Raw genomic sequence first — 104430 nt, 5'->3', positions numbered from 1 at the left:
GCGCTCCCCATCCAACCTGACAGAGCTTGAGAGAATCTGCAGAGAGGAATGGGAGAAACTCCTCAAATACAGGTGTGCCAAGCTTGTAGCACCATACCCAAGAAGACTCGAGGCTGTCAAAGGTGCTTCAACAAAGTACTGAGTAAAGGGTCTGAATACTTATGCAAATGTGATATCAGATTTTTTTGTATACATTTCGAAAACCTGTTTTTGCTTTGTCATTATGGGGTATTGTGTGTAGATTGATAAGTAAAAAAATACACTGCTCAAAAAAATAAAGGGAACACTTAAACAACACAATGTAACTCCAAGTCAATCACACTTCTGTGAAATCAAACTGTCCACTTAGGAAGCAACACTGATTGACAATACATTTCACATGCTGTTGTGCAAATGGAATAGAAAACAGGTGGAAATTATAGGCAATTACCAAGACACCCCCAATAAAGGAGTGGTTCTGCAGGTGGGGACCACAGACCACTTCTCAGTTTCTATGCTTCCTGGCTGATGTTTTGGTCACTTTTGAATGCTGGCGGTGCTTTCACTCTAGTGGTAGCATGAGACGGAGTCTACAACCCACACAAGTGGCTCAGGTAGTGCAGCTCATCCAGGATGGCACATCAATGCGAGCTGTGGCAAGAAGGTTTGCTGTGTCTGTCAGCGTAGTGTCCAGAGCATGGAGGCGCTACCAGGAGACAGGCCAGTACATCAGGAGATGTGGAGGAGGCCGTAGAAGGGCAACAACCCAGCAGCAGGACCGCTACCTCCGCCTTTGTGCAAGGAGCAGCAGGAGGAGCACTGCCAGAGCCCTGCAAAATGACCTCCAGCAGGCCACAAATGTGCATGTGTCTGCTCAAACAGTCAGAAACAGACTCCATGAGGGTGGTATGAGGGCCCGACGTCCACAGGTGGGGGTTGTGCTTACAGCCCAACACCGTGCAGGACGTTTGGCATTTTCCAGAGAACACCAAGATTGGCAAATTCGCCACTGGCGCCCTGTGCTCTTCACAGATGAAAGCAGGTTCACACTGAGCACGTGACAGACATGACAGAGTCTGGAGATGCCGTGGAGAACGTTCTGCTGCCTGCAACATCCTCCAGTATGACCGGTTTGGCGGTGGGTCAGTCATGGTGTGGGGTGGCATTTCTTTCGGGGGGCCGCACAGCCCTCCTTGTGCTCGCCAGAGGTAGCCTGACTGCCATTAGGTACCGAGATGAGATCCTCAGACCCCTTGTGAGACCATATGCTGGTGCGGTTGGCCCTGGGTTCCTCCTAATGCAAGACAATGCTAGACCTCATGTGGCTGGAGTGTGTCAGCAGTTCCTGCAAGAGGAAGGCATTGATGCTATGGACTGGCCCGCCCGTTCCCCAGACCTGAATCCAATTGAGCACATCTGGGACATCATGTCTCGCTCTATCCACCAACGCCACGTTGCACCACAGACTGTCCAGGAGTTGGCGGATGCTTTAGTCCAGGTCTGGGAGGAGATCCCTCAGGAGACCATCCGCCACCTCATCAGGAGCATGCCCAGGCGTTGTAGGGAGGTCATACTGGCACGTGGAGGCCACACACCCTACTGAGCCTCATTTTGACTTGTTTTAAGGACATTACATCAAAGTTGGATCTGCCTGTAGTGTGGTTTTCCACTTTAATTTTGAGTGTGACTCCAAATCCAGACCTCCATGGGTTGATGAATTGGATTTCCATTGATTATTTTTGTGTGATTTTGTTGTCAGCACATTCAACTATGTAAAGAAAAAAGTGTTTAATAAGATTATTTATTTCATTCAGATCTAGGATGTGTTGTTTAAGTGTTCCCTTTATTTTTTTGAGCAGTATATTTAATCAATTTTTGAATAAAGCTGTAACGTAACAAAATGTGGAAAAGTCAAGGGGTATGAATACTTTCCGAATGCACTGTATATGCCACTTAGCAGATGCTTTTATCAAAAGCAACTTGCATGAAATCCCAGAGGGAATTGAACCCACAACTTTGGTACTCATTTACATTTACGTCATTTAGCAGACACTCTTATCCAGAGCGACTTACTGTAGTGAATGCATACATTTCATACATTTTTTTTTGGTCTTTTTATTTTGGTACTGGTCCCCCGTGGGAATCGAACCCACAACCCTGGCGTTGCAAACACCATGCTCTACCGACTGAGCCACACGGGACCACTCTTACCAATTCAGCCACACAGGACCTTTTTTGTCTTTCAAATATCAGTCCATGACCATTTCAACCAGAGCAAAGTATTACTTTTGTTTTCACTTACAGTTTTGTTTCCACACTTTTATACTATTAGCTGACCGCTATATATATATATATATATATATATATATATTATATATATATTTATTTGAGTATGACAGACTAAATGAAACATTTCTCTTGGTGTGTGTGTGTGTGTGTGTTTTAGGGCCTGGTTGCTTGCATGTTTTAACATGAGTCAGCCATAAACATGTGTCACCATTCCTGTGGCTCTGTATCAATGGGACTCAATCATTCACCTGTAAGTATGATACTGTACTTGTCAATGTGGAATTAGACATACGCACTGGTGACATCTTTGTCTACTACACACAGTGGCGATTTTAGCATGTAAATCTTGGTGGGGCAAAAAAAAAATTGTGGGATGCATGCCAGCAAAGCCACTAAACAACACAACACTAAACAATACTTTAATTGCACTATATCTCTGCTACACCTGGCTATTAGCGGAGCCTTGTCTAGCAGCGAAAAAGTTCATTCAGCCTCATTTACTGCCTTTTAAAAAACATTGCTGATATGGCTGACTTGCTTAAACAAATATGGTTTCTACTGACAATTGAGATCTACAAATTATGGCATAAGAGGATGACAAGCGGATAAGAGGCAAGCCGTAATTTAGATTAAGACATTAATGAGCGAGCTAGGACGGACTATTTGTTCAGTACCTTTGAAATGTACATAGACAGAATTCAGAACATGGGCCGTTCTTACAGTGTGCTCCCTGTACACCAGGTCAGAACCGTAGTATAAATAAAGGGGGTATGAAAGCTCTTACAATATTCAATGATTACATTTCTCAAAAACAGGATATAGGCTACATGTGCACCACCAAGTCAGAACAGTAGGCGAAATTAAGAGGTGAAAATAGACCAAATTATTAGGGTGAGGCACATGGGCTACTAACAGCTTACTACACAACATACGCTTAGTATTACTTTCTTAGCTGCAGTATACATATCTCCCTGGCATATTACATAATTTATGCAGCAGCAGCATACAATACATTTTTGGACTCACCACTCATTGTTGAATTTGCGATTTCCAACTTGTTGTGTAATGTTTATGTCCAATGGCCGGTGAGCACTGATTTGTTTTATCTATATTTTCTCTTCATATGACCAGGATTAAAAAGGATTTGACAGTATATTGTCAATTTGATTCATGGTGATGACTGCTAGCTAAGATTTTGAAAGTATGATGTTGACATGATCAGTACAATCAAAGCTACACCCAAGGGGCTTGAAGTCTACCCTTAGACTTGGAGGTGACGTAGTGTCCCCATGAGTGATAGAACACTGAGCCAATCACGGCACAACGCTCCGTATTTTCTGCTGGCTTGCCCCACCACCACAGAAAGCACTGAGCTAGCCTGAAACACCTGCATTTTGGAGATGCCTTACTCAAGAAAACCAAAGAGATCATGTTTGTATGCGGCATTATAAACTCAATTATATATTTTTTTGTTTGCAAACTGATATCTGACATGTATTAATGCCAAAATAACATGCTAAACAGGCAATTGTTAATTATTTTTTTCAAAAAAGGGGGGATTGACCCATGGATTATAAATGTTGGGATTGCAGTGGGAGGTATCGTTTTACTTGTTGTCATGATAATAGTCTACCGGCTTAAGGTAGAAGTGTCGTACCAGAGGGAGTATAGAAGGTTCCTGAAGGAAAAGGAAAATATCCGGTGGGAAGATATGAGTCGAAGAAAAGAGAGGCGAGAATTATAATATGCACTAGTCTGTCTAAAAATAGACATTTTCTGAACCTTTTGCTGAACCAAAAAAGTATGTTGATGGCTTGAACAGTGTTTTCTTCCTTGACTTTGACCCACACATGCTGTGTTTTATTACAGACTCGTGATAATCTTGATGAAACTATGGCGGAGAGTGAATAAACCACCTCTACCCTCTGTTCTATTGGCGAATGTACAATCACTGGAGAACAAACTAGACAAGCTCCATTCGAGCCTATCCTATCAACGGGACCTGAAAAACTGTAATATCCTATGCTTCACGGAGTCATGGCTGAACAAGGACATGGATAATATGAATCGAGCTGTTTTTTCTATACATCAGCAGGACAGAACCCCATTGTCTCTTAAACTCAAGGGCGGGAGTGTGTCTCTTTGGCAACCAGCTGTTGTTAACAATCTCTAATATTCAGGAAGTCTGGAGGTTCATGATAAGCTGTAGTTCATACTATTTACCAAGAGATTTGTCATCTATATTTTTCGTAGCTGTCTATTTAACACCACAAACCGATGCTGGCACTAAGACCACACTCAACGAGCTGTATAGGGCCATAAGCCAACAAGAAAATGCTCATCCAGAGGCAGCGCTCCAAGAGGCTAGGGGAGGGGACTCTACAGTGGCTTGCAAAAGATTCACCCCCTTGGCATTTTTCCTATTTTGTAGCCTTACAACCTGGAATTAAAATAGATTTTTTGGGGGTTTGTATAATTTGATTTACACAACATGCCTACTACTTTGAAGATGCAAAATATTTGTGAAACAAACAAGAAATAATACCCAAAAAAACAGAACTTGAGCGTGCATAACTATTCACCCCCCCAAAGTCAATACTTTGTAGAGCCACCAAAGTCTCGGGATATGTCTCTATACGCTTGGCACATCAAGACCACTTCGGGTTACCTTTCAACTGCATCCAACTCCTTTTCCCAACTACCCTGAAATCACATATGGGTCTGAAAAAAACTTTTCCCAAAAATGTCACTCCCACTGGACCAAATTAATCTTTACCATGACCATTGGAGCGAGGCTTTGGCTCTAATATCTTCACCACACCTACCACCTCCGGTAATTCTCCCTCATTCTCTTCCATTTCACCTCCAGAACTCGGTCTGGAGTACAGCTCACTCTGTACTTAACACCAATCTTCCTCAACACACCATATCACTTGTTGATGCTCGCTTCATCGAATTCAAACTCAACATCTGCTTTCTTTACGCTCTTTCTTCTTTTTCCACAGTACCTCCAATTTCCCCGGCGGCACGACCCAACCATAACCCAATATAAAGCGCATTCTTCGGATCTGACTCACTCTCATCCGCCATCTTCGACCACATGCCGCTTGGCTCGACTAAAAGTTATATCCACTGAAGTTCAACTTCATCAGAGTGACTTCCTTTCACTCACACTATATAAAGGCGATAATCATGATTCTATTGTTGATTATGGGTCCTCTCGAGGTCTCTTCATTGCCTTGCCACCCATGTAAACACCTGCTGACTTCCGTTAGTATGCATTGCGTGCATGTACTTCCATCATGTGCTCGTGCCATTTGGTCATTAGCAAACGTGTGTAGGCCTTCACAATGCATGCATACTAACTGAAGTCAGAAGGTATTTACATGGTTTGCGCAAGTGCCAGGTGATAGAAATTTCAACTTCAGTAGCAGCACCCTAAAAAGACAGGTAAACAATATTTTCCTGTGGATATTTGGTCTCAAATTTCACCCAACTGTAAAACCAACACACCAGACTACCGGGAAAGTAAATTCAAATGTAATTGTATTAAACATTTTGGCTTTAAAGAAAACTTTGACGATTTTGCAGTCATTCGTTTCAGGCTGTGTATATAGCCTACCAGAATCAGCCTGTCTGATTCATCAGCCTACCAATAGAGTAAAGTATAAAGGTTTAGAACAGGGCTCTTCAACCATGTTCCTGGAGAGATTACCCTCCTGTAGGTTTTCAATCCAACCCCAGTTGTAACTAACCTGATTCAGTTAATCAACAAGATAATTATTAGAATCAGATGCGCTAGATTACGGTTGGAGCGAAAACGTATAGGACGGTGTAACGTTAGCTCTCCATGGCCAAGGTTGGAGCCCTGGTTTAGAAACGCTATAAGCAAATAATTATCAAAAACTGCACCTCAGTTGCATTGGTAAGTATTGCCCTTCTTGGATCAAACGTACTAAAATATTTTACAATATATATACATTTTTTTTAAAGACATCCCTATCTGACCAAGCTGTTTGTTTTTAAGTTTGTCAACCGGAAACGGAAAGTACCACGAAAGTTTCAAAGGTCATTTCGAACTCGCAATGTGAGTTGGGACGGTGGCGGAATTAACTAATGTCTGCCTCTGCCTGCTCTTAGAAAGGTGCGTGCAGGGTGCGTGTCCCTAGTGTCCGCTTCGGTTGCCCGGGTAAGAATTCGCCTTTGACGCTTGTAAAAATGTGTGGGAATAAACATTAGTGACAAAGGTGGTATAAGTAGGTTCATGATCTGGCATAGTTTTCGTCTGTAGTATATTGTCGTGCGAGTTTGGTTCATACACGTTGATTCAACCCAGCTAGCTAAGTAGGATAGCTTACTTGCTAACCCTGTCTATTTAGTTAGGTTTAGGTGTTGGCTAAACAAGTCTAGCACGAGATAAGCAGACTGATTGTAGACAGTAAAACCAGTATTTTGAGAGATTAGGGGTGGCAAGCAGGCCGGGGGGTTGGGAGGAAAACGACGGGGGAGACGTGAGCCAGGAGCGGCCGATGAGTTCGGACCAGGGCGGAGAGCCGCGGCTGCTGCAGGAGGAGGGTGATCCGGGACCGAAGACCTGTGTGGAGGACGACACACCACTTGGGATCGGGGGAGGGTCAGGCGGCATGGTGAGTTGCGGCCTCTACTCTTACTAACTAGCTAAGCTAACGTCACCTAGCCAACACACCATCTCGTCCTAAGTCCCATTCCTACCACCATGATTTGTTGCCTGCCACTGCCTTTCCAAATAGGGTCATCATGCCTCAGTCATAGGCTCTTGAGGCCGATAATATTACCTACATTTGCCATGATTTCTGCTAACTACCAATCCGATTCAAATCGAGAACTGGGTTGAGGTTATTTATAGTTAACGTTAGCTAGGTATGTTGCCATATGTTTGGCTGAATTATTTATTTGCTGTCGTTCAATACGCCACACAGTTGGTTTGCTAGGGTAAATCAATGGAAAATATTGTTTGCAACGTTATCTTATTTTGCGTACAGAGTGATCATGAGTAATTAGTTAGCCAGCTAACGTTGGCTAACTAGCCAAGCGTTATCTGAAGCTTAGTGTAGCCATCTACTTTGGCAGCCATTTAATTTGCTAACCTAGCTAGCAGTAGCAGGCTAGGTAGCTAATTTTGGAGTTTGCCTAGTAATCATTATGCAGTGACAACTGTAATGCTATTTAGTAGACTATCGATTGGAGACGGCGGGCAGGCGCACGGATGCAGTCAAACTATGCAACCAAACCAGCAAGAAAATTCGCCGAATCAACGTTACCTAGCTAGCTAACATGCGTTGCAAATACACGGCCTATGCAGCACAGTCGGTGTCAGATGACTATATAGAAACTGGGGCTAAAGTAACGAGATGCAACCAGACAGCAGCAAGCTAACACTGCAAGTATGTTGCTACATATTAATTCGAGTTGTTTTGCTAGACAAAGGGACTGTCAGACGTATTGTGCACCGTGTAAGGTGTGCTCCTTAATATTTAAAATGATTTTGAAACCACAATGTATATTGAGATGTGACAGCTGCTCTTGCCAGGAGTAGCAGTTAGACTAGTACGAGAAGGGTGGATCATTTTGTAGCAGGTGGTGACTAGGTACGACCCCCCCAGTGGTAACGTTATGTGGCAGATTCTACTGCTTTTATCTAAAGCTAGCTCTGTGGACTCAAAGGTGAAACAAGATGACGACCCATATCAAATGCTTCATATGTATGTTAATGTTTAAGTACGTGCCTGGCATGGCCATTAATTAGCTAAGTATTTACTGATTCTGCTGTAGTTTGTCAAGCTATGGGCCGTAGTATATTTCTGTTTTCACAGTATTGTTTTTATTTGTGTCATTGTTGCTTTAATGTCCAACTTAGTAGCTGACATACTAAGTTGGACATATTTTGTCTGTCATATCCAGTAAACGTAACTGACAGCTCTGGGGCGGCATGTAGCCTAGCAGTTAATAGCATTGGCCCAGTAACCGAGCCGACAAGGTGGAAAATCCTTCGGTGTGCCTTTGAGCAAGGCACTTTACCATAATTGCTTCTGTTAGTCGCTCTGGATAAGAGCGTCTGCTGTATTACTAAAATGTAACGCTGGCTACACCTTTTTGGATTTGTGCCAAGCCTCTAAAGCCCATCCACACCCGATTTTAAAATGGTGTCATGTAACTGGGGATTGGGGATCCTCCCTAGACCGGACGAGATGCTCTTGTAAAGAATACTAATTTCCGAATTCCTATATTAGATTTTAGAACATGGGGGCGAGAGAAAGTGGCACATGCCTCAAGTATCCTCAGGAATGGTTAAGGGCTCAGTAGAAGGGGTAGCAGCAGCAACAAAATATCATTATATGTATCGCTTGTGTTTGAGATTGACAATGCTGCCTGCCAACAGCGATTCTGGGTTTGGGTTGGCGGTAAAAGCATACGGAAGAGAGCGCGCGCTCTGCGGAGACATGTCATGTGGGTCCATCTGCTAAGGATGTAGGTGGAGTTCAATGAGAACCGCATGTTGATTTTTTTTTAGAAAACAATCGACTTTACGCGTCGTCTTTTTTTTAAAACTTATTAACTACTGTGAAGTAAAACATCTCAAGTTCTGCTTCTCACTCTTGTTCGCAATAGAAGCTCGTTGGCGTTTTAAACGTTTATCCACAAAGTACAACAAAATTGTTGTTCTCGAGGTAAGCAACTTTATTTGATACAATGTAGGCAACACAACAAGCTGGCGAGTTGCAAGTGACTAAGGTTAATAGTGGATGGGGACAGCGCGCCATGCTTGCTTTGGCATTCTTGATCAGTGGTTGTACTGAAAATAAAAATGTATAAATCGACCACGAATTAAATTTGGTTCCCAATAGCTTAGTTACCTACTTGTTTATGAATCTTTCTGTTTTCGGTTTTGTGTGGATGTTGTGCTCATGGAAACAAATGTAATACTTCATTGAGGCGTTTAATTTGTATCAAGATTGATGTTATATATTTTTTGTTAAATATTTCTCCTGAATATGTTTATTTCTATCGGATTTACATTAGGGGATTATCCAATGTTATTACAGGGTAATTACAATTCATGTTCACATTACATGGTACTTTCATGAACACTTAACTTCTGCATTGGACCTTTATCTCAATATCAAATCATTTCTGTACCTTACTGTGAATATTTTTAAATTAAAATGGTCAAATGGAAACAAATGTCTTCTTAGCAAAGTCATTTTTCTAGTGGTGGAAAAAGTACCCAATTGTCATACTTGAGTAACAGTAAAGATACCTTAATAGAAAATTACTCGAGTAAAAGTGAGTCACCCAGTAAAATAGTACTTGAGTAAAAGTCTAAAAATATTTGGTTTAAAATATACCTAAGTATCAAAATAAAATTGCTAAAAAATACTTAATTATCAAACGGAAATATAGGAGTCATTTCAAATTCCTTATGTTAAGCAAACCAGATGGCACCATTTTCATGTTTTTTATTCATTTACGGAGAACCAGCTGCACGCTCCAACACTTGGACATATTTACAAAGTATTTGTGTTTAGTGAGTCGGCCAGATCAGTAGGGATGACCAGTGATGTCCTCTTGATAAGTGTGTGGATTTGACAATTTTCTTGTCCTGCTAGCTATTCAAATGTAACCAGTACTTTTGGGTGTCATGGAAAAGGTATGGTGTAAAAAGTATATTTTCTTTAGGAATGTAGTGAAGTAAAAGTTGTCAATATAAAGTGAACTACAGATATCCCCAAAAACTACTTAAGTTCTTTACACCACTGAATTTTTTTTCAAGCAATAATTTAGCTCGGACTGAGAGTTTGGAGGTGAAACTGAAAACATTATGTTATTGAGAGAGATGTTTGGGACTCTCTTAATGGTGTATTAAATAATTTACAGCAGGCCAAAATTCCTCCCCACCATATCAGGCTCACCTTTCAAGTGGCCTTTTCAGTGTGGAATCACACTGAAAATCACAGGAAAATTAAGTGTTTGACTGCACAGGGCCGTTTTTAAAGATTCAAAAATAAACTGGGAGAACAATGTGGAGCACTGCCCCAGGACTGAGTCTGGGAAACCCTTACCTAAAACAAGTCTACCTAGTGTGAGAAGCACAGACGAGTATATTTTCTTGTCTTTTGAGTGGTTGTGTGCACAATCAAAATGCTGGGTGTAATTCCCTTGTTTTAGGATGGGCAAGAAAATTGCACTGTATTTGACATGGAAAGAAATAAAGACAGAGGTGGCCAGTATGATGGCACCAATTTTAATGAACTATTTGCAAATCATTTACCGAAATGCATAGAGCAGATCAGCCTAGAGTGACAATACATCAGGATGCGTTACCGCAACGCATTTCAACTTGAGTGTTCCTCAGGCAGCATGAAAAAGGGAGACAGAAGTATGTCAGGATTGGGATTAATTCCATTTTGATTCGGTCTGTTTAGAAAGTAAACTGAAGTTGCATAAATAAAATCAAAATGCTATTGTTTTTCAACCCTGAAGTGTATGCTACTGTACATTTTTAAAGTGCATTTCCTCTCCCCCTGTTCCAAGGTCACCTCCAAGGGTGCTGGTCTGAACCCCAATGCCAAGGTGTGGCAGGTGTCTGTGGCCCCCGCTGAGGTCCCTGCTGACGGCCCTGACGGAGCACAGTGGCCCCCGGCTGACGTCACTGAGGGTGAGAAACGACACTTAACAACATATAATAATGTATGTAGTTTAGCAGACTCTTTTAGCCAATGCACCTTAGAGTGAATTGAGTGCATACATTTTTTTTGATTGTATACATACCTAGCGCTATACCAACACTGTACAGTTTACAACCGGGTGAGGACAGACTCGGAATAACCTGTATGGGAGAGAGGGTACGTTGGGTGTCATTTATAATCATTGATTGGCTATGCATAACACATTTCAGAACACATTTCCAGATCCTCAAAGCGCTTTTACATTGTAAGGAAAGCTCATCTTATCCACCACATCAATGAAATAACCCTTACTTGTCTCTGATGGGCTATTATGGCTGACAACAGAAGGAACATACCACAACCTATGCTGTACTATACATGACATCAATGCCACATGTACTGAAATCTATAGGCCTATTGTTATTGAGAACTCTCTTTATAAAACTGTGGGGCCAAGAGGGTGCAGTGGCACAGCAGCAACAGACATAGCCAGTCAAAATATCCACATTAGCTTACAAAAATCTGTTAAATTTATCACAAAGTTATGAGTTTAACAATAAATTACGACCCCTGTTGCACTCTTTCTGTCCAAGTGCAGACATTTCGGCAGTGGAATTTCGAACAGGCTACTAATAGGTTTTTACAATTATCACACATACTATTAACTGAAGAGTCAAACAATAAATAACACCACGGATGTACCCTCTCTCCCATCCAGGTTATTCAGAGTCTGTGTCCTCCCCCGGTTGTAAACCGTACAGTGTTGGTTTCACTATCCTGGAGGACAGCAGCTCCTCGGCAGCATCCACAGCTGAGATCACTGTGAACGGCATGGATCCCCCAGACCTGGGCTTCACCCCCACTGAGACCACTACCGACACGTCAGGTATGTAGCACAATTAACTAAACGACACTACCCATAATGCACCATATACAATAAAGATGGTTAAGATTAGTGAATCATGGCCACAAGGCTGCATGTTTCTCACTGACAAATTATAACACTTTTACAGATGCATTATTGCGGCAGACCTCTTCCGGATGTCTTTTCGGACCTCATGGAGTTTTCTTACCTACCTTAGTACATGCTAATGAAACACATGTTGGTTTGCAGGGGAGACCAAGCTGACAGAGGAAAGGCCCCTCTCATCAGAGAACCTGAGAGACTCCCTCAAGAAAGAACTGGAGTTCTGCTTCTCAAGGTGAGTACACATGTTCTAGGTTAGGTCTTCTACCTCTAGGTGAGTGTAATTGTTCCTATGTTTGTAACTGGGGGATAGTGCCTGAACTTGTCCAATTAAAACACACTAGTTTTGTAGTTGCAAAAATGTTGCTACACTATGCCTTACTGAATGACCCATAGTCTGATGGGGCTTTGGCTATGTGATTATATATTAAGTTAATTCCTTAGGATAAATGTAAATGTTTGATAGCCATGTATGTTTTATGATAATAACCTTTGACCCTCATTTGTTGTCTAGGGAGAACCTGTCCAAGGACCTGTACCTGATGTCCCAGATGGACAGTGACCAGTTTGTCCCCATATGGACCATAGCCAGCATGGAGAGCATCAAGGCCCTCACTACTGACATGGAGCTCATCCTGGACATACTCCGATGTAAGGAATTTAACTTTTGTTTTATTTGTAATTTTTGCTACTTTTGTGGAACCATGTACCCTGGTCCCAAATCTGTTTGTGTTTTCTTGCCTACTCCTATGGTCAATGTGGGACGGCACAAACAGCTCTGTGACCAGTCTAGGAACAAGTGGACTTGTGATTGAATGGTATTGATTATTATTATTTTTAAATGTTACGCACCAATGGCAATACTTTTAGGACAATGATGGAGTGGTATAACCCATTCAATTATAGTTACTGTATGTACAGTACCAGTCAAAAGTTTGGACACCAACTCATTCCAGGGTTTTTATTTATTTTTACTATTTTCTACATTGTAGAATAATAGTGAAGACATCAACTATGAATTTGCACATATAGAATCATGTAGTAACCAAAAAAGTGTTAAAACAAGTCAAAATATATTTTAGATTCCTTAAAGTAGCCACCCTTTGCCTTGATGACAGCTTTTAACACTCTTGGCATTCTCTCAACCAGTTTCACCTGGAATGCTTTTCCAACAGTCTTGAAGGAGTTCCCACATATGCTGAGCACTTGTTGGCTGCTTTTACTTCACGCTGCGCTCCAACTCATCCCAAACCATCTCAATTGGGTTGAGGTCAGGTGATTGGAGGCCAGATCATCTGATGCAGCACTCCATCACTCTCCTTCTTGGTCAAATAGGCCTTTCACAGCCAGGAAGTGTGTTGGGTCATTGTCCTGTTGAAAGACAAATCATAGTCCCACTTAGCGCAAACCAGATGGGATTGCGTTTCACTGCAGAATGCTGTGGTAGCCATGCTGGTTAACCTCTCTAGGGGGTGTGGGACGGTAGCATCCCACCTGGCCAACATCCAGTGAAATTGCAGAGCGCCAAATCCAAATTAAATTACTAAAAATATTTAGCTTTCATGAAATCACAAGTGCAATACATCAAAATAAAGCTTAACTTGTTGTTAATTCAGACGCTGTGTCAGATTTCAGAAAGGCCTTACGGCGAAAGCAAACCATGCGATTATCTGAGGACAGCGCTCGGCACACAAAACATTACATACAGTTACCAGCCAAGTAGATTAGTCACGAAAGTCAGAAATGGCAATAAAATGAATCACTTACCTTTGATGAGCTTCATATGGTTGCACTGACAAGACTCCCAGTTACACAATAAATGTTTGTTTTGTTCGATAAAGTCCCTTTTTATATCCAAAAACCTCAATTTTGTTGCCGCGTTTTGTTCAGTAATCCAATGGCTCAAATGCGGTCACAACAGGAAGACAAATTCCAAGTAGCATCCGTAAAGTTCGTAGAAACATGTCAAATGATGTTTATAATCAATCCTCAGGTTGTTTTTAGCCTTAATCGATAATATTTCAACCGGACAATAGCGTTGTCAATATAAAAGAAAAACAAGAAGGGTGCGGTCTCGGTTGCATGCAGGAAACGGCTCTGGGGACATTCCACTATCCACGCACTCAATGTGGTCATTCTCCCTCATTTTTCAGAATAAAAGTATGAAATAATGTCTAAAGACTGTTCACAACTAGTGGAAGCCATAGGGAATGGAATCTGGTTCCTATCCCTTTAAATGGTGGATAGGCTTTCATTGGAAAAACAGCCATTTCAAAATAATGGCACTTCCTGGATGGATTTTTCTCAGGTTTTCACCTGCCATTTCAGTTCTGTTATACTCAGACTATTTTAAGTTTTATAAACTTTGGAGTGTTTTCTATCCAAATCTACTAATTATATGCATATCCTAGCTTCTGAGCCTGAGTAGCAGGCAGTTTACTTTGGGCATGCTTTTCATCCGGAGGTGAATATAGTGCCCCCTACCCTAGTGAGATTAAGTGTGCCTTGAATTCTAAATAAAACACTGAGTGTCAACAGCAAAGCACTCTCACACCTCCTCCATGCTTCACGTTGGGAACCACACATGCGGAGATCATCCGTTCACCTACTCTGCGTCTCACAAAGACATGGCGGTTGGAACCAAAAATCTCCAATTTGGGCTCATCAGACCAAAGGACAGTTTTCCACTGGTAGAGCTTTTTTTGCTGCAATTCGACCATGAAGGCCTGATTCACGCAGTCTCCTCTGAACAGTTGATGTTGAGATGTGTCTGTTAATTAAACTCTGATTTCTGAGGCTGGTAACTCTAATGAACTTATCCTCTGCAGCAGACGTACCTCTGGGTCTTCCTTTCGTGGGGTGGTCCTCATGAGGGCCAGTTAATTGAATTGAAATGCATTCCAGGTGACTACCTCATGAAGCTGGTTGAGAGAATGCCAAGCGTGTGCAAACTGTCATCAAGGCAAAGGGTGGCTACTTAGGAGAATCTCAAATATATTTTAATTTAACACTTGTTTTGGTTACTACATGATTCCACGTGTGTTCATAGTGTTGCTGTCTTCACTATTCTACAATGTAGAAAACAGTAAAAATAAAGTAAAATCCTTGAATGAGTAGGCGTCCAAACTTTTGACTGGTAATGTAGATGGATAGTGATGTAATTTCTGACCCTGTTTGTTCTTGTTCTCAGCCTCTCCAATGGTACAAGTGGATGAGAAAGGAGAGAAAGTGCGTCCTAATCACAAACGCTGCATCATCATCCTGAGGGAGGTTCCTGAGACAACACCTGTAGAGGTCAGACGACCGTGTTAAAACCAACATATTACCATGTTACAGCCATGGTTACATTACTCTTACAACAATTCTTTTAACCACTTTATAACCAATATGCAATCATGTTACAACAATATTTGTAGCCAGTGTTATTATTGTAAATGACAAGGTGAATTGCTAGTAGTACTCCTAAGTTACAATGCTGGCACATTTGCTGTATTTGAGCAGCAACTCGCCTACTCTTATATATATTTTTTCCCCTCAGGAAGTGGAGTCTCTCTTTAAAAATGACAACTGTCCAAAAGTGATTAGTGTGGAGTTTGCGCACAACAACAACTGGTACATCACATTCCAATCTGACACTGACGCTCAACAGGTAAGCCGGATCTGACTGGCGTATAAAGTAGTCTTCAGGCTTCTAATTGGTGTAATGGGCGTTAAGCAGGTATCAATCCCAATTTTGTTGAGAAGACCTATGGAATTTCTGCCTGTCTGTTGTCTTTCTCTCTGTTCAGGCACACGGATATCTAAGAGAAGAGGTGAAAACATTTCAGGGAAAACCTATCATGGTGAGTTACATAACACAATCAATCACATGTAATTTAAGAGTGTCACTTTCCTTTATTAATCTCTCTTCCCTTCGCAATCATATTGTGAAGCCAAAGACAAATTTCCACATTTTGTTTCGTTTCACAAGTTTTTTTTTAATTTATTTGATTCGATTTTTTTCTAACTTCCAGGCGAGGATAAAAGCCATCAACACGTTCTTTGCTAAGAATGGCTACCGTAGCATGGATAGCAGCATGTACACTGCCCAGACCCAGTCGCAGTACAATCCTAACCTGTACATGCAGCACGTGTACAGCCCTCAGCAGCAGTACCCTCTCTACGGCATCGTACCACAGACCTGGACACCCTCTCCTACACCCTACTTTGAGACTCCTCTGGTGAACATCAACACTCAATATATTATCTTTATGGTGTTAACTGTGGTATAAATGTATAATATTCAAATTATTTGGTAAGTTTCAGCGCACTATAAACTTTATCCTAGTAAATTGTGTCAACTGTAATTTCATTCGGTGAGTCTTATTGAGAAAATCCTAAAGAGATCTTCCTATTAATGAAATTGAGAATGACAAAATATTATAGATATTTCTTGTTCAACAGTGACCTGTATAAATGTGATTTGATTTGAAAGGTGGAAGCTTGTGTAATGAATAGTAACTCTCCTGCACTACACTGCGACTGACCGTGTGCTTCCAATCCCGCTGTGTGTGTGTGTGTGTGTGTCTCGGGGTTGGGCTGATCAGACCAAAAGGAAAAATTAAGTTTAAGAATATTGACAATGAAGTATTCTTCCTCCTTTTCCCACATCTCCAGGCACCATTTCCCAACAGTGGCTTTGTGAATGGATTCAGTTCTACTGGACACTACAAAACTGCCAACAACTCCCTTAATATGACTCGGCCCTATAACAGAAACCGGTACGTTGAAAGTTGATCTTGTATTCTCTCTGAAGTGCCGTGAGTGGTTTCAAGTTGTCTTTCTGTGGGTGAAGATGCTTTGAACCCGTACATGCCAGTTTGTGGATAAACTAGAGTAAAATTTGTAAATACTTTGTGCCATTATCTCCCTTCGTAGAATAAGGCTACAGCCGCACAGAAATTGTGTGGAAATTATGGATTGATCCAGTGGTTTTTCAATTTGAGATTATCCGTTCAAAAACGCACAATCGTTTCGCCTTTTTACTTATGCAGCTTGTCGGGAAAATGGTTTACTTGGATTGAACCTTTGACTGACAAAAACAGGCAATTTATGAATGCAAATACGAAGTATTATTTTTTTTGTCCATGCATCTCTGTGGCCGTAGCCTAATGGCATATATCCTTACATAAAACCACAGATTTTGCATTTCCATATTAATAGTGTGTGAGTTGTTGAATGAACCAGTCCAAGGTAAGGTTTTGAATTCACCACCTGTTCTCTTACTGTCTGTCCCCGCAGTGTACCCCTCTATTCAAGAAAGAATGTAATAAATGCCTTCAGGTACAGCCATTATACTGCATATCAGCTTCATCGCTTCCCCATCTCTTGCAATACCACTGACAGCTTTGTCAGTTCATAGCTGTTTATAACAGTTTAGGTACTACTACACTGTTGGAGCTAGGAACACAAGCGTTTCGCTACACCCGCAATAACGTCTGCTAAATATGCTACATCAAATTTGATTTTGATTTGAACAGTTTAGCATTATCCCATGTCTTACTATTCTAGTCTACAGCCAAATGACTAAATCTATAACTGGTCTTAGCTTTGACAGCCAGCGCATAACAGTTCAGCTAATACTTTCAACATTGACATATCGGATTTGTTAAGTCATTTGACAGCTTCGGTTTGCAAGATGTTTAGAAGAGTTAATAATTGGTGGAAAAAGTAATAATTAGTGGAGTAAAAGTAAAGATGGCTTAATAGAAAATGACTCAAGTTAGTGAGTCACCCAGTAAAATAGTACTTGAGTAAAAGACTAAAAGTATTTGGTTTTAAATATACTTGTGTCAAAAGTAAATGGCATTGCAAAAATGTACTTAAGTATCAAAAGTAAAGGTATAAACCATTTCAAATTCCTTATATTAAGCAAACCAGATGGCAAAATAAATGTATTGATGGATAGCCAGGGGCACACTCCAATACTCCAACAATTTACTGTTGTGTTCAGTAATGTGGTGTCGTAGCTCAGTTGAGTATTGAACACTGTTGCTTTAAGAATGTATCAGACACGTTGTATGTGAACGGAGGTGTGAGGATTGGATGAGTGAGTTTTGTGAGTTAACATTTTGATCTGAAGTAAAGAAGTTCAGTTTAATTGCACAGCAAGCCTCTGCATTTGTAACATTTACAAATTAATCATTTGTGTTTAGTGAGTCCTCCAGATCAGACGCAGCATGGATGTTCTCTTGATAAGTGTGTGAATTTTTCCTCTCAAAATGTTATGATTACTTTTGGATGTCAAGGACAATGTATATGGATGAAAAAGTACATTTTTCTTTAGGTATGTAGTGAAGTAAAAGTTGGCAAAAATATAAATAGTAAAGTACAGATATCCCAATAAACTACTTAAGTAGTACTTTAAAATATTTTTACTGAAGTACTTTACACCACTGTTTAATAACAGTTTTATAGGCTATAGCTCAGATAACAGTTCTAACTATGACTTGGCTCCTATCCACATTGATCTAGCTAGCTCTCCATTTTGTCATTTAACCATTTCTCTCATCCTGACTAACCATCCATTTTATTTCTTTTCATTTATCTCTTAGTTTCATTATAAATGTTTCCGTAGTACAGCTGTACTTTGGTAATGTAGTCATGCTACCAAATAAATGTCCTTTACTAAGAGGTGAGGGGAAATTCCTGTGACCTAATCTGTTTCATATGATGACTTTATAAATAAGACGGCTAGCTACTGTAATATGGAATGGAGATTTGGTCAGCCAAGAATGATTGACTGGTAACTTTTCCTTTGCGAACTGCCATTTCAACCTGAATAAGAAATAACCTTATTTTAGCTGGCGAATTGGTACGGATACCCACGTTAACTTTGCAGGGTATTTTTTTTTAAATTGAGAAATGCCTCCACCACTTAACAAATGCATGTATTTCTAAAGATGAGTATTGGGCAGACATAATGATTGGCTTATTCTATTGTACTCTTGTGTCATGTCACTGACACTGGTTGGACCTGATGACACATTGATGTGCATAGAGGGAATACAGTCTTTGGAGGGAATGGGTCTCTCTGTTTCTCCTCCTGTGCTCACACCTAACTGCTCCTCTCCCTCCAAAACCCTGAATCTCCGCACCTGTCCCGACAAGTGCAAAGATTAATATCTGAAGTTCTTTAAGCATGGGCTTGAAAAAAACAATGCATGAATTGAAAGGGGGTGGGGTGTTTGTAATACTCTTGCAAAGTTAATTTCAGCCGACACTTGTCTTAGTTTTCTTCGCACATCCGTTGCATGTTGGCGTATATATCATCAAATGTAGGCCTAGATGCTGCATGCTATTTGTATCCCCACCACGTCCCAGTTGTGCCAAGATTAGCCTCTGTAACCCTGGGTCGTATTTATTAGGGCACACGTGAAGCCCCAGTTGGGGAGACCAGGCGAAGTGGCCCCTGTTCCCCTGGAGAGCTTGACTGGCCTGAGGAGTCCCCAGCCCCCCACCACCGGCCCTGGACCTCTGCAGACCCAGACACCTCCAGACCTGAACTCAGCCTTCCCCCACATCTCCACCTCCTCGGACCTCAATGATGACGGAAGCATGGCTGGACGCGGAAGGTGAGCCTGACACTTATGAACTTTTTTGTTGTTTTCATAAAGGTCTCTCGGGGGGGCCTCCCGATTGGGGCAGCCGTTTAAGGCACTGCATCGCAACACTTGAGGCATCACTACAGACGCAGGTTCGATCCCAGGCTGTGTCACAGCCGGCCGTGACCGGAACACACATTTGGCCCAGCATCGTCTGGGTTAGGGGAGGGTTTGGCCGACCAGGATTTCCTTGTTCTATCGCGATCTAGCAACTCCTTGCTTGCAAGCTGACTTCGGTTGCCAGCTGGACAGTGTTTCCTCCAACACATTGGTTCTTCTGGGTTAAGCAAGCAGTGTGTTAAGAAGCAGTGCGGCTTGGCAGGGTCGTGTTTCGGAGGACGCATGGCTCTCGACCTTCACCTCTTGAGCCCATAGGGGAGCTGCAAAGACGGGACAGGACTAACTACCAATTTGGATATAACGAAAAAGGGGTAAAAGGAAAAAATGCATCTCTCTCAATCTGGTATTATGACAGAACACCGTGAGGTCCTCAGGGATGGTATTACCCCCCTAATGGAACAATGACATTCTGTTTTTGAAGTGGTGAATTCTTCCGGGTCATCTCAGACCTAGTGATGACAACTTGATGTGCAGGAGGGGAAAACAGGCTGTGGCGTGTGATTGGCTTTGGGTCTTTTCCATTCTCTCCTCCTTGTCCTCTACCTACGCTCCCCCTCGTCCTCTACCTACGCTCCCCCTCTCCCCTAAGCTATGATCCTTCACACCTGTCCCGATGAGCGCTAAGATTATGAGATCTGAAGGTCTGATATGGAGAATGTTAAGTCGGTTAACGGAACACTTGTGTACTAGTTTCTGAACCACTTCTAAAAAACTCTTCTGTCCTCGATTACAGAAGGACGACATACAGAGGCACAAGAAGGAGGAGAGAGGATGAGCGGATTACGGTACCGTTGCAAGACGAATGACAGTTACTATGTGGACTTAGTTGGCTTTTGCATAATAGATTTAATCTGGACCAAACCGGTTATCAACTCTGTCTTGCCTTGTTTTCCTTGCTTGCATGTCTTTTTTGTTTTTAAGCTTATTTTGTTAGTATGTACATTTGAGTTTGTATGGTGCCAAATGTAAGTGTTCTCTTTGTTTTCCCCCTCCAGAGGCCCATACCCCTGGCTGAGGTAAAGGTGCCAGTCCCTAAGTTTGACCTGGCCGCTACTAACTTCCCCCCGCTGCCGGGCTGTGTGGCCAGTACACAGGGAGAGCCCCTACTGGAGAACAGGATGTCAGACGTGGTGCGAGGACTGAACAAAGACAAGGTACAGACGGGATCCCAATGGTTAACGCCTTGCTACCACACTCCTATCACTTCATTTTGGGCAGAATCCTAACTTGAGATGCATACGATCAACTCAGACTTTTTGCGTAAATCACAAACTGGAGTTTCACATGCAGATCTCAAGTTAGTTTGGGTGTTGTTTTTTTGCTCATATGCTGACTTCAGTCTTACCTTACTCTCTACAGACGCCGGAACAAGCAAACAAGGAATCCAGCAAGGAAGTGGGTGCCGGACCTGTCCCAGCCCCGACCCCAGCCCCAGGACATGAGGAGGCAGTGTGTGTCTCTAATCTTGCTCAGCTTGCAGCCAAACCTGCTGCACTCCCCCACGGAAGCCCCATCCATGCACCTGCCCCCAGGTAAGGGAAAATAGGCTGAAGTCTGTGCATTCTTTTTCAGAGGGTTAGAGTGTAATATCACTCTTTGTGTATAGAGATTTGTCGGTTTACATTTTATTTAGCAGACGCTCTTATCCAGAGCGATTTACATTAGTGGGTGCATACATTTTTGTATGTTAGCTGGTAATTCTGCTCCTAGCAATTTCGTTGAAAGATTGATCACTGGCTAGCCTCAAGTCAATCAGATGTAAAGCTAATGTCACAGGTGAATTCTAGACTTGCCTTGTTAATATTAGTGATCTGCCAATAAAGTTGTACTGAATTGACTAGAATCGTCAATAGAGCTCAAAGAAGCATACCAAGGTCTGCCTCAGTCATAATGACATTAAAACTAACTGGGTTGAATGGGTCTTTCCTTTCCTTCCTGCTTTTTGTTCTTCTGTAGCGTACCCCATCAGGAGAAGAAGTGGGAGAAGGTGGAGAGGGTAGCAGAGCCCCCAGCCCCCAAAGTGACCCCACCCACACCTGCTCCCTGTGCGGCCAACCCATCCGGACTCCCCTCCACACAGCCAGCTATGCCTGGCCCCAAGCCTCAACCCAGCACAGTGTCCTCCACTCCAGCTACACCCAGCACCCCAGCCACCACCGCTACCCCTGCATCAGTGGTGAGGCACCAAAGATAATCCTGTACCTCTAATCTAGCCATTTAGAGATGATTGCTTTGTTTTACATTGGGATTGCTTCTTCATTTTATGAAACGTAATTGGTTTCCGTTCTCTACCTGAACTCTTAGATCTACATCTGTTCCTCTGAACTCATTGTTCCGTTTTTCTGATTCTTGTTCAGGAGCCCCGTAAGCTTAGCTATGCCGAGGTGTGCCAGCGAGCCCCCCCTCCGGCCCCCCCAGCCTCGGCCACCCCTTCCCCGCCAGCCCAGCCTCTGCGTGAGCTGCGCGTCAACAAGGTAGAGGAGCCAGGCTCCAGCTCCACCACCAGCTCAGGCGACCGCCCCAGGGGAGACCGGCAGGACAAAGCCCAGGATAGGGACGGTGGCTGGGAGTGCAAGGAGACCCGTCCCCGTGATCGGGACCATCGGGACCGGGACTCCCGGGATGGAGGCTACTACCGCAGCAACGGGCCCTCCAGACAGGGAGGCTACGGGGGCCTCAAGTTCCGTGAACAGAGACGGGGCTCCCAACCAGCCTGCCGCAGCTCCCCTCAAGGAGGCCCCCGACACACTGGCAAAGAGCAGAACATCCCCCCGGTATCGCCAAAGTAAAACTTCCGATATGAATAACGAAAACAAACAAAAGTATGAAATATATACGTGGATATAAATATATAAAAAATGAAATGCATATAAAAGCAACAATCTTAACGGTAGCCGCCTCCTCCTGTCTGCCTCCTGGAGCATTGTCCCAAAGAAAGAAAAAAAGCTTTGTGAAATGACAATGAAATGGAAGCCTGGGGACATCCAGGAGAAAGAGGGCAAAAAAGAAACTGAACTTTCACAGTGATTTTTAAAAAGGAAAAAGATCTCATTTAGGCCTCGTAAACAAATGTATTCACAGAATTTAAAATCAGTGATTTTAAAATCAATGTGCTCTCTTTGGAGGCTGTTTCATTTTCTTCTCTAACTGAGGAGAGGTGGGGCATTTGGGCCCTGTATTAAGGCCCTCTGCCATTTTTTATTTTAAAGAATAGATGTTGGTCTGCAAGAAACATATGCACTAAAGAAAAGAGCATACATGTCGTATACACATACAAAGATATCACTAACAACGCAGTGACGATGAGACATTTCTTTTTTTTTCTTGTGAGCGTAGGTTTGGCAAGGATGAATGACTAGATAAGCTGGGTTGATTAATTAAGATGTCTGTTAATGCATTGACTGCTGCTAAGCAAACAGATTGGGACAGAGTGCTACAGTTCAGTTTGCTGTTGCACTGAATTTCATGGAACGAACGAGCGGCTCATTGTGATTCTAACATTCTAGAATCGGAATCGATGACCTGAAATTAGGCCGTTAGAGATGATCCTCTGTTTATTCATTGAAAATAAAAAAGATATAATTTGAGGCTTGGTAATTATTGGCTCAACTATGTTATCTGTAAAAAGGTCAACAAAATTATCGGTAACAATCAAGCTACAGTTTTATGTCGGTGGTTTTTGCCCAGAGCTGGAAGGCTCTTGTTTGCGGAAGGAAGGGTGAATTATTATAATATTTTTTTTAAGCTGAAATCCACTCTGGGTAGGAGCAGCGCAACGCGCGGTCCGACTCGCAGATCGCAGTCTCCTGGTCCAATGCTGTTTATTTGAAGTTGTTTCATCTATTTTTATCTTCATTTCCTGATTTGTCTGGATTTCCCGTCTTCTAATGGATTCAGTTCATACATACTGATAATCAGTCAGGCTCTCTGTTTACAACTTACTATTCACAATGGGATTGTAGCTTAGTTAGGCTATTTTTATGGAAACCTAGGGAATAGATATGTTGATGTGGCCTGGGTGCCAGTCTGTTTCGGCTCTCTTGCCCTAACTCCTTATGTAATTGTCATGTTTGGCTTAACAATGACAGCAATGGTGTTGGCAAGGGCACGAACAGATCTGAGACCAGGCTAAGGTCGATGCAGTCAAACCTGACTGCCTGTGCTTAGGTTGATGAGTTGACTGGAATGGTCTTGGCAAGATCTTGTTGGTTTCTCCACATCAATGCAGTATATTCAGGTTTAGCAACACATTCTGTGTATTGTAAATATAAATAAATGATGGTATAGCAATATCATTCAGAAGTAGGCTGAATGCTGTTAGCTGAGAGTGATTTAGCTAGCTTATATAATACATTTGGCAGCAACGTAAAGGGGTTAAACGATAACAGACCATTTCTATGTGCTATGTGCCAGCTGCCTACGATCCTAGTTGACTTGGTAGGGTAAAAGCTTTGTGTGCGTCCCAAATGGCACCCTATTACCTATAAAGTGCACTACTTTTGACCAGGGCCCTGGTCAAATGTAGTGCATTATATAGGGAACACCGTGGCATTTGGGACGCACAAAGAGTTGAATCGCTCGGCAAGGTTTGCTAGGTAATGTAGTCCTTTGGGAAAACTTTGTCCCAGTTTAAACTGAACATTAGAGGTGTAGTTGCCTATGCTGTATCATTATTAACCCTTCACTAGAGGTGTGTGCGGGAGAATGTATTTGTTCTAGTGCTGAACTTCCAGAGAAGGGGAGGCTGGCATTTGTCAGACTGGTATCTATCCACCACTGCAGATTTTGTGCTTTTTAGGGTGAGTTTGCTGTTTTCAAATTTGATAAAAACGAAGAACGAAATTTGACTTGGGTATTTGAAGTTTGAACTTACTGGACAACGTTATTTGCTTTTTACATTTTATTTATTTTAATCCTACTGTGCAACGCTTTTTCCAATCTTGGTAGGCTGGTTTCCCCAAAGTTGTGTGTGAAATCGCATTGGCAAAGAATCACACATTTGACATATTGTTTGAGATTTCAACTGAGAGAAATACTTGATGCATTGACTTGGGGTTTAGTAATGTAGTTATAAATGATTTAACCAATCACTGAGGCTTTTATTTTTTTTTCATGAGTTTTGAGCAGCTAGTGATCTAGTGTAATGAAATAAATGCACTTGTTTAAAAAAAAAAAGAACATCTTACTGTTTAAGTAATGTGAAATCATTTTAGAAGCATATGGTAATGACATTGAGGCAGACAGGCTTGTGAAAATCTACAGGAATAGCTTTTTTTTTCTCATGCTTGGCATTTTCTTTTGTTCATTTTTGGTTTGGGGTAGCAACAAGGAAATATGGCAATGGATCAATTAAGTGTTTGAGACACTAAATTCTAAAACTCTGTATGAAATGTCATAAATAAATTATTTTGATTTGGCTTTTGAGTTCTGACCTTTTTTGTTGTTTCAAAGTACACTGAACAGAAATATAAACGCAGAATGTAAAGTGTTGGTTTCATGAGCTGATAAATCCCAGAAATGTTCTATATGCACAAAAAGTGTGCGTTTCAAATTATGTGCACAGATTTATTTACATCCCTATCAGTGAGTTTCTCCTTTGACAATATAATCCTGACAGGTATGGCATATCACGAAGCTGATTAAACAGCATGATCATTACACAGGTGCACCTAGTGCGGCGGACAATAAGTCCACTTTTAAAATGTGCCGTTTTGCCGCACAAAATGCTACTGATGTCTCAGGTTTTGAGGGGGCATGCTGACTGCAGGAATGTCCACCAGAGCTGTTGCCAGATAATTTAATGTTTATTTCTCTACCATAAGCTGCCTCCGTTTTAGAGAATTTGTCAGGAAGTCCAACTGGCCTCACAATCGCAGACCAGGTGGAACCACACCAGCCCAGGACCTCCACATCCGGCTTCTTTACCTGCGGGATCGTATGAGACCAGCCACCTGGACAGCTGATGAAACCGAGAATTTCTGTCTGTAATGCCCTTTTGTAGTGAACATTTTATTCTAAATGGCTCCCCAGTGGGTGGGCCTATGCCCTTCCAGGCCCATCCATGGCTGTGCCCCTGCCCAGTTGTGTGAAATACATAGATTAGGGCCTAATTAATTTATTTCAATTGATTTCCTTTTATGAATTGTAACTTGGGTTTATATACTGCAAAAAATAAAGGGAACACTAAAATAACACATCCTAGATCTGAATGAATGAAATAATCTTAATACTTTTTTCTTTACATAGTTGAATGTGCTGACAACAAAATCACACAAGAATAATCAATGGAAATCCAATTTATCAACCCATGGAGGTCTGGATTTGGAGTCACACTCAAAATTAAAGTGGAAAACCACACTACAGGCTGATCCAACTTTGATGTAATGTCCTTAAAACAAGTCGAAATGAGGCTCAGTAGTGTGTGTGGCCTCCACGTGCCTGTATGACCTCCCTACAACGCCTGGGCATGCTCCTGATGAGGTGCGGATGGTCTCCTGAGGGATCTCCTCCCAGACCTGGACTAAAGCATCCGCCAACTCCTGGACAGTCTGTGGTGCAACGTGGCGTTGGTGGATGGAGCGAGACATGATGTCCCAGATGTGCTCAATTGGATTCAGGTCTGGGGAACGGGCGGGCCAGTCCATAGCATCAATGCCTTCCTCTTGCAGGAACTGCTGACACACTCCAGCCACATGATGTCTAGCATTGTCTTGCATTAGGAGGAACCCAGGGCCAACCGCACCAGCATATGGTCTCACAAGGGGTCTGAGGATCTCATCTCGGTACCTAATGGCAGTCAGGCTACCTCTGGCGAGCACATGGAGGGCTGTGCGGCCCCCCCAAAGAAATGCCACCCCACACCATGACTGACCCACCGCCAAACCGGTCATGCTGGAGGATGTTACAGGCAGCAGAACGTTCTCCACGCGTCTACAGACTCTGTCACGTCTGTCACATTGTGTTCAGTGTGAACCTGCTTTCATCTGTGAAGAGCACATGGCGCCAGTGGCGAATTTGCCAATCTTGGTGTTCTCTGGCAAATGCCAAATGTCCTGCACGGTGTTGGGCTGTAAGCACAACCCCCACCTGTGGACGTCGGGCCCTCATACCACCCTCATGGAGTCTGTGTCTGACCGTTTGAGCAGACACATGCACATTTGTGGCCTGCTGGAGGTCATTTTGCAGGGCTCTGGCAGTGCTTCTCCTGCTCCTCCTTGCACAAAGGCGGAGGTAGTGGTCCTGCTGCTGGGTTGTTGCCCTCCTACGGCCTCCTCCATGTCTCCTGATGTACTGGCCTGTCTCCTGGTAGCGCCTCCATGCTCTGGACACTACGCTGACAGACACAGCAAACCTTCTTGCCACAGCTCGCATTGATGTGCCATCCTGGATGAGCTGCACTACCTGAGCCACTTGTGTGGGTTGTAGACTCCGTCTCATGCTACCACTAGAGTGAAAGCACTGCCAGCATTCAAAAGTGACCAAAACATCAGCCAGGAAGCATAGGAACTGAGAAGTGGTCTGTGGTCCCCACCTGCAGAACCACTCCTTTATTGGGGGTGTCTTGCTAATTGCACCTGTTGTCTATTCCATTTGCACAACAGCATGTGAAATGTATTGTCAATCAGTGTTGCTTCCTAAGTGGACAGTTTGATTTCACAGAAGTGTGATTGACTTGGAGTTACATTGTGTTGTTTAAGTGTTCCCTTTATTTTTTGGAGCAGTGTATAATCACCCATAAACACCAGTGACACAAACATCAACTTAAATATGGCCTCCAATTAGAGACAACGACAACCAGCTGCCTCTAATTGGAGGTCATGCCAAACAAAACTAATCTAGAAATACAAAAACTAGGAACTAAACATAGAAATACAAAAACAGACAAACACCCCCTGTCACGCCATGACACACTCTACCATAGAAAATAACAACTTACTATGGTCAGGACGTGACAGTAGCTTAAGAAACAAGTTTAATCAAATCAATAATGTGCTAGTAACACATGACATTCATATTCTGACAATCTCAGAAACTCAATCAGATAATACCTTTGATGATACAGTGGTGGCAAAACATGGTTATAACATCTACAGAAAAGACAGAAATGCCAAAGGTGGAGGTGTTGCCATTTATATTCACAACCACATTCCTGTAAAGCTTACAGAGGATCTCATGTTAAATACTGTTGAAGTAATATGGCTACAGGTTCATCTGCCTAACCTAAAGCCCATTCTGGTGGGAAGCTGCTTTAGACCACCAAGTGCTAACAGTCAGTATCTGGATTACATTTGTGAAATGCTTGATAATGTATTTGATATCAACAGAGAGGTATATTTTCTGTGTGATTTAAATATTGACTGGCTTTCATCAAGCTACCTACTCAAGAAAAAGCTTCAAACTGTAACTAGTGCCTGCAACTTGGTTCAGTCAACCTACCAGGGTAATTACAAACGGCACAGGAATTAAATTATCAACATTTATTGATCACATCTTTACTAATGCTGCAGAAATTTGCTTTAAAGCAGTATCCAAATCCATCGGATGTAGTGATCACAATTTTGTAGCCATATCTAGGAAAACCAAAGTTCCAAAGGCTGGGCCTAATATAGTGTATAAGAGGTCATACAATAAGTTTTGTAGTGATTCGTGTGTTGATGATGTAAAGAATATTTGCTGGTCTGTGGTGTGTAATGAGGAGCAACGAGATGCTGCACTTAACACATTTATGAAATTGCTTATTCCAGTTACTTGTAAGCATGCAGAAATTAAGAAAATTACTGTAAAAATGGTTAAATCCCTTTGGATTGATGAGAAACTTAAAAATGGTATGGTTAAGAGGGATGAGGTAAAAGGAATGGAAAATAAGTCTGGTTGCAAAACCAATTGGCAAACGTACTAAAAATGTATAAATCATGTGAATAAACTGAGTAAAAAGAAGAAACTATACTATGAAACAAAGATAAATGACATAAGGAATGATAGGTTTGAAGCACCTTAAATGACATTTTGGGCAAAAAGGCAAACTCAGCTCCTTCATTCATTGAATCAGATGGCCCATTCATCACAAAACCCACAGATATTACCAATTACTTGAATGTTTTTTTTCATTGGCAATATTAGCAAATTTAGGCATGACATGCCAGCAACAAACGCTGACACTACATATCCAAATATAACTGATAAAATTATGAAAGACAAGCATTGTAATTTTGAATTCCGTAAGGTATGTGGAAGAAGTAAAAAAAAAAAGATTGTCGTCTATCAACAGTGACAAGCCAAGAGGGGTCTGACAACTTGGATGGAAAATATTGCCACTCCTATTTGCCATATATTCAATCTAAGCCTACTAGAAAGTGTGTGCCCTTAGGCCTGGAGGGAAGCAAAAGTAATTCCCCTACCCAGGAATAGTAAAGCCCCCGTTACTGGCTCAAATAGCCAACCAATCAGCCTGTGCCCAACCCTTAGTAAACTTTGTTTTTGAGCAGATACAATGCTATTTTACTGTTAACAAATTGACAACAGACTTTCAGCACGCTTATAGGGAAGGACGTTCAACAAGCACAGCACTAACACAAATGACTCATGATTGGCTGAGAGAAATTGATGATAAAAAGATTGTGGGAGCTGTTTTGTTAGACTTCAGTGCGGCTTTTGACATTATCGATTATAGTCTGCTGGAAAAACGTATGTGTTATGGCTTTACACCCCCTGCTATATTGTGTATGAAGACTTACCTGTCTAACAGAACACAGACGGTGTTCTTTAATGGAAGCCTCTCCAACATAATTCAGGTAGAATTAGGAATAACTCATGACAGCTGTCTAGGCCCCTTACTTTTTTCAATCTTTACTAATGACATGCCACTGGCCTTGAGTAAAGCCAGTGGGTCTATATATGCAGATGACTCAACACTATATGGGGCAGCTACTACAGAGAGTGATATCACTGCAACACTTAACAAAGAACTGCAGTTAGTTTCAGAATTGGTGGCAAGGAATAAAAGCATTGTATTTGGGACAAATCATTCGCTAAACCCTAAACCTCAACTAAATCATGTAATAAATAATGTGGAAATTGAGCAAGTTGAGGTGACTAAACTGCTTGGAGTAACCCTGGATTGTCATGGTCAAAACATCTTGATACAACAGTAGCTAAGATGGGGAGAAGATCTGTCCATAATAAAACGCTGCTCTGCCTTTTTAACAACACTATCAACGAGGCAGGTCCTCTAGTTTTGTCGCACCTGGACTACTGTTCAGTCTTGTGGTCAGGTGCCACAAAGAAGGACCTTGGAAAATTACAATTGGCTCAGAACAGGGCAGTTCGGCTGGCCCTTAAATGTACACGGAGAGCTAACATGAATAATATGCATGTCAATCTCTCATGGCTCAAAGTGGAGGAGAGATTGACTTCATCATTACTTGTATTTGTAAGAAGTGTTGACTTTCTGAATGCACAGAGATGTCTGTCTAAACTACTAGCACACAGCTCGGACACCCATGCCAAGACATGCCACCAAAGGTCTCTTCACAATCCCCAAGTCAAGAACAGACTATGGGATACGCACAGTACTACATAGAGCCATGGCCACATCAGGTAACTGATGCAAGCAGTAGAATCAGATTTTTTTAAACTGAACAAAAATACACCTTATGGAAAAGCAGGGACTGTGAAGAGACACACACACACTCAGGCACAGACACACATACACATGATAAGACATGCACTCTACACACACGTACAGATGGATGTTGTATTGAAATATGTGATAGTGGAGTAGTGGCCTGAGGGAATACACTGAATATATTGGGTAAAGTGTTATGAATTGTAATGTCATGTAATATTTTACATTGTTTATAACTGCCTTAATGTTGTTGGCAGCAGCTAACGTGGATCATTAATAAATACAAATACAAATGTTCTCAAATAGTTCAGAGAAAGTTAAGAAACAATGTTCTTCTGTGGCAATTTCAGTACTTCAGCATAACATTTCCTATAGGTTTCCTCATGTTCTCAGATTGTTCAGAGAACGGTAAAAAAAATACATAAAAACCAGAAAACTTTACTAACGTTCAGAGAATGTTCTAAGAATGTTTTTTAAAAACATATACATTCCGTTTTCAGCACCAACAAAACTCTCTCTATCTTGTTAAATGTGTCGGCCGCGCCCACTAATTGGCCACACATCACTCCTTGTTACTGTGCCCATCAAGGCCCGAATTGGTGAACCACTGTTACATTCACTGCTCTTTGTCTGTTGGCCAGGGACACACAAAGTCATTTTAACATAGTGTTTTCAATGTATATATTTGACACATTTTGACATACATGATTACATTGTGCATGCTCATATATACATTCATTATTATTCAACATGTCCTCCCCTGTGATTTGAACTCACAATCTCTTGATTCACAGCATTCCAATCTTTCTGCTACACCACCATGCCTGTGTCAGTTACCAGTCTGTGTAATCACACATCATTGATTTGATTTTCATTCACCAATTTTATGGCTTTCTGTATAGCGGTCTAATGTTGGTGGGGCATTTAACTTGCGCGCTGCTCTATCGTTCGCTACATACTTCAGTCTGAGACTGCCATCGTTGAAGTCATTTATGGTGACGTCAAAATGAGGGGTGTTGTACAAAACAAAGTCATCAGCGATGAGATTGTCTCTAACCAATCAGAGTATCAAAGGCAATGGCAATGTGCCGCTTTACCCAAGTGTGTTCTGGCTCTGGTCCAACCCATCGGTTTCTGGGACAATCAGAATGGTTAGAATGTGTTTGCTTTCTAGAAATCGTCTAGGAGGGACTCAAATCCAGACTCATCATGGAGAAGAAACGTTTGTGGGCGTGGCATTTGGCAGGAGGCATACGTTTGGTTAGCCAGGGAACATTTCACCCTGTTTTAATGTTACCCCTGAATCACTATGATCAATAAAATAGTTTTTCTTAAGTGTACTTTTAAAAAGCTGGAGCACACCAAGAGAAAATTAATTAGTGTAGAGATGCTGACTAAGGGCGAATAAACTGTAAGATAGAAAAATAAATAGAGTTGCACACTCTCTCTATATAAACTCCCAGTAACTGAATGGGTAAAACACCAATGTTTCGGCATCACTGTGCCTTTTTCAGGGTGAAACATTTTACAGTTTTACAGTTACTCCTGAATCACTGTGATCAATTAAATCATTTTTCTTAAGTGTACTTTTAACAGAGCTGAGAATTTCTTCAAAGTGCATTTCAAGAAGACGACGGAGAGGTTGTGAAATGTTGAATAATAATTACTGTATACATCCACAATGTAATAATTTTTATGTCAACGTGTGTCAAATATACAAGTTGTGTGCGTGTGTGTTCCTAACCTTGCCAAAAAACTAAGAGCTGTGAATGGATCAGTGGTTTGGGACCATCAGGTGACGTCCTGATGACTGATACACATTGATTGAATATTCTCTTAACCCTCAGAAAACTAAACACATGAATGTTCTTGCAACGTTCCCATGAAACGTGTCTAGAACATTAATGTCTTATATTCTGAGAAGATGGCAACCATGTTCTGTGTATGTTGGTGTATGTTATTACATTATCCATTCAACATGTTTATTACGTTATCCGGCAAGTTATTACATTAACCGGTTTTATTACATAAACATTTTAAAAGTTATCACACTTAGAAAAGCTATTACATTAACCAGTGTTATTACATTGACTGTTGTTACAGGGCATTACAAGTGTTATCAGTTTTGTAGTAAGAGTTTTGAAATTACCACTTACATCTAAAAAAAATGGGTCAAAAAATGTTACTAATTTTGTGATAAGCACCATATAAACCAAGGTTATACAGTGAAGTGCCCCTGAGTTTATAGCTGGAAATGAAAGAATAGAGAAGGTATGTAATGATTCAATCTGTCAGCAAATATTACGTTTGTGTCTAGATAGATAGATGTCATGGCTCACACAATGTTAACATCTGACACATACACACATTGATGGGCATTGCCTGTGCTGCATTTCACTACAAGGTATTTAACATAGCACTGCCAAGCAGTCAACCTTTAAAGTGCTTCCCAAAGAGAGCAATGGAGCCATCTGATGCCCATACTTGGAGAGGAAGCATAGCTACTATGGTATGTGATAAATGCCAGCACTACATGAAGTCTGTTACTATTAAAATAACACATGTAAGATGTTGAACAACATTACAAAAACACAAAATTCTAAGTCAGAGAAGATTCCTGTGTTTATTTTGCAGTGGTGCAAAGTACTTCAAGTAAAAATACTTGAAAAATAAGTACTACTTAAGTCGTTTTTTGGGGTATCTGTACTTTACTATTTATATTTTTGACAACTTTTACTTTTATTCACTACATTCCGAAAGAAAATGATTTACTTTTTACTCCATACATTTTTCCTGAAACCCAAAAGTACTGGTTACATTTTGAATACTTAGCAGGACAGGAAAATGGTCCAATTCACGCAGGTATCAAGAGAACATCCCTGGTTTAGTGAGTCCCCGGACTCACTAATCACACATGCTTCGTTTGAAAATTATGTCTGAGTGTTGGAGTGTGCCCCTGGCTATCCATAAATACATTTTAAAAAACAACAAAATGGCGCCGTCACTATAAGGATTTTGAAATGATTTATACTTTTCCTTAAGTATATTTTAGCAAATACATTTACTTTCGATAGTTAAATATATTTCAAACCAAATCTTTTAAGACTTCTACTCAAGTAGTATTTTACTGGGTGACTTTCACTTTTGCTTGAGTCATTTTCTGTTAAGTTAGCTTTACTTTTACTCTGGTCTAGTATGACAACTGGGTCCTTTTTCCACCGCTGATATTTTGTGGGCGTAGCCCAGTCGCATGTTTTCGCAGCAAATTAAATGACGTTGCCGTTTCCATGTTTTTGTCAAGCTTGGACAGCGCATTCCTTGAAACTGTGGACCATAAACGGTATGTAGGGCCCAAAATATCGACATACCAACGATGCAACTTGAATTTTAAAGCAAGCTATGGAAATATTTTAGACATTCTTCACATTCAATAAAATGTATAATACTGGTCATCTTTGCTAGCGCGAACTGTCATTTGGAGTGGAAAACAGCGAGCCGATTAGCACGCTAGCTCGCTAACGTTACTGCTGCTGAGGTCGCGACATTTAGTTAAGCTAAATTGTGTTTTGGTTAGCAACTGCAAATATGGATAAGAATTGTATTGTTTATATATCGGTAACTTAGCTAATGCAAGTAAGTTAGCTAACTAGTAGTCTGCCACTAAGTAGCCAGCATTAGCTGCTAGTTGACGTGTTGCAACAGCTGGTTAACAGGCTAGCTAGCTAACGTTACCTTTTAACCTAACAATCTAAATTGCAAAGTTTCTACTTTTTGCCAAATGATGCACAGGTAAAACTAAAAACACTTTTGCTAGGTTGGGAAATGATAGCTCTCGTGTACAGAGTAGTAGCCATTCAGTTTGTGCGGGCGGGTGTCAAAAGAGAGTTGTTATTATTTGATGCACATAATGTCATTGTCAGTCAACGTCACATTACAAATTCACCAAAGGGGGATTTCCATACCCTTTGATGGTTTTATGCATCATGCACGTAATTGATCTCCTAGAATATATAGTAGACCTAGCTAAAAACAAGCATGTCTCTCCAAAGTGAACACCTGTAATTCTTTACCATAATAACACCAACATTGTGTTTGGTTTCAGATCTTTAACTCCAACTTGGCCAGCCAGGTGTTGTACACAGTGTGGTGTGGCGTCAGTGCACCCCAGCCTGGGTGCAATGTTCCTCAGCTCCACATGAGCTCTACTATGTGGTACATCATGCAATCTATTCAAAGTAAATATTCCCTGTCTGAGCGGCTCATCCGCACCATTGCTGCCATTCGCTCTTTCCCACACGACAATGTGGAGGATCTTATTCGAAGGGTAGGTTGGCTTATCTTTGAACTGTAGAGATGAAATGTTAACACAAACACCACTGTACTTATCTAATTTGTGTCCCAGAGTTGACTTCTTTGTAGTAAAAGAACTCCCTCAACCTCACATCCTCTCTGCACATTGTTAATTGTGTCGATGTTTTGTAGTTTCATAGCTATCTTTTAACTATGCCACAATTTTGAGTGCCTGATGTTATTCAGTTGAATATGACTTGTTGTTTATGGTATCTATTCATATTTTGCATACTGTTGAACATGACATAATTGCATGTCTACCTTCAGGGAGCTGATGTGAACCGTATGCATGGCACTCTGAAGCCCTTGCACTGTGCCTGTATGGTGGCGGATGCCGACTGTGTCGAGTTGTTGTTGGAGAAAGGAGCAGAGGTATGTATGGTGGCATGTTTTTAACTCTCACTCATCCAACTTTGTTTGAAATGGTTTAGCTACTTGCTTAGCTAGTGGTGTTATGTTGTAATGTTTAAAAAAAAAAAAGAAGAAAAAAGTTAAACATCCTGAGGTAATATTTTTTATACTGTACATGCTGCAGTCATCGATACGTCTAACCTGCTCTTGATTACTCCCACTTGAATCCCCTTCACCTGAATCTCAGAAAATAATAGTGAATCTCTTATCTGTGAACTTAGGTCTATAATAGCTGCTATATGTTACTATGTAATGCCTCCAGTTGTCAAATAAACCACGCTCTCTCTCCCTTTCTCAAATGGACTAACAAAGTTTTATTGTATTCTGGGAATCCCCTACCTGTCTTCTCAGGTGAATGCCCTGGACGGCTACAACCGCACGGCGCTGCACTACGCAGCAGAGAAGGACGAGGGCTGTGTGGAACTGCTCCTAGAGTACGGGGCCCAGCCCAATGCATTGGACGGCAACAAGGACACCCCGCTACACTGGGCTGCCTTCAAGGACAACCCTGAGTGCGTCAGGGCTCTGCTGGAGAGCAGTGCCTGCCCCAACGCACGGGACTACAACAATGACACTCCGTTAAGCTGGGCCGCCATGAAAGGCAACCTAGAGAGTGTGAGGGTTCTGTTAGAATACGGAGGCCAGGTCCATGTTACTAACCTAAAAGGCCAGACACCCATCTCTCGCCTGGTGGCCCTACTTGCCAGGGGCCTGGGGGCAGAGCAGGAGGAGGAGTGTCTGGAGCTGCTGTATAAGGCGGCGGGGAGGTTTGAGATCCGCCGGGCAGATGGTACCTTACCCAGGGAGCTCAGTAAGGATCCCCAGCTCCTGGCCAAGCTGACCAGTATGGTGGCTGAAGCACCAACGCTACGCGCCCTGTCACGGTGTGCTGTCAGACAGAGCCTGGGGGTGAGATTCCTCCCCACTGCGGTCAAAGATCTGCCTTTACCAGAGTCGGTCAAAGAGTACTTATTGCTGAGAGACTGAACTTACAGGGGGTGGGACTAGAGGTGACAGGATGTGTAATCACTATCGATCGTATTCAGACTGGAAATCTGTGCTTAGCTCAAATTAGCTCAGAGTTGCACGCACCTATCTCACCTATTTAACAGTTTTGATGCATATATTCTGACAACGTTTCTCCTTAATGAGGAATGATGTTGATTCTAGATAGTATGAGGTGTTGTAGGCAGTCCAAAAGGTCACACTGAGATGAGGAAGTACTTAGTTCTTATGTGGTTGTAGTGTGTGTAAAATTTGAGTGATTCGCTTTTTCTCAGTGCTTCCCTCTCCGTCAGTGGGTCTGCAGAATCAGCCTTGCAATCCCAAAAAACATAGTGTAAAATATGGAATTGCATTTCATTCAATGTTGCATTTCATAATAACTGAGTATAATCACTCTTCATGTTACAAAATAATAAAAAATTGTAGATTACATAATTAAAATCACTAATATATTATAGAGATAAATGTGCCAGGTAATGTTGTTACATAATGTTGATTAACAGATATGTGACTGTTATACAAAATCTGTATCATATAGAACTTCCTGGCAGGATTGGGGTCAATTCTGAATTAAGTTGCGAGTTGGTCTTTAATTCCATTCTTGAATTTGAATTGGCCACACCCCACAGGAAGCAGAATTTGAATTAAATTAAGTATAATGTCTATAATAATTCACATTCACTTACATGTTATTAGATAAAATAAAAATGTTTTCCAGAATGCATTAGCTCAACCACTCAGAACATCTCATGACAAAAATACAAACATCTGTGAGTTATAATAATAAATTAAATAATAAAGCAAATATTTGAAATGGTATCTATTCTTCAGTAAGAGGTGGCAGATGCTTCTGGCAAAATATTTATCAAAGGAATGAGAAGTTTGAATTGGTTTTAATTAAATTCTACTTTAATTCTGTCGAGTGTGGCGAATTCGGATTTCAATTCGTGGGTTGAATTTAATTAAATTCAGAAATTCTGAATTGACCCCAACCCTGCTACCTTGGCTAAATATATGGATATGCCAGCCTGTCAAATTTATAAGTGTGAAAATGTGATTTGCTATTTGTGTTAGCTATACATGTTTTTGGATGGAAAAGGTACAGCTTACGTTGGCTTATTTTAGTTGAAGTATGCTGATGTACAGCCAGCTATTGAAGAATACATAGATATTTTGTTTTCTGTAGAGACTAGGTAAACTTTTATTTTGTAATTTTTACATCAGGATTTTCCATGGTGCTTTTTTTTGGTCCAAAACTTTGTGCACAACAGATTTAAATGTGACCATAAACAATGTAACCAGCAAACCACATAAAGGTCTTTTTCAAAATTGTTTATTTTAGGCAAAAGCTTTCAGTAATAGTAGAAATTGTCATAGTGGCATGAATTTGGATGTTTTTTTTATTGTATTTAAAATATATAAACCATAGAAGCTTTGACCAATGTACTTTAGTTTGTAGTGAAACTCAAGTGACACATTTTTGACAGTAGTTTAATGTGCTTGTTTCTGTTTGCTTGTTTGCCAGGTGTGTACATGCATAACATTGATAGTTAATTTGGTTCTCTTAGACACCAATGTAAACCTACAAAGTGCATTTTTCTGTTAAATAATGAAAAAAAAGTAAATGCCTTCCCTTATACTATGTACCGCATCTCTGTTGTTTTTATGTTATTTTAGTTTAGACACTAAACTCCAGTAGGGATATTGGCAACAACTTATCATGTGCATGTAGTTTCATCACATGCAATTATGAAATTGTCCAGCAGGAGTCTTTAGTGTGCAACGGTGCCTTCAGAAAGTATTCATACCCCTTGACTTATTCCACATTTTGTTGTGTTACAGCCTGAAATCCAAATTAATAAAACATTTAAAAAATATATATATTCTCACCCATCTACACAATAACCCATAATGACAAAGTGAAAACATGTTTTTAGAAATGTTTGCTAATAATGAAAATACATGTCTCATTTACATAAGTATTCACACCCCTGAGTCAGTATATGTTAGAATCACATTTGGCAGTGATTATAGCTGTGAGTCTTTCTGGGTAACTCTCTAAGAGCTTTGCACACCAGGATTTTACAATATTTGCACATGATTCTTTTAATATATTTTTGAGCTCTGTCAAGTTGCTAAACAACCATTTTCAAGTCTTCCCATAGATTTTCAAGCCAATTTTAAGTAAAAATGGTAACTAGGCCACTCAGGAACATTCAATGACATCTTATTAAGCAATCCCAGTATATATTTGGCCTTGTGTTTTAGGTTATTGTCCTGCTGAAAGGTTAATTTGTCTCCCAGTGTCTGTTGGAAAGCAGAATGAACTAGGTTTTCCTCTAGGATTTTGCCTGTGCGTAACTCTTTCGTTTATTTTTATCATAAAAAAACTTCCCAGTCTTTGCCAATGACAAGCATACACATAACATGATGCAGTCACCACTATGCTTGAAAATGTAGAGAGTGGTACTCAGTGACGTGTTGTGTTGGATTTGCCCCAAATGTAACGCTTTATATTCAGGACATAAAGTTAATTTCTTAGCCAAATTTTTTGCAGTTTTACTTTAGTGCCTTATTGCAAACAGGATACATGTTTTGAAGTATTTGGATTGTATACAAGCTTCCTTTTCTCTCAGTCATTTATGTTAGTATTGTGGAGTAACTACAATGTTGTTGATCCATCCCTAGTTTTCTCTTATCACAGCCATTAAACTCTGTCTGTTTTAAAGTCACCATTGGCCTCATGGTAAAATCCCTGAGTGGGTTCCTTCCTCTCCGGCAACTGAGTTAAGAAGGACGCCTATATATTTGTGACTGGGTGTATTGATACACCATCCTAAGTGTAATTCGTTACTTCACCGTGCTCAATGTCAGCTTTTTTTTGAAATTACATTTTGTATCTTTCAGTAGGTGCCCTTCTTTGCGAGGCATTGGAAAACCTCCCTGGTCTTTGTGATTGAATCTGTGTTTGAAATTCACTGCTCGACTGAGGGACCTTACAGATGATTGTATGTGTGGAGTACAGAGATGAGGTAGTCATTCAATAATCATGTTTAACAATATTATTGCACACAGAATGAGTCTATGCAATTTTTACTCCTGAACTTATTTAGGCTTGTCATAACTTATTGACTCAAGACATTTCAGCTTTTCATTTTTAATTCATTTGTAAACATGTCTAAAAACAATTAAATTTTGACAATTAAATTGTGTGTAGGCCAGTGACACAACATCTCACTTTAATCTATTTAAAATTCAGGCTGTAACACAACAGAATGTGGAAAATGTCAAGGGGTGTGAATAGTTTCTAAAGGCATTGTATAAATCAGTTTTTGCTTCAATAGCAGGAGATCTAAGTATTGCATTGAAAAACTTGTTAATAATCTTCAGTAATGTTGTGTTATTGGGAAAATATCATGACAAGAAAGAAAGATTGGTTTAACAACATCTTGAGAAGTATATACTGAACTCAAAATGATTGTATACAACTTCTGTCAAAATAACATCCTATTTACAGGATAATACAGTGTACTCTTGTATGCCATTGTTGGTGTGGCACCACTGAAGACGTGACAGTTGAATTGTTGTAAACAACATATATTTCACTGTTTATCTGTATTTACAGTGGCTGCCACTCTAATTTTTAACTTTATCGTCACTGGGAAAAACACAAAGCAATTGGACACATTTCAAATCCCCTTTGTTTTAATTGGCTGCTTCCCCTTTGATGATATATGAGCAGGTTCAAAAGTACCACTCAATAATAATCCTTTGTTGAGTTACTTAGGTATTGTCTCAAGATATTTCTAATGCTATATTTTGGCCCCATATCCCGACACAGACAGGATGTTCGTTTCCCAGGGAGAGAAAAAAGGTTTGTCACTAGCTTCTATAGCCACAAATTCATAAACCCTGTCCATTTCTACAATTGATCATCTTACATTATTATTATTACTTTTACCTTAATCCTAACCTTAAACACACTGCTAACCTTATGCCTAACCATAAATTAAGACCAAAAATATCAAGCATCTTTCCAATTTTGGCTTTGGAATCTAATGTGGTGGCTATAGAAGCTAGTGGAAACCAAAAATAATGGGGGAGAATTTCTGGAAGGAAACTAAAGCAACACAGAGAGGAAGAAGGCCCCCTCTCAGCACTCTCTCACACTACATTCCTTAAAAACTGTACAATACAGTAGTTATCATTCACTCACATCTGTTCAATGACTGGATTTTCTTCACATTAGTGCTAGTGTAAATGTTCAATACTAATGTACATTTCAACTACAGTAACAGTCAAACGTTTGGACACAACTATTCATTTCAGGGTTTTTCTAATAAAAAAACAACTATTTTCTATGTTGTAGAATAATAGTGAAGACATCAGAACTATGAAATAACACACATGGAATCATGTAGTAACCAAAAACGTGTTAAACAAATCAAATTATATGTTGTATTTGAGATTCTTCAAAGTAGCCACCCTTTGCCTTGATGACAGCTTTGCACACTCTTGGCTTTCTCTCAACCAGCTTCATGAGTTAGTCACCTGGAATGCATTTCAATTAACAGGTGTGCCTTGTTAAAAGTTAATTTGTGGAATTTCTTTCCTTAATGCGTTTGAGCCAAACAGTTGTGTTGTGACAAAGTAGGGGTGGTTAACAGAAGATAGCTCTATTTGGTAAAAGACTAAGTCCATATTATGGCAAGAACAGATCAAATGACAGTCCATCATTACTTTAAGACATGAAGGTCTGTCAATCTTGAAAATTTCTTCAAATGCAGTCACAAAAACCATCAAGCGCTATGATGAAACTGGCTCTCATGAGGACCGCCACAGGAAAGGAAGACCCAGTGTTACCTATGCTGCAGAGGATAAGTTCATTATAGTTACCAGTCTCAGACATTTCAGCCCAAATAAATGCTTCACAGAGTTCAAATAAGAGAAACATTTTAACCAACTGTTCAGAGGAGACTGCGTGAATCAGACCTTCATGGTCGAATTGCTGTGAAGAAACCACTAGTAAAGACACCAATAATAAAAAGAGACTTGCTTGGGCCAATAAACATGAGCAATGGACATTAGACCAGTGGAAATCTGTCCTTTGGTCTGTTGAGTCAAAATTTCTGATTTTTGGTTCCAACCGCCATGTCTTTGTGAGACACAGAGTAGGTGAACGGATGATCTCTGCATGTGTGGTTCCCACAGTGAAGCATGGAGGAGGTGTGTTGGTATGGGGGTGCTTTGCTGGTGACACTGTCAGTGATTTATTTAGAATTCAAGGCACACTTAAAACCAGCATGGCTACCACAGCATTCTGCAGCGATACACCATCCCATCTGGTTTGTGCTTAGTGGGGAAATAATTTGTTTTTCAACAGGATAATGACCCAACACACCTTCAGGCTGTGTAAGGGCTATTTGACCAAGAAGGAGAGTGATGGAGTGCTGCATCAGATGATTTGGCCTCCACAATCACCCGACCTCAACCCAATTGAGATGGTTTGGGATGTGTTGGACCGCAGAGTGAAGGAGAAGCAGCCAACATGTGCTCAGCATATGTGGGAACTCCTTCAAGACTGTTGTAAAAGCATTCCAGGTGAAGCTGGTTGAGAGAATGCCAAGAGTGTGCAAAACTGTCATCAAGGCAAAGGATGGCTACTTTGAAGAATCCAAAATATAAAATATACACAAAATATACTTTTTTGGTTACTACATGATTCCATATGTGTTATTTCATAGTTTTGATGTCTTCACTATGATTCTACAATGTAGAAAATAGTAAAAAATAAAGAAAAACTCTTAAATTATGTTTCCAAACCTTTTACTGGTACTGTACTGCACTCTGGTGTTCATTTTTCAAGCCTTAAAAATATCAGGATTTTCACTCATATATCAGGCTTGGAAATGTAAAACAGAAAGAAAAAATGTTAAGAGAAAATGAAATGAAAAACGTTGTTGTAACAATCCCTCACAACAGTGCTCCTTCTACACATAGCAATATAATAAACTGGGGTCATTCTAGCTCTAGAATCATTCTAGTTATGTGGCTCCACATGCCCAAGGTTGGAGGCCGGCCAGGCCAGTGGTGGTTATGCAAGCTGTGATCTTAGGGACTGGATAAATAATTCATTACAAAGTCTGAGTTCGAAAAGGCACCCTTTTCCCCTTTTTTTCACTTTTTACCAGGGACCAATAGCGCTCTAGTTAAAAGTAGTGCCCTGTATAGGAGATAGGGTGCCATTTGGGATGAAGACATAGCTTCCTTGTCCACAGACTCCTGGCTCAGTCAGGATGCAGAATATTGGAACAACACAGTTGGCAAACAAAACAAATGAGCTGAAAATGTGATGTTAGCAATAATTATGAGCAACACTCATTGCTGGGTGGTGTCCTTGGGGAGAGAGTATAGTGTACTGGTAGTGTACAGTGTACTGTTTAACCAGTTTCTTATGTTGCATCTTGAATTGAATACCTGCTTCATGTGAACGGTTCTAAACTAAGAATTTGGAACCGGACAGCTTCTAAAGCGACCAGCTTCTATTATATTCCATTCTATTATAGCTTTAACAACTTTAGATGGATTACAAACAAAGCTTTACACTGTGCACTAAGCATTCCCTTTCCCAGAAACAGACAGTATCTATTCTTTTATATAGAAGGAGATAGACAGACAAACCTCATGTATTTCATCGCCACATTCCAGAAACAGCTTATTGAGGTAACCAAAACAGCTGCAAAACAAAGGTGCCTGTTTGTTTGTTGTAAGTATGAGCAATGCGAGTATGAAATTCAGTGTTGTGTTCACAGTCAGAAATATGGTAGGCTTATGACACCCGACTTCAAACATCTGCTACACAGGGTGAATAGAATAGAATATGTGGCCCCTGGGAAAAATATTATACCATTTTGTATGCACCCCTACTACATCTTAAAATAATTAATGTAGGCGTATGTAAAATAAAAAATACATAAAAAGCTTTGAAATAGGCCTAGGCTACTGAATTTTTAAAAAGTAAATTCCGTACGCTGTTTTTTATTATATGAGTAAAATGACTATGAAGACCTCGACGTAGAACCTCGCGATGATTCAAGGAGGAGGGGAGTGTCAAATTCCAAGACTAGAGAAGAGGAGAGGGAGAGAGAGGGGCGCAACGGTGAGTTTGTAAACAGTATATCATTGTCAAAATGTACAATCCATGCGTAATTCCGATGAAAATGTGACACAGAAGTATTGAAAGTCGTTACAGTTAGTGTGTACGTTTCTATCGTTGTCCTGTCGGCCATGAAATCTGAGTGGACAATTAACGTTAGTTGACAGAACTGTTGTGGTCTGTCTTCTCGCTCGCACTCGAGTGCCTATTTTAGCTTTCTAGCTAACAAGTTGGTTAGTATTTAGTTAACTAAAGTGTCAACTAATTATTTATCAGCAAAGCTACACGACTATATGACATGCTCATGTTGTCATGCATGAAGTTCGTTGTTGTTGATGAGGTTTTAGTACTGCACATTGCTTTTCCCTGGCTGTGGTAGCGGCCTGTTCGAAGTTAGCACTGGGGAAAGTTATAGCTAGCGAAAACGCCCATCTTTTGAGTGGAATCGTCATGAACCAATCACATTCTTCTGTCAGAAATGATTGACAGCCCACTGAGCGATAAGGGTACGAGATCATGGTGATTGACATGTTGGTAGCCAATCCATGAAAAGAAAGGGCGGTCTCATGCGGGAAAAGGCAGGTCTTGTGTGTGTTAAGGGTATTCGTGTCTCAGCTAGCATGCTAATTTGGCTAGACACCTAGTTTAGCCAGACGTCTGATGGTTTCAACTTTTAGCAGAAGTTAAGTCATTGCGATTCTGCTTCTTGAGAAGATGATTTAGATTCTGCTTATTGAGAAGAGAATTTCATAACTTTAGCTAACAATAAGTTTTCTCCATCATCGTAAGCGATCCACACACCATGTGTAGCTGAAAGAATAACCTGCAATAAATTACAGTATAGTTGATTCTTTAAAAACTGTGAGATTCAAATTCCTCAACATATACAATCCTCCATTCTATTGCCAGTTGTGACTTTAACTTCAGCCATATATTTATAACACTGTTATAATAACTATGCCTCATCCTAGTCTAAGATTATGATAATATTGTTATCTGTATTGATATCTATACTGAACTAAAATATAAACGCAACATGTTAAGTGTTGGTCCCATGTTTCATAAACTGAAATAAAAAATCCAAGAAATGTTCCATAAGCACTAAATGCTTATTTATTTCCGATTTTGTCCACAAATTTGTTTACATCCCTGTTAGTGAGCATTTCTCCTTTCCCGAGATAGACCACACCTGTCAGGTGGATGGATTATCAAGAAGTTGATTAAACAGCATGATCATTACACCGGTGCACTTTGTGCTGGGCACAGTAAAAGGCCACTCTAAAATGTGCAGTTTTGTCACAAAACACAATGCCACAGATGTCTCAGGTTTTGAGGGAGCGTACAATTGGCATGCTGACAGCAGGAAGGTCCACCAGATAGGATATGTGTTGCTCTGTGTGAGGCAAATGGTGGTCACACCAGACACTGACCGGTTTTATGATCCACGCCCTACTTTTTTTTTAAGGTATCTGTGACCAACAGATGCATGTCTGTATCCCCAGCCATGTGAAATCCTTAGATTAGAGCCTAATGAATTTATTTGAAGAGGCTCCTGAGTGGCTCGGTGGTCTAAGACACTGCATTTCAGTACAAGAGGCATCACTGCAGTACCTGGTTTGAATCCAGGCTGCATCACATCCGGCCGTGATTGGGAGTCCCATAGGGCGGCGCACAATTGGCCCAGTGTCGTCCGGGTTTGGCCAGGGTAGCCGTCATTGTAAATAAGAATTTGTTCTTCACTGACTTGCCTAGTTAAATGAAGGTTGAATAATAAAAAATTGACTTATTTCCTTAAATGAACTCTAACAGGGTAAAATCTTTGAAATTGTTGCATTTATATTTATGTTCAGTGTATATAAATTCCTATTCATATCTACACATACAGTACCAGTCAAACGTTTGGACACACCTACTCATTCCAGGGTTTTTCTTTATTTTTACTATTTTCTACATTGTAGAAACTATGAAATAACACATGGAATCATGTAATAACCAAAAAATTGTCTGTGTGCATCTGTGTGCATGTTTTATGAGTGTCAGTGTAGTGTGTGTGGGTAGAGTGCAGTGAGTGTGCATTGGAGCCAGTACAAGAATGTCAGTACAACAAAAAAAGGGGGTCAATGCAAATAGTCCAGGTAGGCATTTCATTAACTGTTCAGCAATCTTATGGCATGGGGGTAGAAGCTGTTCAGGAGCCTTTTGGTCTCAGACTTTCCGTGCAGAACAGCCAATGACTTGGGTGGCTGCAGTCTTTGACCATTTTTGGCCTTCCTCTGGCACCGCTTGGTAGAGAGGACCTGGATGGCACGGAGTTCAGCCCCAGTGATGTACTGGGCCGTACGCACTACCCTTTGTAGCGCCTTGGGGTCGGATGCCAAGCACTTGCCATACCAAGCTGTGATGCAGCCAGTCAGGATGCTCTCAATGGTGCAACTGTATAACTTTTTGAGGATCTGAGGGTCCATGTCTGGGACTTTGTCTGGTTCTGTGATGCCTCCATATTCACAAGTATTTGTTTGGTTGTCTGCTAAGTTAATAAAGATATCAAATCGAAGTTAATTGGTGTAGTGTTATATCTGTGGTGCTGTCTAAGGCAATGCATCTCAGTGCTTGAGGCGTCACTACAGACACCCTGGTTTGAATCCAGGCTGTATCACAACCGGCCGTGATTGGGAGTCCCATAGGGCGGCGCACAATTGGCCCAGCGTTGCCCGGGTTTGGCCGGTGTAGGCCGTCATTGTAAATAAGAATTTGTTCTTAACTGACTTGTCTATTTAAAAAAAAATATATGCATCTCCAAGACTATCACCAAGATTATGTTCAGGGGGAATCATCTGGGAGATGTACGAAATTAGCACTGGGAGTTTTCGCTAGCTATAACTTTCCCCATCTTTTTGAGTGGAATCGTCATGAACCAATCACATTCTTCTGTCAGAATTAATTGACAGCCCACTGAGCGATAAGGGAACGAGATCAGCACTCCTACTCAGAGATGCTTGGTACATACAGCCCCTGTTTTTGTTGTTTGTATTTTAATTCCGAAATGCTATATCAAATGTTATACATTATGTATATTTTTCTGTATTGGATTTACACTTGTGTATTCATCCATGAAAGTGTCAAGAACACATGGCAGGTGATTAGCTCCGATTCACCATTGTTTCATTACTTGCTCCGTTTTAGATCCCAGACTAAGAATTTATGTGCTTTCTGTCTGGTCTACTCAACAACAACAAAACGAATGAAAGTACATTAAATACAGGGTGTTAAAACTAGAGGTCGACCGATTATGATTTTTCAACAGCGATACCGATTATTGGAGGACCGAAAAAAGCCGATTTAAAAAAAATATAATATATATATTTGTATTTTTTAATATTTTGTATATTTTATTTATTTATAATGTTTTTTTTTTTCAATGTATTTGTAATAATGACAATTACAACAATACTGAATTAACACTTATTTTAACTTAATATAATACATAAATACTATCAATTTAGCCTCAAATAAATAATGAAACATGTTCAATTTGGTTTAACTTCTATGGGCTAGGTGGGACGTTAGCGTCCCACTCTATTCAACAGCCAGTGGAAGAGCGTGGCGTGAAATACAAAAACCTCAAATGCTATAATTTCAATATTTCAAACATACGACTATTTTACACCATTTGAAAGATAAGACTCTCGTTAATCTAACCACATTGTCCGATTTCAAAAAGGCTTTACAGCGAAAGCAAAACATTAGATTATGTTAGGAGAGTACATAGACACAAATAACCACACAGCCATTTTTCAAGCAAGCATATTTGTCACAAAAACCCAAAACACAGCTAAATGCAGCACTAACCTTTGATGATCTTCATCAGATGACACTCCTAGGACATTGTTATACAATACATGCATGTTTTGTTCAATCAAGTTCATATTTATATCAAAAACCAGCATTTTACATTGGCGTGTGATGTTCAGAAATTGTATTCCCACCGAAAACTTCCGGTGAATTTACTAAATTACTCATGATAAACGTTGACAAAATACATAACAATTATTTTAAGAATTATAGATACAGAACTCCTTTATGCAATCGCTATGTCAGATTTTAAAATAGCTTTTTGGCGAAAGCACATTTCGCAATATTCTGAGTACATAGCTCAGCCATCACAGGGCTAGCTAATTTGACACCCGCCAAGTTCGGGGCTCACTAAACTCAGAATTAGTATTAGAAAAATTGGATTACCTTTGCTGTTCTTTGTCAGAATGCACTCCCAGGACTGCTACTTCCACAACAAATGTTGTTTTTGTTCCAAATAATCCATAGTTATGTGCAAATACCTCCGTTTTGTTCGTGCGTTCAGGTCACTATCCAAAGGGTAACGCGCGAGCGCATTTCGAGACAATTTTTTTTCTAAATGTTCCATTCCCGTAATTAGAAGCATGTCAAACGCTGTTTAAAATACATTTTTATGGTATTTTTCTCGTAAAATAGCGATAATATTCCAACCGGACAATGCTGTATTCATTCAAAAAGGAAGAGAAAAAATGGCGAGGTCTCGTGAACGCGCATTTCCAATCTCTTAGCCACCAGGCAGTCCACTGACAAACTGTGCTCCTGTTATCTGCCCAGAGACAGGAGACGCGTCAATCCGCTTTCTGAACGCTTTAGAGAGCCAATGGAAGCCTTAGAAAGTGCTACATAATCCCACAGGCACTGTAGTTTCGATAGAGAAGCAAAGGGAGAACTACAAATTTGCAGACAGGCCACTTCCTGCTTGGAATTTTCTCAGATTTTTGCCTGCCATATGAGTTCTGTTATACTCACAGACACCATTCAAACAGTTTTAGAAATGTCAGAGTGTTTTCTATCCAAATCGACTAATAATATGCACATTCTCGTTTCTGGGAAAGAGTAGTAACCAGTTTAAATCGGGTACGTTTTTTATCCGGCCGTGAAAATACTGCCCCCTAGCCCAGACAGGTTAAATAATGCAAAAACAAAGTGTTGGAGAAGAAAGTAAAAGTGCCATGTAAAAAAGCTAACGTTTAAGTTCCTTGCTCAGAACATGAGAACATATGAAAGCTGGTGGCTCCTTTTAACATGAGTCTTCAATATTCCCAGGTAAGAAGTTTTAGGTTGTAGTTATTATAGGAATTATAGGACTATTTTTCTCAATATGATTTATATTTCATATACCTTTGACTATTGGATGTTCTTATAGGCACTTTAGTATTGCCAGTGTAACAGTATAGCTTCCGTCCCTCTCCTCGCTCCTACCTGGGCTCGAACCAGGAACACATCGACAACAGCCACCCTCGAAGCAGCGTTACCCATGTAGAGCAAGGGGAACAACCACTCCAAGTCTCAGAGCGAGTGACGTTTGAAACGCTATTAGCGCGCACCGGCTAACTAGCTAGCCATTTCACATCGGTTACACCAGCCTAATCTCGGGGGTTGATAGGCTTGAAGTCATAAACAGCGCAATGCTTGAAGAATTGCGAAGAGCTGCTGGCAAACGCACGAAGGTGCCGTTTGAATGAATGCTAACGAGCCTGCCGCTGCCTACCACCGCTCAGTCAGACTGCTCTATCAAATTTCAAATCATAGACTTAATTATAACATAATAACACACAGAAATACGAGCCTTTGGTCATTAATATGGTCGAATCCGGAAACTATCATTTAAAAAACGAAACGTTTATTATTTCAGTGAAATACGGAACCATTCCGTATTTTATCTAACAGGTGGCATCCCTAAGTCTAAATATTCCTGTTACATTGCACAACCTTCAATGTTATGTCATAATTATGTACAATTCAAGCAAATTAATTACGGCCTTTGTTAGGAATAAATGGACTTCACACAGTTCGCAATGAGCCAGGTGGCCCAAACTGCTGTATATACCCTGACTGCTTGCACGGAACGCAAGAGAAGTGACACAACTTCCCTAGTTATAAGAAATTAATGTTAGCAGGCAATATTAACTAAATATGCAGGTTTAAAAATATATACTTGTGTATTGATTTTAAAGAAAGGCATTGATGCTTATGGTTAGGTACATTGGTGCAACGACAGTGCTTTTTTTGCAAATGCCCTTGTTAAATCAACACCCGTTTGTCGGAGTAGGCTGTGATTCGTTGAGAAATTAACAGGCACCGCATCGATTATATGCAACGCAGGACACGTGAAATAAACTAGTAATATCATCAACCATGTGTCGTTAACTAGTGATTATGTTAAGATTGATAGTTTTTTATAAGATAATTTTAATGCTAGCTAGCAACTTACCTTGGCTTCTTGCTGCCCTCGCGTAACAGGTAGTCAGCCTGCCACGCAGGCTCCTCGTGGAGTGCAATGTAAGGCAGGTGGTTAGAGCGTTTGACTAGTAACCGGAAGGTTGCAAAAACGAATCCCAGAGGTGACAAGGTAAAAATCTGTTGTTCTGCCCCTGAACAAGGCAGTTAACCCCCGTTCCTAGGCCGTCATTGACAATAAGAATGTGTTCTTAATCTGACTTGCCTAGTTAAATAAAGGTGTGTAAAAAAAAATATATATATATATATATATATATATATATATATATATATATATATATATATATATATATAAAAAAATCTGCAAATCGGTGTCCAAAAATACCGATTGTTATGAAAACTTGAAATCGGCCCTAATTAATCGGCCATTCAGATTAATCGGTCGACCTCTAGTTAAAACCGCCTTAAAGTTCATAGCCCAGATGCAGCCTACCAGTTGTTCATAACACAGAGATCAAATGTTTCGGTTATTGGACAAGTCTGTCTCGTGTAAGCGTTGTAGTTTTGGCATCAAAACAACTTGGGCCATACAACCCATTCCCTTCCGTTCAAAAGCTGATGATCCATCTAATAAATAGACATTCAAGTGTTTCGCTGGTGGATCGTTTGTCTTGCATTGTCTGTCTGCTCTGCCATGGATTTAGCTTAAGGACCTGGGCAGTTATGCAGACGCGCGAGCGTATAGGGTTTCATGTGTTCCAGGCAGCAGCCTAGATTTCTCTTGTTAGTCAACCCTCACAGGGTTGCAACTGAGGCCGCTAGCACCTCATCCTGTCCTGTCCAATGATTTATATGCAGTGCGTTCAGTATTCAGACCCCATGACTTTGAAAAAAAAATAAAAATAGGTTACAGCCCTATTCTAAAATGTATTTAAATTGTCCCCCCCCACACACACACACACACACAATACCCCATAATGACAAAGCAAAAACAGGTTTTTATACATTTGAACGTGTTAAATAAAAAAACTTATCACATTTACGTAAGTATTCATACCCTTTACTCAGTACTTTGTTGAAGTACCTTTTGGCAGCGATTACAGCCTCGAGTCTTCTTGGGTATGACGCTACAAGCTTGGCACACATGTATTTGGGGAGTTTCTCCCGTTTTTCTCTTCAGATCCTCTCAAGCTCTGTCAGGTTGGATGGGGAGCGTCGCTGCACAGCCATTTTCAGGTCTCTCCAGGGATGTTAGATCGGGTTCAAGTCCGGGCTCTGGCTGGGCCACTCAAGGACATTCAGAGACTTGTCCCGAAGCCACTCCTGCATTGTATTGGCTATGTGCTTAGGGTCGTTGTTCTGTTAGAAGGTGAACCTTTGCCCCAGTCTGAGGTCCTGAGCGCTCTAGGGCAGGTTTTCATCAAGGATCTCTCTGTACTTTGCTCCGTTCATCTTTCCCTCGATCCTGACTATTCTCCCAGTACCTGCCGCTGAAAAACATCCTCACAGCATGATGCTACCACCACCATGTTTCACCGTAGGGATGGTATTGGCCAGGTGATAAGCAGCGCCTGGTTTCCTCCAGATGGTACACTTGGCATTGAGGCCAAAGAGCTTAATCTTGGTTTCATCAGACCAGAGAATCTTGTTTCTCATGATCTGAGAGTCCTCCAAGCGGGCTGTCATGTGGCTTTTACTGAGGAGTGGCTTACGTCTAGCCACTCTACCATAAAGGCCTGATTGGTGGAGTGCTGCAGAGATGGTTGTCCTTCTGGAAGGTTATCCAATCTCCACAGAGGAACTGGAGCTCTGTCAGAGTAACCATCGGGTTCTTGGTCACCTCCCTGACCAAGGCCCTTCTACCCCGATTGCTCAGTTTGGCCGGGCTGCCAGCTCTAGAATGAGTCTTGGTGGTTCCAAACTTCTTCCGTTAAAGAATGATGGTGGCCACTGTATTTTTAGGGACCTTAAATGCTGCAGACATTTTTTGGTACACTTCCCCAGATCTGCGCCTCGACACAATCCTGTCTCGGAGCTCTACAGACAATTCCTTCGACCTCATGGCTTGGTTTTTGCTCTTACATGCACTGTCAACTGTGGGACCTTCTTATAGACAGGTGTGTGTGTGCCTTTCCAAATCATGTCCAATCAATTGAATTTACCACAGGTGGACTCCAAGTTGTAGAGACATCTCAAGGATGATCAACAGAAACAGGATGCACCTGAGCTCAATTTAGAGTCTCATGGCAAAGGGTCTGAATACTTATGTAAATGTGATATTTCAGTTTTGTATTTTTTATAAATTAGCAAAAGTTTCTACGAACCTGTTTTTGCTTTGTTATTATGGGGTATTGTGTGTAGATTGAGGAACTTTCATTTAATAAATTTTATAATACGGCTGTAACGTAACAAAATGTGGAAAAAGTGAAGGGGTCTGAATATTTTCCGAATGCACCGTATATACTAGATGACTGATAGAGGCGCTGTGTTGCAGCCACCATGCCTCCATCTTGGCATTCCCCCATGATTGTTAAAACATATATTTTGGAAGCTATAGAAATGAATTTATTAATGTCTACATTTTTGTTTTTGCCATATTTATTATATTACAGACACCGTAAAGCTGCAATATGCAACTTTTTGAACAACCCCCGACCAAATTCACATAGAAATGTCAGTTATGGATCTGTCATTCTTATTGAAAGCAAGTCTATAATGTGTAGATTTTCTATTCTTCCCGTTCTTATGTTTAGTGTTTGCGTCTTCAGTTTTGTACATCAGCTGAAAATACAATAATTTAGGTTATTGAAAATATATTTTACTCCGGTTTAGATGGTACAATGATTCTCTACATCAGTGGTTCACAAAGTTTTTATAGTCCCATACCCCTTCAAACATTCAAAGTCCAGCTGCGTACCCTCTCTAGCACCAGGGTCAGCACACTCTCAAATGTTGTTTTTTGCCATCATTGTAAGCCTGCCACACACACTATGCTATACATTTATTAAACATAAGAATGAGTGTGAGTTTTTGTCACAACCCGGCTCGTGGGAAGTGACAAAGAGCTCTTATAGGACCAGGGCACAAATAATAATAATCAATAATTTTGCTCTTTATTTAACCATCTTACATATAAAACTTTTTGTTCATCGAAAATTGTGAATAACTCACCACAGGTTAATGAGAAAGTTGTGCTTGAAAGGATGCACTTTTGGGTTGTATTGGAGAGAGGCTCAGTCTTAAATAATTTTCCACACACAGTCTATGCTGTATTTAGTTTTCATGCTATTGAGGGCCGAGAATCCACTCTCACATAGGTACGTGGTTGCAATAGGCATCAGTGTCTTAACAGCCCGATTTGGCAAGGAAAGAAACTCTGAGTGCAGCGCAATCCAGAAATCAGGCAGTGGCTTCTGATTAAATTACATTTTCACAGAACCGCTTGTTGCAATTTCATTGAGGTTCTCTTGTTCTGATATCGGTAAGTGGACTGGAGGCAGGGCATGAAAGGAATAACGAATCCAGTTGTTTGTGTCATCCGATTCGGGAAAGTACCTGCGTAATTGCTCATCCAACTCACTCGGGTGCTTCGCTATATCTCATTTGACATTGTCTGTAAGCTTGGGTTCATTTGCACAGACAAATCATACAATGATGGAAAGACCTGTGTGTTGTCCTTGTTAATGCAGACAGAGAAGAGCTCCAACTTCTTAATCATAGCCTCAATTTTGTCCTGCACATTGAATATAGTTGCAGAGAGTCCCTGTAATCCTAGATTCAGATCATTCAGGCGAGAAACTCGTCATCAAGCAAGCGGTCAGACAAGTAAAAATTATTGTCAGTAAAGACAACTGTAAGCCTGTCTCTCTTGTCAATACTTTGCCCCTTGATAACCAGCGCACCTCTGTATGTTGTAAAAGCGTTACATGGTCGCAGCCCATATTATTGCATAGTGCAGAAAATACACGAGAGTTCAGGGGCCTTGCTTTAACTAAGTTAACCATTTTCACTGTAGTGTCCAAAACATCTTTCAAGCTGTCAGGCATTCCTTTGGCAGCAAGAGCCTCTCGGTGGATGCTGCAGTGGATCCAAGTGGCGTTGGGAGCAACTGCTTGCACGCGCGTTACCACTCCACTATGTCTCCCTGTCATGGCTTTTGCACCATCATTACAGATACCAACACATCTTGACCACCAAAGTCCATTTGATGTCACAAAGCTGTCCAGTGCTTTAAAAATATCCTCTCCTGTTGTCCTGGTTTCCAGTAGTTTGCAGAAGAGGATGTCTTCCTTAATTGACCCCCCCCCCCCCCCCATAAACACAATGGACATGTGCCAGGCCCGCCACATCTGTTGACTCATCCAGCTGTAACTCATATAATTCACTGGCTTGTATGCGAAGCAGTAATTGTTTCAAAACACTGATGCATCGTGAAACAGTGTTGTTTGATGAAGTCATTGTCTGTATAGTTTGTTTGGCCTTTTCCCCCAGCATTGTCCTAGCCAAATCCGCGGCAGCAGGAAGAATTAAGTCCTCCACAATAGTATGGGGCTTGCCTGTCCTAGCCACTCGGTAGATCACCATATAATTATTAATGGTATCTGTTGCAGTTCATACATGTCTTACTACTCGAAAGTCATCTTAATTCTTGCTCAAAAAACTCCTGTGGCTTTTTTTCCCAAATTGGCATGTTTTGTTTCTAAATGTCTGCACAAGAGTGAAGGTTTCATCGAGTTGTGAGATAGTACTTTTGCACATATAACACACTGTGGCTGAGGAAAGGCACTACTCCCAATGTATAAGTGAACCCCAAATCATATTTCTGCCTCTTCGATTGTCCAGCGTCCCTGTCCGGTGCTTTCCTGGGTGAAAGGGCAGTAGCTCTTTGGCTGCGTCAGATTCACAACTGTAAGTGTCCATGCTAGCTTGGCTAACAACAAATGTAGAATTACTGATGTTAGCATTGGATGTGCTTGTGGAAGCTGAACAACTTGTGTCGTCGACAGGTGCAGGTGTAGTACTGCTGGTCGTAGCAGTACTACCAGTAGAGCTGGTATGTGTGTGTGTCTATGGACACGGGTCTAACTTTTTTTGAACCATTTATCATTTCTTTTTGCAAACGGAATGAGCAGCAGCTACGTTTGGCTACATACGGACCGTTAGTGGAATTCCCGGGAGAGAGTAATGTGATTGGTTGTTAATTATTTGACAAGGCTACCTGTATTTGACATTGTCTTGTTATTTCATTCAACACTAGATGGTTTGATTTTAGTTTTGGTAGTGAAACGAGGCTACTCAGGCGAGAGAAAAACCTCACCCAAATGTATAGCCCCGTTGGAAAATATAAATGTACTGTTTGAAAATGTGGGGGGGAAAAAATGTAATTCAAAATTATTATTTTTAAATGTGAATCACATTTTTAATTGGCGTACCTCCGACAATATTGCGCGTACCCCTGGGGAAAACCTGCTCTACACAATTGCTTGTTTTGTCACATAAATTGAAATTAGGTGAACTATTAGTATTTTAGCAACAAGGCAATATTGCATGTTGTATCTTTTTTTTTAAATACTTTTAAAATTATATGCCTATTATGTGAGCTAAATATATATATATATATATATATATATATACTTTTTTTTAAATACACAGATAATTTTTTTTAAACATACTGAGTTACAGTTCATATAAGGAAATCAGTCAATTGAAATAAATTCATTAGGCCCTGATCTATGGATTTCACATGACTAGGAATACAGATATAAATCTGTTGGTCACCGATACTTTTGGTCATGTAGTGTATGTGGACTCCTGCTCATTGAACATCTCATTTCAAAATCATGGGCATTAATATGGAGTTGCTTCCCCCTTTGCTGCTATAACAGCCTACACTCTTCTGGGAAGACTTTCTTTCCACTAGATGTTGGAACATTGCTGCGGGGGACTTGCTTCCATTCAGCCACAAGCATTAGTGAGGTCGGGCACAGATGTTTGGCGATTAGGCCTGGCTCGCAGTCAGCGTTCCAATTCATCCCAAAGGTGTTAGATGGGGTTGAGGTCAGGGCTCTGTGCAGGCAAGTTCTTCCACACCGATCTCAACAAACCATTTCTGTATGGACCTCGCATTGTACACAGGGGCATTGTCATGCTGAAACAGAAGGGGCCTTTCCCAAACTGTTACCACAAAGTTGGAATACCGAATCGTCTAGAATGTCATTGTATGCTGTAGCATTAAGATTTCCCTTCACTGGAACTAAGGGGCCTAACCCGAACCATGAAAAACAACCCCAGCCCATTATTCCTCCCCCACCAAACTTGACAGTTGGCATTATGCATTCAGGCAGGTAGCATTCTCCTGGCATCCGCCAAAACCCAGATTCGTCCGTCAGACTGTCAGGTGAAGCGTGATTCATCACTCCAGAGAATGCGTTTCCACAGCTCCAGAGTCCAATGGTGGCGAGCTTTACACCACTCCAGCCGGCGCTCGGCATTGCCCATGGTGATCTTAGGCTTGTGTGCGGCTGCTCGGCCATGGAAACCCATTTCATGAAGCTCCCAACGAACAGTTCTTGTGCTGACGTTGCTTCCAGAGGCAGTTTGGAATAATAGCACTTAAAGTTGACCAGGGCACCTCTAATAAGGGCAGACATTTTATGTACTAACTTGTTGGAAAGGTGGCACCGTCCTAATACCGTGCCACGTTGAAAGTCACTGAGCTCTTCAGTAAGGCCATTCCACTGCCAATGTTTGTCTATGGAGATTGCATGGCGGTGTGCTCGATTTTATACACCTGTCAGCAATGGGTGTGGCTGAAATGGCCGAATCCAGTAATTTGAATCGGTGTCCACACACTATATATAGAGTACTTTAAAAAAAAGTAGGGGCGTGGTTTTGAAAACCAGTCAGTATCTGGTGTGACCACAATTTCCTCATGCAGCGCGACACATTTCCTTCGCATAGAATTTCAGGTTGTTGATTGTGGTCTGCGGAATGTTGTCCCCCCTCCTTTTCAATGTCTGTGCAAAGTTGCTGGATATTGGCGGGAACTGGAAAACACTGTCGTACATGTTGATCCACAGCATCTCAAACATGCTCAATGGGTGACATGTCTGGTGAGTATGCAGGCCATGGAAGAACTGGGACATTTTCAGCTTCCAGGAATTGTGTACAGATCCTTGCGACATGGAGCTGTGCATTATCATGCTGAAACACGAGGTGATGGCGTCGGCTGAGTGGCACGACAATGGGCTTCAGGATCTTGTCCCGGTATCTCTGTGCATTCAAATTGCCATTGATACCGTGCAGTTGTGTTTCTTGTCTGTAGCTTATGCCTGCCCGTACCATAACCCCACTGCCACCATGGGGCATTCTTCACAACATTGACATCAGCAAGCTGCTTGCCAACACGGCGCCATACACTGTCTGCCATCTGCCCGGTACAGTTGAACCGGGATTCATCTGTGAAGAGCACACTCTTCAGCGTGCCAGTGGTCATCAAAGGTGAACATTTGCCCACTTTAGTTGGTTACGACACTGAGCTGCAGTAATGTCAAATCCTTGGTGAGGACAACGAGCACGCAGATGAGCTTCCCTGAGACGGTTTCTGACAGTTTGTGCAGAAATTCTTTGTTTGTGCAAACCCACAGTTTAATCAGCTGTCCGGGTGGCTGGTCTCAGATGACCCTGCAGGTGAAGAAGCCAGGTGTGGAGGTCCTGGGCAGGCGTGGTTTCACCTGGTCTGCGGTTGTGATGCCGGTTGGATGTACTGACAAATTCTCTAAAACAACGTTGGTGGCGGCTTATGGTAGAGAAATGAACATTAAATTATCTGGCAACAGCTCTGGTGGACATTCCTGCAGTCAGCATGCCAATTGCCCTCTCCCTCTAAACTTGAGACATCAGTGGCATTGTGTTGTCACAACACGGCACATTTTAGAGTAGCCTTTTACTGTCCCCAGCACAAGGACCACCTGTGTTAATGATCATGCTGTTTTAATCAGCTTCTTGATATGCCACACCTGTCAGGTGGCTGGATTGTCTTGGCAAAGGAGAAATGCTCACTAGCAGGGATGTAAACAAATTTGTACACACAATTTTTGAGAAATAAGCTTTTTGTGGGGATGGAAGATTTCGAGGATCTTTCATTTCAGCTTATAAAACATGGGACCAACCCTTTACATGTTGTTTATTTTTTGTTCAGTATATATTAAAACATTTTCATTTTTAAAGTATACTTTTTTAGATTATTAATGATACTGACACCACTACAACGAATACTTTTTGTGTACGAAACATCTCATTTATATACCGTAGAATTCCATTCATTCCTTTGGAGGACTGCTCCTACTGGGGAGTGCCAATATGGCCGACCTGTGGCTTCAAAGCCTCTCAATGGCCAATACAAAGGATCAGCAAACCAGGGTTTATATACATCATTGGTCATGTCCTGTTTGAGCTACCAAATACCCTTTGATCTCACAGTAAAGTCCCCGTGAGTCAACCGATACATGACCACCACACACAGCAAACCACACCTTTCTTTTTATTTTATTTTCTTTCTTTCTTTTTTTCTTTCTTTCTTTCTTTTTTTCTTTCTTTCTTTCTTTTTTTCTTTCTTTCTTTCTTTCTTTTTTTTTTTCTTTCTTTCTTTTTTTCTTTCTTTCTTTCTTTCTTTCTTTCTTTCTTTCTTTCTTTCTTTCTTTCTTTCTTTCTTTCTTTCTTTCTTTCTTTCTTTCTTTCTTTCTTTCTTTCTTTCTTTCTTTCTTTCTTTCTTTCTTTCTTTCTTTCTTTCTTTCTTTCTTTCTTTCTTTCTTTCTGTGTCTTACCCCCCCCCATCTCTCCCCTCTCCCTCCCTCAAAGCCTTTTGTGGGGTCTCCTCTACCCTGGCAACTCTAGCCCTGTAGATTCCTGAGTCCTTTGGCTCCCTGGCTGCAGGCAGAGAGAACTATTAATACAGTTTGTTTAGCTAGTTTCCTAGCAGGCTGCATCAAACACTGCGGGCCTGTAGCTGATTATAGACAGAGACCCGCTCGACCTGCTCGCTCCCCTGGCCATTTGGGAATTGGGACACAGACCAAGTTAACAGCAACGGGGACATTGCCGGCAGGCTCCGAGAGAGCGATTGGAATAGGGCCCACTGGCTACGCTGACTTCTTTTGATGTTTCCATGTCACCTTGGATGAATGGAAGCTTAAATAGATGGGTGGACTGACTCTGAGTCTGACTCATATGTAGGCTATCGCATGTCTGAAATGGATATAATGAAAAGGATTTATGTGGAGGCGTTTTAGCTCAAAATGCACAAGAAGGAAGATTTAGACACCCACAATCTTTGCTTGTTCTGAAATTGTTTCTGTTGTAGAAACACAGATACAATTAGTCTTTCTGCAACATTTATTTTGTTGAAATATAATTTCATCTCTGATTTATTTTTTCTTATTGATCGCAAACAAATTGGTCATTATAATTTATAGAATTCATTTAATATTCAATAAATATAGTACCTAACATCTGATTTGGACCAAACTTTTTTTTACAGCTATGAGTTAGACATGAGGAATCCAAAGAAATAGTCAAAAGCTATCCACGGCCTTCCTGCCACACCCCACGACAATCACATCCTACATCCTGATATTACCAGGTTATGACCACTAGATGGTGTTGTTTCAGGGGATTTTTATTTAAAAAAAAATCTCTCCCAAGAAATTGTAAAAAGGGAGAATTCACCAAAATTACATATTGGTTTCTTTACCCTGTAAGCAGTCTATGGACAAGGCATGACAGCAATCCATGCTTTGGTTTTGTTGTCCACTGTTTCAAAGGCAAAGTTTTTAGAATTTGTGGCACAAATCCAATGCAAGTCAATGGTACCTATATTAGCATTTTCATGCTTCATGTCTAAATCAAATGAAGAATCTTAAAATGTGCTGTGTAACTCAATTAAGCGTGAAAATGCTAATATAGGTTCCATTCACAGAAGGCTGCTAAGGGGAGGATGGCTCATAATAATGGCCGGAACGGAGAGAATGGAATGGCATCACGAGCCCGTCCTCCCCAATTGAGGTGCCACCAACCTCCTGTGGTACCATTTGCCTTGTGCCACACATTGGATTTGTCACACAAATGCAAAAAAGTAAGCGTTTGAAACAGTGGCCAGGTAAACAAAACCAAAGCATGGGTTGCTGTCATATCTTGTCCATACACTGCTTACATGGTAAGGAGACAAATATGCAATTTTGTGAACTATTCCGTTTACATTAAGGGGAGGGGGTTCTTACAACAACAACAAAAATCTCTTGGAATAGCACCATCTAGTGGTCAGAACCTGGAAATATCAGGATGTACGATGGGATGTGACGATAATTGAATAACCGTGTAACTAATGGTTATAGGATGAAGACTGTCATGAAAATAAAACAGCTGTCAAAACCATTTCAATTAGGGATGCACCGATATGACATTTTTGACCGATATCCAATATTTTCCTTTCCAAAAAAAACCCCATGCCGATAACCGATATAACATTTTAGCTGCCTTTTTAAGCATTCTAGTACAGTTAAATATTTAACACACACACATATGGACGCAGCGGTCTAAGGCACTGCATCTCGGTGCAAGAGGCGTCACTACAGTCCCTGGTTCGAATCCAGGCTGTATCCGGCCGTGATTGGGAGTCCCATAGGGCGGCACACAATTGTCCCAGCGTCGTCCGGGTTTGTCCGCCATTGTAAATAAGAATTTGTTATTTACTGACTTGCCTAGTTAAGTGAAGGTTACACACCACACTTACCAAAACGTTATTTTGTTGGCATTTACATATGTCCCTATTACCAGTAAAACATAATCAAAGTCTATTTCTTTCACTTACTTGCTGTGCTGTTTCGTTGTTCATTTGTTCGGTCATTTCAGTCTCAAGCAGGATTTCATTCATCATGTCAAGCAGTGAAGTTGCGTCTCTGTCTGTCCGTCACCTCTCTTCCTCGGTGTACACGTTTGCCAGCAGCTCTTCGCTGTGCTTCAAGCATTGAGCTGTTTATGACTTCAAGCCTATCAACTCCTGAGATTAGGCTGGTGTAACCGATGTGAAATGGCTAGCTAGTTAGCGGGGTGCGCGCTAATAGCGCTAGTTGTTCCCCTTGCTCGGCAAGGGCCGCGGCTTTTGTGGCGCGATGGGTAACAATGCTTCGAGGGTGGCTGTTGTCGATGTGTTCCTGGTTTGAGCCCAGGTAGGGGCGAGGAGAGGGACGGAAGCTATACTGTTACACTGGCAGTACTAAAGTGCTAAGTTGCTGGATATTGGCGGGAACTAAAACATACTGTCGTACACATCAATCCAGAGCATCCCAAACATGCTCAATGGGTGACATGTCTGGTGAGTATGCAGGCCATGGAAGACCTGAGACATTTTCAGCTACCAGGAATTGTGTACAGATCCTTGCGACATGGGGCCGTGCATTTTAAAGGTAAAAACATATTTTTTACATTTTTTATTCAACTAGGCATGCTGAAACATGAGGTGATGGCAGTGGATGAATAGCACGACAATGGGCCTCAAGATCTCGTCATGGTATCTATGTGCATTCAAATTGCAATCGATAAAATGCAGTTGTGTTGGTTGTCTCGAGCTTATGCCATACCGTAACCCCACCGCCACCATGGGGCACTCTGTTCACAAGGTTGACATCAGCAAACCGCTCACCCACACGACGCCATACTGGTCTGCTGTTGTGAGGCCGGTTGGACGTACTGCCAAATTCTCTAAAACGACAACGGAGGCGGCTTATGGTAGATAAATGAAAATGTAATTCTCTGGGAACTGTTCTGGTGGACATTCCTACAGTCAGCATGCCAATTGCACACTCCCTGAACTTGAGACATCTGTGGCATTGTGTTGTGACAAAATTGCACATTTTTGTTGGCCTTTTACTGCCCCCAGAACAAGGTACATCTGTGTAATGATCATGCTGTTTAATCAGCTTCTTGATATGCCACATCTGTCATGTGGATGGATTATCTTGGCAAATGAGAAATGCTCACTAACAGGGATGTAAACTAATTTGTGCACATTTCTGGGATCTTTTATTTCAGCTCACGAAACATGGGATCAACACTTTACATGTTGGGTTTATATTTTTGTTCAGTGTAGATAAAGTTGACACAATAGCGGGAGTGTTTACTCAGTGGCGGTTCTAGACCATTTCAACTGGGGGGCGGCCAAGCTGGGGCCAGTTGTACTGTTAGAGGGGCCAGTTACATTAGACGTTATTGTTGTCATATCGTTTTCTTCACTGCATTGCAGGCAAAAGACCATGTTCATAATCATCATCGTTGCCACTGTCTAATAACGGATGTAAAAAAAAAGAACGATAGCAAAAATTTGTTATGTCAAAATTATTTCATACTCCACATTTAGGGGGGCCACAAGGGGGTCCAAAATTGTTGTCACAGGGCACTGCCCCCCCCCAGAACCGCTAGTGTGTTTACTAATGATTATAAGCAATTATTTTGCTGACTTAGTCTGTCAAACTTTCTACATCTCCTTCTTTCCAAATGTGCTTTGATGCTCAAGGAGCAGCTAAAACGCTAGATACACAGGGGTGTAGAATGCTATAAGATGTGTGAACTTTCATGCAATGCACATTTTCATTGCTTGCTAGTAAATAAATACATCGGTCTTCCTTTGAAAAAGGTTGGACATGTCTGACTATTCATGACTCGTTAAACAGCAGTCGACAAGGTTGTTCTGGCTCTGAGTCCGATAATGCGTTAATGTTGTATCAAATGGACAGTGCGCCAATCCTATCTAACCTGGTATGGTATGATTTGATACGGAATCTTTTCTTACTTTAAATGTATAGACTAATCAACGCTGATCAGGCCCGGTCCGATATTCCACCCTAGGCGAACCCCCCCCCCCCAAAAGAAATAATGCCGGACCCACCAATCCGCGCAAAGTAGTATAGTAGGCTAGGCTATACAGTGTCGGCTCGCAATGCGCTTTAATGAATGCTCATGTGGTAGCCTACCGTTTCTAAAACAGGCAATTTACTGTTAATCCCTGTCATTTGTTTATATTCATTTCTGTTAATGCATGTATTAATTACAGTAATTTACTGATCTCCTTCTCTGAGTGGAAACGTTGTTTGCAGAGTTAACATCCCGCTACACTTGAGAGAAACAAGTTTTGGTTTATTTCATACCATAACTTACGCGCTCCATGTGAGCAATGAGCATGTGACTGGTTTCTCTGTCCTGTTAATGTTGACAGAGCTAGCATAGAAGTACCTGGCCTGCTTCTAACAAATGTCAAATGTAGGAAAGAGCCCAGCTGGGCTTCTCAGTAATGTTTTCTTCACCTCACACAGTAAGTCAACGAAGTCCTTTTAAATATACAGTTCCAGTCAAAAGTTTGGACACCTACTCATTCAAGGGTTTTTCTTAATTTTTACTATTTTCTACATTGTAGGATAATAGTGAAGACATCAAAACTATGAAATGACAAATGGAATCATGTAGTAACCAAAAAAGTGTTAAACAAATCAAAATATATTTTAGATTCTTCAAAGTAGCCACCCTTTGCCTTGATGACAGCTTTGCACACTCTTGGCATTCTCTCAACCAGCTTCATGAGGAATGCTTTTCCAACAGTCTTGAAGGAGTTTCCACATATGCTGAGCACTTGTTGGCTGCTTTTCCTTTTTATGGGGGTGTGTGAGTTTTCTGATTCTTTCTAGGCCAAGGCCTATACAGTGCATTCAGAAAGTATTCAGACCCTTCTCTAAATTTTGTTACGTTACAGCCTTATTGTAAAATTGATTAAATTAAATTGTTTCTTCATCAATCACCGCATTCTTATCGGCAGACTCAATAGCCTTGGCTTCTCAAATGACTGCCTCACAGTCTCTATGTGGGTGCCACAGGGTTCAGTACTAGGGCCGACTCTTTTCTCTGTATATATCAATGATGTCGCTCTTGCTACTGGTGATTCTCTGATCCACCTCTACGCAGATGACACCATTCTGTATACATCTGCCCCTTCTTTGGACACTGTGCTGTCGTGTCTTTGGGTCACCATTAAACTGAAGACATGTTTATCAATTAACTCCCTGTAATTATTATCACACGATTAAACTGATTAATCGTTTAATTGTAATTAACTAGGAGATCGGGCCACCAAGGAAAATATTCAGATTACAAAGTTATAATTTTCCTAATATAACTTTCCTATATTATAACGTTATATATTATATTCTATTATAGTATAGGCCGATTATCTTCTGGTTTAAATGGGGTATTTTACCTCGCGTCCAGTCTCATTCCAAACGTCTTAAATTGTTGTATCTGCACGAACCCAGCCTTTACTAAGAGTCATCCATACATCAATTGTCTTAAAATCATTTATTTACTAAACTAAGTAATTCACAGAAAGCATACAAACAGTAATTATCATCACAAAGAATTGGTAGAGTAATGTGCCCTAGTGGGCTAAACAGGCATGGCTGGTCTGTTAGACAAAGGGTCATAAAAAGTTCAGCTGAGGAGGCACACAGAGTTCATTAATATTAACAATTGATATGCTAATCCTTTGCACATGAACGCTCACTCATTCGGGAACAATTGCAATCAATATATATTTACGCTCAGTGTGTCGTCGGGATCCTTGTTGGAGCGTCGTTCTGTTGGAGAGTTTTGTCCGCGTTCTCTCTCTCTCTCTCTCTCTCTCTCTCTCTCTCGGTTAGAATGGATCTTTCAAAGCAACATTCATTAATGTCGTCATAGAATGGATGTTTCGTCGGTCTTCGCGTTCAATGATATAATTTCTAGCTGCAGACTATTAATTAATATCAAAGACTTGTTCTTATTCTGTCGATATCGATAGTCTAAAAGTTAACCACGTGGTATAGTTCACTTTCAGTAGAGGAATTGGATGGTAAAACCTATTGGCCAACTCGCAATGGAGTGGAGGCCTGGTCTCCAGACAGTAAATCAGGGTGGGGTTTTATAGTGAACATAGAACAGGCTTGTCACATGACGCCTGGTCCTGTCTGTGTCCCTGGGGGGTGTGCCGATGACTGATTTAATCTTTGAACATAGAATGTATTTATCACATTAACATCAGTACACAGCATCTCAATGTATCACAAATAGCTTTATCCTTATTAATACATTCTATACAACCATTTGGATGCAAGTCCGATAGCTGAGGCTATTATATAAACAGTTTTATGGTAATATGGCTATATCGTCTCTTCTGAGTATCACAAAATTGTACCAAGCGGACCAGTTTGTAGCTGGATTCTTCACCAATCTCCCATACCTTCTCCAGAACATACATGTCATTCAGTTCCCCAATTCTGTGAGTTGGAAGAATTTCCTGTGTCTCTCTATGAACCATGTGGCAAGAGATTCTCCTCTAGAATTTTACAACCCTTCACACAGGGCCTGGGTGGGGGAGGTAGGTTGGGGGATGGTGCAAGGGGGAGGGGGTCAACTGTCCTCCCTGTACTCAAAGAGGCCAACGTCATGACAGTGCTAACAAACCTCCAGACGAGCTTCAACGCCATACAACATTCCTTCCGTGGCCTCCAACTGCTTTTAAATGCTAGTAAAACTAAGTGCATGCTCTTCAACCGATTGTTGCCCGCACCCTCCTGCCCGACTAGCATCACTACTCTGGACGGTTCTGACCTAGAATATGTGGACAACTACAAATACCTAGGTTTATGGTTAGACTGTAAACTCTCCTTCTAGACTCACATTAAGCATCTCCAATCCAAAATTAAATCTAGAATCGGCTTCCTATTTCGCAACAAAGCCTCCTTCACTCATGCTACCAAACATACCCTCGTAAAACTGACTATCCTACCAATCCTTGACTTCGGCGATGTAATTTACAAAATATCCGCCAACACTCTACTCAGCAAACTGGATGTAGTCTATGACAGTGCCTTCCGTTTTGTCACCAAAGCCCCATATACTACCCACCACGGCGACCTGTATGCTCTTGTTGGCTGGCCCTCACTACATATTCGTCGCCAAACCCGCTGGCTCCAGGTCATCTATATGTCTTTGCTAGGTAAAGCCCCGCCTTATCTCAGCTCACTGGTCACCAGAGCAACACCCACCCGTAGCACGCTCTCCAGAAGGTATATTTCACTGGTCATCCCCAAAGCCAACACTTCCTTTGGCCGCCTTTCCTTCCAGTTCTCTGCTTCCAATGACTAGAACGAATTGCAAAAATCACTGAAGCTGGAAGCTTAAGTAGTATCTCTACTTGCACATCATCTGCACATCTATCACTCCAGTGTTAATGCTATATTGTAATTATTTCACCTCTATAGGCTATTTATTGCCTTACTCCCTACTCTTGTATATTTGCACACACAGTAAATGTATTTATTTATTTATGTTTAACTCTGTGTTGTTGTTTTTGTCGCACTGCTTTGCTTTAACTTGGCCAGGTCGCAGTTGTAAATGAGAACTTGTTCTCAACTGGCCAACCTGATTAATTAAATAAAGGTGAAATAAAAAATAAATAAATAAATCTACACACAGTACCCCATAATGACAAAGTGAAAATAGGTTTTTAGAATTTTTTGCAAATCATCCTTCAGATGTTTCTACAACTTGATTGAAGTCCACCTGTGGTAAATTCAATTGATTGGTCAGGATTTGGAAAGGCACACACCTGTCTATATAAGGTCCCATAGTTGACAGTGCATGTCAGAGCAAAAACCAAGCCATGAGGTCAAAGGAATTGTGTGTAAAAAGGGAAAGGAAAGGGGGATACCTAGTCAGTTGTACAACTGAATGCCTTCAACTGAAATGTGCCTTCCACATTTCAGAATCAGAGAGGTGGGTCAGGCTGCCTTAATCGACATCTACATCTTCGACGCCTGGGCAACAGTGGGTTAACCGCCTTGCTCAGAGACAGAATGACAGATTTGTACCTTGTCATTGAGCTCCAAGACAGGATTGTGTCGAGGCACAGATCTAGGGAAAGGTACCAAAAGATTGCTGCAGCATTGTGGCCTCCATCATTCTTAAATTGAAGAAGTTTGGAACCACCAAGACTCTTCTTAGAGCTGGTCACCCAGCTAAACTGAGCAATCAGGGGAGAAGGGCCTTGGTCAGGGAGGTGACCAAGAACCCAATGGTCATTCTGACAGAGCTCCTGAGCTCCTCTGTGGAGATCATCAATAAAATGTATTTATAAAGCCCTTCTTACATCAGCTGATGTCACAAAGTGCTGTACAGAAACCCAGCCTAAAACCCCAAACAGCAAGCAACGCAGGTGTAGAAGCACGGTGGTTAGGAAAAACTCCCTAGAAAGGCCAGAACCTAGGAAGAAACCTAGAGAGGAACCAGGCTATGAGGGGTGGCCAGTCCTCTTCTGGCTGTGCTGGGTGGAGATTATAACAGAACATGGCCAAGATGTTCAAATGTTCATAGATGATCAGCAGGGTCAAATAATAATAATCACAGTGGTTGTCGAGGGTGCAACAGGTCAGCACCTCAGGAGTAAATGTCAGTTGGCTTTTCATAGCCGATCATTCAGAGTATCTCCACTGCTCCTGTTGTCTCTAGAGAGTTGAAAACAGCAGGTCTGGGACAGGTAGCACGTCCGGTGAACAGGTCAGAGTTCCATAGCCGCAGGCAGAACAGTTGAAACTGGAGCAGCAGCACGGCCAGGTGGACTGGGGACAACAAGTAGTCATCAGGCCAGGTAGTCCTGAGGCATGGTCCTAGGGGGGGAGGGAGAGAGGGAGAGAAACTTAAATTCACACAGGAGAAATACAATAGATATAACAGACAGCCCCCCGACACATAAACTACTGCAGCATAAATACTGGAGGCTGAGACAGGAGGGGTCGGGAGACACTGTGGCCCCATCCGACGATACCCCCGGACAGGGCCAAACAGGCAGGATATAACCCCACCCACTTTGCCAAAGCACAGCCCCCACACCACTAGAACCTTCCAGAAGTACAACCATCTCAGCAGCACTCCACCAATCAGTCCAGCATCCTGGAGTCGCCTCTTCACTGTTGACGTTGAGACTGGTGTTTTGCAGGTACTATGTAATGAAACTGCCAGTTGAGGACTTGTGAGGCATCTGTTTCTCAAACTAGACACTCTAATGTCTAGTTCAGTTATGCACCGGGGCCTCCCAGTCCTCTTTCTATTCTGGTTAGAGACAGTTTGTGCAGTTCTGTGAAGGGAGTTGTACAAGATCTTTAGTTTAATGGCAATTCTCACATGGAATAGCCTTCATTTCTCAGAACAAGAAAAGACTGACAAGTTTCAGAAGAAAGGTCTTTGTTTCTGGCCATTTTGAGCCTGTAATCGAACCCACAAATGCTGATTCTCCAGCTCCTCAGCTAGTCTAAAGAAGGCCAGTTTTATTGCTTCTTTAATCAGAACAACAGTTTTCAACTGTGCTAACATATTTGCGTAAGGGTGTTCTAATGATCAATTAGCCTTTTAAAATGATATACTTAGATTAGCTAACACAACGTGACATTCGAACACAGGAGTGATGGTTGCTGATATGGGCCTCTTTACGCCTATGTAGATATTCTATAAAAATTCTGCCGTTTCCAGCTACAATAGTCATTTACAACATTAACGATGTCTACACTGTATTTCTGATCAATTTGATGTTATTTTAATTGACCAAAAAATTTGCTTTTCTTTCAATAACAAGGACATTTCTAACTGACCCCAAACTTTTGAACTGTAGTGTATATCCTACTAACGGGACATCTATAACTGTAATATATTATGTTTCACCGAGTCATGGCTGAACAACGACGTGATTAACATACATCTGGCGGGTTTTAAGCTTTTTCGGCAGGATTGAACAGCGGCCTCTGGTAAGACAAGTGGAGGATGGCCTATGCATATTTGTAAACAACACCTGGTACACAAAATCTAAGGAAGTCTCAAGGTTTTGCTCGCCTGAGGTAGAGTATCTCATGATAAGCTGTAGACCACACTATTTACCAAGAGAGTTTACATCTATATTTTTCGTAGCTGTCTATATACCACGCAAGACCGATGCTGGCACTAAGACCTCACTCAATGAGCTGTATAAGGCCATAAGCAAACAGGAAAACGCTCATCCGGAGGCGGTGCTCATAGTGGCCGGGGACTTTAATGCAAGGAAACTCAAATCAGTTTTACATTTCTATCAGCATGTTAAATGTACAACCAGAGGGGAAAAAACTCTAGACCACCTTTACTCCACACACAGAGACACATGAAAAGCTCGCCCTCCATTTGACAAGTCTGACCATAAAGCAGGAAACACCAGTGACTCGGTCAATAAGAAAGTGGTCAGGTGAAGCAGATGCTAAGCTACAGGACTGTTTTGCTAGCACAGACTGGAATATGTTCTGGGATTCTTCTGATGGCATTGAGGAGTACACCACAACCGTCACTGGCTTCATCAATAAGTGCATCGATGACATCGTCCCCACAGTGACCGTGAGTGCATAACCCAAACAGAAGCCATGGATTACAGTCACCATCCGCACTGAGCTAAAGGGCAGAGCTGCCGCTTTCAAGGAGCGGGACTCTAACCCGGAAGCCTATAAGATATCCCGCTATGCCCTCCGATGAACCGTCAAACAGGCAAAGCATCAATACAGGACTAAGATCGAATCGTACTACACTAACTCCGACGCTTATCGGATGTGGCAGGGCTTGCAAACTATTACAGACTACAAAGGGAAGCACAGCCACGAGCTGCCCAGTGACACAAACCTACCAGACGAGCTGAATTACTTCTATGCTCGCTTCGAGGCAAGTAACACTGAAACATGCATGACAGCACCAGCCGTTCAGGACGACTGTGTGATCACTCTCCCCGTAGCCGATGTTAGTAAGACCTTTAAACAAGTCAACATTCACAAGGCCGCAGGGCCAGACGGATTGCCAGGACGTGTAGTTCGAGCATAGACTGACCTACTGCCAAGTGTCTTCACTGACATTTAAAATCTGTCTCTGACTGAGTCTGTAATACCAACATATTTCAAGCAGACCACCATAGTCCATGTGCCCAAGAACACTAAGGTAACCTGCCTAAATGACTACCAACCCGTAGCACTCACGTCTGTAGCCATGAAGTGCTTTGAAAGGCTGGTCATGGCTCACATCAACACCATTATCCCAGAAACCCTAGACCAACTTCAATTTGCATACCGCCCTAAGAGATCCACAGATGATGCAATCTCTATTGCACACAACACTGCCCTTTCCCACCTGGACAAAAGGAACACCTATGTGAGAATACAATTCATTGACTACAGCTCAGCGTTCTACAACATTGTGACCTCAAAACTCATCACTAAGCTAAGGACCCTGGGACTAAACACCTCCCTCTGCAACTGTCTCTTGGACTTCCTGATGGGCCACCCCCAGGTGGTAAAGGTAGGTAACAACACATCCGCCCCGGTGATCCTCAACACGGGGGCAGTCCCTCCTGTACTCCCTGTTCACTCATGACTGCATGGCCAGGCACGACTCCAACACCACCAAGTTTGCCGATGACACGAGTGGTAGGGCTGATCACTGACAACGATGACACAGCCTATAGGGAGGTCAGAGACCTGGTCGTGTGTGCCAGGACAACAACCTCTCCCTCAATGTGATCAAGACAAAGGAGATGATTGTGGACTACAGGAAAAGGAGGACCAAGCACGCCCCCATTCTCTTTGACAGGGCTGTAGTGGAGCAGGTTGAGAGCTTCAAGTTGCTTGGTGTCCACATCACCAACAAACTGTCATGGTCCAAACACACTAAGACAGTTGTGTGGAGGGCACTACAAAGCCTATTCCACGTCAGGAGACTGAAAATATTTGGCATGGGTCCTCAGATCCTCAAAAGGTTCTACAGCTGCACAATCGAGAGCATCCTGACGAGTTGCATCACAGCCTGGTATGGCAACTGCTTGGCCTCCGACCGTAAGACGCAACAGAGGGTAGTGCGAACGGCCCAGTACATCACTGGGGCCAAACTTCCTGCCATTCAGGACCTCTATATCAGGTGGTGTCAGAGGAAGGCCCTAAAAATGATCAAAAACTCCAGCCACCCTGGTCATAGACTGTCCTCTCTGCTAACACACGGCAAGCTGTACTGGAGCACCAAGTCGAGGTCCAAAAGGCTTCTAAACAGCTTCTACCCCCAAGCCATAAGACTCCTGAACATCTAATCAAAGGGCTACCCAGACCCCTCTTACGCTGCTGCAACTCTCTGTTTTATAATCTATGCATTGTCACTTTAACTCTACCTACATGTACATATTACCTCAATTACCCCCGCACATTGACTCTGTACCGGTACCCCTTGTATATAGCCTCACTTGTTATTTCACTGCTGCTGTTTAATTATTTGTACTAATTTCTATTTAACACTTTTTTCTTTTTTTCTTAACTTAAAGCATTGTTGGTTAAGGGCTTGTAAGTAAGCATTTCACTGTAAGGTCTACACCTGTTGTATTCAGTGCATGTGACAAATACAATTTGATTTCATTTGAAGTCTCGGAATGTCCTTGAGTGGCCCAGCCAGAATCCGGACTTTGAACTCGATCTAACATATTTCGAGAGACCTGAAAATAGCCGTGACGCTCCCCATCTAACCTGAGAGCACTTGAGAGGATCTGCAGAGAAGTATGGGAGAAACTCCCCAAATACAGGTGTGCCAAGCTTGTGGTGTCATGGCTGTTATCGCTGCCAAAGGCACTTCAACAAAGTACTGAGTAAGGGGTCTGAATACATATGTAAATGTGATATTTTTTTTAATTTTTAATTTTTATAAATTTGCAAACATTTTATGAACCTGTTTTTGCTTTGCCATTATGGGGTGTTGTGTAGATTGATGAGGGGGGAAAAAAACGTATTTCATCCATTTTAGAATAAGGCTTTAATGTAACAAAGTGGAAAAAGTCAAGGGGTCTGAACACTTTCCGAATGCACTGGACTTCCATTAAGAAAGTTTCCTAAAATATCCAACTCTTTTAATAAGACTCAAGCGCTCCTTTTATGATTTCATCTAGTAAAAGGCCTATTTTCAGTCGCTTAAGCTACATGATTTCTCTCACTGCGGCCTTCTCTCTTTGAAGAACTTATGCCACTGCCATCGAATGACCGCAGCAAGGTCTGTGACGTAATGTGAATATTTTGGAAAAAGTGGGAGAAAACCTATCCGGCTTTGTTTGAATGGTTTTGCGCATCGAGAAAGTGTTTTTTTTTTAATACAGATTCTATTTTGTGCAGACAAGGACAAGTTAGACATATATCTTTATGTTGACTCTGTTAATGTTGTCAGTACAAAAATGCAACAGATCCTGTCCAACCTGGCATTTCTTAATTTGTTGAATTTAATATTTAGAAGTAATTACCTGGATAATAATGAAATGCCATGATAATTACGAAGTGTAATGACTTGTTTCAAGAAGCATATCCATGTAATCAAGTGTACAAGTAAAAGTCTGTCCCCCACCCCTCCTTCTGCTTCATCCAGTTTTTGTCCTTGATGTGGCACACACAGCCCGTTAGTCCACACCATGAGTATAACGAGTTGCTGGTGTATTGTCGTGTGTAGATGGACTGAACTCACACATCTCTGCCCAAATAGACTCAGAGGATTGTGTTTTAGTGTGGGCAGTGTAAGAGGCCTAACACCAGCCTGCTGTATTGGCTTGCTGCTCTCCGCTCCACACACAAGGCTGCATCCCAAATGTCATCGTATTCCTGATATTGGGGACTACTTTTGACGAGAGCCCAGTGGGTCAAAAGAAGTGCACTAAATATGGAATAGGGTGCCATTTGGGGACGCCGGCATAGGCTGTGAGGTCTGTTAGGAATCAAGCTCTCTGCTTCTCTGCCTTGTATGTGTTCCGTTTCCTCCTTTTGAGCTCACTGGGGAAGGGTAGGCCAGCCTGCTTTTTATAGGCAAATAAGATGCAGCCTTTGTATTTTTCGAGAGAGACGAGAGATTGAACAGTGGAAACATGATAAGTGCTACTAAAACGAGTGGTCTATAAAAGGTTGTAAGTCAAGTACTAGGCTATATGAATGTACAGTTACACTGTGGTTACATTGTAGGCCTACCTGGCAGTGTGTTTACCATGTAAAAAGGCATATAACAGGTTGTAATTAGATGGTTTCTTACAGAGATTTACATGGTTACAGATCTACATGGCATCTTCAGTGGATGTTATTGGAGGAGAAAGTGATGCTGTTGTATAATCTGTTGTGTGTGTGTGTGTGTGTGTGTGTGTGTGTGTGTTGTGGGACTTGCGTTGTGTAATAGTTGTTGCCAGACGTCATCTAGAGGCTTGTGTTGGGACGTTAGGACAGAGTGCTGCTGAAAAATGTATGCCATAAACCACCCCCCCCCCACCCCCACCCCCAAGTATCATCTCTTCTCTACCTTCCCTCTCCTGTCTCTCCATCCCTCTCTGCTCCCATGCTCCACTTGAAGTCAGGTTGTGAGGTTTAGTGAAGATAACTTGGTCATTCAATGTTAATGTCCTATCCCCAACATTACATCACATCCCATGATTAACATTTCATGACCAAGTTATCTTTACTAAACTTCCCAACCTGTCTTCCCTGTGGGGAAGAGGGGAAAAGAGAGCGGGTGGGATAGAAGAGAGGGTGGGATAGAGAAGAGGGAGGAAGAGGTGAGGAGAAGAGAGGGAGGAGGAGAGCGAGCGAGGGAGGGTGGTAGTACTCAACAGGGACAGTTGACAGACAAAGTTGAACCCAGGCCTGTAACCGCCAAACAAGCTTTAGGTCCTGTCAGTTCAACTGTACTCACACACGGTCGGGAAGGAGAAACTAAACGGTGTTGAATGTGTGTTATGTCACATTTGTCAATAGTAGACTATAGGCCTATGCTCGGAAATGTGAGTTGAGAGAGGTGGGTGAAATCAACTGAAACTGCAGATTAGATAGAAGGTGGGTGGGCCTAAATGGCCTAAGAGGAAATGTCCTGAAACAGGGAGGGAATTTGTCCAATACAATCTGATTTTGTCCAATGCTTGTTTTCTTTGTCCGTTGCATGTTTTGCTACGTTGTGCACTAATGAGTACGACCCAGAGCAGCATAGGCCTAAATCTAATTTACAGTGTTGTACCTTATTGGCAACAATTTTTGATGGGCGAGTTTCAAACTCTTGACAATTCACACCTTCCAACACCAGCTGAGAGTAGTGTGTCTCCCATTCATCAACTGTAGTGTGCCCTTCCCTTCCTAGCTAGGAGCTAGGTCTCTTCTCGTTAGACTAGGGGTTTGTCTGGAATGAACATGGGTCTCTCGGCATTCTGAACGTGCTTGGTTTCTGTTTTGCTTGTGGCAGTAAAGTCACTGAGAAAGTGGGGTGACAGCAGCAGACAAGAACGGCAAATGAGATCATACGATAAGGGCCACGTCCAAAATGGCACCCTATTCCCTATGTAGTGCTCTACCTTTGACCCGGGCCCATGGGGTTGAGGTCAAAGTGGTGCACTATGCAGTGACATAGGGTGCCATTTGGGACGTATCCGGGATGAGATGAAAGATGGTTGTTGAGGGTCACTAGGGGAGTAGGATGGCGCACAGATATTTGAGCTGTGGAATTAGAGATGACATCCTTCAAAAACTAGGCGATTGGGGGGGGGGGCATTGACGTGTAGTCTACTGGACTATAGAGTGGTAGTTGAATCTGAAAGATGGAGGGAGCTGGCAAAAAGAGAGAGAGAGAGAGAGAGAGAGAGAAAGAGCCTACAGAAAAGAAGAGCGAGAGACAGAGTCAAGAATGGGTGCTTGGGGACTAGTGGTGGGTGTGATGGAGAAGTCTATGTACTAACCAAATGCTAGCTACCTTCTCTCCTGTAAGCTTCTCCTCATTCATTGGCCAGCTGAAAGCCCCTTGTATGAAGGAAACACCACCAGGGAGACCTCATCTCGCTGCCTAGCTTTGTGTGTGTGTGTGTGTGTGTGTGTGTGTGTGTGTGTCAATGTGTGTTTTCCTCCCTGCTTGGGTAGGTTATTTTTAAATCCATTCTGCTTCCTGGCTGCCCTGACTACAGCTAGCCTACCAGCAGGACAGGAGTATTCCTGCTTTGTTGTTTTCTGGACTAGTCTACTGGAGGACTAACTGAACCGATTTGAGGAAATTAAGAAAAGGAAAGAAACGACAACAATGTTCTCTTCTCCTCTCCCACAGTTACATTGCAAACTCTTTGCAAAGATGGGGGACGACCGACCTTTTGTGTGCAACGCTCCGGGCTGTGGACAGGTAAGCCGTCAACTACCTCCATCTTGTCTCGGGTTTCAGGTGTGTATGTGTATGGTTGTACTTGGTGTGTGTGTGTGTGTGTTTGTATGGTTGTACTTGGTATTTGTGTGTGTGTGTGTGTGTGTGTGTGTGTGTGTGTGTGTGTGTGTGTGTGTGTGTGTGTGTGTGTGTGTGTGTGTGTGTGTGTGTGTGTGTGTGTGTGTGTGTGTGTGTGTGTGTGTGTGTGTGGTTGTACTTGGTATTTGTGTGTGTGTGTGTGTGTGTGTGTGTGTGTGTGTGTGTGTGTGTGTGTGTGTTTGTATGGTTGTACTTGGTATTTGTGTGTGTGTGTGTGTGTGTGTGTGTGTGTGTGTGTTTGTATGGTTGTACTTGGTATTTGTGTGTGTGTGTGTGTGTGTGTTTGTATGGTTGTACTTGGTATTTGTGTGTGTGTGTGTGTGTGTGTGTGTGTGTGTGTGTGTGTGTTTGTATGGTTGTACTTGGTATTTGTGTGTGTGTGTGTGTGTGTGTGTGTGTTTGTATGGTTGTACTTGGTATTTGTGTGTGTGTGTGTGTGTTTGTATGGTTGTACTTGGTATTTTGTGTGTGTGTGTGTGTGTGTGTGTGTGTGTGTGTGTGTGTGTGTGTTTGTATGGTTGTACTTGGTATTTATGTGTGTGTGTGTGTGTGTGTGTGTGTGTGTGTGTGTGTGTGTTTGTATGGTTGTACTTGGTATTTCTGTGTGTGTGTGTGTGTTTGTATGGTTGTACTTGGTATTTGTGTGTGTGGATTTGTGTTAGTGTGTGTTGTCTATAGCAGTTGACTCTGGATTAACTCTAAGTGAGTATCCTCCTCATTCAGTTGATTGGGAAGTTGAAACTGACGATGTTCATTCATACTGTACATAGCCTAGTTCTGTCGTGAAATGAATGGAAGTTCCCACTGCTGTCAGTGGAACAGAACATGGGTAGAGAGTAGACATGTTTTAGTTAGCCATCAACCGGCTTATGTTTCTGGCTGAGTGTCCACATGGACAACACATTCCTATTGCCGGTCTGCTTCTGTTCTCTCGCCTACTCCTTATTGGCTTGACAATGACTAGCTAGGAAGCTAGCTCTGTTGCGAAACAATTCTAATGTAGGCTATTAAATGGATTAGCTCTGCTTATTCTGTTTCTCTGGAAGAGCCCTCGTGGACGACACAACGCCATCCAGGTGACACACACACACACACACTGATCGCACTGTTAGTGATAGCTAGCTAGTCGAACATGGGTCTCTCGGCTACTTCTGTTTCTCCGTGAGAGCCCACATGGACAATACACTGATCACTGACAGAGACGGCTAGCCTAGCAGTGTTGCGATACATTGCTAACAAGGATGTGTCTCCTCCACTCAGCCAGCCAGTGAGTCACAGGCAGCAGGCAGTACAGATGAGTAATCTAGGCGCCGTTATTGTTTCAACCCGTCTCTGTCTCACTTCTACTGCCCTGCAGACACGGAAGTTGAAGACCCACATAGTGACTCGGCTGGGCACAAAATGTCTGTGGCTGAAGGCAACCCAAATGGCACCCTAGTCCCATAGGGCTGTGATCAAAAGTAGCGCACTCTATATGGAATAGGGTGCCATTTGGGATGCCACCGTACTGGAGGTTAGCGACGCGCAACACGAGTGAGACTGCTTTGGCAGTAAAGTATGTCTACGACTACACAAGCCACAATCATGTCTCATGTAATGTTGGTTTTGGCCAGCAGAACATGATGAATATCAGTCATAACAAGACAGGTGTTGTTGTACTCTGTTCTAAGGTGCTAGATTTCACCTATAGGCTAGTTGTTTTAAAGCCTAGTACGACATTACAATACAGTCCCAGTGAAGACGTCTTTTCAACACCTCGCACTCTCTGGTTCTTCCCTCCTTGACTATTGATGCCGTGACTTAAGACTTATACGCCTTGTTATTAGGAAACATTATAAAGGCTCCCACATGCTTATAAAAGTGTTACCACCTATTTTACTGTGGACAGCTTGCAGACAACAGATGATTGTATTGTTAAGAGAGTGGACATGGAATTATTGATGTTATTACTTTGTCTCTTTTTATTCTAGAAGAAATCATTAGTGTTGTCCTCGGCATTTTAGTGTTTAGACACTGTACACACACACACACACACACACACACACACACACACACACACACACACACACAGTAACATGCGTCTGGAATGAATCATTGATTGCTTGTTGGCTCCATTTCCCTCTCGGAACCTTCAGGACACCAAGGGACTCAATTGAAGTTACCACAACACTGAGTTTGACTTCCACTTTACTTGCTTCTGTTAGGAAATTCAAGCTACCACAACAAACATTTTAGCTTCCACTTGACTTGCTTCTGTAAGGACAACAATGTTGTAACATATTTAATTTATTGACATGATTCATTTATTAATCAGTTACAAAAAGGCTACAATGGATGCTAAAATAAAATGTACAGGATGTCCTTTGAGATTTGGTTGAATCAACACTGATGTCTGTCTGTAGCTGACTTGCCAGTGTTAGTGTGTGTGTGTTGGGCAATATTATGATAGTATCGTCTATCGACGATGATTGACAGCCATCGCCGATGGTGACGACATCGTGATGTGACGGACAATGCTTTAGCCTATTTGAACTTGACTGGCGCCGCGCAGGCAAGAACGGAGTCTCGAAGTGCACAGCACAGCAGCACAAGTGACATTCTGGGTACTTCCTATTTGCTAAAGCCTATTTCAATAAGTATGTTGCATACAGAACGCAAGCGAGGAATATAGGCCAGACAGAGCCGATTAATTCCACCGACGCGCCGTAGAATGACACTACTTTACTATCTTGTGTCTAGCTGTTTAAAAAAAACGTAGGCTATATACACTATAGCCTTCTCTCCATTCGATAGGCTATGAATATGACTTTGGGCTATAGGTTACACTTTGATCGTTTTATGCATGGCTTTCTCCCGATCAAACAATTAACGTAACGGAGTTCCATCTTAAAAAGTTGCTTGAATAGCCTAAAAACCTAAGGTAGCCAGAGGACCGCACAAAAAAAAAAGAATGAACATTCATACACCCACTACTGTAAGTCGCTCTGGATAAGAGCATCTGCTAAATGACTAAAATGTAAAAATGACTAATAATGAGAGAGCGAGAACAAACAATATCAATAGAAAAACGTAATGACAAGTTTTAAATCAAGTTTAAGCTTATTGAGAAAGAAATGATCCATGCGGGCCAGAAAAATCCCTTCATGCAACATTTAAAAAAAAACAAATGGCCGATAACCTGTCTTAAAAAAATGTAGGACAAGTTAGTCACAGTCACTTAGTTGCCAAATATTCTAGCCTGGTGTTGTCCTAAAGTTGCTGCTTTCAAAAATCGCAAGAATGAAAGTCTAATAGCCCAGGCATAGGCTATTCTCAATCAAAGCTTTATGAGTGAGATTATTTATGTATTATTTTATGGGGCTAATTAAGCAATTTATTTTCCAGTTCTGAATAACCTAGAGTGCTCCCTTACTCACTATGGTAAGACCGTTCCTCATCAGACAGTCACCGCTCCATCATGTGCACCACACACACACACACACACACACACACACACACACACACACACACACCTGTTCTATGCTGAAGCTCCTCCACCAGAAATAAATATTCGAAAAGATTTGCCTGCACTTAGTCTCTACCCGGGCTTTCAACATTATCTTTCGTCATGATTTGTCCTGTTGAAGCATTCGATTTCACGCTATAGCCCAACTGTAATTTTAGCTGAGTAAAAATAATATGGGGTTGGCCAATAGGGGGCAATACCCTCGTATATCACAATGTGGGTTTTTATGGCTACATAATCACGATAGGATGAAGATTGACATCACCCAACCCTAATGTGTGTGTCAACATGTTGTGAATCATCATAGCATAGTGTGTTGATGCTCCTTGGGTGTGTTTTGACACCTTCACACTCAAACACTTGGCTGCCCTTTTGCGTGTGTGTGTGGTGTGTTATTCAGTCCGAACAGATCAGAAGTATGATTTTATTCAGGTCATGTCCAGACCTTGTCTTGCTATGGCACATAGCATATTCATACGGGGAAACCTGTCCTGGTGTAAGTCTGGCCTTTCCCAGAATCCTTCTGTACAGTTTGAGTTTACAGCGACAGGGTCTCCATTTTGACCTGTTTGCTATTTATTGTTAGATATGATAATCCTTACTTCCAGTATCTCCTACGTACGTACAGGTCAGAGAGACTAATTTTAGATGGTTCCCCCCCAGCCCTACCCAGTTGTCTTGGTCACAGGAAAGATACTGTCAGTCTGTGAGACGTATGAGTGTATTGGTGACGCTGCCGCTAGCTGTTACTGGCTAAAAATATGCTCCTGACACTTGACAGTGTTTCCACTTGGCTCTCTCTCTCTCTCTCTCTCTCTCTCTCTCTCTCTCTCTCTCTCTCTCTCTCTCTCTCTCTCTCTCTCTCTCCGTCTCTCCGTCTCTCTCCCCTCTCTCACAACTGAACTTGTTACTGTGACACTCACGCAGCCGGAAATAGCCTTCATTTCAGAAGAAGACGGCGGAGAAACTAAAGTCTGTGTCACAAGTAGCACCCTATTCCCTATGTAGTGCACCACTTTCGACCAGAGCCTTTGGGCCGTGGTCAAAGTCGTGCATTAAATAGGAAATAGGGTAACATTTGGGCCTCAAGCCTAAAGCCATGATGATTAAAATTCCACCTACTGCATCCCCTCCTGATTCACCTCCACGGTCGCATTCATCAGGGTAAAATGTATCAAAAAGCTTTGTAACAGCAAACTAAATTGTTTTTCTTATTGGACATAGTGACACGTAGTCCGTCCCGGTTTCAGCGCGTTTCCTTCCTTTTGGTGCCTAATGAACACAATCTAGTTCTGTAAACTAAAACTAAACCAAAGCAACTCCAAAAGGGAAGAGAACAAATACAGAAAGACTGACCGAGGAAGACTATTGTAGGACCTTGGTGTGCCTGCCTGACTGGCACATGTGTGTCCTGTCTTTTGCAGATGGGCTGGAACTAGAGAAGAACACATACCTTGAATAAACACATACTTGTGCACTAGGCTACTTGTTTAGTGGACCATAAGTCTTACAAATGCAGTAGTAGAACAAGTGCACAGCAGATGCTAGATACATTTTTGTACCTTTTTTTTATTTTACTAGGCAAGTCAGTTAAGAACAAATTATGTACAGTAAGCCAGCAAGCAGGCCTAGCATTCTACTTCCCTGCTGAGAAAGCTGTTGAGTCGATGTGTTTTCAGTGTCAGCAGCATTTTGTGGCATATAGCGGTAGTCAGCCATGGCTTTTCCAAGACATGTTGTCTAGTTTGAAAGGGCTGTGGTACAAAAACCAGAGTGTATTGTACATCACAGATATTCTTTGTGGTGCAACCCAACGTGATACCGTATGAATGTGTTCCAAAAGATAGCAAGTCAAATGTATATGATTCTGTGACTTGACTTCTGATATTGAGGTGGTTTCTGGCACCTAACTGACTGAGCATCAGGCCTAATAGATTATCACCTCTCTCTCTCGCTCTTTCGCTTTCTCTCTTTGTGTGTGTTCACGGATCTACCCCAACCCGATTACCCGGGATCCGACCAGGTCAGATGAAAACATTTTGTAGTTAACCCTCAGATTATGAAAACGAACTAGTGCGCACTACACGTGACGCATGGTAAAATAGCCTACTTTTCGGTGAGGGGGACGACGCAGCGGAAATCGGGGATAGCCTATAGGTTATATGAAGTGACTTTCTGAGACATGGAGTCCTTCTTTGCTGACGTGAAGAAGAAACGGAATGAAAGAGAGTAGCCTACAGGCCAAGGATGAAAAACCAACAGCCAAATTGTGTTGTATGGGCCTCATTTTATGCACGTTGTATGTAAGGAGGGGAAAGGGTTGCCCATATTTTAAAGACCTTAGCTATTACATTTTATTTAGTCAATTTACTAGTTTATGTAATTTATTTGTTTAGGCTTGGCCTATTTAGTAGGCTATTTTGCTATTTTAATTAAAAAATATAAGTAAGTAATGTTGAATGACTCGAGTGATAGGCTATTTGTAGGCATAAAGCTGGGACGCACTCAAACGCTAGTTTCGTGGCTTCGTTCAAAATAAACAAGTTATATACTTTAATGCAGAGTTACCGACACGTTCTTTCTGATCGTCTTTAATAAACAACATTGTTGACCAAGTTAATCTGCTCATGTTGTTTTCGTGTGGTAGACTGATATTGTAGAAAATATTGTCGTCTTATGTTGAAAGGCTCCCGATTTGATTCATCGCGTAAGGCACGGTATCAGGTCTTCTCTCTTCAATGATTACATTTGAATTAACTCTCCGGGCGGTAGGCCTGCATGTTCGCTTTAAATCCCCAATTGTTGCAAATGAATGCAGCAGACTCCATCCTTCCGTAGACTATTTAACATATATTTTTAATTTGAAGCTTGCTGGTCAAACAGGCTATAGCCTACCTTTTTTAGTCTAAATCAATGATGATCAAAACAGTTAAATAGACTAGATTTTAATGTTGAACAGTATAAGAATACAGAATATTACAGTAGGTCACAGACTAAAGTGAATTATTTGCTGGTCTCCATATGTAAAAGCTAAATAAAAAAAATAAAAAAATGTTTTGAATCAATTTGGATTGAATGCAGACCCGATCCAATTTGGATTAGATTCTCTCACAATTCTGACATATTTCGAGTCACATCTGGTCCACCTCGGATCTGAATCGGATCGAATATTTATTTTCAAAGAAAATGACCGGATCCTGTCGGGGTCGGGTGGGAATTTCGTGGATCCGGTTCGGATCTCATTTCGGGATCCGGTTCGGATCTCATTTCGGGATCCGAGGAGACCTCTAGTTGTGTGTGTGTGTGTGCGCGTGCGTTTAATCAGCTTCATAAACTCTCTCTCCCTCCCTCTAGAGGTTTACCAACGAGGACCACCTGGCTGTACACAAACACAAACATGAGATGAGTCTGAAGTTTGCCCCTGCCAGGACTGACTCTGTCATTATCCAAGGTACTGGTTCTCCTAGTGAGTCTGGTCTATTCAACTTTATTACTCTACTGTTTGTACTGTCGCCTCTTTACTTTGGTACTCTTGTCAGTTGTTGGTGTGTACCCAAAATGTCACTCGTTGTGATCACCAAAACATTTTAGTCAGAAATAGCATCTCTGTCACCACCTGTCTTGTTTTATTTCCCTGAAGACCTTTAGTTGAATATTGTATTATTTTGATTATCTTTGAAGCTACAATCCTTAGTTGAAGAATAACAAAGTGTTACTGCCTTTGTTTTGGGGGAAAAAAGCTGAGGGAAGGGCCTGGAGAAATGTAGTCTTTGTCAAATTGATAGAGCTAGGGAAGCAATAAATGACCTTCCATGATATCAAAATGATAGTTTTAACTATTGTTTACAAACATTGGAGTAAAACAAGGAGGGAGTTCTGTTATCCTGAGCCGTGGTGCACCGGTGTATGGTCCGTGATGTGAAAGGTCGAAAGTGGTGAGGGAGGAGCGCCCTTCTCAAATCTGCACCGCACTGTCAGGCTGTCAACAAGGCAGCGTGGTGCAACATCCAGAAACATGCAGCCTTTTTCTAAAAAAAGATATAGTCTCGAGAACCCCACCCTAGTCAACACTGATGGACTCTTTTGGCATAGACAAACTACGTCACTGCCTACGTCGATAAAGGTGGAAAAAACACATTCTGGGGAGTCTCCCAATGAATCACGAGGCAGATATGCCAGAACTCCACAATTCAAAACCCAAGTTTGCAGGCATAACCTTTGTAGTGGTAGTTGATGCAAACTAGCCCCTTGTGAAATACACTCATAAAAAAGAACCTCTGTGATCTCCATCTTGCTAGCTACTATTTTATTGAAGCGGATATTGTAATCAAGCAGATAAAGTAGTGACGTAGGCAGAGATGGCGTTCCTCTATGCCAAGAGTCCATCATTGAAACCGAAACCTAGACACTTGCCTCGGGTCGGGTTTTTGAGACTAAAATATATGTTCAAATGTTCAAACTTGTTTTCATTGGGAAGGCAGATAGAGTTTTTTTTTAATCAAATGCAATTACTTTTGCATGTGAAAACACAGAATCCTCATGCCACACACGGGAGGCAGCCCGGTTCCAAAACTAATGCAGTCACTTTTCACCCAGTGCAAACTCCTTCCACTGGGGTAACCCGGGCCAGATAATCAAATGCCCTCAAGTTTATATTTTGGGTTCTGATGGGGTATGGTAGTTGATATAAGCTCATGAGCCGTTTCAAAGTTATATTATTCAATAATCAATGGGTGTGTATATATAATTAATTTATAAGTCCAAAAATGTATGTAGCAACTAAGGATTCTAGCTTTAAATCCCCACGCCAAAGTTTTTCAGAGTAAAACATCCATCCATTGGCTGTTTTTTTTACACGGTAACTATGGAAAAAAAGGTGAGAGATTTTCTAAAATAGACGTTTCTCTGTGTTTCTCTTCCTCCTGTTCCAGACCAGACCCCTACTCCCACTCGCTTCCTGAAGAACTGTGAGGAGGTGGGGCTGTTCAACGAGCTGGCTAGCTCCTTCGCTGAGGAGTTCAGGAAGGCCCAGGAGGATGACGACAAGCGGGCCAAGAACCCTGTGAGTAGAACCCAGGTGGTTCCATGGACCACGTTTGCCTAATGCGTTACTCTATCTGAGACCTGAAGACTTGCGTAAGCTCTAGGCTTTAGGTCAGTGGACTAATAGTCTTGTTACGCTCAGAAGACCAGGATCGGAACCCAGTCAGTCACATGAGCAATGGGCTGGAATGGGATTGGAGTCCTGGATCTTCTCCTTTGCTTTGTAGTGTCTCACAGTCTCCCTCCCTCTCTCCTCCAGCTCCCTGCCCCGAACAGGGAGGTGGCCCTGGACATGAGCCTGCAGACGCCTTCAGCAGAAGCCGTGAAGGTGAAGGAGGAGAACCTTGTTGAGGTTGACTCCTCCCCACCAGGAAGTCCAGATTCCTTTTCCAGCATGTCAGACAGTAGCAGGGACACCATGGTGAGAAGAGGAAAGGTAGGGGTCAAAACTAAGGGGACATGACTGACCAGCAAACCCATGTTGAATGACCTAATTGGTTAGGATTAGAGTTCTGGGTTGGCATGCCAGTCACATTCCTTCAGTCGCACCCAAAGGTAGGGGACAGGGGAGGGCCAGAGGAACAGGTAGTAAGTAGGTATGAGAGACCAGGATGGGCACTGTTTGTTTGTTAATGGGGGTCGAATGGATGACAGGATAGAGGAACAACATGCCTGCTGTACTCCTCCTTTACTATGTCTATGTGCTATCAAGGAACAATCCAGAATGCATTGGAAACGAGTCATTATTGACCTCATGCGGACCTTATACTCATCACCCGGTGTTGAACTAGGCATCTCTCCTGTCTTCTCCTCAGGACACTCCCCCGAGGCCAGCGCTGAGTTCGGCCCCCACCCCCACAATCGTGAGGCCTGGCGCCCTCCCGGTGCGGCCCAGACCAGGCTCTCTGCCCCTCCACCTGGGCTTCGACGCCCTGCAGCCCACCATGCCTTCACCCACCTCTGTCATCACACCCACCCCACCATCCAACCGCTCCGTATTGGGGTGAGTGACTGGTCCTCTCGTCACAAGCCTGGTTCCAGATCTGAAGATGGCATAAGCAGTTCTGGAACCAAGCTAGTCCTCCGTGGGGCCTGGAGATCCAGTTAAAGATGGCTGTTATATGCTGAATCCCACTTCAACCCTTTTTTACAATCCCTACCCCCCCTGTAGAACTGAAAGGATTGGATAAGTGTATCCTATAGGGTGTGAATTCCACATAGCCTATCAGAGGGCAAGATGGAGATTTCCAAATAGATTTTTCCCCCCAGCAATAACCCTCTACCTCTCTCTTCTAGCTCTCCCACAGGCCACTACCCCATGATGATGCACCTTCCCAACGGGCTCCTCCCTGGACCCATGCAGATACCCTCTGTCATATCTGTAAGTAACCTGCCTTCATCGCTCTGTCCTTCTCTGGTTTGGGACCGGCGATTGTTGCCAATTCTGATTCAAGTGGAAGCTGACCATTACCTGGAAGCTGGTCCCCCGTAGCTCAGTTGGTAGAGCATGACGCTTGCATCGCCAGTATAGTGGGTTCGCATGACCGGCATTTATTATAATTATTATTACATTACTAGCAGAGTAATAACATATCAGTCAGGGAGCCTAGTTTGATCACATAATAATTCAATTATACGTTTGCACTAGTTGTCTATAATGAGTATGAATTCACATGGAAGAATACATGAAGCACTTTGAAACACTGACATTGAGTAGTGTCTCACTTTGCCAGCATGAGCCCCAACCTTGGTTGTTAAAATGTGTGTGTGTGTGTGTGCATCCTGTCTCTAGCTGGCCCGGCCCATGCACATGGTGCCCAACATTCCCGGCATCCCTGGTCCTCCTCTGGGAGGTGGCAGCAGCGGCTCCAACTCCCCCTCGGGGTACACCACACACTCGGAGGCCAAGATGGTTAGGAACAGATGCATCCGTCTCTCTGTGTCCCTCTGTGTCCCTCTGTGTCTCTCTGTGTCTCTCTATCTTTCTCTATTAGGGATCCACATTCCTGTCAATTTTGCTGCCGACTAACTGACCCTCATTAACCGCTTAACAAACCCTTACATTTGTTCCAAACAGTAAAAATGATGTGACCAATGCAAAATACTATGCGTTCATACAAACAACAGACTAAGTAGGCTACTTTCATTTTGCTAGTCCGTCAAGCCCTCTCTCGCTAGAATGAACGATATGCATCTTCTAGTGATCTAGTGATAGGATAGGCACCTGTCAGTCACAAAGAGAGCGGTGACAGGGAAAGGCAGTCTGCTGTCTGTCCCCGCTTCCCCTGTACAATTTGTGTGCGCTATGGTTGGTTGCAGTCAAATTTCTTTACACGGAGGAGGGAGAGAGCATGATCCTCGTGAATTTACACCTCCCATGTAATGTAAGTGGTGACGATGAGTCGAAATCCACGACTTAGCATAATTATTGTTTTCTGGTACATTCATATTTCCTAGGCTTCCTTTCCTAGGATTTTGGGGCTTGCCAGACAGTGACTGTAAAGTGAGTGACTGACTCGTCTCGTCAGCCTACCAAATCGCATCGATGAGAGAGCCGTTCGTTTGGCTCCCTAATTTGCATAGGCTACTTTTTGGCGATTATCTGCAGATAAATTATGAAAAGATTAGATGAAGATGGTGAATCATCACTACAGGAACGATAGGTAGTGGAGAGCCTCATCCTGTCCAGATATCATAATTAGGTCCCTCACGTAATCCAGATATTAAAACGATTTCAACAATATTCTAAAATGTATTTACCTTTAGTAGGGAATCAACTAAATGTATTGAACAATTATTAATTTGCCCAAGTTTAACATAAGACATGAACAGAATGCATCAGTGATTTGCATTTCCTGCAACTTTCTGAAGAGGCAATGGGAATGTCTGTGTGTAGATGGAAATGTTTCTCAAAAGCCTTCTCAGTGAAATGCTAGCTAAAAATTAGCCTATGCTTACCTGACAGAATGATGTCATGATTATTTTCATCCATCCAGCAGATATTTGTTTTGCAAACCAAAAACACTTGAATAAAAGGGTAACTGCACCCAAAAATAGACATTTCTCCTGGTGTGGATTAAGCATTGTTGTTTGCCCTTACCTAAGGAATTATTTGTGGGGCTCTATGCAACGTCCTTAAATAATTCCCTTAGGTAAGGGACAATTATTCCTTAAGGTAAACCCTTAAGATGTTTTATGCAACCGGGCCCTCAATTTGAACATTTTCACTTAATTTAAGGGGGAAATTCGCCTTAAAATGTTGTTTGCGACTGACTGTTTTATCCAACCCGGCCCTGCAGCTCTCTGCGTCTGACAGGTGATATTCCGCTCAAACTAGGCTTTTTAATGCGCGCGGTGCCCGTGTGATAATTAAGATGCATGACAAACTAATGAAAATACACACGTGCCAATTTAATTCCACTCAGTTATGCAAATGAACCTATAGACCTATAGGCTCTCTGTCCCCCTTGGTGCACCACACACTCTGAAACCAATCTCTATTTCTGGTGCTCTCTTGCTCTTTCTCACGCACCTTCTCTCTCTCTGGTTCTCTCCCCCCCCTTCCCCCTCGATCTCCCCCTTTTCTCCTTTCTCTATGTATGTACAGTTGAAGTCGTAAGTTTACATACACCTTAGCCAAATACATTTAAACTCAGTTTTTCACAATTCCTGACATTTAATCCTAGTAAAAATTCACTGTCTTAGGTCAGTTAGGATCACCACTTTATTTTAAGAATGTGAAATTCCAGAATAAAAGTAGAGAGAATGATTTATTTCAGCTTTTATTTATTTCATCACATTCCCAGTGGGTCACAAGTTTACATACACTCAATTAGTATTTGGTAGCATTGCCTTTAAATTGTTTAACTTGGGTCAAACGTTTCGGGTAGCCTTCCACAAGCTTCCCACAATAAGTTGGGTGAATTTTGGCCCATTCCTCCTGACAGAGCTGGTGTAACTGAGTCAGGATTGCAGGCCTCCTTGCTCGCACACGCTTTTTCAGTTCTGCCCACACATTTTCTAAGGATGAGGTCAGGGCTTTGTGATGGCCACTCCAATACCTTGACTTTGTTGTCCTTAAGCCATTTTGCCACAACTTTGGAAGTATGCTTGGGGTCATTGTCCATTTGGAAGACCCATTTGCGACCAAGCTTTTGAGATGTTGCTTCAATATATCCACATAATTTTCCTACCTCATGATGCCATCTATTTTGTGAAGTGCACCAGTCCCTCCTGCAGCAAAGCACCTACACAACATGATACTGCCACCCCCGTGCTTTACGGTTGGGATGGTGTTCTTTGGCTTGCAAGCCTCCCCCTTTTTCCTCCAAACATAACGATGGTCATTTTGGCCAAACAGTTCTATTTTTGTTTCATTAGACCAGAGGACATTTCTCCAAAAAGTACGATCTTTGTCCCCATGTGCATGTGCAAACCGTAGTCTGGCTTTTTTTATGGCGGTGTTGGAGCAGTGGCTTCTTCCTTGCTGAGCGGCCTTTCAGGTTATGTCGATATAGGACTCGTTTTACTGTGGATATAGATACTTTTGTACGTACTTTTGTTGTTTCCTCCAGCATCTTCACAAGGTCTTTTGCTGTTGTTCTGGGATTGATTTGCAGTTTTCGCACCAAAGTACGTTCATCTCTAGGAGACAGAACGCGTCTCCTTCCTGAGCGGTATTACGGCTGCGTGGTCCCATGGTGTTTATACTTGCGTAATATTGTTTGTACCTTCAGGCGTTTGGAAATTGCTCCCAAGGATGAACCAGACTTGTGGAGGTCTACAATTTTTTCTGAGGTCTTGGCAGATTTCTTTAGATTTTCCCATGATGTCAAGCAAAGAGGCACTGAGTTTGAAGGTAGGCCTTGAAATACATCCACAGGTACACCTCCAATTGACTCAAATGATGTAAATTAGCCTATCGGTAGCTTCTAAATCCATGACATCATTTTCTGGAATTTTCCAAGCTGTTTAAAGGCACAGTCAACTTAGTGTATGTAAACTTCTGACCCAATGGAATTGGGATACAGTGAATTGCTATTGAAATAATCTGTCTGTAAACAATTGTTGGAATAATGACTTGTGTCATGCACAAAGTAGATGTCCTAACCGACTTGCCAAAGTTAGTGGTTGAAAAACGAGTTTTAATGACTCCAACCTAAGTGTATGTAAACTTCCAACTTCAACTGTATCTATGTATCTTTCTCCCTTTGTTGCCCTTTAGCCTTCGATCCCTCCTCCTATCTCTGTTTGTTCGTCACTTGACTGAGATGGCATAGTCCAGAAGCAATTGTGATAACATAAAGGAACACGTGTGTGTATTTTTTTTTGTTTATGTGTGTGTGCGTATTTTGTCCATGTGTGTTTTAATGTTAAACTCGTCCTGGTTGTCCTGTCTCGTGTAGAGGCTGAAGGCAGCGCTGGCCCAGCAGAGTTCAGGAGGTCATGGTATGGGAGGTATGGCCGGCAGCCCCATGCACCCCCAGAGGATGGAACAGAGCCAGTTACTGGTGCAGCACCCTGACGCACCCTCCCCAGCACAGCCACAGGTAGGACAACGTGGAGACATGGACACACTCTTTCTCCCTTAAGCACTCACTTACGCACGCACATGCATGTTCATTGTAAAGAATACACATGGAGGCTTTACTCTCTGGCAATCAGGGTTGGGGTCAATCCATTTCAATTCCAGTCAATTCAGAAAGTAAATTGAAATTTCAGTGTACTTCCTGAATTGACTGGAATTGAAATGGAATTGACCCCAACCCTGGTGGCAGTAGAATATTATCAAAATCCTCTTGACTTGGATCTTCATGCCCTGTCATTCGTTGACATCAGTAGAAGGGCAGGGGCATTATAATTTAGGCACTGAAAGACAATTTTGTATCAGGCTTGTTTTAAGTGTTGACAATCTGACTCAAACCCTCACTCTCTATCCCACCTAACTCTTCTCTCCATTTCCACCACGCCCTCTCCCCCCTCCCCTCCAGGTGTCTCCGGCCCAGCCTACTGGTGGTCGGCGGCGGCGTGCGGCGGAGGACGACCCGGACGACCGACGACAGCGTTTCCTGGAGAGGAACCGGGCGGCCGCCTCACGCTGCCGACAGAAACGCAAAGTCTGGGTCAACTCCCTGGAGAAGAAGGCAGAGGAGCTCGTCTCCATGAACGTCTCGCTGGCGGTGTGTGTGATGGTTTTCAAAGCCGCACTGTACTTCGGTCTCATCTGTCATTTCTCCGAACCACGCAGTCATTGAAACATTTCAACCAGTTTGAAAATAGAAGATATTAGGTCCTCTTCTGGCTGTACTGGGTAGAGACAGAGTATTGACTCATTGTGTTACACAACAGCATTGACTCATTGTGTTACTGTTTTTTTTTCAGAATGAAGTGTCTCTCCTGAGGAATGAGGTGGCTCATCTCAAACAGCTACTGCTGGCTCACAAGGACTGCCCTGTCACCACTCTACAGAAGAAGATTGCCTACATGGGTGAGCCTACTAGCTAGCAGCATCTAGAAAACACATGGAAAACTCTAATAAGTACTTTTGTAATATTATCTTATGTTGTTCTTGTCTATAACTATTCTGTTGGATGGGGAGCATCGTTGCACAGCTATTTTCAGGTCTCTCGAGAGATGTTCGATCCGGTTCTGGCTGGGCCACTCAAGGACATTCAGAGACTTGTCCTGAAGCGCCCCTTGCGTTGTCTTGGCTGTGTGCTTAGGGTCGTCGTCCTATTGGAAGGTGAACCTTCACCCCAGTCTGAGGTCCTGAGCGCTCTGGAGCAGGTTGTCATCAAGGATCTCTCTCTACTTTGCTCCGTTCGTCTTTCCCTTTATCCTGACTAGTCTCCCTGCCACTGAAAAACATCTCCACAGCATGATGCTGCCCCCACCATGCTTCATCATAGGGATGGTGCCAGATTTCCTCCAGACGTGCCGCTTGGCATTCAGGCCAAAGAGTTCAATCTTGGTTTCATCAGACCAGAGAATACTGTTTCTCATGGTCTGACAGTCCTTTAGGTGCCTTTTTGGCAAACTCCAAGCAGGCTGTCATGTGCCTTTTACTGAGGAGTGGCTTCTGTCTGGCCACTCTACCATAAAGGCCTGTTTGGTGGAGTGCTGCAGAGATGGTTGTCCTTCTGGAAGGTTCTCCCATCTCCGCAGAAGAACTCTGGAGCTCTGTCAGAGTGAATATCGGGTTCTTGGTCACCTCCCTGACCAAGGCCCTTCTCCCCCAATTGCTCAGTTTGGCCGGGCGTCCAGCTCTAGGAAGAGTCTTGGTGGTTCCAAACTTCTTCCATTTAAGAATGACAGAGGCCACTGAGTTCTTGGGGACCTTCAATGCTGCAGCAATTTTTTAGTACCCTTCCCCAGATCTGTGCCTTGACACAATCCTGTCTTGGAGCTCTACAGACAATTCCTTCGACCTCATGGCTTGGTCTTTGCTGTGACATGCACTGTCAACTGTGGGACCTTATATAGACAGGTGTGTGCCTTTCAATTGATTTGACATAATTTGTAATTTACCACAGGTGGACTCCAATCAAGTTGTAGAAACATCTCAAGGATGATCAATGGAAACAGGATACACCTGAGCTCAATTTCGAGTCTCATGGCAAAGGGTCATGAATACTTATGTAAATAAAAAATAGTCTAAAAACCTGTTTTCGCTTTGTCATTATGGGGCATTGTGTGTAGATTAATGAGGAAACAAATGTATTTGATCCATTTTAGAGGCTGTAACATAACAACATGTGGGAAAGGGCAAGGGGTCTGAATGAACTGTATACTAAATCTCTTAATTTATAGGGGATAGTGGTTGAAATAGCTGATTGTGGTTTCTGGTAGCTCACTTCCTTCTACCCTGTAGAGCAGGGATGGGCAACTGGTGGCCCGTGGATCAATTCTCTCTTTTTTGGGTGGAACTCAGTTGGGGTCTCAATTTACTCTAGAATAGTAGAATACCCAAGGTGGACTTTCAAAATTTGGTTGTGTATCAGCAGTTTTTCTCTTATTTTGTCAGTCATTCAAGTAGCCCATAGCAGGTAAAATGTGTTAGCTGGCCACTAGACTTACCAATCTCTCTAAACTTTTAGTAATCATGGTCGAATTACCGACTGTGGGGCCCCCATTGATTTTGTTAGTCACTCACTCCGATAACATATTAAAAACAGCAAACATTTCAATCCACACTGTGGCAAAATGTATAGAATTGCAAGAAATTAGCTGTAAAACTTCACATTTTTCTCTCCGCCCCATTACAATTGCATAAAATGTGTTAGAAAATTGCTAAATTTTCTCTCTGCCGAATGGCAAAATGTGTAGAATTGCAGCAAACCAAAAATGATTTCGCTTAGGGCCCCCAAAAGGCTAGGGCCGGCTCTAACCGCATGCGTGGTGGGTATGGATCTGGGTACGCAGATGAGTTCTGATTTTGTTTTTTGGGGCCTCCACCAAAGTTGCCCATCTCTGATGAAGAGTCACTCTGGTAAGCCCCATCCCTGTAACACTTTGTTCTTGTGTCTTCGTCCTATAGGAGAGGACAGTCCTATGAGAGACATGTCGGAGCCCACCGGCTCCCCAGCCCCTGTCATCCAACACAGCTCCCTGCCCAGCCCCTCTCCTTCCTCGGGCCCCAACGGCATGGGCGCCCGGGCGGCTGCCGAGGCCATGGCCATGTCCGTGCTGGCTGGGATGGGTCAACACCAGCAGAGGAGAGGAGAAAGGGATGGAGGGAGAGACGGGAGGGATGGAGGGAGAGATGGGAGGGATGCTCCCTCCTCCCACGTCATCATGGCCACACAGTCGCACCACTCTGCCAGATGATGAGCGTATCACACATCACGGCCCGGGACTCTACGGCACTCACCATCAAACACCACCCCACACGGGCAGGAGAGTGGAGGAGATAGTAAAAAAATAATATATATATATATATATATATATATATATATATATATATATATATAAAAATAACTCCTCTCTTCTCAGGTGACCAGAAAAGTAGGAAGAAAACATTGTCTTACATCAGATAGCGTGACAATTCCGCCTCCGAGCATTGCGTAGGAGTGACGCGACCTGACGTAAGACAATGGGAGGAGGAGGGACACCCGAAGAAATAATCTCTTCCTACTAAAATGAAACAAACTCCTCCTCTTTCCCCCTGCTGTGGTTGCCATTTTGTGTCAGCCATTTTGTCTCAGGCCTGGAGCCTTGCTGGATCTCAGCAACAACAGCCTTCTGGGAATGGACTGGGACAATAAGAGAGAAAGAGCTTCCTGTTCTGTTCACTATGCCATAGACAACATACAGGGGCTGGACTCCCCCCCCCGTACTTCCCCTCGTCCCCCCCAATCACCCTACAACCCTCTCGCCTCACCCTCAAGCACTTATGAACTTCACTGAACTGTAGGACTGCATAGCATCTTCCTGAGGGTGGTAATGGTCGTTGTGATAAACTCAGCACTCAGACTTTAACAAATACTGGTAACACACGGTCAAACACACACAATGCACGCGCGCATACTAGACATACATATACACTCAACGTAAACATTGCATTGATTCACATTTGTTGTTGATCACGTGAGATACCAAAACACTGAGCACTGCAGGGGTCCATATTATTGTAACAAGGGATTGTGGCCTTGCTCTCCTGCACATGTTGACATGTTTTTTTCACACACACAAAGATAATTGACGCTCCGAATCCAAAGATGCATTCGTTTTTTATACTTTCATTGTCAAGATGGTCGGATCCAATATTTTACATTTGGTCTGTTTTCCTGAATCCCTAGTAGTTTTGTTAGTGGTTTCATTTTGAGCATCTGTGTCAGTCGTTCACAAAAGGTGAACCTCATTTATAGCCCTTTATGATACGTTTTATAAACCGTGTGTGTGTGTGTGTGTGTGTGTGTGTGTGTGTGTGTGTGTGTGTGTGTGTGTGTGTGTGTGTGTGTGTGTGTGTGTTTATGTACAGCAGAAAATAGCAATTTGTTGTTTCAATATCTGATACACTAAGATCCGGTTTGGTAGCATGTGACATATTTTTTTTATTAGCATTTTAGTTGTGTTCCTGTGCAGCTTTCTTTACGTTAACGGCACATTATTTGCAGCTTGGGCCATAGCGAACGAAATTGTGTCTTTGGTTGTCACTGAAGCCGTGCGACAGAAACAGAAAGCTAAAAGTAATAGATTCACTGTACACCGTCATTTCTAAATGACTCATACACTTATTATACACAAAAAAAAATTCCCGGACTACTTCCCCTTTCCTCTGTAACCATTTCCTCTTTCCCATGCAATTTTTGTATGTATTAGTTTCTAAACGTATGCCCTTACCATCTTTTATGAAATCTTCTAATGGTTGTATGGCAGTCTAAGTGGTTTCTATCTGGCCTTTCTCGTCTTTTTTTCTCTCACTTTCTCTGCGTGGTACTGTAGTAGTTCATCCTTGCTGCTTTCTGGAGTGGAATGTGTTGCGCTTTAGTCTCTCTAGGTCGTGTTCATTAGGCACCAAACGGAACAAAATGGACTGAAACGATGAGGAACTACCTGGACCGGTCCAATAAGAAATGCGTATTTTTGTTTGCCGTTACATAACGTTCTGGAATGTTTTCTGTTGGGCGCCCTAATGAACAGGACCGTTGCTGCTCTTATGAATGACTATCCAAAACAAAGCCGTGTTCCCCTGTAACGTTTGTGTGTCTACAAACGGCATTGACACGTGAACGAACGTGTAACCGAACTGTTATACTATGGATCAGCACTCACTCAGTGACAGCTCCATCTCTGCTCAACACACACACACACACACACAATGTGTTCGAAAACAATTTTGCCTTAAAGAATCACTTTCGTGCCTCCGAAATCCCCCTCAAAGATTATTGGGTTGCATGATAAAACATATAATGGTTCTGCCTTAGGAAGAAAAAATGCATAATTGTCTCAGAAGTTAAAAGCCATTCACAAGGAGTAACAATAGATTAATTTATTTTATATGCTGATTGTATAGAAGATGCCTTCAAAAATCTGGAGTAAAATGGCACCACATTTCACCACTGCAGTCACCACACTTCACTGTTGTGTGATACTAATGCTGCCATCTAGTGGAGTATGAGGAACTTCACCTTCTCACAAGGATGGGAATTGGACATGGACCTTGAGGGAAATTCTTTCAGAACTCCTGTGGCAGTCTGGGAACAGTTTCAATTCTTCAGGGATCCCCCTTTTATGAACAAAAGTTTTAGACATTTTGTTTTAGAAAAACTACTCCTAAACAAGGGATAATCTTGTTGTTTTGCATTTGTATGTAACTTCCCCCACAATCCATCTGAAAATGTATGTAACAATTTGCAGTGTGTATTACTGCAGAAGTAACTAGAGTATCAGTCAAAAAAACATACGGACATGTCTAAAGGCACTTAAATATGCAGGTTTATCATTCATGATTTGTGTTTTCTTTTGTTTGTATATACTTTTGTTTAATTTGAATACTTTCAGTGACATCAAAAGTTGGCTATTTCGTTTGTCTTGATAATGTATATTATACATAAGGGGCTTGTTTCTCGGATCCAGATTTAGCCTGGTTCTAAACTTAAACGCATGTTCAACGGACATTCGCAATTGAAAGTACTTAGTCCAATAAGGATTGCTACTCAGTAACTACTTGACATGTCTCACAAACGACTGAACTTCTTTGTTCTACTCCTACAGTCCCCAATAGTAACCAGGGCTCTGGTCAAAAGTAGTGCACTATATAGGGAATAGGGTGTGATTTGGGATGCTGCCCAACAATGACAATCCCAATGGTGACCCTGTATGGCATTGTGTAGTACTCTGAGCTGGCGCTATAGTTGGCTAGCTGTCCCTTATTAATGGACGATTGTTCATATGAAATGGTAAAAAAATAAATATTTAGCTTTCATGTTAGTTGATATTGTCATTGGCACTTTGTTTCTTCTCAATTTTTTTTGGATATTTTCTTTATTGCGTGCTATTGTCATCAGGACTATATACAAATACGCTGGCATAATAAACGCTTCTATTATATATTTTTGTGTTGTAATGATGAGATATAGAAATTAATTTGTTTTAGAACATCGATTTCTTTATTTTTCCTATCTAAAATACTTTTAATGTAACCCAACTGTTTGTATCAGCCGGACTGTGCCGGAACCATAGAGTTAAAATCATGATTCTAATTCGATGGCTGGAACTCTGCTCTGTCTGGACTGCCCATAACTCACAAACCAACTAAGTTATTGTTGCATTGGTTTCATGGAAATCAATGTTGTTTTTTTATAAATATTTCAAAATATTAACCGTTGTTGTGAACAAGTAACAGAATTGTATAAGAAAAAATAACAATTTTACATATGAGAAGACATTGTGAAAGTTGCTATTAGTTATTTGAATTGTTCATTCGCACAGAATTGAACTGATAATTTCTGAAAGTGTACTATATGAATATATTTACTTTTCCATGCATGTCCAAGTGGAACTACTATGAACACTTACAGTGCTGCGGATTTAATTAAACAAAAGAACCTAATGGATATCAACCGTTTCTGAATCATTTGATTCAGACAATTTCACACAATAGATCTCATTCTGTCTGTTCTACATGGTCACTGCAGAATTCTGCAATCAGTCTCTGTACTAAAGATCTTTGTCCAACTAATAATGTGCAATCTGTGCTGTATCTTATCTTGTGACCACCATACGTACATACATGCATGCCAGTGTTGCCACCTGTAACAGCATCAGATATTTACTGAGGAAAATAATGATAGAGTCAAGAGCCAATAGTCAACATCGGGGATAAGTGAACAATGGGGACACACAGTACCAGTTAAAAGTTTGGACACACCTACTCATTCAAGGGTTTTTCTTTATTTTTACTATTTCTACATTGTAGAATAATAGTGAAGACATCAACTATGAATTAACACATATGGAATCATGTAGTAACCAAAAAAGTGTTCATCAAAATATAGTTAAGATTCTTCAATGTAGCCACCCCACGCATTCTCTCAATTAGCTTCATGAGGAATACTTTTCCAACAGTCTTGAAATAGTTCTCACTTATGCTGAGCACTTGTTGGCTGCTTTTCCTTCACTCTGCGGTCCAACTCATCCCAAACCAGCTCATTTGGGTTGGGGTCAGGTGATTGTGGAGGCCAGGTCATCTGATACAGCACTCCATCACTCTCTTTCTTGGTCAAATAGCCCTTACACAGCCTGGAGGTGTGTTTTGGGTCATTGCCCTGTTGAAAAACAAATTATTGTTCCATTAAGCACAAACCGGATGGGATGGCGTATCGCTGCAGAATGCTGTGGTAGCCATGCTGGTTAAGTGTGCCTTGAATTCTAAATAAATCAGACTGTGTCACCAGCAAAGCACCATCACACCTCCATGCTTCAGTGTGGGAACCACACATGCAGAGATAATCTGTTCACCTACTCTGCATCTCACAAAGATACGGCGGTTGGAACCAAAAATCTAAATTTCGACTCCAGACCAAAGGACAGATTACTACTAGTCTAATGTCCATTGCTCATGTTTCTTGGCACAAGCAAGTCTCTTCATCTTATTGGTGACCTTTAGTAGTGGGTTTTTTTCAGCAATTCGACCATGGCCTGATTCACGCAGTCTCCTCTGAACAGTTGATGTTGAGCTGTGTCTGTTACTTGAACTCTGTGAAGCATTTCTTTGGGCCGCAATCTGAGGTGCAGTTAACTCGAATGAACTTAACCTCTGCAGCAGAGGTAATTCTAGGTCTTCCTTTCCTGTGGCAGTCCTCATTAGAGCCAGTTTCATCAAATTTATTTCTAAAGCCCTTCTTACATCAGCTGATATCTCAAAGTGCTGTACAGAAACCCAGCCTAAAACCCCAAACAGCAAGCAATGCAGGTGTAGAAGCCACGGTGGCGAGGAAAAACTCCCTAGAAAGGCCAGAACCTAGGAAGAAACCTAGAGAAGAACCAGGCTATGAGGGGTGGCCAGTCCTCTTCTGGCTGTGCCGGGTGGAGATTATAACAGAACATGGCCAAGATGTTCAAATGTTCATAGATGACCAGCAGGGTCAAATAATAATAAACAGTGGATGTTGAGGGTGCAACAGGTCAGCACTTCAGAGTAAATGTCAGTTGGCTTTTCATAGCCGATCATTCAGAGTATCTCCACCGCTCCTGCTATCTCTAGAGAGTTGAAAACAGCAGGTCTGGGACAGGTAGCACGTCCGGTGAACAGGTCAGGGTTCCATAGCCGCAGGCAGAACGGTTGAAACTGGAGCAGCATCACGGCCAGGTGGACTGGGGAAAGCAAGGAGTCATCAGGCCAGGTGGTCCTGAGGCATGGTCCTAGGACTCAGGTCCTCCGAGAGAAAGAAAAAGAGAAAGAAAGAGCATAATTAAATTCACACAGGATAAGACAGGAGAAATACTCCAGATATAACAGGCTGACCCTAGCCCCCCGACACAAACTACTGCAGTAGAAATACTGAAGGCTGAGACAGGAGGGGTCAGGAGACACTGTGGCCCCATCCGACGATACCCCCGGATAGGGCCAAACAGGCAGGATATAACCCCACCCACTTTGCCAGAGCACAGCCCCCACACCACTAGAGGGATATCTTCAACCACCAACTTACTATCCTGAGACAAGGCCGAGTATAGCCCACAAAGATCTCCGCCATGGCACAACCCAAGGCGAGGTGCCAACCCAGACAGGAAGTCCACGTCAGTGACTCAACCCACTCAAGTGACGCACCCCTCCTAGGGACGGCATGGAAGCGCACCAGTAAGCCAGTGACTCAGCCCCTGTAATAGGGTTAGAGGCAGAGAATCCCAGTGGAGAGAGGGGAACCGGCCAGGCAGAGACAGCAAGGGCGGTTCATGGTGCCAGTGCCTTTCCGTTCACCTTCACACTCCTGGGCCAGACTACACTCAATCATAGGAGATGAGTCTTCGATAAAGACTTAAAGGTTGAGACCGAGTCTGCGTCTCTCACATGGGTAGGCAGACCATTCCATAAAAATTGAGTTCTATAGGAGAAAGCCCTGCCTCCAGTTGTTTGCTTAGAAATTCTAGGGACAATTAGGAGGCCTGCGTCTTGTGACCGTAGCGTACGTGTAGGTATGTACGGCAGGACCAAATCGGAAAGATGGGTAGTAGCAAGCCCATGTAATGCTTTGTAGGTTAGCAGTAAAACCTTAATCAGCCCTTGCCTCAACAGGAAAGCGTGGCCAAGCGTCGTCCGGGTTAGGGAGGGTTTGGCCGGCAGGGATATCCTTGTCTTATCGCGCACTAGCGACTCCTGTGGCGGGCCGGGAGCAGTGCACCCTGACCAGGTCGCCAGGTGTACGGTGTTTCCTCTGACACATTGGTGCGGCTGGCTTCCGGGTTGGATGGGCATTGTGTCAAGAAGCAGTGCGGCTTGGTTGGGTTGTGTTTCGGAGGAGGCATGGCTCTCGACCTTCGTCTCTCCCGAGTCCGTACGGGAGTTGCAGCGATGAGACAAGACTGTAACTACTACCAATTGGATACCACAAAATTGGGGAGAAAAGGGGTAAAAAAAGAATGATAAAGTCTTTCCGACAGATAAGATCTAAACCAGGCCAGAACTTGTCCATGTAGACCAATTTGGGTTTCCAATCTCTCCAAAAGAATGTGGTGATCGACGGTATCAAAAGCAGTACTAAGGTCTAGGAGCACGAGGACAGACGCAGAGCCTCGGTCTGACGCCATTAAAAGGTAATTTACCACCTTCACAAGTGCTGTCTCAGTGCTATGATGGGGTCTAAAACCAGACTGGAGCGTTTCGTATACACTCTTTGTCTTCAGGAGGGCAGTGAGTTTTTTATATTTTCTGGGTCAAGGTTTGGCTTTTTCAAGAGAGGCTTTATTAACTGCCTTGGAAGTGAGGGATCTAACATTAAGTAGCCCTATTTTGAGATGTGAGGTATCACAATCTCTTTCAATAATGGCAGGAATGGAGGAGGTCTTTATTCCAGTGAGATTGCTAAGGCGAACACCGCCATGTTTGGTTTTGCCCAACCTAGTTTGAGGCACAGACACGGTCTCAATGGGGATAGCTGAGCTGACTACACTGACTGTGATAGTGGCAGACTCCACTACGCTGCCTGGCCTGCACCCTATTTCATTGTGGAGCTAGGGGAGTTAGAGCACTGTCTATGTTCGTAGATAAGATGAGAGCACCCCTCCAGCTAGGATGGAGTCAGTCAGTCCTCAACAGGCCAGGCTTGGTCCTGTTTGTGGGTGAGTCCCAGAAAGAGGGCCAATTATCTACAAATGTTATCTTTTGGAGAGGCAGAAAACAGTTTAACCAGCGATTGAGTTGTGAGACTGCTGTAGAGCTCATCACTCCCCTAACTGGGAAGAGGCCAGAGACAATTACTCGATGCCGACACATCTTCCTAGCTGATTTACACGCTGAAGCTATGTTGCACTTGGTGACCTCTGACTGTTTCATCCTAACATCGTTGGTGCCGACGTGGATAACAATATCTTTATACTCTCTACACTCGCCAGTTTTAGCTTTAGCCAGCACCATCTTCAGATTAGCCTTAACATCGGTAGCCCTGCCCCCTGGTAAACAGTGTATGATTGCTGGATGATTCGTTTTAAGTCTAATACTGCGGGTAATTGAGTCGCCAATGACTAGGGTTTTCAATTTGTCAGAGCTAATGGTGGAAGGCTTCGTCTCAGACCCCGTAACGGGAGGAGTAGAGACCAGAGAAGGCTCGGCCTCTGACTCCGACTCACTGCTTAATGGGGAGAACCGGTTGAAAGTTTGTCGGCTGAATGAGCAACACCGGTTGAGCATTCCTACAGCATTTCCCTCCAGAAGCCATGAGAAAGTTGTACTTACTGGTGGCACAGACGCTGTTTTCCTACACTGAAATTACCCTTGCCTAACGATTGCGCCTGAAGCTGGGCTCGCAGCACAGCTATCCTCGCCGTAAGGCGATCGTTCTCCTGTATATTATGAGTACAGCGACTGCAATTAGAAGGCATCATGTTAATGTTACTACTTAGCTTCGGCTGGTGGAGGTCCTGACGAACCACGTCCAGATAAAGCGTCCGGAGTGAAAAAGTTACATGTAAAAAATGTCGAGGGAGGGAAAAACAAAAAATATAAACCGTAATTAAAGTATCATCATTGCGGTTGATGGTTTTTGCAACCGCACAAGTTCTTGAAATGTTCCGGATTGACTGACCTTCTGTCACGGCTGTCTGAAGAATGGGACCAAAGCGCAGCGTGTGTAACGTTCCACATTTTATTTAAACTGTGAAACTATGCAAGACATACAAAATAAACTCATAAACAAACCGTGACGAAGAGGTGCAACATACACATACAACATATACTCAAAATTATCTCCCACAAACCCAGGTGGGAAAAACAACCACTTAAATATGATCCCCAATTAGAGACAACGATGACCAGCTGCCTCTAATTGGAGATCATCCCAAAAAACCAACATAGAAATACAACTAGAACCCCACATAGAAATACATAAACTAGACAAAACCCCCAACATAGAAAAAAGAAACTAGAACCAACAGACATAAATAAACCAGACAAAACCCTCTGTCACGCCCTGACCTACTCTACCATAGAAAAATAAAAGCTTTCTATGGTCAGGACGTGACAGTACCCCCCCCCCCCCCCTCCCCAGTACCCCCCCCCCCCCTCCTCTCCGAACGCACAACCCCAAACAACAACAAAAACAGGGAGGGTTAGGGTGGGTGTCTAATGTTGGTGGCGGCTCTGGTGCAGGACGAAGAACCTTCACATCCCGCGGATCCTCCTGCATCAGAGGCGGTTCTGGTGCGGGACAAAGAATCCTCACATCCTGCTTATCCGCCAGCATAGGAGGCGGCTCCGGTTTGGGGTGTAGCCCCCGCTCCGCTAGCTGATCCCTACGCTTTCGTGTCACCGGACCGCGGATCATCGCCGGAGGCTCCGGACTGCGGACCGCCGCCGGAGTGGGGGCCGTCTCAGGAGGCTCCGGACTGGGGGCCTTCTCAGGAGGCTCCGGACTGGGGGCCGTCTCAGGAGGCTCCGGACTGGGGGCCGTCTCAGGAGGCTCCGGACTGGGAACTGTCGCCTGAAGCTCCGGACTGGGAATGCACACTGGAGGCCTGATGCATGAGGCTGGCACAGGTGGCGCCAGACTGGTGACACGCACTTCAGGGCGAGTACGAGGAGCAGGCACAGGGCGTACTGGGCTGTGGAGGCGCACTGGAGGTCTGGAGCGTAGGGCTGGCACAATCCGTCCTGGCTGCATGCTCACTTTAGCCCGGCAAGTGCGGGGCGCTGGCACAGGACGCACTGGGCTGTGAATGCGCACTGGAGACACCGTGCGTATCACTGCAAAACATGGTGCCTGACAGGTCACACGCTCCCTCAAGCGAGTGCGTGGACGTACCAGACTGGGGAGGCGCACTGAAGGCCAAATGCGTGAAACTGGTGCACATGACACCGGACTGGTGTCACGCTCTGCAGCGCTCTCAATGCCAACACCTCTCTCCAGAATCTTGCGTCGAGTTCCTCACTCGTCTCCCTGACTGGCTTGGTTCACCCCTCAGCTCTCCACGGTAAGCACGAGGTGTTGGCTCAGGTCCCAAACCTGACTCCACCAAACTCCCCATGTGCCCCCCCCAATTTTTGGGGGAGCTGCCTCTCAGGCTTCCGTCGTTGCCGTGCTAGTTCCTCGTATTGTCGCCGTTCCTCTCTCACTGTCTCCGCCTGCTTGCCTTGATGGTATAACGCCTCGTAATATCGCCGTTCTGCTCTCGCTGCTGCAATCTCCTCCTTTGGACGGCGATACTCCCCGGGCCTTGTCCAGGGTCCTGCCCCATCCAGGATTTCCTCCCAGGTCCAGTCCTCCTGACCACGCTGCTTGGTCCGTTGGTGGTGGGAGATTCTGTCACGGCTGTCTGAAGAATGGGACCAAAGCGCAGCGTGTGTAACGTTCCACATTTTATTTAAACTGTGAAACTATGCAAGACATACAAAATAAACTCATAAACAAAACAACAAACCGTGACGAAGAGGTGCAACATACACTTACTCAAAATAATCTCCCACAAACCCAGGTGGGAAAAACAACCACTTAAATATGATCCCCAATTAGAGACAACGATGACCAGCTGCCTCTAATTGGAGATCATCCCCCCCCCAAAAAAACATAGAAATACAACAACTTGAACCCCACATAGAAATACATAAACTAGACAAAACCCAACATAGAAAAAAGAAACTAGAACCAACATAGACATAAATAAACTAGACAAAACCCTATGTCACGCCCTGACCTACTCTACCATAGAAAAATAAACGCTTTCTATGGTCAGGACGTGACACATTCATGTCTTAAAGTAATGATGGACTGTCGTTTCTCTTTGCTTATTTCAGCTGTTCTTGCCATATTATAGACTTGGTCTTTTACCAAATAGGGCTATCTTCTGTTTACCTTGTCACAACAACTGATTGGCTCAAACGCATTAAGATGGAAAGAAATTCCACAAATGAACTTAACAAGGCACACCTGTTAATTGAAATGCATTCCAGGTGACTACCTCATGAAGCTGGTTGGTTTTGGTTACTACATGATTCCATATGTGTTATGTCATAGTTTGATGTCTTCACTATTATTCTACAGTGTAGAAAATAGTAAAAATAAAGAAACCCTGGAATGAGTAAGTGTATCCAAACTTTTGAAGGGCGGTGTATATCAGGGGTTTTCCTGGCTCAAAAACAGGCTAAGGTGGTAACTTGCGTGGTCCGTCATTGTGCCATTCAGCCTTCACCGCCACCTGACTCTGGCCCTCCCAAATTAACCTCAATGGAGTACATTTTTGCCACATTTTTGGTGGCTCTGGAAATCAACAAGGTGGCCACCTTAAAATGTTCTTTCTATTCAGGTTATAGCCAGTTTGCGCTGTTCTGTGAAGGGAGTAGTACACAGCGTCGTATGAGATCTTCAGTTTCTTGGCAATTTGTCGCATGGAATAGCCTTCATTTCTCAGAACAAGAATATACTGACGAGTTTCAGAAGAAGGTTCTTTGTTTCTGGCCATTTTGAGCCTGTAATCGAACCCACAAACGCTGATGCTCCAGATACTCAACTAGTCTAAAGAAGGACAGTTTAATTGCTTCTTTAATCAGGATCACAGTTTTCAGCTGTGCTAACATAATTGCAAAAGGGTTCTCTAATGATCAATTGGCCTTTTAAAATGATAAACTTGGATTAGCTAACACAACGTGCCATTGGAACACAGGAGTGATGGTTGCTGATAAAAAATGTGCTTTCCTTTAAAAAACAAGACCATTTCTAAGTGACCCTGTACTTTTGAACTGTAGTGTATATAATAGGTGGTGTCAGAGGAAAGCCCATAAAATTGTCAGAGACTCCAGTCGCCCAAGTCATAGACTCTTTTCTTTTTCCGTATGGCAAGCGGTACCAGAGCGCGAAATCTAGGACCAAAAGGCTTCTACCAACCAAGCCATAAGAATGCTGAACAACTAATCAAATGGCCACCGGACTATTTACATTGACCCCCCTGTACTTGCTGTTTATCTATGCATAGTCAATTCACCTATCTACATGTACAAATTACCTCAACTAACCTGTAACCCCGCACACTGACTAGGTACCGGTACCCCCTGTATATAGCCCTGTTATTGTTATGTTATTGTGTTACTTTTTATTAATTTTCACTTTAGTTTATTTGGTAAATATTTTCTTAACTCTTCTTGAACAGCACTGTTGGTTAAGGGCTTGTAAGCAAGCATTTCACGGTAAGGTCTACACTTGTTGTATTTGGCGCATGTGACAAAGTTTGATTTGATTTGCAAATCTTATACAGTCTGATTCACACTGATAATCATTTGAGATGGTAGGCCACATGTCAGGCCATCTGGTGTCATACAAATGAAGTTACG

At 42.4% G+C, this 104430-nt stretch overlaps 3 protein-coding genes across 7 annotated transcripts; all 3 read left to right on the top strand.

The window, feature by feature from the left end:
- Positions 1–6357: 6357 nt before the first annotated feature.
- larp4aa (La ribonucleoprotein 4Aa) lies at positions 6358–25120 on the top strand. 4 transcript variants are annotated; one of them, XM_014135731.2, is made up of 17 exons: positions 6358–6914; positions 10840–10963; positions 11692–11859; positions 12088–12175; positions 12455–12591; positions 15131–15234; positions 15479–15589; positions 15729–15782; positions 15954–16160; positions 16597–16700; positions 17221–17262; positions 19347–19553; positions 20437–20488; positions 20699–20857; positions 21063–21235; positions 21660–21879; positions 22061–25120. In XM_014135731.2, the coding sequence occupies exons 1-17, from the start codon at positions 6798–6800 to the stop codon at positions 22490–22492; spliced, it is 2499 nt and encodes an 832-aa protein (XP_013991206.2). In that variant the 5' UTR covers positions 6358–6797; the 3' UTR covers positions 22493–25120. The 4 variants fall into 4 exon arrangements, with proteins under 4 accessions (XP_013991206.2, XP_013991208.2, XP_013991209.2 ...); XM_014135734.2 differs by lacking the exon at positions 6358–6914 and adding an exon at positions 7644–7691; XM_045693305.1 differs by lacking the exon at positions 6358–6914 and adding an exon at positions 8765–8975.
- An 8350-nt stretch (positions 25121–33470) lies between these two features.
- On the top strand, positions 33471–37737 carry asb8 (ankyrin repeat and SOCS box containing 8). Its single transcript, XM_014135737.2, has 4 exons — positions 33471–33667; positions 34430–34651; positions 34945–35049; positions 35440–37737. The coding sequence occupies exons 2-4, from the start codon at positions 34523–34525 to the stop codon at positions 36073–36075; spliced, it is 870 nt and encodes a 289-aa protein (XP_013991212.1). The 5' UTR covers positions 33471–33667; positions 34430–34522; the 3' UTR covers positions 36076–37737.
- A 5492-nt stretch (positions 37738–43229) lies between these two features.
- On the top strand, positions 43230–96012 carry atf7a (activating transcription factor 7a). 2 transcript variants are annotated; one of them, XM_014135742.2, is made up of 12 exons: positions 43230–43252; positions 74717–74788; positions 81765–81861; positions 83342–83472; positions 83713–83874; positions 84269–84456; positions 84750–84834; positions 85246–85365; positions 88859–89002; positions 89444–89632; positions 89835–89940; positions 91990–96012. In XM_014135742.2, the coding sequence occupies exons 2-12, from the start codon at positions 74741–74743 to the stop codon at positions 92277–92279; spliced, it is 1560 nt and encodes a 519-aa protein (XP_013991217.2). In that variant the 5' UTR covers positions 43230–43252; positions 74717–74740; the 3' UTR covers positions 92280–96012. The 2 variants fall into 2 exon arrangements, with proteins under 2 accessions (XP_013991217.2, XP_013991214.2); XM_014135739.2 differs by having other exon boundaries at positions 83713–83889.
- Positions 96013–104430: the final 8418 nt, after the last annotated feature.

Source organism: Salmo salar, chromosome ssa13 (genome assembly GCF_905237065.1).
Source record: "Salmo salar chromosome ssa13, Ssal_v3.1, whole genome shotgun sequence".
NCBI classification, from domain to species: Eukaryota; Metazoa; Chordata; class Actinopteri; order Salmoniformes; family Salmonidae; genus Salmo; species Salmo salar.
Note: the sequence above shows the minus strand (reverse complement) of the source record. Positions and strands in the feature narration are given on the sequence as shown.

What these genes read in the sequence shown, in the direction of transcription:
- larp4aa (XM_014135731.2), top strand. Translation starts at nt 6,798, where the DNA reads ATGAGTTCGGACCAGGGCGGAGAGCCGCGGCTGCTGCAGGAGGAGGGT. An exon ending in CATCCTGGACATACTCCGAT is followed by an intron (nt 12,592 to 15,130) that starts GTAAGGAATTTA and finishes TCTTGTTCTCAG; the next exon opens with CCTCTCCAATGGTACAAGTG. An exon ending in CTGAGACAACACCTGTAGAG is followed by an intron (nt 15,235 to 15,478) that starts GTCAGACGACCG and finishes TTTTCCCCTCAG; the next exon opens with GAAGTGGAGTCTCTCTTTAA.
- asb8 (XM_014135737.2), top strand. Translation starts at nt 34,523, where the DNA reads ATGAGCTCTACTATGTGGTACATCATGCAATCTATTCAAAGTAAATAT. An exon ending in TGGAGGATCTTATTCGAAGG is followed by an intron (nt 34,652 to 34,944) that starts GTAGGTTGGCTT and finishes GTCTACCTTCAG; the next exon opens with GGAGCTGATGTGAACCGTAT. An exon ending in TGTTGGAGAAAGGAGCAGAG is followed by an intron (nt 35,050 to 35,439) that starts GTATGTATGGTG and finishes CTGTCTTCTCAG; the next exon opens with GTGAATGCCCTGGACGGCTA.
- atf7a (XM_014135739.2), top strand. Translation starts at nt 74,741, where the DNA reads ATGGGGGACGACCGACCTTTTGTGTGCAACGCTCCGGGCTGTGGACAG. An exon ending in CCATGGTGAGAAGAGGAAAG is followed by an intron (nt 83,890 to 84,268) that starts GTAGGGGTCAAA and finishes TCTTCTCCTCAG; the next exon opens with GACACTCCCCCGAGGCCAGC. An exon ending in AGATACCCTCTGTCATATCT is followed by an intron (nt 84,835 to 85,245) that starts GTAAGTAACCTG and finishes TCCTGTCTCTAG; the next exon opens with CTGGCCCGGCCCATGCACAT.